Source organism: Podarcis tiliguerta (genome assembly GCF_965153285.1).
Source record: "Podarcis tiliguerta genome assembly, chromosome: 7".
Classification (NCBI taxonomy): Eukaryota; Metazoa; Chordata; class Lepidosauria; order Squamata; family Lacertidae; genus Podarcis; species Podarcis tiliguerta.
The window spans coordinates 87,540,061-87,684,239 of NC_139540.1; the positions used below are offsets into that span (position 1 = coordinate 87,540,061).

Below are 144,179 nucleotides of genomic sequence, written 5' to 3' on the forward strand. Positions count from 1 at the left end.
ACCACTTAAAAATTATCTTAAGAGTGGATTCCGGAATCTTTGCTGAAATTGATTTCTTCTGCACCATTCTTTCTTGTTTTTCTATACAATAATGTCGATATTAGGCACAATTGCACATAAAAATGTGTATAACAGGATAAACTTACACAAAAATGCTGACAAATTTTCATGAGAACTTGGTTGATTTGTAAAAAAAAAAAAAAAGCAAACTGATGTGGAAATATGGAGAACTGAACTGAAGACTGGAAAAACAAGAGATGGACAAAAATCAAAATTGACATATTTGCCCATTCCTTGGGGAGACCCCAAACAACTAACTGAGGACTGAGCAAACCCTGGAGGAAAACTAAAATAAAGCATCCTAGGAAAAGGCATAGCTGTCTGGCTGAAACTCTAAAAAACCCCACATGCTGCCACATTTTGTTGCAAGACCCACTTCCATTACACAATGTAGAAGCTCTGTAATTTTTAGAATATACTTTTGTTGTTCTACATCTCCAGCAATTACTATGGTTAATTTTTCTTATTTATATTTTATAGAAATGCTGGTGGTTCTCAACTTAAAAGAAACCAACTACTCCACAATCAGTTGAGTGTTCCACTTATTTTATAGCTATGATGACACATTTACCTCCATATAAAATTCATGGCTTAATTACTAAGTTGTTCACACATTTTATTCTTCTTAAAGGGAATGGAAAACAGTTGTGTTGCTCACTGGGCCCAAGGTGAAGTCATGTTCCGCATTGTTCCAGATTTGGGAGACAAGAGTTTCTCCTTTCAGATTTTTTCCAATTTTGTTTCTAAACATTGCCATCACCGAACTGCACAAAACTAACATGATAACCTCTAGTGTACTGTATTGCTAGGAAGGAAGGAAGGAAGGAAGGAAGGAAGGAAGGAAGGAAGGAAAGAAAGAGAGAGAGAGAGAGAGCCAGGAAGTCCATGATAACAAATGAACTCACTATATATACGTAAACAATTGTCCCTCACCCTCAGGTCCCCTGAAAGCTGAAACATGGTGACAAGGACACAGGATCCTATAGACCTTCAGCAGCCCAAGTTCAGCTAGTCCCTGCTGCTCTGTCTAAGCCACTCCAAGCTGCAAGCAAGCAAGCTTCTTTTAGACTTTTACCAGTCTTGTCTCCTCTTTCCAGAAGCTGCTTGCTGCACCAAATATAATGCAAAGCAGTTACCTAGACTTCCTTCCTTCCTTCCTTCCTTCCTTCCTTCCTTCCTTCCTTCCTTCCTTTAGCAGGAAGCTGGTTCACATGTCTTGCCAACTCTAGGGGGCTGAAGACATGTGGTGTCCAGTGGCAGCTCCAATGGCCTGCTCCTCCAGAGTGCTCAGCCTTCTGCATTGCGCAACACATGTGATGTCACAAGCGCCACCCCCCCCCCATCTTGGGGGCAAGCCCGTGCCTCTGGACACACTAAACCACAGCTGAGTGTGGTATGACCATGCTGGAATGAACCCAAGTGGGCCTTGGGCTCACGTACCATATGGCAAAGAGGAGGGGCTCAAAAACCTTTGCTTCTATTTGGGAATCAGCTGAAAGGCCATCAACATGAGATAAAACATCCCCTGCCACTCTCTGGAAATCATTTGAATCTATTAAGTGGCAGGGGCAGATCATCCAAATCGGTCCCACTTGCAGAGGCGAAGGGTCGCAGAGAAGTCGAGTTGCACCAGGAAGTGATCTGACCATGGCACTTCTTTTGTTTCATCTTTACTTAGTGTCAGATCACCAACATCCATAGAGGTGAACACCAGGACACTCATGTCTGCAACTATGAGTTGGGTCAAACTTATTCAGGGACAGCCCCATGGAGACCATGCTTTCCACGAAGTCCCAAGCGTCCCCTTGTAAGTTCTTGTCGGCGTGGATGTTAAAATCCCCTAGGACAACCAAACTAGGTGTCTCCAGGAGAATATCCGCTGCAACTGAAGCAGCTTGGGCAGGGAATTCTTGGTGCAGTGGGGAGGTTGCTACACCAAAAGGCCCCTTTTGCCCAACTTCCAGAACATGCACTCAGAAAACTGGGTCTTCCCAATAGGATGCCTGGTGTAAGCTAATGATTTCCTAAAAATCACTGCAACCTCCCCCTCCCCGCCCACATGACCTGGGTTGCTATGTGTAAGAGAAACCTGGTGGACAAGCAGCGGCAAGGACAGGTCCATCTGCTTCATCCAACCAAGTCTCTGTTACACATGCCAGGTCAAGTCCTCCATCCACAATCAAGTCATGGATAGCAGTGGTCTTATGGATCATTGACCTGGCATTGCACAGCAGCAACCTTCAGGTCATGTGGGTCTCCCATGCTGATTCCAGTATCCTTCCTGTCAAGACCAGACCCGGAGGCAGGGATAGTCCTCAAACAACGACTAAACCTGTCTCCTTGGTAATGACATGGTTTGGTCTTAGCGTAGCTCCTCCTCCTGCCCGTGATCACTGAGATTGGGTGTTCCAGTGCATCCTCCCCTGTGGAACATGACCCAGCCATTCTGTTGACTGGGGCCCACTCTCAGGCAGCCCTGACCCTCTCCCCTTAAGAACAAAATGGAAACTATACAATAAAACAGTAGAAACCAGTGATTTCTTTTTTTAAAAAAAATGTTTAGGGGGTCCTCTCATTTTCCTACTCATATTGAAATACTGCCCTTCAAAGAGGCCAAACTTAGATTCACAAAATGTTTAGCGGTATGCATGTTAGTTTCTGTTCTTATCACTGTGCAGCTGCTGCAAGTCACAGGACTGTGTTTACATTCCACAGTCCAGGCTGTTGGAAGTCTTACGGGAAAGGGAGACGGGATGTGACGTTACTGGTTTCCTGTTTCCTTTCTTCTTTCGTTTTCTTTGTTCAGTTGCTCTCTGCTTCTCATAGAGAGGAGATGTATATTTCTTTGCTCTCTGCATAGCTTAGTAATAAAGCATAGCAATGTAGCCCATACTGTCTCATCCTTCCGCTGTGGTGTTGTTTTGATGCTCTGCTGGGTGGGCTCAAAGGAAGATGAGGTTTATCAGCTCGGATGACCGGAGCTGAAATCGCAATAATGCATACCCCTGCGTCCCCCCAGAAAAAAAGCCCTAGTAGAAACTAATTTTTAAAAAGTTACATTTATACTAAAATTAAACTAATCCCCAGCCCCAACTAAACATTTATCCCATCCCCAACAGAGCAAAATAAAAACAACAAAACAACAAGCATTTAAAACACCACAGATTAAAAACTATTTAAAAACATTTAAAAGCATTTTCGGCAGCAGCAATTTCCCAGTGGCCTCTCAGGAGCTTCCCAGCTGTTCCGGGTAAGTGTGGGCCCTGCCCCCGAGGCCAGGGGGAGATGGGTCTTGCAGCAGGGAGCAGGTCTTCCCTCCTTGTTATTATTCATGGCTTTTATTTGATTCCCAAAGTTTAAGCGCATAGTGTGCGCAACCAAACTTCTAGGACTGCTTGCCTGGGCCTTCTGGATTGCTTCCCCAAACTGAGATCAAGCATGAATTACAATTTCTTGTTGCTCAGACTAATTTGTGCAATTTATATTGTGCCAGAATATATACTGATAAAAGGCAATGTCCCCCCCCCCCCCCCATTTCTGGTATTCTGCTCCCCAGTCTGTACACAAATGGGTTGTGATCCAGAGGAGATCCTGCGCGTATTGCCCGCATGCTACGAATTCCATTCTATGGTCCTGCCAGACCCAGCGAGGCGGGGATAGGCAGGGCATCAGAGAGTAACCAAGTGAGAATGAGATTTATTTATTCTAAGATATTTGTTGTTCATGCTTCATTGCCACATACCATGCTTGACGGCTGCTTCATTGCTATAGGCTACCAAACTTAAAATGAAACGATGATAAAACACAGCTGAAAATATATTAGCCATTTAACCCACCAATACACCTTCTAGAGCAGAAAAAAGAAAAAAAGAAAAAGGGCAAGAGCCAGCCGGTGTATTATTATTATTATTATTATTATTATATACAAAACAAGGACAAATATTTGCATAAAATGTGAAAATTTAAATCTATATGTGTAGATGCAAATTCAGAAATGATGACTATAATTTAAATAGAAATACAATACATCTCACTGTAGCAGGGAAGACTGTGATAAGGTGACCTTTGTGGCTGCTCAGGGTGCTGTTGAGGTGCTAACTCTTCATGCGCACTTTCAAGGCCCCTGTTTGCCTGTCCTACTATTCCTGATCTCTAAATGGGAAGTCTTTTCAGAGTGAGGACATCCTTTCCAGCTGGAGCAGCAGTCAGCTCTCTCCCTTTCCTCAGAAAGCAGATGACAGCAACAGTAGTTGAAGATGGACGCTGCCAGATGTAAGAGGAGGGCCAGGTTGCTGCTCTGCCTGATCCTTTCTCTCCTTCGTTCTGCAAGCAGTTGAGTCTAACAGTAAAATTCATAAGGCACAATCAAGAGCAGCATAACTGTGACCACCCTGCTTGTGCGGAGAAGAAAGGCCGCTATTAATAATACAGGAAGTATGAAACAAATTAATGCAGTGATGGCAATGTGCATTTCATTAAATTAATGTGATTCAGCTTTTTTTAAATCTAGCTGTAGTATTTGTTGTATGGAAATAAAGGATCCCTCTTTCATTCTCAGAGTCTTTCCAGATTATCTATGTGTGTGCACAATAAATCCACACAGGATGCCAACATATTCTTAACTTAAAAATGGCTTTTCTTGGAGGCATATTGCATTGTCTCCGACTCACACTACTATTTTAATGTCAGGGAAATGTGATTCTTTCCCTAACTGCCCTCCTGGCTGCTACTGTGAACATTGTGTAAATTTCACAGGTTCATTAGCGAAACTCATTGGATAATGCCTGCGTGTTTTTGACACTAAGCAGTAGTAACAGAACTCCTCCCAACTCATCTCTTCCCCATTCTTTTAGAATTTTTATCCCATTTCCTTTATATTCTTTTATTCCTTTTCTAACATTCTCTTTTCATAGAATCATAGAATCGTAGAGTTTGAACATGTAAAATACTGAGCTCGAAGGTTTTTCCTCTCTATTTGAGTTGTGTGTTCCCCCACCCACTGGCAACAGTTCATTGCCCACATAGGGTGGAGTGGTTTTTTTTCTTTAACTCATGACATAAATCTCCCCAACCCTACAGTATATAGGATATCCCCTATGAAATAACCAGCATGCTTAGGCTAATAATTAATGCATGAAGGGGTTAAGACCATCGTGTAAGTTGTCCTGCCAGTCTTAGCTAGGTCACGCCCCTTCACCTTAGGAGAAAGGGTTATCAAGCCTTTGTTCTTCTACCATGTGAACTTTACCAGTAGGTAGGTCTAAGCTGGATGCTCCATGCTTAGACCTCATGGCTTCAACAAGTCATCTTTAAGTTATACTGCTATACTTTTCATGCTGCTGTATGAAAAAGCACATGGATCTGACATTTGAAGGGTTTGTGAGTAAACCAAACATGTGGTCTCTTTCTATGCTAAGGGAAGGGGAAAACTTTGGAAGCAACTTAGAAGCGGATATTTTAACAGCCAGTATTCCCATGCTTTACTTTGCTGTATGTTTTTGTGATTTTAATTCCATGCTGGGGCTTTCTCACCAACAGTACTTGCCCCAAACCTGGATCTAGGCATCCAGGGAATTCTTTTATTTTACATAGTATTTATATTTAACTAAATTGACCAACAGAGTTCACATCTAGGATATTATAGCTCTTTTTCTCTTCCTCTAGTTTCCTTCTCTCTCTTTCAGGTGACACATCCAGCATCCCATGGTAAGTCTGCCTTTAGTCGTAGACAACATTTGTGGAGTCACTTAATCTGTCCAACTTCTGCCCCCTTGTTTTCCTCCATGAGGGTGAAATTGAGAGCTTCCCACAACCAAGGGACAGAACCAGGAGTTTAGTGCAGTTATAATGTGGTAGCAGTTTCCCACATGCCGCTAAAATGAGTTTTTGCCTTTGGCATCCCAGTAATTTGTGAATCCAAGAATTCACTCTCCAGACTGTGGAAAAGGCAAAATACTAGGGATCATTAGAAAAGGAACGGAAAATAAAATTGCCAATATCACAATGCTGTTACACAAATCTATGGAATGGCAGTGGAGCGATCTCCCGCAGGAGGTTATGGACTCTCCTTTCTTGGAAGTTTTTAAGCAGAGGGTGGATGACCACCTGTCCTGGATGCTTTAGTTGAGATACCTGCATAGCAGGGCGTTGGGCTAGGTGACCCTGGGGTCCAACTCTACAATTCTATGATTCTGTGTCTGCAGTTGGAATACTGTGTACAGCATGTGTTGCCTCTCCTCAAAAAGGATACTGTAGAGCTGGAAAAGGTTCTGAAGAGGCCAATCAAAATGACCAAGGGGACTGAGTGACTCCCTTATGAGCAAAAGCTGCAGTAAGGGGACACAAGAGTCACGAAGTTGAGATTGAACAAACGCATGGAGAATAAGGCTGAGTTTACATTACTACCTTAAAACACAGCTAGGTCAATCTTCACAATTTGTATTGAAGCTGGTTTGGGGAAAAACACATCAAAATGTAGTATTTCCTAAGAAACAATAGGATAGATAAAGGACAAATATAGATTGTGGCTAACAACCCATGTACATTGCTTCCCAAAACACTGGGAACACATTGGATGCAGAGTAAGCGGAAGTGCATAGACAGCTAGAGGCTATCAATGGCTACAAGCCACGATGCGTATAGCCTACCTCCACTGGCAAAAGAAGCATGTCTCTGACTCCCAGTTGCCAAAGACTGAAGTATCTGTCTGTTGTCTTCTCCCAGTTTCTCATTTTCACAGTCTTTAATTCAGTTCTTCCCAGGGCTTTTTCTCAGCCAGAACTCACTGGAATTCAGTTCCGGTCCCTCTCAGGTGGGCACCATCGCCATTCTAAGAGAATGAGGAAGGCGTTCATGGTGAGTTCCGGCACCTCTCTTTCTAGAAAAATAGCTGTTTTTCAGCCAATAGTATTGGCGTGGTGCAGAGATGAGGTTGTGCGCTACAGGAACTCCAAGAGGAGAGTGGCTGAAGCTGGAGGAAGGAAGCCATGGCTCTACTGTAACTTTGAAAAGGAAACACAACAGTCTAGCAACAAAACCATGCATTACATTCTGATCTACTTGTGAAAAAATTGCTTGGGAAAGCCAGTCCCCTTTCCTGGGGATTAGAAGTAGGTCAGGTGAGAGAGGTTTCTGCTTGCTATGGCACTCCACTGGAATCTCCTGATCAATTTGCACCCCCTTGCTTTGAACAGCTATTTAAAACCAATTCACATTCCAGCCCTATTGTTGGTCTCTCCCCTGTTTTCAATAAAATAAAGGGGAGGGGGGAACTGGTTTGGATAAATCTAAACAATCTTTCTTAATTCACTTTGTAAACTAAATTAATTTGCTTGTGTAACTATATCAAAGCAATTAGGCATTGCCCTTACCGTACATATCATATTAGTTCCATATATATGCGCTGGCTTGAGGAAGTGTGCTGAATAAAACAAAAGAGAATGAACAGATTGGTTGCAGATAATCCAAACATTTTTGATTAAAATGTATAAGAATTTGAATAAGAATGCATTGTTTGGAATACATATAACCCAGTTTCCAAAAGACTATCTGGTTGCAAGTATATGTGGCTTTAATTAACTGCCCAAAAACCTTTAAAAGACATTGGCTAGAACTAATTTTTATAATGGTATTTATATATTTGTAAATGTGTAATTATTATTTGCAGTTGCGAATTTAATTGGAAGATTGCCTATTTGTGGGAGGATTCAACAAATCTAAAAACTTTTAAGTCACATTCATTTCTGTGGGGGAATTAGCAGATGTGGAGACTAATTTTTTAACAAGACTGTGAATTAATGGCACAGTTATTTATATTTGGAAGCTATTTTAATTCTGGTGTACTACTGCAATAGAAGCAATCCTATTAAGATACGGCCATTACGTCTAACAATAAGTCATAGATTCCCTCCTCCAATCATCCACCGGGCTCTGATGTTCACCCACTCACACTATGCTAGAGTTCACACACTGAGTTCAGAGGAGCTTACTCCTATGAAATTGTGTATAGGGTTGTTGTCTTTACTTTTCTCTGGGTTGTATACCCTACACTAGAAAGAGCAAAAGGCGCAGGAAGTACAAAGGCAGTTGCTTTAGCAACATCTCCAAATATATTGATATTTCTTAATATGAATTAAGAAATGTGCTAGACATTGATCAGTTCATAAATTCTATTCGTTGCTCCAACTAGTCCAGATTATCTATCATGATTTTGCACAGAATGAGGAAAAGGCTGTTCTGTGAATCCTTGAAAGGACTACATGAGCCAATTCTCTTTTCCAGTGATGCCAACAATACATTTGCAGTTGATATCACTTGAAGCAAGAGCAAACCTCTGAAATCTAGCAGTGGAAAATACCTGTATTATTAATTCATTCCCCCTGTGGTGGATGGCCCAGTCAGAACTGGCTTGCAGAGATTGTTCCCATGGCATTGCCTGGGCTAAGTGTGAATCATGCCTCTGACAGCAAGCCTGCTACTTCACTGGAAGTGCTGCTCCACATTTTAGCTGACCTTAAAATTAGGAAATTGCTCATAAAATTAGGAAACTTGGAAGTAAGGAAGGAATTCAAGTTGAGAGAAATGGCACATGTGGAAACAGTTACAATAGGAAAACCAACAGAGAGGATTACAAACGAACACCCAGATCTCTTTCTAGAAAAAGGAAGCAGTTAAGAAGGTGGGGTGATAGGCAAAAACATTTTGGGTTATGGCAGGGAGGGGGAGCCACTGGCTCTCTAGATGTTGGACTGTGTCTCATATCAGCCCCAGTTTGCATGGCCAGTGCTCTGGGAAGATGGGAGTTCAGTGACATCGGGAGGGCCCATCCCTGAGTTGGGACTACTCAGCAAAATATTGCACCTGAAGTAGCCCCTTCAGAAGAAGGAAAATGAACCTGTTGAAACCAGCTCTTCATTTCCCCTCTTACTTTTATTTACTCATCAAAACTAGTGTGGCTTTTGCATGGGACTTCCATTTCTATTTCTGTTCTAAATGTGAAGGAACAGGTTTTTGTGGAAGAGTTACCTGCCTTTGTGCATTTTGACCGGTTCCACTTGACAGAGCAATCTTGAGATCAATGCTCACTTCATTTGCTCACTTCACAGTTATATGTCTCAATTTCTTTCTTTCTTTCTTTCTTTTTTGGAGGCAGGGCAGAATGCCTCATGGGATATACAGTATTAGAGATGCATTTAAAGAGCAAATATGTACAGAAGAAGAAGAAAAAGTCAGAATCCAAAGAACCACATTTGTGCTACTGTTTCATGCTGTTATTGTTGCAACCACTTTGAGTTCCTAAAATTGAATCAGGATATCAGTTTTAAAACAAACAAGTAAAGTTTCCCTGCAGGCTTTAGGCTGCTTCTCTTGCACAGCAGTTCCCTTGCAAGATGACAAACAGCTTTTATGTCTGAAGGAAGTTCCAATAGCAGTTTGTGCTATGGTATAGCTGTCAAAGAAAAGAAGTAAAAATAACTGCACTGGACTAGTGAAAACCCTTTATGCGAGGCAGAGCAGTTCTTTGGACCATAGCCAAGAAGTTATTGCAGTGCTGTTGCCATCCGAAATCCCCCAAATCCTGGATACGGGTTAAAATGTCAGTAGGCTGGGCAGATAATGAAGTGGGATAATTGTGAGCAGCATAAATAAAGATCCCTGTCTTTAATTACTAAATTTTGTTCTCTAGAAGTAGATTGTAAGTTCCACAGGGGGCTGGTACAGTTACCTGTCTTGAGAAGGTTATCTTAATATGTATGAACCATTTCAAATGCTTAGAAGCCTCTCTGAATTTCCTAGCTAATTAAAATCATAAACATTAAATAGCTCCAAAAGTAATGCCAAGAATAATAGTCCCTAAGTGTTAAAATAATGTTGTTACAGCTCCTGGTTGAACATCCTTTGTTAAACTGATTTCTTACTAATAGTGGGACGATCTGTTTCTTCACTTGGAGTTAGTTACTAGATTTATAGAAACATTCAAAAATTCCATGCATTTCATTTCAACATCAAATTTGCTTTTGTTAAAATATCAGCTCAAAAAATCATATGGCATTTCAGAAAGAGAAAACCCCAATATTTCAAACACAGGAACGTCTCTTTTTTCTGAAGGAAGGTGTCATCTCATTGCCAATTACTTTGCTTAAAAAAACTGAAGAAAACTATCACAAGCAATTAATCTTCTCTGATTCTCTTCCGCTAAATGCCAGGGAAGACCACCCACTTGTTTATTTTCATTTATTTCTTATTTTACAACATTTATATGTCACTTTGATTATAGCCAAAGTCTAAGTGATATACAAATTTTTAAAACATTACAGCTATAAAGAAAAACCCCCTCTAGATCTTGTGATTTATATGATTTCACCATTCAACATGTTATGTTCAGGTTTGGCAATATAAATATATGGGTCTGGGACCTTCAGGTTCTCCCAGCATTCCATCCCAAAGCCCAAGGAATAGAGGTTGTTAATAAAGGCCATTTATAACTTCTGCTGTTAGGAAATGCAGGAACTTTCATTAAAGTGCCATTTAACTGAAATTATGAATGTAAAGTTCAAACGGTTTCCTGTTATGTCAAATATTTCATTCAGTTAGTCAGATGCCCTCCTTAAGTGAAAAAGTTGATTCACTATTTTCTGCCGTAATTCTTAAATAGTAAGAGTGAAAGACCTGTTGCAGGGGATGGGGTGGGACGGACTTGAAAAGCAGCACACTTCAGGGACTTGAAAATCAGGAATTCTTTTTGACGATAAAATCCAGAAAAATATATCTATATTTATATTTCTATATTTTTCTATATCTATATCTACAACTATATCTAATTGGTTCAGTTGAATATGGATATACTGTAAGCTGCCTAGATTGCCTGGGGAAACCCAGCCAGATGGGCAGGGCATAAATATTATTATTATTATTATTATTATTATTATTATTATTATTATTATTATTATATATCTGGGTTGCTTGCAAGGTTCCTGAGAGTGAACAGTTGTGGGGAACAGTAACCTGCCAGCTAAAGTCTCATTCGCTCTCAGTGAGGTTCTGTGTATTGTTTCTGTATAGGAATCCTGTAGCTGTAGATGACACGACTCAGTGTCACTGGTGGAGGATGAAGTCTGCTTTCACTGAAGCTCATTCTCATGTGGAGCAGAGTCTTTTTCTCTATAGCTATGAATGGCTACTATTCATTTACAAAGGAAGTGAATAGGGCACTATGAGTGAACATCACTGAGGTGGTGATTAAACCTGAAGCTGGTGAAATAGTCTATTTTCTGACTATATTGACCAAGATATGGACTATATTAGGTCCTCAGTTTAAAAAAAATTCCATTTGTTAAGATGTTTCATGGGGCTGAAAAGATATTTTCTCCCTAGGGCAGGAGTGGTGGCTGCAGCTCGTGGTAGAACATCTGCTCTGCATGCAGAAGATCCCAGGTTCAATCCTCAACATCTCTAGATCGGGATGGGACTTCTTGCAGGCCTGAAGAATCACTGCCAGTCAGGGCACAGAATACTGAATTAGACAGGCCAATGGTCTGCCTTAGTGTAAGGGAGGTACAATTCCCAGAATCTTTAACAAACTATAGTCCACTGGATTCTAGGGACAGGGTGTTATATGTATGGTGTGTACACACAGAAAGGAATTTATGGAAGTTTAAGTGGCTGAGTGGAAAGCTGGTGATTTGTATTAGCATTTACTACTGTAATATCTGACATTTTAAAGTGTTTTAAGTAAATGGTCAAAACCTCTTTGATCAAAGAGTAAATTATACTGATGCTGAAATATTCTACCATTTTTATATTGTTATTATTATTTTGCTTGTACCCTGCTCAACTGACTGGACAGCTTTTGTAGTTCCATTGGAAATTATTTCCCAAATCTTATTTTACTGTAAGCCCATTCACCTTCTTCAGTGCCTGGTGGGCACTGCAACCCAAACCTCTTTTGTGCTGGGCTGGGGGTTGTATTGGGTGAAGGTGTTGCTCTGCTGGTGCAGATCTTCCTGTTCTGTCTCCCTATTGTGGGAAAGCTCTGCTAGCCTGGGATTTGCTGGATCCTGATTGGCCCCACTGTCATCACATGGCAGCTTTGGGCACAATGCCAGCTCCAGGTCAGCAGAGTGATTTGCCTGCCCCTGCCTTCTGCCCCAGCCAGCAGGAGCAACATGGCTGTGGATGTGTTAAGAAGGGCTCTTCTCTGTTAAGAAGGGCATTGATGCACCCTAAGGCTTCTTTCGTCATCCTGTATTACTCACATGGGTAACACGGTGCCAGTCCGGGATCATGTAAGGAAAAAGATGTCATCATTATGTAACCACATAGCCAATCAGATTTGGCTCTGTGCCCATGTCACCAAGGACAAATCAATTTTGTGTGTGGGTAATGCTTTGTGAATTGGTTATTGGTTTTGAGGTAATTATCAAAAATTAACTAAAAGGGAAGCTGCTTTTCAGTGTTGCCAAAAATATGCATTTCTGAGAATATTTGGCTTGCTTTAGTCTAGGCTAAACTTATTCCCTGCACTTGGAGACTCTGTAAGACTCAGTCATGCTCCTATCTGCATGTTCTAATTCTTGGCTCTCATACTTGGTCACACTATTTATAAAGCCTAATGAAATTTTGGCAGAGTATTGCAGAATGTTGGAAATTGGATTCACAAATCTATGTATATTCCTGATGAAAGCAGCACTATTCAAGAATAGATGTTACTCAGGGTACCAAACTTTTTACTGGGAAAACGTGTTCACATTTTAAATAATTGACTTTATGCACAGTTCATGAAATAGCTGAGCATCCATTTAATCAAGGGTGATTTATTTTTGTGCACAACAGTTATTAATTGATTGGAATGTGAATTTCACAAATTTAGAAACTGCCCCCAGACCAAAAAATGAAAAATGTGGCATGCATATTATATTATTATAATAATATATAAAAAAACCAGAAACACACACGGGATCTGATTGTTTAATACAAAGCATCAGTTATTGGCTGTGGTTCAACACAGAGAGATAGGCGTGATTAAGCCCCTTGAAATCAGTGGACTAAACGTGCCCAGCTCTGTGTTGGATTTTGGCCATTCAGTGTGTAATGTAAAGTTTATATACTAGATTCACTGGGGGGAAAACATGTGGCTGCCTTTGCCATCTACGTAAGTTGAATTTGCAGAAACATGTTTTTAAAGGGAGCCCCAAGCAGTCACTGAAATGGTGCAAGACATGATTTTATTAGAGTTTAGATAAAAAGATTTAATGTTTTTAGTTTTGGAGAGCACTAGAGGTTAAAGTCACCATCTGAAGTTAGTTTGTGTTTTCATAAACCATTTTTTAAAAAACAGATCTGCTCATTTAAAATTTTTCAGAGGTCATCAAAGCCCACTCAATAAAGTATTTGATTTGCCTTCATTTGGTTTCGAAGGAAAGGTCTCTTAAGAAACGGGAGCTGCACAATTTAAAAAAACATTTCCTGGACTTTTAACTGTTGCTATTCCCAAATACGAAGTTCATCTCAAAGACTGACTGGACAAGCTTTCGAAGGCCATCTTTCAGAAGTGGGTTCATTTGCCTGTGTTCCAATAGTATTTTATAAAGTTGTCAGCCCCTGGCTGCTTTATTACAGCAAAGATGAAATGACGGTTACTGGAATTCCTTTTGCCCATAAATTACACAACCCATAGACATTTCGGTGTTCATTAGAACAGGACGACTAGGCAGCAGTCAAAGCATTTTCATACAGGATTCTTGATGAACTGAGTCTGAAGAGGTAACATGCTAGCAAAGAGACCAGGGCACTATGTCAAAGTTTTAAACTCACTTACCCTACCTCTTTAGCCAAGACAGTCAGGGGAGTATCAAAGGGTGCATAATAACTTGCAGGCTATGCATCTAAGTCAGCACAGACTTTATTAAGGGCCTCAAGAAGGCCAATCAATATTTTATCTCTAAGGCCAGCTTACTAGAAATGCAAACTTAATTGAAAAGAGGAGCAAATGGAAGTTGCCCCCCGTGTGGCTTTGTTGAAGACAACAAATGCTCAACGCTGTCGTCTTCTTCTCCCATCCTTTCCCAAAAGCAAAGTTGGATTTCCCCCCTCTTTGTTGATAAATAATAGTGGCCAAGCACATGCAGATGAGTAAGTGACCTCATTTCCTTAACAACAAAATGCCTATATAGTGGCACTTGACTTTCCAAATAGACTGAAAGGATGGACAATTTTGTTTGTTTCTGTATTCTGTTAAATTTGTATCCTGCACTTCCTCTCAAAGGAGCGCAGGGTGGCAGTGTGTCTTTCCTATAAAGCATGTCTAAGTTGTCTGGACTGAGTGTCAGCTTGTTGGTCCACACCCAGTTTCTGACTAGTCCCTCATTGCTAGTCTGGGACTTCCACTGACTCCTGGAAGTGTGTGCATTCAGCAATGTTCTCAGCTGTTCCAGTACCATTTTGATTTATGTATGGTAATTCTATCGACTATTCTCCCCACCTGCACCTCTGGTAGGTTATTTTAGAATCATCTTTGGTCTAGTCAATGAGCAACAGGCTAGAAATAAAGCTTAAACAGAATATTGGCTGGCCCCAATACTAGCCCGGGAATGTTAATAATACTAATACTAATACTAAAAATACCTGCTGCACTTTCAAGGGATGGAGGAAGAAGGTACACCATCCAGATGTTCCACCACCACTGAGGCAGGATTTTGGCTGTGTACACTTTACCATTTCCCAAAAACTCCAGGGTGCTCCCGCCACTGATGTTTAAGCTGCAACCTATATGCTTCCCGTAGCTTTTTGAGAAATCCTGCTGTTTGGGGTGTTTCCAGTCAAACCAGCTTCCAGCTTCTGATTTGAAAACCTAAGCCATGGTTAAGCTGAGGTGTGTGCTTCCAGCTTCTGATTTGAAAACCTAAGCCATGGTTAAGCTGAGGTGTGTGCATTTGAGACAGCTGCTGCACATACACAGAGGACGGCTTCAGTGAACGACAAGACCCCCTCTTGACCTTGCTAATGTGGCCCAAAGGAAAGCAGAGCAAGACGTTTGGCACCAGCTTGGCTGCAGGAGCTGCTGCAAAGAGGCATACAACGCTCCATCTAGCCATCTCAGAGACTCCACTCTGGATTTGTGTCGGGTTTACTCTTTAGCCTTTTCTTCTTCCAAAGATATCCTGCAAGGCAGCAGAGGTTTAGGGTCAGAGTTTTCAGAGACCAGAGAGTGGCTAGTTGGAAGAGCCTAGTGAGGGATAGGGGTAGGGAGAAGATGGCCCTGAATATTTTTTTCAAGGGGGGGGGGGCGGACACTGAACTTAATGGTCTTGCTGCACACATAAACCATATAGTGTTATGAGTTTGTGAGCGCCAGACTCCCTTGTGTTATTAGATTTAGATTCCTCTTGTTATGGGCTTCTGGGTGACAGTCAAAAAGCCCCAGGCCAGTTTCTGATGAGGTAATTTGTGATAGGCCATCAGGAGAAGAAAAGAAAGGTGACAAGCCCTTAGGAAGGAGGCAAATGGGAGGGTCCCCTCCTCCAGTCTTAGAAGACAAAAGCAGAGTTGAAGTGGAATTTGGGATGGCTGTGATGTGACTTCTTGGGGGGAAGGTTGCAGGCTGGAAAAGGCAGAGGCAGAGCACCATGGTTGCTTTCTGCTGGGATCCAAGGCAGCAGCTATGGGAGAAACAAGACCCTTTTGGAGTATTAATCCTGTAAACCCCTCCATTGCAGGCACAGGTTGTATATATGTGTAAAGAAACCATATATCATATAGACAATACAGTCTCTACTGTGTCTCATTTCCAAAAGAAAACATGGACCCTGGCTGAGTGCCTGGAACCTCGCACTGCTTAGAGATTGGGGTTGTGTGCTACACTACCGTGATGCATATCCCTGTCACCCAGGGGCGAGTGGCATCTAGGGTCCCCGCATATGATGTCCTTCGAATGAAGGTAACCGTAGACATATGCGGTATAGATCTACACATATATATGCTGAACACAGGCTGGAAGGCTCACAGCATTGCAAAAGATCCTGCTCCCCATGAGGCAATAATAAGTAATTAATCAACCTCCCGCCTTTCACCTTGAAGGAGGTTTCAGGGCAGGTTGCACAATCAGAAAATACAATTTTAAAACAGATAAAATACACAACGCCATTCCAAAATGGACCAGAGCAATATAAATTCAGCAAATGAGGCACACCACAAAAACAAAATACCTTAATGGTCAAAGGCCAAGGTGAAGAGGTATGTCAACAGCATTCAGTGAGACCTGTACCATGAAGACGCTAGACCAGGTGTGGGGAACCTCTGCCCTCCAAATGTTTCCAAAGTACAACTCCCACTTGCCTCATCAACCGTGGCCCATGGTCAGGGATGATGGGAGATGTTGTTCAGCAACATCTGTAGAGTGAACTGTTCTCCTCATCTGTGCTAGATGCACTTCTGTGGGGAAGGAGTTCCAGTTCCAAGGGGGGCAGAACTGCCAACGCAGCCCCCTCTGCCGATCTCAACACCACGACAATTGGTAGGGATGGAGATGGTTTTTCAGATATTAGGGTCTAAATTGTTTATGTTGTAACTTTTAATAAATCAAACCAGCTTGTTTCCTCAGAAGTATACTCTAAAAAGTTACAAAGTCATGGAATAAAAGAAAAATAGATTAAAGATACAAATTCGGCTGTGCCGAAAATTCTCTAGCATTGATTTGCAAGTTTTAAACAATTATTTCAGTCAAGTAGAAATATTTCCAGAAAAAGACAAGTGTTGTTTTTTTTTAAAAAAAATGTTTAGTGCCATTGTTTCCTTTGGAGACAGTTACCACTTCACTTTGGAAACCTGTGAAACCCTGAAAAACTTTTATGTCAGAATTGAGAGCAGGGTTAGTAGATGCACCCTGAGCTGAAATCCCTCTTTTGTCCCATCTCAATTATTCTGGAATGATCAATTGACCCATCTCTAGCTGTAAAGTAGCTCCATATACCAATTTCTGATAACTGTATGTAAAAGAAGATTCATGCTCTTCTGATAAACTCTCCTAACCTTGTGATCCACATGTCACAACATAATATTTGTTGTGATGAGCTAATCTATTGCTCCTTCCACTTCCCCACGAACCTCTTGGTTAAAAAAAGGAAGAAATCTGTTAACTTTTGAGACCACACAAGTGAACCTGGTGCTAGCAAATAACTCGACTGCCCTCTGACTTCATTTTAACAGCCCTCTGAGGAAATAAGGTCACAAGTTCACTGATGGCAGGAAAGACCTACTGGTGGCCTGGGCTACCCCAAACATTTACAGTACAGTTCCCAATTTATAAAGGAGGGACAGCAGGGTTTTGATTTCTTTAGAGCTGGATGAGTTTTCCATATGTTTTATATTTTTGGTTCCTACCATCTTCTTTAGAGCGCACCAAACATGTGTTACAAACTTGCCCAGCGGCCCCATATTATGATAATTATTTTAACTGCTGTTTTGAAACATCACAGTGGTACAACCCAGAAACTGCCTCGCCAGTATCCTGCACAGTTGGTTAAACAAAAAAATGGATCCCTAGTCAATCAAACACATCTAATAAGGTGTAGATAAATAGATGATTTCATCACCTATAGTATGCACATCCAGAGGGCAGCAAGTCATCTCAGGCTAGGTGTTGATATCAACCTGTAATAAATGGGGTAGCCGTACCTTCATGCTAGGCAATAAATGAGCTCACAAGACGTGCTGCTATTATAAACTGAAACAATACAAATGCGCAGGAAGGAAAATACTGCCCGTGGTGAGCAAGGCTGCCCAGAAACATGCCTTAACTGCTAGAGACATAAATTAGCCCTTATAAATCTCCTGGGCTCTCTTTGTCCTGACATCCACCTCCTGCCAAAATGTTACATTCTTTGAAAGAACTGTATGACTCGATTAAATGGTTTCTCTCCTTGGGAATGTGGAAGACTTTATTTGTTTTTGTGGAGCAACTTTTAAAATAGCCTCCTATTATACGTCAAACAGATGTCCAAGCAAAAATTATCCTGGCCCGTTTCAATATTATAATTGTTATTTAAATATAGAGTTAAGCTTTTGCAGGATCAGTACGGTGAGATGCTCTGTCTAACACCTGACATAGTTAGCATGGCAATGATTTTAGGATGGCAAGATATGTGACTTTTAACATGAATGCTCCAAAAGGTAAATGCAAACCGTTTTTTGGATGAGTTAACAGCTCTGACTGAACAACGGTTCAGGACTATGGATGGACAACAATTTCTAGGACAGTTAATTAAAAAACAAACTTTAATGGAATTAAAACTGTGTGTGTTCTATCTAAAACATAGACAATCATAACATTGTTCTATTCATATTTTACTTCTATAGGTGTAAGGATTAAAACAGTAATGTATCAACTCGTCCAAGATGTAAGAAACAGGTCACTTTGTCCTGTACTACTGATTATTATAAGGATTAATTTATTGCCTCATACAACAGGTTCTGGGCGACTCACTGAAAGAGCAAGAAAAAGAAGATTTAAAATCAATGCAACAACAAAATTAGTAAAGCAACAATACCCACTAATTTAAAACAACAACGAAAAATAAAGAAGATGTACATGAGCCAAGGTAACCAATTTATCACATTTCAGCATCTGCCTAGGATAAGAGGTAGGTCTTAATGTAATGCCAGAAAGATGTTACTGTTAGCTCTGGTCAGGCCTAAATGGGACGAGCATTTGCGTGCGGCAGGGGGCACAACTGAAAAGGTCTGCTATGAAAAGTTTCTTATTATAGAAACCTGCTACTCAGTATTAGGTATGTATGATTGTTTCTAATTTAGTTGACTATGTGGAAGCTCAAGATGTTCTACTTAGCACCAGAAAGGAAAATTGTTTCCAGTTCCATCACACTTCTGGCCAGTTTGATCCTGGTATCTACCAACCAGGTCATTGCTGGCGTAGCAGTAGACCGGTTCATACAGCTGGCATCCCTCATGTGGTCTCTTCTGGGAATGCACAAGACCTGGCCAGGATACCTGGATTTTCCTTTTGAATAAATCACAGAATCACAGAATTGTAAAGTTGGAAGGGACACCTAATCCAAACCCCTGCAATGCAGGAATCGCCACATGCAGGCTATGTATGTGGCTGAATAAGACCAGCAAAGCATTAAATGGTTTGGTGCAAATACAGTGGTACCTCGGGTTACATACGCTTCAGGTTACATACGCTTCAGGTTACAGACTCCGCTAACCCATAAATAGTACCTCAGGTTAAGAACTTTGCTTCAGGATGAGAACAGAAATCGCGCGGTAGCAGCAGGAGGCCCCATTAGCTAAAGTGGTGCTTCAGGTTAAGAACAGTTTCAGGTTAAGAACGGACCTCCAGAATGAATTAAGTTCTTAACCTGAGGTACCACTGCATATCACTCTGCTGTTCCTCAAAGAATTTCCTGCAAGGAAATCAAATCTACAGTAAACAACAACTCCAGAAATTAATTGCTTCAAACAAGCCTGCTCTTCAGCCTCCCCTTTACCAATTAAAATATTCCACTAAATTAATAAACTAAATGTTTGTTGATTAATCAACTGATTTAATTGATCTGCAGTGCTCATCCATTTCTACTCAAACGTAATCTCCATCAACATCAGTGAGACTTACTCCCAAGGGAGTGAGCTCAGGAGTTGAGTCTACATGTCCTCCCACATGGAATCAAATCAAGATAATGTAACTTAGCAGTCATATGATGTCCTGCTAGCAAGCTGGACAACTAACGCTATGGTCTCAAGCCTTATGCTACTGATACCAGACTAAACCTAAGTGAGGGCGAGTCTGAGGAGCGCCTGCATGGATGACTGCCAGAATCCTCTGAAGCTCCCTCAAGGAGCAAATGTACAATATATGTTTATCAATCCATTCATTATATTTAAATTATTTATGACACCACTTTCCTAGACATGGTTGATCCAAGCGGGTTATAATTAAAATCAAACAAAAAGGCACAATATGTTAGAAAACAGGAGTGTGTATCTGGCAGTCTTGGATCATGACACAGAAAAGAGGAAACAAAATAAAAAAAATCCTCCCAGTAGCACCTTAGAGACCAATTAAGTTTGTTATTGGTATGAGCTTTCGTGTGCATAAGAAGTGTGCATGCACACAAAAGCTCATACCAATAACAAACTTAGTTGGTCTCTAAGGTGCTATTGGAAGGAATTTTTTTATTTTGTTTCGACTACGGCAGACCAACACGGCTACCTACCTGTAACTAGAAAAGAGGAGACTGAAAGAAGATATTATAGCCAGCTTCATGTATCTAAAGGGCTGTCACATGGAGGATGAAGCGTGCTTGTTTTCTCCTGTTCTGTAGGGTAGAGCCTAAACAAATTGCTTCAAGTTACAAGGAAAGATATTATGACATCAGGAAGAGCTGTTTGGCAGCGGAATGAGCCTCCTTGGAAAGTGGTGGACTCTCCTTCCTTGGTGGTTTTTAAGCAGAGGTTGGGTGGTCATATGTCATGCATGATCTAGTTGAGATTTCTGCAATACAGCAGGTTGGATTAGGTGACCATTTGGGTCCTTCCAGTGCTACAATTCTATGATTTGATGCTATCACAGTACAGGGTTCCTCTTAGGATTGTATCTGGTTGGCAATTTTGACAAGAGGATTCTGGACTTTACATCTTGTACTGGACCAAACTGCAGGAGAGCATAGAAAGACAAGAAGAACCCTAAGAACCCTTCTGGATCAAAAGAAAGGCTCATGTAGTCCAGCATCCTGCTCTCATGGTGGCCACCCAGATGCCACCCAGAAGCCTACAAGCAGGACCTGAGCAAAACAGGACTCTCACCGCTTGCGATTCCCATGTGCAGTCAGGTATTAAGAGGCTAGGATGAATCGGTCCATTTTGGTTTCTCAGTTTTCCAAACCTTAACTTCAGTTCTCATATTTCCACATTTGCATTTTAAAAATAAAATAAAATAAAATAAAATAAGTCCTTGTGGAGATTCATCTTCTCAACAAATGCCCCTAGTATAATGTATTTTGTATGTTACTTTTACCAGTCCATGCATCTTTTAATGCACATTTAACCAAATATATCCATCCCCCCCCTCCCATTACTCAGCTGGAGAACTGTGTTACAAGATTTGGAGAAGTGCAAATGTCAACGGTCGCTGTGTTTCAGTGCGCATATTGTTTCAGTAAGTCTGAATGAGGCAGGTTCACCTTTAAACTATCAGAGTCCTACTGTCTCCAGCAGTGGAGGGAGAACACAGCCGTTATAGCTAGTAGCTGTTGATAGCCTTATCCTACACAAACTTGTCAAATCTCCATGTTGGCGGCCATCACAACATATAGAAAATTCCACAGTTTAACTATGCACAGTGTGTGAAGGCTAGCTCAGTTGGTTTGTATGGGAGAGCAATGGCATGTGCTGCCCGTCATTTCTGCATTCAACTAAGTGACCACGGCTTCAACAGGACTCGCCCGCCTTACCAGCCAGCATTTTGATGTTGGTGTCACTCAGCTTCCCTCAGCACAATAGAGAAAGGGAGATCATTTCCATGATTCCACCTCCCCACTGCAGCCCTGCACACACCCAAAATCTGCTGCAGAGCACTGGAAGGCTTTCCACGGCAGATTAAGAGGAATACGGCTGAACAGAGGGAGAGGTGCCCTGCTCCACTGAGAGAAGCCTTACCATCAGTTAAGCGTAACTCTTGCATGCAACCCTGTGCATCTCAGGTGTGGAAAAGGAGCATACCAATGATAGTCAATAATAATAGTTAACGGTAACACGACAATGAGCCCTTACTTGAAAAAAAGCTGCATTGAATTCAAGGGGGCTTATTTTGACATGCATAATACTGAGAATCGGGCGCAGAAGAGCCAAGGCAGCAGAAAATGTTTTTTTCCTTTCCTGCATTGTTCCGCCCAGTAATCTACTTGCATATAGATTCTTCTACAAAAACGGATGCACATGCAATTTGCAGCATGAGGTATACAGTTTTTTTAAAAATGTTGAACATTTTTTAAAAAAATAATACTTAAATATTATCAATGGGTACACATAATCACATTTGCCAATACTTGCCTCTTGTTTCTCTGCCTTCTCTCTTTTGTCTATTGAAATTTAGGCTGTACGTTACTTTGTCTTGGTCTCACAGGAAACTGTTGTAAGATTTTAATATGTTGGCATCTTACTCCATGGAGATAAGGAAAAACTTACCCAGATGTGTTTCCTAACTCTTGGCATTGTGTGTAAGCTAAAGACAGTGCAATTCTCATTTAGTGATTATTCTCACACAACCTGGAGTTTGGGAAAGTACTAAAAACTAAAATGGAGAAGAACTATAAATTTCTGCCACCTGAAGATGGAGCTTTACATTTCCTGAGTTTTACATTCCCTTCAACCACAAAGTAATGCTATGCAATTTGCCTTCTATATATTTTATAAAACTAGAGCACCACCCAAAATTAATCTCCAATGTTGCGAATATAAAAACCTCCATGTTTCTGTTTCATTTTGTTTTTTAACTGAGATCTGTGTGTTTTTTTCAAGGCTTGTGACAAAACCAGGTGACTGTGGATTTTATATTTTCAAAATGGGTTTCTGTGTCCCAGCAACCTTTGATGCAATCTGAAACCTATGTAACACCTGGTAGAACCTTATCAAATCTGTTGCCTAATATCCTGTATTTTATTTTAAGACTTTCAGTTCTGTCTGTGCTGCTTTAACACCAAGCCAGTCCCGCCTCCCTAAACAAACACTTAATATCCAGCCTGATGAAATGTTCTGGGAAACTCAAAAGCTTGTTCAGGGTTATGAGCATTTTAGTTAGTCTTAATAAAGTCTTGTAACATCAATTAAAACAGTGATTTAATTCCTCTGGACAACTTGTGCCAATTTTGGGTATTTTAGAGAGGTACATTCAAGTTATAATGCTGATTTATTATCACAAGTAGAATTTTAATAACAATGGAAAACAAGGCAGCTTCCAGGAAAATTAAAGTATTGGAACAGTAGCTTTTTCCAATACTGGAATAAAATCTACAAATTTTGGTTAAACAATTGGTTTGATTTAATGATTTTAAGAAGTGAATTGTAAGATGCTCTTTTACTAATTATAATACTACTTTTTTAGTGATGTCAGATGTGGTTATTCAAAATTTTATATGTATGTGTCAATATGAATATGATTGTTTATATGCAGTGCTTTCTTTCTGGGGGTACACATTCCCCTAAACATTTTTTGAATCTCTGTATGTTTGTCCATTAACTGTATTTATTTTCCCGATTTGAACTATAAAATGGTGATTTGCTTGAGTCAAAATGAGAGTACCCCTAAACATTTTTTAAGAAAAAAAGCACTGTTATATGTAAAGGTGAAGGACCCCTGGACGGTTAAGTTCAGTCAAATTTGACTGTGGTGTGTGGCGCTCATCTCCACCTTCAGGCAGAAATATATTATATTGGGACAACATATATTGAACATTTGGATCCCTCCATGAATTAAAGCACATTTTCAATATTGCATTTTAAACATGTATCTTCTAAGCATTGCAAAAAAGTCACTAATTTTGCTAACTTGATAATTTCGGCTCACTTCTTTTCATGAAATACACTTGCACATATTTCAACCCTCTAAAATAAAATAGGAAAAGCCTTAAACATGCATATCATCATATCATTATATCAGCAGAGAGATGGATCACAGTGAATGTAGATTTATATACAAAATAAATGGAAACAGCTAAACTTTTTTAAAGTGGCCTCAGCTTGGCCTTAAATTTTGCATCTGCAATCAATTGAGGGTGCAAAGAGACAGATATAAATTATAGAATAGAGAAAAGTATCTGCACTGTTTGAGGGTGAAATCAAATACATAGCTATTTAAATTCACTGAAGGTGTCTTGCAAAATGATAGGTGCAAATTTCAAAGTGTACTTTAAAACATTGATCATAGTGTTAAGAAGTGTTTGACCTGTATCAATAGAAAATGTAACATTGTATGGTTTCAAGTGAATGTGAGGTGTACAAGTTGTTTTTACATATATTTAAAATAAATGGCACAATTGTTTTCTCAAGAATTAAACTAATCCTAAGTAAAAGAGGGGCACAATATGCTCCACAAAAAGGCACCCAATGATTGTGCAGCCATGCAGCTCTTGCGGTGCTGAGGGCAGCTTCTTGCGGGGCCTGACGCTGCAGTTCTAGGCTTCTTGTAAGAGCGAACTCTGCTGAATAAAGGTGGGACTTACTTCTGAGTAAGCATGAACAGAAGGGGCTAGAAGCCCTGAAACAATTTAAGAGGTTTCATTCTTGTTTCATGAGGTATCCTTTTATTGTTTTAGTATACAGTATTGTAAAATGTATCAAGGGCTTTAATTAGGAAATAAAATAAATAAATGCTGGCTTCTCTGCCATGCCAATCATCAAATATCAGCTGCTGCACGTCAGATCGTGCTAAATGCTGCCCAGCACAGCTAATTGCTGACTGCAATTGCATGTTGGTTCTCAGATGCTTGTAAAGTATTGCTTGATGCATGTCAGATGCTACCAGATGTTGAATGGTCAGATCATGTTGGATATAAAATCTTCTCTGAATATTTACAAATCCAAGAACATTCGCTGTTAAACTTTGCAGAGGATATACTTTTGATTACGAAGGTGTGTGTGTGGATGGAGTGCACTTTCATTTCAATCTTACTGGTCACCAAAGCTGCTTTTCAATAAAATAGGAATAATTATGCCATGACACTTTCATGGAGATGGCAATGATTTGGTTTCTCAGTCAATGTCAGCCACAAAATCTTGCTTCTGATCAATGTTGTAATACCAAAACAGTCATGGTTAAGAAGCTGTAGATATTTTTAGTAACTGATTTATTTGTTTGTTTATTTGATTTAAATGAATGTCCAAAATACAGGAGGGATCCCTGAACAATTTATTCTGAAGAAGGAAAAGTTGACTTAAAAGGAATTGACTCACAAGTGATTCTATCATGCAACAACTTCCAAAATTTTAAATGTACCTCTGTTTTCCAGAGCGGAATATAGAAGCAAGATTTTATATCACATATGATCTGCAGGCACGCAGCCTTAATTATTATCAATGCAATGGTTATAGCCAGTGTGGTGTAATGGCCAATGCTGGATTAGGACCTGGGAGACCAGGGTTCAAATCCCTGCTGAGCCATGAGCACCTTGGGTGAGTAACTGCATCTCAGCCAAGCCTGCCTCTCTGGGTGATTGTGAGGAAGAGAGCCACGTGGGCCACCTTGAGCTCCTGGCAGCAAAGGGGGGGGGGGATACAACTGTAATAAATGAAAAATAAATTGGTTTCATGCTGCAAAATCTACCTCACCATGTTGGATGGACAGCAGAATGACCAAACCTAGCGTTTCTCAAAATGGCCCTGCCACACACCATGCACAGAGCAAGGGGAAGCCAGTAACCATTCATGGGACTATAATCATGAATCCTCAGGCATCTCGTCTACTAGTTAGAATCTCAAAAAATTCCTGGGCCTATTATCCTTCATAGATGACCACATGGCAGTTGTTTAAATGCCACTAGGCAGAGCCCTTCTGTGATTGTTCAACTATTTACCAAACTAACAGTACATGTCACCTTTTGCTTTGCAATAAATTCACCTGAATAATCCACTATTAGAGTGCACACATATTTCGAAGCCTAAAGTGTGGCTGATCTGACTCATTATTTTATCTGGTTAAATTATCCAAGACTCAGCCTGGAGTAAACCAATGATTTGTAGATTTTGGGCACAAATCCAACGAAGGTTAGTTGCACTGGCTTCAAAGAACTCAAATTTGTAGTTGCAGTCTGAAGAATAGAATCCTCTGCTCAGTCAATGAGTCTTCCTTTTGAGCAGGCATCCCTGGTTTCAAATTGAGATTTGAGCCAAACTAACTTTTGTTTGTCGGGACGCTGGTGGCGCTGTGGGCTAAAGCCTCAGTGCCTAGGGCTTGCCGATCGAAAGGTCGGCGGGGTGCACTCCCGCTGTTCGGTCCCAGCGCCTGCCAACCTAGCAGTTCGAAAGCACCTCCGGGGGCAAGTAGATAAATAGGGACCGCTTACTAGCGGGAAGGTAAACGGCGTTTCCGTGTGCGGCTCTGGCTCGCCAGAGCAGCGATGTCACGCTGGCCACGTGACCCGGAAGTGTCTTCGGACAGCGCTGGCCCCCGGCCTCTTTGAGTGAGATGGGCGCACAACCCTAGAGTCTGTCAAGACTGGCCCGTACAGGCAGGGGTACCTTTACCTTTCACTTAACTTTTGTTGGGTTGTGGCTCCTGCATTAATTGCAACCTGACCTTCAACAGGCCCTAACCACCATAGGTGACTTTGGACTTCACCCAAAGTTCACAGGGCAGTTTACAACTTAAAACACAAAATACATAACATAATAATAAAAAGCAATAACCCCCTCCAACACAATGGAGCATATGAAACATTTGGGTCTTTTGTGAAACTTATCACATGCCCCAAATTAACAAGTGTCTTTTAATTTGAGCCCCACTTTGAGCTTGAGATCCAGGTCAAACAGCTGTGCTGCCTTTCCCCACCCTGGTCACTGAACCCGCCTACAGCCTATCACGTCAGGATGCCACTACCTCATTATGCGTAGATCAGGCCTAGGATTGTTTATTTAGCATCCTACTCCAGTAACTTTGCTTGGCAAAGATCCCACTCCAGTCACACACACCAGAAAGGTAGCTGGCTGAACCAACTAGATACGTACATTTGACTTGAAACTGTATTTGTAGCTGTGGGAAGCAGCCCAATCTATTTTGAAACCACCCTGTGCCTTTCCAATTACTCATTATTCAGGACTGAGTTATGCATGTTAAAAAACAAAGCTCTGTTTCTGGGGCAGAACAAACAAGAGGAGAGGGACCCTCCACATGTGTACTGATGATGATTTGCACTCATGATACTACTGGGCAGTCATATGCAATCCTGGTTTCAGTACGATTTGTGCTTGAAAAAGTTTAGGGGTGGTTAAATTGCTTCATTTCAATACAGTGGTAGCTCGGGTTACAAACACCTCGGGTTACAAACACTTCGGGTTACAGACTCCGCTAACCTGGAAGTAGTACCTCGGGTTAAGAACTTCACCTCAGGATGAGAACGGAAATCGTGCTCTGGCGGTGTGGCAGCAGCGGGAGGCCTCATTAGTGGTACCTCAGGTTAAGAACTGTTTCAGGTTAAGAACGGACCTCCGGAACGAATTAAGTACATAGCCAGAGGTACCACTGTAGATACATATCCTGTAACTTCCTGCGAAGATCCCATAACTTCTCATACCACATATGTTCTGAGTTTTGTGTGTGTGTCTGGGCAGCAATAATGTGGTAGCATTGGGGAAGCACTGCAGAACAAGAAACAGAGCAAGAAAAAACAACACACCACAAATGCACATGAACATGTTGCAGATTATGCATGCAATACAATCCCAGTCAGGAGGGGCCCAATGTCTCCTAATTGATTAGATCAGTACCTGACATGGAAACTGTTATAAGGACCAGGGTGGATCAGCTGACCTACTCTAGCCCGTTGGTGTTAAGATATGTCATTGCTGGTGTGACTGGTCTTTGTGTCGTTCCTTCCTTTGGCCCACAACTTGGTGGTGCTACTGAAACTAATTCCTGTCTAACATTTCTCCCTATCCAGGACCCACTCAAAGTTGGAGTTCTACTCTTATTGCCATCTAAGCTGAGATGATAAGGAGGGGCAAACAGAATACCTGTATATAGCACACTGTCTCAGATCACTAGGATCTTGTGATAAGAAATGGGATGTGTCTGCATCCTGCCCAACAGATGAGAAGATTCAGTGCAGTTGCTGCGTTTGGCACAAATCAGCTGTAGCAGTTAACAAATCCTGGAAGTCTTCTTGGTTGTGACAAACATTTTGGCTTGGGCATTTCCAAAACTGCTTTCATCTTTTGTGGAGATTTATGTCTGCCTTTTGCATCAGTAACGTGCCCGCAATAACCTATCGAGTTCTTGAAAAATTAGCATTTTATGCTATTGGCTCTTAACCCATATTCCGCTAGACATTTTAAGGCCTTTTGTAGGGTTTCCAGATGTTTTTCATCACTTCCACCTGTCACAACAAAGTAATCCAAATAGTGCTGTATTTCCTAAAATAATTTGCAAAACGTGGTCCTGCGCTCACTGCTAGAGAGCAAAAGTTGAAACGTTACCAAATCCCATAGTCTTACACTTGCAAAAAGCATTGATTAAGGGACACAACAACTGAGGGAGCCGCAGTTCAGCCTCGTTTTGTTTGGGACCTCATCCATAAGACAGTCTCCCACCCCCACACTTGGTTGCTTCTTTAGTTTCAGTTGTGCAAACCACTGTCTATACAGTACAGCAGCCACTAACATGGCCCTTGAGGATTTGGCTAGTAAACTATTTTCATCCTTGGAGGCCTTTATAGAATCATAGAATCATAGAGTTGGAAGAGACCACAAGGGTCATCGAGTCCAACCCCCTGCCAAGCAGGAAACACCATCAGAGCACTCCTGACATATGGTTGTCAAGCCTCTGCTTAAAGACCTCCAAAGAAGGAGACTCCACCACACTCCTTGGCAGCAAATTCCACTGTCGAACAGCTCTTACTGTCAGGAAGTTCTTCCTAATGTTTAGGTGGAATCTTCTTTCTTGTAGTTTGGATCCATTGCTCCGTGTCCGCTTCTCTGGAGCAGCAGAAAACAACCTTTCTCCCTCCTCTATGTGACATCCTTTTATATATTTGAACATGGCTATCATATCACCCCTTAACCTCCTCTTCTCCAGGCTAATCATGCCCAGCTCCCTTAGCCATTCCTCATAAGGCATTGTTTCCAGGCTTTTGACCATTTTGGTTGCCCTCCTCTGGACACGTTCCAGTTTGTCAATGTCCTTCTTGAACTGTGGTGCCCAGAACTGGACACAGTACTCCAGGTGAGGTCTGACCAGAGCAGAATACAGTGGCACTATAACTTCCCTTGATCTAGACGCTATACTCCTATTGATTCAGCCCAGAATTGCATTGGCTTTTTTAGCTGCCGCGTCACACTGTTGACTCATGTCAAGTTTGTGGTCAACCAAGACTCTTAGATCCTTTTCACATGTACTGCTCTCAAGCCAGGTGTCACCCATCTTGTATTTGTACCTCTCATTTTTTTTGCCCAAGTGCAATACTTTACATTTCTCCCTGTTAAAATTCATCTTGTTTGTTTTGGCCCAGTTCTCTAATCTGTCAAGGTCGTTTTGAAGTGTGATCCTGTCCTCTGGGGTGTTAGCCACCCCTCCCAGTTTGGTGTCATCTGCAAATTTGATCAGGATGCTCTTGAGTCCATCATCCAAGTCATTGATAAAGATGTTGAATAAGACCGGGCCCAGGACAGAACCCTGTGGCACCCCACTAGTCACTCTTCTCCAGGATGAAGAGGAACCATTGATGAGCACCCTTTGAGTCCGGTCAGTCAGCCAGTTACAAATCCACTGAGTGGTAGCATAGTCAAGACCGCATTTTACCAGCTTCTTTACAAGAATATCATGGGGCACCTTGTCAAATGCCTTGCTGAAATCAAGGTAGACTACATCCACTGCGTTCCCTTCATCTACCAGGCTTGTAATTCTGTCAAAAAATGAGATCAGGTTAGTCTGACATGACTTATTTTTCAGAAATCCATGCTGACTATTGGTGATCACAGCATTCCTTTCTAGGTGCTCACAGATTGTTTGCTTAATGATCTGCTCCAGAATCTTCCCTGGTATTGATGTCAGACTGACTGGGCGGTAATTATTTGGGTCCTCTCTTTTCCCCTTTTTGAAAATAGGGACAACATTTGCCCTCCTCCAGTCTGCCGGGACTTCGCCTGTTCTCCAGGAATTCTCAAAGATGATTGCCAGTGGTTCTGAGATCACATCTGCCATCACATCTGCCAGTTCTTTTAATACTCTTGGATGCAGTTCATCTGGCCCTGGAGACTTGAATACATCTAAACTAGCCAAGTATTCTTGTACTATCTCCTTAGTTATTCTGGGCTGTGTTTTCTCTGCTGAATCATTTGCTCTGCTGAATCATTTGCCTTTAAGCTATGTGTGTTGTGCCTCTGTGAACTCAGGACCCTGGAATAGCCAATGTGGCTTCCAAAACCCAACCCAGACCTGTGGGGATATTGAGCAAAAGCTCACTTTGACTTGGGGCATGTTTTGTCTCATGATGCTGCAATTACTGGGATGGTGTTCCAGATGAATAACATGGCTGGCTCCACCCCCCCCCCAGCCAAATAGAAGGTTTGAGACAGTCTGCCATGTTATTTCCCCTTCTGTGCTTTAGGGAGACAAAGTGGACCATTCAAGCAACAGACAGGTTCACCGCGGGGGTGGGGGTGGGTTTAAGACGTAATTAAGCAAGATATTAGTATGCTCTTGTGGTGATGAATCTGCACTTGCATTCACATGGAATTGAGGACTCATGTAACAAAACACCCTTTTATATGAAAATACACACCAAAAGAACCACTCTTTTGGCAGATAAAACTATTAGATAAAACTATTAGAAGGAAAGCTTTGCCAGAACTCCTCTTCCTGGCATCTTTCTATGTCAAGGAAACGTGTTTGTGTTTGGAAGAAGTCATGGCACGGTGAACTCATTGTGCAGGGATCTGCAATGGCTGCCATGGCCAAAGGGAAGGGAATAGACTCTTGTGAGATCTTGGGTGGCCTTGCATCTTGCATGGCCTGCCAGGATCTCATAGAAAGGTGAGTGTCGGGAACCTTTAAAAGGACTGGCTGCCATCCTGCCCAGCCTCCTTCCTCCTTCTTCTCATGTAGAGGAAAATTACTGGGGTTTCATGCAAGCTCCATGACATCTCGCCAGAAGCCACCACTGCTTCTCCTCAAGTCTCTGCTTCAGTCTGCCTCATGGGCCCTGCATGCATGTCACTTGGTCACTCAGTCACTGGCCTGCATCCACATTTGAGCCAGGATAAGGACCACAAGAGTGACTGCACCACAACAATCAGTTATATGAACCGCATTTGTAAGAACTTGATTGTTTCGTGTGGCAGCTTTGGAAACTCCCTGCCAATTGAGTTCAGGCAGGTGCATTCACTGTGCTCTTTTAGGTGACTGCTAAAACATTGCTGCTTAGACAGGCCTGCCCAGATGCGTAGAAAGTGGAGGTTTTGTATTTTAACCTTTGTATGTTTTAATGTAGCATTGTAATTTTTTCTTGGTTTTACTGTTTTATCTTTTTGTACACTGCTTTGGTTGTTTTTTTTTACAATCAAGTAGTGTATAAATCTTATGAAACAAGCAAGCAAGCAAGCAAGCAAACGAATGAATTTACCCACTGAAGAAGCACAGCCCAAACACAGATCCTCACCTATCAATAGCTAGACTTGCATTGTTTCCAGAGTAAGGACAGTGACATACCCTCCAGCATCAAGGGAGGGCAAATTGGGACATGACGTTTCCCCATTGGCACCATCCTGCCGCCAGCTGCCCTTATGGATCACCACTGCACACCCCCCATCCCACCACCGGCTGCCTTTACCTGCCACCACTGCCTGCTGCCACCTACCCACACCACTGCACTTCTGGCAGCAACACCAGAGGAATAGGAGAGCGCGGAACCCAAAAGCGCACGTTCCAAGGCAAGTTTAGTGCTGGATTTTGGAACAGCCACGGCAGAGGTGGAGGCGGCAGAGTGGGGCCAAAGGGGACATCCAGGATTGGCATCAGAAGCTGGGATGGCTTCTGTAAATCCGGGATGTCCTGCTCTAAACAGGGTGGCTGCACTGTATGCAGTAATAGCATGAAAGAAACTCTGTGTGTCAGTGAGCAAAAAGTAGAAGCACATTAAAAAGTGGAAGAACACAGAACCACCTACAAATAAGGAGAGGCTAGTCATGAAAGGTTGGAAAATGGCACAAATGCACAATAAACTCACAGTTAGCTTGGCTGCATGACTGAAGACAAAAAGGCCCTCTCAGACAGGGTCTTCTCCGTAGTGGTCCTCCATTTGTGGAATGCCCTCCATGGTGAGGTGCATCCAGTTTCCTCAGTATGAACTTTCAGGAAGAATTTAAAAACATTCCTGTTCACCAAGGCTTGGGAGAAAACTGTTCCTGGCAACCTTGAAATCATTGGCTGTGTGGGCACGTGACTGTTTTGAAGGTTTTTAGATGTTCTTAAATTTTAAAAACATTTAAAGTATGCTTTTACTTCATTTTTAATTGTATTGTTTTGCTACTCTGATGCTTGCCACCTTGGGCTCCTTTGGGAGGAAAGGTCAGAAATGTAATAACTGAAAAGGGGAAAATATGGAACTAAGTGGGTCCCATTGATTAACAATATGAGAAATAGATACTGATGAATATAATAGCATTGCCATATGGCAAGAGCACACTGTCAGAATTGTATTATTGATTACTGGTTGCGGGAGCAATCCTATACACAACAAGCTGGCATAAAGCAATCCCATGTAAATTAAGTCACTGTGAAGTTCAACCAGATCCTAGCGGGCTGATCTGGCATATGTTGGCAGAGGGAAAACAAGCCTTTACAATAGTTCTTGCATTGCACCAGCCTTTTTACTGGATCCAGCCTAAGTCCTCTTTTCTGCTCCTGCCCCCGCCATGCACCCCTCTTAGGGCTTATGCCAACTTGAGACCCACCGGGCACAATGGAGTATCTCTGGCTAAGGATGAGGAGTTAGGAACCTCCCAGCTCAGCCAGAGATCTGCTGGATCGTAACCCTGTTCATCCCGGCTGATCATGCTATGAGGGGACAGACACACAAACACACACTTGACATTTAAGAGGGAAGGAGGGGAGCTGGCAACACCTGCCTTCGGCCATTCAAGCACTGACTTGTAGCTGCTTACTTAGGCTCCTTTTGTCTTGGTTTTCCCTGAGGGACTCTGCACCCCACCTGTTCTAATTTGCATGTTCTCAGTCATTTGACTTTAATAATCCCTTAAAACAGCTTTGCCATTCACCTCCAACCTCCCTCCCAGTAAGAGGCCATGAACTGAAAAGGAGATCAAGTTCATTCCAAACCATTCAGAACATTTAACAGAAGGAATACAGCAAAATTGAGGGAATGCTTTATTTGGTATAGTGAAGTTTAAAACTAGGCAAACTGGGAACTGCTTAGCTGGCTAGATAGTTCCTCTAATTTGAATGGGAAAATTCTTACAGATGTCATCAGAAATGACATGACTAAACAATGAAAACATGAAAGACTTCATAAAACAGCTGACAATAGAGCAAAAATAAATTTAAGATGGGACATCCCTTTGAGCTGCTCTCTGTTTATGTTATCTGCTATCAAATATTTGTTATTTGGCAATTGTTGGTTCTGGTCTCTATTAACATCACGTTATTGTGTTTTCACTTAGAATATATTTGCTGACAAAGAAAATGGAGAAATTGCTTGATCTTGTAGCATTAAAGTTACTGGGAATTGTGGGCATTTACCACCACAGAAGATGCTGAGCAGACCTATTTAAAATTTTTGAAATGAAAACCATTTTTCTTACCCAAAACAATTGACTTATCAGGAACAGATTAGGTTTCTACATGGGCTGCACAAAATATGAGATAAGGAATATATGAGAATATAGCTGATGGAATCTGCTAATTGTCAACCCACCTGCACAAATTCTTCATTTCCGCAAAAAACCCAAACAGGATGTAATGGCAGAAGAAGCCATAATGCTCCATGACTGCCTAGAGGGAAACGGCTATGAAGCACACCAGGAGAGAATGGAAACCTCGGACCCTGATACTCTTGGAGGAATTTGAAACCCCATTTCAACTGGGGTTCAGGCCTTGGTCACCCTGTCCAAGGACCTGCGTCAGGAGGGAGATAGGGGAGTGTCACTTTGTGGATCCTCCTTGAATGACCTCTGATATTTTGAAACCATCAGTCATGGTATCCTTCTGGTACAACTGTCTGAATTAGGGACTTGGGGCCACCACTAATCCAAACCAGACTGAGATGCTACTAGTGGGTGGTTCTTCTCTCCAGCTGAGTGCTGTGCAGCCTACTGTAGATGGGATCACATTCCTTCTGAAGGAGTGAATTCTTAATCCAGGGTTCTCTTGGATCCACTGCTGCCTCTTGAGGCACAGGTGGCCTCAGTGGCATGGAGTGCCTTCTACCAGTTTAGGCTGGTGACTCATTTATGACTGTATCTGGAAAGGGATAACTTGGCTACTATGCTTTGGGAGACTTAGGAGTGGGCAACTGCAATGTGCTTTACACGCGGTGCCTTTAAAAATGGTTCAGAAACTTCAGTTAGTGCAGAATGTGGCTGCCTTCCTACTGACAGGTTTGAGGCGAACAGATTTTATAACTGTTGGTGGCATGGTAAATATAGGTATATAAAGCAGAATTCCCTGGATGCCAAGTACTTCCCTGGGGCAAGTACTCTTTGGTGAGAGAATGCCAGCAGAGATTTAAAATCACAAAACATGCAGCAAAGTAATGCATGGAATATATATAGGCTATTAGACCTTTAAAATATGCTCTTCTGATTTCCAAAAACTTCTTTCTTCCCCTAGCCTGGAAAAAGACAACACATTTGTTACGTTAAAAATGGTGTACTTACAAATTCTCCAAAGCTCAGATTCACGTGCTTTTCCATACAGCATTCAGAAAAAATTGCACAGCCAATAAAACTTGGCTTACAGTGCTGAAAGTTTCTAGATTACTGGTGTAGGAATTAAAAAGAGGTTTGTTAGAGTGAGCAACCAGCTCAGACCTCCCCACACACTGAGCGTCTCTGTTAGACAGGAAGTACAATAGCATGGGGAGGGCCGGTGTTTGGGGGTGTGGCCCTGGGCACAGATTTTTGTAAGGGTGCGATGGGTTGCAACCAGGCATCCCCACGACAGGCTCCCTCCCTCACCAAGCAGCACCTGGGCTGAGCCTTCAGGGCTGGGGCAGCAGCAGTGCCTCCTTCCCCTCATGACCAATGAAGGGACATTCTCGTGCCTAGAGGGAGTGACACCCACCAGTTTCCTTCTCCTTGGTCCCAGAGTTGCCCCATGTAAAACTCAGTAGGAAGGAGGATGGGGTCAAAGCTAGAATTTGTTGACTCCACTTGCTGCCTCTAGCTCTGCTTGCCATGGACTCTGGTTCCACCTACAATTGCCCTCTCTCTCTTCTGCCCCAACAATTCCAGTGGGCACCAGTCACTGCCAGTACATCATCTAGAACATGGCAATGCTTTCTATACCATTTCATTTTTGCCTTAGCATTATTCTCTCTTCTGTTTAGTATAAGCTGTTAAACTAGGTTAGCTCATTTGTAGAGTTTTATACACTGGTGTATGGCTTGAATTTATTGGGGGGGGTACTTAATTTGATATTATTGATTGTTTCTAACATGCTTTTTGAATTGCTATACTTACTGCTCATTTGACATGTTGTGAGCCACTTTGGGCACAATTCTGGGGGAAAGCAGCATACAGATGGTGGTGGTGGTGTGGCTTTAGTTCTGAGTGATTGTACACAGTCACTTTGGGTGCCTTTCATGCAGAACGGCAATGGACGCAAAAGGAGAAAAGGTTATCCAGTGGTGTTGTTAAGTGCCAGAGTCAGATAGATCCTCCACCAGTCAATTAAATTAAGAGGTGCGTCGTATTTGAAGCCTGGACTTCCTAGACTGATGGTTCCCCCACTGTGAGAAATGAAGTTACAGGGGACCAGGCAAAGAGCCTTCTCAGTAGTTGCACCTGCCCTATGGAACCTGCCCCCTCATCAGATGTCAAACAGATAAATATCTATATGACTTTTAAAGACATCTGAAGGCAAGCTTTAAATGGTTGATGTTTTATTGTGTTTTATTTATTTTATATATTTTGTTGGGAGCCCCCCAGAAAGGCTGGGGAAACCCAGTCAGATGGGTTGCTGCTGCTGCTGCTGCTTCTTCTTCTTCTTCTTCTTCTTCTTCTTCTTCTTCTTCTTCTTCTTCTTCTTATTATTATTATTATTATTATTATTATTATTATTTTACACTTAACAATTAAACAACAACAACAACAACAACAACGCTTCCAGATAGAACAGCTGAAGTACATGGGGGAAAGACCTCTTTTTCATATGCGATGGAGCCAGCAAAGCTCCACTGCAATGCTGCCACCTGCTGTATATAGAGAAAGAAAGCGGGGAAGGAAGTGCTTTTCCTAATGGGGGGAAATGTAATTTTAGTATGGATATCAACTAACTGTTGCTTGTTTATTGACCAATCAATTAATGAAAATAAGACTTTTAACTAATTGATCAGTTTGCTCTTTAATTATATTAATGGTATTTGCAAAGCTTAGGGCAGGATTCCTCTGGTGAGCCCTGTCTGTGGAAGCCTGGCACATGGGCACAAGGGCTTCCGCTGGGGCGTCAGGGCTCCCTCCCTCCTCTTCCTCCCCCCAAGGTGGCTTGGGCAGGTGCCAGGAGAGCCCCAGAGCAGCATGTGGGGGGAGGAGAGGGGGAATTGTTCCACCTGGGAAGCTGAAATACTTGTGCAGACAGAACCTTAATCATAGTGCGACAATGAATCCCAATCTTAAACCAAAAACTGAGGAGTCTGAAAGTTTGGGACAATTTCTAAAATGCAAGTGTAACAAAGCCCAGCACTCTCTCACTGAGCCTGTGAGGCAGGACAGGATGCAAGATGCTGACTGTGCTACCCAGGCTCTTGTTTACGTCCAGGCGGCACTGAGGGCTGGTGACCCTTCTGAGTGCCACATCATGCCAGGCTGGGCACACCTGCACCACAAACAGACAACATACACACAGGCAGGCACACACTTTCCACAGAGGGGGTATTTATCAACAACAACAACAACATTTATAACCCACTCTCCCTCTCAAAGGGGTCCAGGCTGGCAAACACACAAATAGTAAAACCATAAAAACATGCAAAAATTTCGAAAGAACAATTCCAATGCAGACTAGGAAAGATCTCTACTTAATAAGCTTGTTGGAAGAGGAAAGTCTTCAGCAGGCACTAAAAAGGCAACAGAGATGGTGGTGCCTGTCTCATATTTAATGGGAAAGGATTCCAAAGCATAGGTGCCACAACACGGAAGGCTCGATTCCTATATTGTGTGGAATGGACCTCCTAATAAGATGACCGCTGCAGAAGGGCCTCAGCTGCAAAATGCAGTGGTGGACTGGGTATATAGAGAGTGAGAGGATCTTTCAGGAATCTGGCTGCCAAGCTGTATTGGACTTAATACACCAAAAGCAGCTCCTTGAACTTAGCCGGATAGCTAACTGGCAACCAGTGTGATTCTTTCAGCGGGGGCATAAAGTGGTGGCTGTATCCTGCTCCTTGCTTCTTTCCTCTCCCTTCTAAGACCTTGTAGCAAAGGAGCCCTCCGCAACCGTAACGAGGGGGGCAGATCAGCATAAATGGCTTTGTAGGCTGAACCCCAGGCTCACCACACCTGACCTAAGAGTCAATATATGTAAGAGCAGGTCCTGTGGCTAAGTAAATAACTTAACCAGCTTCTAACATCAAATTTTAAAAAACCAAAGATTTATAAGTGGATGAAATCATCCCAGGTGATTCCTCAGAGGCATTCAAAGGACGGACCAAGAACACTGGAACCCTTACCTTTTTATCTGGAGAGATTTGATACAGGGTGGTGATCAGGGGGGAAATCCACCTCTCCTAGGAAGTCAGGTATCAACAGCATCTCTCAGCTCTCACATGCCCAGTCCCGGAGGGGTGTCAAAGAGGCCACCCCCTTCATTTTTCAGAGCAAAGGCTGTGAAGGGGGGGGGGTTGGCATGCTTCTGATTCAACTTGTTCTCTCTTCATTAATGACGTGAGAGTTTCTGGGGACCACAGATTCTTTCAAAAGGACACAGAGAAAGGAGACACTGATTACACCAACATGATCTGCAATTTAGAAGTTCTCCATTGTACCAGTGTGATGACTCTCCCGCAATGCAGATGATCCCTAGCGTGACTCAGGAATGCCACTTAGCACACCTGATTGTTCTGCATTGTGGGAGGAAACTGCTCATGCCTCAAAAGCCACTTCCAGCCGTGAAGCAGGGCAGCGGCTGAAGAAGGAGCCAAAAGGGGTTTCTTGTGTGTGTGATTCTTGTGGCTGATTAGCTGCTTTCCCTGGTCAAAGGTCAGAGGGGGCAGGGTTTCTGTTGAGGCAGGTGATTAGCTGTGGGAGGAGCTTATCAGTGTTTGCAGGGCAGCGGCTGAAGAAGGAGCCAAAAGGGGTTTCTTGTGTGTGTGATTCTTGTGGCTGATTAGCTGCTTTCCCTGGTCAAAGGTCAGAGGGGGCAGGGTTTCTGTTGAGGCAGGTGATTAGCTGTGGGAGGAGCTTATCAGTGTTTGCAGGGCAGCGGCGCGCGCCGATAGGCGCGCGCAGTTTGAACCATCTTTTAGATTTAGGGGAGCTAGTCTCAAGCCCAACGACACATTCTCAAGATGGAGGGGGAGGGAACAGCTGCAGTCGCCTGCGGTTCCTGCGCAATGTTTGCCATCTTGCCAAAGGTTGCAGGCAGCTTTACGTGCAGCAATTGCATGTTGATTGCCCTCCTAAAAGACAAAGTCCAGCAACTGGAGGAACGTGTAGCTACGCTCCAAAGAATTAGAGAGCTGGAGCTCTTCTTGGAAGCAACAGAGCACACTGTCTCCACCAAGGAGGAGACAGGGGACTCCCCTGAGAAGGAGGCTAGTTCACCAACACAGGAGCCCGATATGTGGAGAAACGTGACTCAAAGAAGTAGGAGGCCCAGGGTTCGCTCTGATTGTCTAGAAATACACAATCGCTTTGAGGTCCTCTCCCCTAGCATGGAAGACGAAGAGCAGACTCCATTTGAGGATCTCTCCCTCATTACAGTCGATCACGTATATGAAGATGAGCAGCAAAGTCAGTCCTCAGGGAATGTGCAGGCGACCTTGGAACGGACCGCTCACGGAAGAACCCTGACCAAACCTAAGAGAAGGCGTGTAGTGGTGATAGGGGATTCCTTACTGAGGGGAACAGAAGCAGTGATCTGTGGGCCTGACAAGATGTCTCGGGAAGTGTGCTGTCTCCCCGGGGCTAAGATCCAAGATGTAACTGAACGACTGCAAGGAATCATAAAACCCACTGACAAATACCCCTTCCTCTTGGTTCATGTGGGAACCAATGACACTGCAAGCAATAGCCTCCAGAAGATCAAAAGAGACTACGAGGCTCTGGGCAGGAAATTGAAGCAATTAAATGCACAAATCGTCATCTCATCTGTCCTCCCAGTTGAACGACGTGGCCCAGGGAGAGAGAGGAAAATAGTGGAAGTAAACAGCTGGCTTCGCAAATGGTGTAAACAGGAACGGTTTGGATTCTTAGATCACGGACTGCAGTTTCTTGAGGATGGACTTCTGGCAAGCGATGGGCTGCACCTCACAACGGTTGGGAGGAATGTTTTTGCCAAAAAACTAAGAAACCTCATCAGGAGGGCTTTAAACTGACTAATGTGGGGGAGGGAGACAGTGCTCCTGAAGGTAGGAGTCTATTAATTGATGAAGATGATCATCCAAATGTCATAGACCAAATGGAGCAAACAGCAAGCAGACCTAGTGGTGGGAGGAAAAAATCCTTAAATAAGAGACACGGGGGAATGACTAATGGACTTCAATGTCTGTACACTAATGCACAAAGCATGGGAAATAAACAAGATGAGCTTGAGCTCTTGGTACAGCAAACTAAATATGACATAATAGGCATCACTGAAACCTGGTGGGATAAGTCCCACGATTGGAATGTAAAAATGGAGGGATACAATCTATTTCAGAGAAACAGACCAGACAAGAAAGGAGGAGGAGTGGCGTTATATGTCAGGGATGTGTATACCTGTGAAGAGATCCAAGATTTAGAACCTCAAAGCCAAAGTGAGAGCATTTGGGTCAAAATTAAGGGAGAGAAGAATAATAGTGACCTCATTGTGGGAGTTTACTACAGATCCCCAAGCCAAACGGAGGACATAGATGATGCCTTCCTGGAACAGATGGCCAAGCATGCAAAAGGAAGGGAGATAGTAGTAATGGGGGACTTCAATTACCCAGATATTTGTTGGATGTCAAACTCAGCCAAGAGCATAAGGTCAAACAGATTCCTCACTGGCCTTGCAGACAACTTCATTGTCCAGAAAGTGGGAGAAGCAACAAGAGGAACAGCCATTTTAGATCTGGTCCTAACCAATGTCGATGACCTGGTTAATGGGGTAGAAGTGGAAGGATCATTAGGCGCAAGTGATCATGCTCTTCTGAAGTTTACTATACAACGGAAAGGAGCAGCCAAGCATACTAGGACTCAATTTCTTGACTTTAAGAAAGCCGACTTCATAAAACTTAGGGAAGTGCTGGGTGAGATCCCATGGACAGTAATACTAAAAGGAAAGGGAGTTCATGATGGCTGGGAGTTTGTTAAGAGGGAGATAGTAAAAGCACAACTTCAGGCAATACCAATGAGACGGAAACATGGAAGGTGCCTAAAGAAGCCAGGGTGGCTATCTAAAGAACTTTTAACTGAGTTAAGATTAAAAAAGGATGTGTACAAAAAATGGAAAAGGGGGGAAACCACCAAAGAGGAATTCAAACAAATAGCCAGCACGTGTAGACACAAAGTCAGAAAAGCTAAAGCACAGAATGAACTCAGGCTTGCTAGAGAGGTTAAAAGCAACAAAAAAGGCTTCTATGGGTATGTTCGTAGCAAAAGGAAGAACAAAGAAACAGTGGGGTCACTCAGAGGAGAAGATGGTGAAATGCAAACAGGGGACACAGAAAGGGCTGAACTCCTCAATGCCTTCTTTGCTTCAGTCTTCTCCGATAAAGAAAACAATGCCCGACCTGAAGAATTTGGAGGAAATGATTCAGCAGAGGAAACACAGCCCAGAATAACTAAGGAGATAGTACAAGAATACTTGGCTAGTTTAGATGTATTCAAGTCTCCAGGGCCAGATGAACTGCATCCAAGAGTATTAAAAGAACTGGCAGATGTGATCTCAGAACCACTGGCAATCATCTTTGAGAATTCCTGGAGAACAGGCGAAGTCCCGGCAGACTGGAGGAGGGCAAATGTTGTCCCTATTTTCAAAAAGGGGAAAAGAGAGGACCCAAATAATTACCGCCCAGTCAGTCTAACATCAATACCAGGGAAGATTCTGGAGCAGATCATTAAGCAAACAATCTGTGAGCACCTAGAAAGGAATGCTGTGATCACCAATAGTCAGCATGGATTTCTGAAAAATAAGTCATGTCAGACTAACCTGAACTCATTTTTTGACAGAATTACAAGCCTGGTAGATGAAGGGAACGCAGTGGATGTAGTCTACCTTGATTTCAGCAAGGCATTTGACAAGGTGCCCCATGATATTCTTGTAAAGAAGCTGGTAAAATGCGGTCTTGACTATGCTACCACTCAGTGGATTTGTAACTGGCTGACTGACCGGACCCAAAGGGTGCTCATCAATGGTTCCTCTTCATCCTGGAGAAGAGTGACTAGTGGGGTGCCACAGGGTTCTGTCTTGGGCCCGGTCTTATTCAACATCTTTATCAACGACTTGGATGATGGACTCAAGGGCATCCTGATCAAATTTGCAGATGACACCAAACTGGGAGGGGTGGCTAACACCCCAGAAGACAGGATCACACTTCAAAACGACCTTGACAGATTAGAGAACTGGGCCAAAACAAACAAGATGAATTTTAACAGGGAGAAATGTAAAGTATTGCACTTGGGCAAAAAAAATGAGAGGCACAAATACAAGATGGGTGCCACCTGGCTTGAGAGCAGTACATGTGAAAAGGATCTAGGAGTCTTGGTTGACCACAAACTTAACATGAGCCAACAGTGTGACGCGGCAGCTAAAAAAGCCAATGCAATTCTGGGCTGCATCAATAGGAGTATAGCATCTAGATCAAGGGAAGTTATAGTGCCACTGTATTCTGCTCTGGTCAGACCTCACCTGGAGTACTGTGTCCAGTTCTGGGCACCACAGTTCAAGAAGGACACTGACAAACTAGAACGTGTACAGAGGAGGGCAACCAAAATGGTCAAAGGCCTGGAAACAATGCCTTATGAGGATCGGCTAAGGGAGCTGGGCATGTTTAGCCTGGAGAAGAGGAGGTTAAGGGGTGATATGATAGCCATGTTCAAATATATAAAAGGATGTCACATAGAGGAGGGAGAAAGGTTGTTTTCTGCTGCTCCAGAGAAGCGGACACGGAGCAATGGATACAAACTACAAGAAAGAAGATTCCACCTAAACATTAGGAAGAACTTCCTGACAGTAAGAGCTGTTCGACAGTGGAATTTGCTGCCAAGGAGTGTGGTGGAGTCTCCTTCTTTGGAGGTCTTTAAGCAGAGGCTTGACAACCATATGTCAGGAGTGCTCTGATGGTGTTTCCTGCTTGGCAGGGGGTTGGACTCGATGGCCCTTGTGGTCTCTTCCAACTCTATGATTCTATGATTCTATGATTCTAAGCCAAGCCTAAGCACATTGTCATGGACTGGCTGGGTGCAGAGGAGAGGTGAGAGGCACCACCTGGGGAACCCCCAAGGGAACCCCCAGGGAAGAAGGCTCAGAGTCAGGGGAGTGGTGGTGAGAAGAAATGTGTGGTCAAAGGGAGAAGGAGCAGGCTGGGGGGAGGAGGTGTTGGAGGCAGAAGAGGTAACAGGGTTTGGTGAACAGGAAGAGGCTGTGGCAGAGGGCAGTTCAGACTCCGGGCCTGAAGCAGAGGATGGAGAGAAGGTTGGTCAGCAGGCAGAGTGAAGACAGGCTGCTGAAGAATCCAGGGAGTCTCCCCCTCCTGCTGCAACCAGCTCCCCTCCCCACTGGTCTCCCAGAACATGCAGAGAAATGCAAAGAGCCAAGCAGAGCAGAGATTGGCTGTGCACAGATGCAGTTGGTGACTGTTTGGGAAAGAACCTGGAGAGGAGGAGCCTTAGGGAGTGGTGGGAAAGCAGGGACCTTCAGTCCTCACAACCAGCTCATTGGGAGAAGACCTACTGGGAAGAGTTGCTAGAGTTGCTGGGATCACCAGGCCTGAGCTGCTTTGGTTTCTTTGAACAAATCGTTAACTGCACTGACACCATGCTTTTTTATTGCTGACCTATGCTTCTCCATGCCCACTTCCCTGAACCTTTGTAAACTTCTATTCCTTTGTACTCTCTCCCACTATCATATTTTAGAGTCCCTTTCCCCCCTTTTGTTGCTTTGTAAAACAACACATACATTGATGGGATGACACAGATGTACTTGCCCTCCCAAGCCTTTATCATTCTTGTAGTGCTTCCTGACTCCTCCCTAATCTGTTTACCTATGGACACAACCCTCCCTGATGTGGTTGAGGCTTGACTCTGGTCCCTGCCTTCTTCCTCAGGGTGGCTTCTCTTACTCCATCTCCCCTCCCAGTCACATCATCTCCCTCTCCAGCTACACCATCTCTCACGTTCTCTTCTTCAATCCTGGCCAAGAAAGCTCCTCAAGGCATGCACAAGGGCTTGCATGTTCTTAGTCTATAGCACATTAGAGGAGCCACATGCTTTCCCCCAAGGAAAATGAGCTACCAATGGAGTTTTGGCCGCGGCAGTTTTGGAAACCATGACCATCACACATATGCCACCCACCTAGAAGACGTGGTTCACGACTCATGCTTCCTTGTGAGTGGCTCTGTGCCATTCCAAGGTGACTGCAAGGGAGGGAGCCTCTGTGGATGTTTTCTGCATGCCTGGATGGATGTCTAAATATTTGGCTTCTCTGACATTACACTATATCACATCACACTTTTTCAGTTTAGGGCATTCCGGTTTAGCCCCCGGCAGAACTAGGATTATGCTTGGTCACCGAAAGCTCCCCAACTAGCATGCAAACTGGGGGCTATTACTTGGACATACTTGAACCATCATCTCACACCAACATCCCTGGCATGACAATGACATGTTAATATTTAATGGTTTGGGGATATGGAGACACACTTAATCAACAGTGAAATAAATATTTCAATTCTAAGTTAACCCAAGTCCCCCTCCTGTGTTTTGCACTCAACTGGAAATGAAACCTCTGCCAGAGCTAGATCTTTGGGGTTCTAGCCTTCAGGGCTTTCAGTGTCCCTCCTCCTCTTCCAGATTCAAGCACAAAGGCAGTTAAAATGTGGAAAATTCAGGAAATGCAGAACACATCATTAAATCATCTACTCAGGAAACCTTGGCAATCTTTACTTCAGCTCACATAAGGTCTACTATAAATGAAATCTGTATTTTAATTATTTCCAGTTTGGAGACTCCCGACGTGTGCTACGGAGCCGAAACTCTTCACCAAAGGACGAAAAAAAAGAAAATTGGGTGGTAGGAAAGAAGAATGTTGCGGCTAATGCGGAACAGTTGCTAGTTATATTCCACATTGCCCCAAGCAAACCTCTTCCTTTTATCTTTGAGAAAAAGCCCCCCTCGCTGCAGCTTCTGGACTCACATTCTGTTTACTCATGAGTTCTGACAGGTTTAACCAGAGCAGCTTAGTGAAGGAGCCACTCTCCAAATAACCACAGAGGTTGTAATTCTTTTAAGTTCCAGGACTAGCACAGAACGATATGCTGGCCTTTCATGATGCTGGGTAGGCAATGAAAGCTGTTGACACATCTTATGTTTTGCATAGCATTCCTGACTACAGAGAGTGGAAGAACCACAGACATTTTTCGTTGCTCCTCCACCTCTTTTGTTTTCTGCACAAATTGGATGTAAGGCTGGCTGCAACCTGTGAAGGTACCTACCTTCAACTTCTCCAAAACCCCACATGCTTGCTGAGCAGTTTCCCATTGACATTTCTGAACTTTTGAAAGGACCAGGCTCCAGTTTCCAGGGAATAATGGGAAAGGGCTGGAAATACTTTTTGAGTTAAACTTCCATGATGCATGTTCATGTGAAGAACAGAAGTCCACCACATAGAAGGCTGTGGAGCATCTTTGTCTTGTGGAGCCACAATGACATGCTTGGTGACAGGCCTGGTTTGGGGAACCCAGGTCAGCTGCAAATCATCAGGGGAAAGGGAAATTTGCAGGGGAGAAAGAGCAGACCGCAGGAGTATACTTAACCCTTCCCTCACCCACCACTTTCCTCTGTCCCAGCCATTTTTACTTACAAATCCCAATATGGCAAACCCACATCTGAACCACAGCTGGGGTGGAAGTGGATTGGGGGAGGGAGTTGAAAGGAAAAAAATAAGCAGGCAGCAGATGGGCTAAGCATCCCCCTCCCACCTGCTTCTTTTTTGCAGCTAATCTCCCCCTTAGAAACATCACTTTGCAGCTGTGTGATGGTGACTCGGGATCTTACACTCATATGATCTTGTTCTGGTAGAGACAAGTAGATCTGTTTGGAGTTGAGATGGTTTAGGGCTAGAAATAGCCAGAGAATTTACCTTGATCAGTTATCTCACACAACTCTTTCAGGTATCAGTGAACTATCATCCATACCTTTTGTCAAGAAAAAGCCTAGTCTCTAGTCCTTCCATTTCCCTCAAAGCGAGGCCAGTATTTAAGCCTACCAGCTCCTGAATCTACATCAGCAGGATATATTCTCTGGCAGAAAAAACTGAGAAACCCCATTTACGATTTACACCAGCAAAAACCATTCATACCTACCTCTGAGGCTGTCTATCACCTTCCCATCTCCCAGCCATCTCCCAGCTACCTCTGAGGCTGTCTATCACCTTCCCATCTCACACTATTTAGCTACCAGACGTGGCAAAAAAATAAATAAATCACTAGTATAGGTGCAAATTTAGGAATGATTGCTAAAATTTAAGTAGAAATGCAACACATCTCCTATGGGAAAGAACTATATGCCTTCTCAGTCTGCTGTTGTTGATGGTCAAGGCCCTTGCTCTCCTTTCCTTAAATGAGATCTGGAGTGCACAGCCCTGCAAATAAAGGATTCATTGAAATAAGAGGACTGTCCTCAGTATAGAAAAGGACATTCCCATCCTGCTCACTTCTATACTGTTTAATACCCCTATTATCTCTTATACCTTGACAGCTAAGTTTACTCAAAAGCCTTTGGTGAGAAAGTTTGGCAAAAGTGTTTTGGATGTCCATGTATATACTGCATGGCTGCTTGTTGATACTCTTAAGAGCTTCAAAATGATGGTGAAGCAGGATTTCCCTTTGCAACAGCCATGCTGATTCTTCCTCAGCCAGCTTATTCTTCTATATATTTAATAATTCTGCAATGAATACAGTGGTACCTCGGTTTAACAACAGCCCTGTTTACGAACTATTCGGTATACGAACTCCGCAAAACCGGAAGTAGTCTTGCGGTTAGCAAACTTTACCTCGGTCTACGAACGGAACCCGAATGGTGGAAGGGCACCGGCGGCGGGAGGCCTCATTAGGGAAAGCACGCCTTGGTATAAGAACAGTTTCGGTTTCAGAAAGGACTTCCAGAACGGCTTAAGTTCGTAAACTGAGGTACCACTGTAGTGCTTTCCATCAATTTATCTTGAACTGAGATGTAATTTGTAAGCACCCTCCTAGATCCCCTCATTTTAAATTGAAAAAACAGTGTTCATTAACTGTCAAAACATTAACTGTTGGCAACACTGATTACTATTTAGGTCAAAGGTAAGACGGCAGGTGAAAGCAAGCCAAACCTGGCACAAAAAAAATTACTATTTATAAGTGCATATGAGACCAAACAAAAGATGGCAGGGTTTTGAGCTATTCATCAAATTTGGTGCCTGTGGTCCTGGGTCAATGGGAAAATGTGCAGTGTAGCATTCTATGATAGGTTTCAGGGGGTGGAAGAAACTGATGCTGCTTGGCCAGGTAAGAAGAGCAGTGAGAAGTAACTTCTTTTCTTTTTGGAAGAGGGCCATAGTCATCAGTTCAGATTTTCCCTAGCTTCCTTCATTTCCTCCAGGCATAAGAAGCCTTCCAAAAGGGCAGTTAACAACAATGAGGTACTGAACACCACGACCTGACCTCTCCTTCCAGTAAAGGGACTACACTGAAGGACTGGCGTAATCCAGCCAGTCTTCCCCCTGCACTATGGGCTGTGACAATGATGGGCTTTATCTGCATTGACATTTAGAGAGACTGTTAGCAACCCATAAGAAAATGACAGCTTTTTGGTATGAAATCAGATTATGGGTTAGAAATACCACAATCTTCTGTCTTTGCTCCTGCATTTTGTTTTGTAGCCACAGCTACCGGGGAAAGTTGCTGTGTTCACTAGGCCTGGCCTCCTGAGCTGCTTGTTTCTTTGAATAAAGAGTTACATTCACTGACCCCATGTGAGTTATGACTGGCCTGCTCCTGGCACCTGCGCATGACAACTGGCAGGAGGGGCACCATTTTGTGGTTCTCCTCGGGTGCCAAAATATCTTGGGCTGGCCCAGTCACACTCTAGTCTTCTCTTTAACTAATTTGCTAAATCTGCTTTCCATAATGTTAGACATCGTTATGACTTCATTCATTGGGAGCAGATTAGTTTCCCCCCAAACAAATGAGGCACATATCGCCTCATGTCTCAGATTTGACTCTATTTTTTTAAAAAAAAGATGGGAGCCTGGGGAATATGGATTATCTGGGGTGGGCTCTGCTCTGCTTGCTTCATCTGCAGATGCCCAGGCTCCCTGCACTACCAGGGTTGCTGGGCAGAAGAAGGAACCCCAGACGGTTGAAGCTGAACAGAATCTTCCTGGATCTGGGAAACAGGTGATCCCAGAGGACCAATGATTGCAAACCTTCCAGCCTATGTGCTATTTGCTAGTCCAGCCTTTCCCAAGCTGGTGCTGTACAGATGTTTTGGACAGATATTTCTCACCAGATTCAGCCAGCATAGCCCAGCTGGGACTGATGGGAGTTGTAGTCTAATATATCTAGAGGGCACCAGGTCGGGAAATGCTATCCTAGTTTATCCCAGGTACTTCACAGCGCTTAGACCTGATAGGATCTCACTGGTATAAAGGCCAACTTTACTATCTTAAAAATTTATTATTACAGCAATACATCAGAATAAATGGCCCACAAAGTGAAAGTGTGCCATTAGCTGCCTAACAGTTAGTAGGTGGTATATTTCACTCCACCTCTCTCTCACTCTCGCGCACCGTATTTACTTTTAACAAATATTATTAGCCTCTAAAGATGAATCAACTAAAGTGTTAGTTGATTAATCTTTTGGTTTAAAGGTTGCAGGTCCAGTGTGCTAGGGATCGCCCATCATGGTGTGCGAACTGATGTCACTGCACTTGTCGCATGGCCTTGTCTATGCTGAGGTTCTTTTGAAGTTGAGGAATGTGGTACAGCCTGTCAGACCCTTTTACAAAGAAGAAAACGAGTCCTCCTGCTTTAGTCTGGCATCTGTGCACTTCTACCTCCCCCCACTTTTTCCTTGCTTCAGTTCTGAGTTCATGCAGTGAAGTAGGATTAACAGCTTGTTAACAATTCAGGAAGAGATGGAGGAGGCCCAGCAATGAAAAATTCAAGCTGTGAAAGCTGGAGACAGGCAACAGTTTCAGATTTGGAAGTTTTTAGAGAGGCTTTGTTTCCCACTGGATACCAGTGGCGTAGCGTGGGTTGTCAGCACCTGGGGCAAGGCAAGTAATTTGCGCCCCCCCCCCGCTGCACTGTCCCTCCCCCAGATAGTCCCTCGCTCTCTCTTCGCACCGCACCGCACCGCACCGCATGCCTGGCACCCCCCCCCCTCCACAGTGGGTGGCGACCCGGTGGCTCGGATCGGATTCGCACAGCTAGCACTGCAGTGAGAGAGAGTGAGTGAGCCAGGTAGGGGCAGAGAGCTGCGAGTGCGAGCACCCCCCCCCCGATGTTGCGCCCGGTGCGGCCGCCCCCCCTGCACTCCCCACGCTACGCCACTGTTGGATACACACACATATTTCTTTTTAAGACTGTCGCCTCTGGTCAAACAGGTTTGGCAGGGTTTAAAACCTGCCATACCTATTTGTCATATGCAAATATAGGATGGAACTACCCACAAATAGTGACAGTTATATTTCTGTGATGTTATTTTAGCACCGTGTTTATTGAGCAGGTTACATGGTCTCTCAAAGTTCTCACCCCCTCTCTTTTTAATCACTGTTGGTGCATGTAACGGGGCAGCATATTTGCTATTTGGAAAAGCTTATCAGCATCTTGTTTAGAATTCTGTAGCACTCTGGGCTGCATCATTGGCCTCTTCCTCCAGTCTAATATGACAGACAAAATAATTAGGTGCAGTAATTGGTAGGATTGAAAAGGAAATGAAACAATTCTCATCTTTATCACAGTGATCCCAGGGAGTGGCACAATAAAACAATATAAAACCATTACAAAACAATATGCCATAAATCAATATTCAGTGAAACCATAAAAGCACAGATAACAAATACTCAGGAACCAGGACAGCAAAAACGACAAGAGATACCCTACAAATGCCTGGGCAAATAAATAGGTCTTCAGTTGGCAGCAAAACTTATCAGAGTTGGCATCAGCTGTCTCTTAGAAAGGACATTCCATAAAGTGGGTGCCACCAGGGTTATAGCAGTTTAGGGGACTTGCAATGTTTTGCATACCTGATCTTGCTATATTCACACCCACCCTGTAAGGTGGGTTGGCATTGTGATATCTTGGAGTGACTGAAAGGATGGTAGATTGCTTGAGGCTGCCTTGGGGGTTCAGGCAGGGGCAAGATCTGAACTAGGGACTTCCTGATTCACAGCTCTGTCTCTTCCACTACAGCACACCAGCTCCTTGCATTTGTTGGACTTCTTCATTATAATTAATATCACAATAAAGCTAAATATCTCACCAGATTGATCCATAGTTAAATGGAAATCGAACCATCCCCTTCTTCAGCCTGCTCTCTAACCAGATGGAATGCTGTTAATACAAGGCCCAACACAGACTATTCTATAGCCTCCTGTGTGCAGCACTACCTTTGAGGGGATTTCTTGTACCAATGTCCCCCTCACCCCATGCCTGAGCAGAGTGTGGCTGGGCAAAGCTGTAGATAAGCACTGCTATATGGAAGGTATAGATTGGATCACACCCATCATATTAATTACGTACTCAAGAGTTCAGCATAGGAGATCATGACCCCGTTTGCTGGAGAACAGAATTTCATAGGAATGTTCTCACATCCTTAGTAAAGTCAGAAAGCATATATGCAACAATATTGCATCAAGCCAAATTGAAAGATTGTTTAAAACATGATGAAAATGTTGTTTTTAAAGAAAAGCAATGATGATTAAGAAAAAAAAATTCCAGGAGCAAGTCATATACAATGCACATGTCTGTTCTGTATATCTAACTTTTATATCAATGGCAGACTGAAATCATCGCTTAAAGTAAAGTCAAATGTCCATTTTTCAGATTTAATTAAGACATCATTTTGATGAAGGCTAAGCTAACATAAACAAGTTAGAGAAGCGGAATATGAAAAATGAACTGAACACAAAACCTGGAATGAGTTTGTATGCCTGAATTGCATGACTGGAGCAGAAAATGATATGAGCCCCGACATTCACTTACAAGGGAGTTTTGTTGTGCAAAAAACATAAAGAAGGAAAATATCAAAAGTATTTGGCAAACACCCACGAGAAATGAACTTGTAGAAGTTAAACTAAGACTCTCTAAAACCATGGTTTTCAAATTTTCTGCCTTAATGGATCCCTTTCCACACTAGCATACTAGACTTGCTGGGGAACTTTTGCATGATGCAAAGGATTCTGGGAAATGTTCTAGGCTAGGGCACCCATCAAGTTTGCAAGGAGTTTCAGCAGTCAGCCTTGTTGTGCTCAACCTACGCACGAGAACCAAACCAGAACTCCCCTGCAGCTGCATGCAATATATTGGGCTCTTCCAAGGGGGAGGCTGCAGTACTACACACACCTGGAAGTAAGTCCATCAGAGAGAAGATAAGCATAAGATTGCACTGCAAGCTACTATTCCATAGGCACTGAAAATCCTGAATCCTGCTCCACCCAACCCTAGAAGATGCAACAGCACACATGCTTGGTTGTTAGTCAATGAACAAGCCAGCATTTGTCTGAATATGTGAGCAGGGGCGGACATAGGGGCTGGCCAGAAGGTGTGAAAAAATTGCATCTTTGCACTCTGACTCAGCGTGGCTAGGAACCTGCCCCGCCATTTGCACTCCCCCCTTGCCAAGGGCGCAAAGGAGCCTCGGTGTCCCTTTCTATGTGAGGAGGTATTCCAGAAACTTCTTCCCAGCCAGGAGAGAAATAATCAGGACACACAGACATCATAAAGACCAAGTGACATGTGATGCAAGAGATTTTCCTTTTTTAAAAAAAAAAAACACATTTATTGGTTTTTCAATTGATTTACAGCCATCCTTTTCACACACGTCAACATTTACAATAAATATTTGAAATCTCTCAACATTACACCATTGAACATGTATGTGTAAACAAAAAAAGGAAAATAAAAATTATGTTACTTATCTACTTGTTGTGTTTTTACTTCCTTCCACCTCTTACTTGGGTCCATAGAATTCTATGTTGTATGCCTTTCCAATTATAGCTAATCTTCTGTTTACCATCTTTCCCACAGTTTCTACTAGTCGTCTTTACAAGAGACATTCTAGCCCAGCCAAGATTTTTAAATCACCGCAGTAATCTTTCAGATATTTTTTACAATTACTCCAATTGTTGTTACATTTTTGGTACTCTTGGTCTCTTCACCACCCTGTCAGCTTGTCCATCTCCATGTATTCCACCAGCTTCCCTTGCCAGGCCCTCTTCATGGGAATTTGGTCTCCTTTCCAGTTTTGTGCTACCAATACTTTCGCTGCCGTGGAGGCATGCATGAATAATTTCTTCAAATCTTCGGGGATCTCATCCCCAATGATTCCTAAAAGGAAAGCTTCTGGCTTTTTGGAAAATGATAATTTAAACATCTTTTTAAACTCGTTATAGATTGTATCCCAAAATTCTATCCTTTTTTTTTTTTTTACATCTCCACCATGCATGATACATTGTTCCTACTGCTTCGTTACATTTCCAGCACAAATCTGAATTTTATTAGGTGTTAAATACCAGTTTATTAGGTGTTAAATACTAGCAGAAAAGACCTTCATATAATTTTCTTTAAGGGTATAGCATGCTGTGAATTTGAGATCTTCCTTCCACAGTCTTTTCCATGCTGAAAGTTGAATGTTATGGCCTATATCCATAGCCCATTTTACCATAACTGACTTAACCTCCTCTTCTTTTACTGACCAGTCTAACAGAATTTTGTACATTCTGGAAAGCGTTTTCACCTCATTATAGACCACCTCCTTTTCAAATCTTGAAAACTTTGTTGCAAAGCCTTTCTTTTTATCTTGCCTAAAAACCTCATGTAGTTGGTGGTATTGTATCCAGCCTGTCAATCTGCCTCTGATTTCCTCAAAATTATTAAGTTTTAATTGATTATCTTCTTCAATTCGTAAATCTTTACAGGTTCCCCAGTCATGATCCACATTTATTTTTTTTAGTTGTCATGGCGTCCGATGGCGACAACGACTAGGGTACTTTTTGTTCCAGAATATCCTTATATTTTACCCATACCGAATATAACAATCGTCTTACCACATGATTCATGAACTCTCTGTGTACTCTCGCCTTTCCATAACTTAGGTAGGCATGCCACCCAAATCGCTTGTTGAAACCCTCTAAATCTAGCAGATCTGTATTTTTCATGATTATCCACTCTTTGATCCAAGAAAGGCATGCAGCTTCATAATACAATTCTAAATTTGGCAGAGCGAAACCACCTCTTTTTAAATATCAGTTAATAACTTATGATTAATTCTATGCCTTTTCCCCGATGCAAGAGATTTTCGAAAGTGCATGTGTGAGGCAGATTCCACCCCAACTTGCTTGGCAGCTCTAATATCTGCAAATATAACTCCCAGACAGTAATGTAAGATGTGAGAACTGAGAAATATTATCCCAATTGGGAACAACTAATCATTGAATGTTATAGGAATCTTGTTCTAAAGGTAAAGGTAAAGGTACCCCTGCCCGTACGGGCTAGTTGTGTCCGACTCTAGGGTTGTGCGCTCATCTCACTCTATAGGCCGGGAGCCAGCGCTGTCCGCAGACACTTCCGGGTCACATGGCCAGCGTGACGAAGCTGCTCTGGCGAGCCAGCACCAGCGCAGCACACGGAAACGCCGTTTACCTTCCCGCTAGAAAGCGGTACCTATCTATCTACTTGCACTTAAGGGTGCTTTTGAACTGCTCGGTTGGCAGGCGCTAGGACCGAAAGACGGGAGCTCACCCTGCTGCGGGGATTCGAACTGCCGACCATACAATTGGCAAGTCCTAGGCACTGAGCTTTTACCCACAGCACCACCCGCGTCCCTGAATCTTGTTCGAGCTAGGATAAAATTAGCTTCTAATGGAAAAGGTTTGAAATTTTGGGCTCAATAAGCACATTTCAGTTATTTTCTTTCTTACTTAATGAAGGGAAAGTAACACACTGCAGCAGCATCCATAATTAGCAGCTTCTCTGAGGCTGGAGTAAGCAAGAACATTCAATGTTTCAGTGATCAAGAATACTACAGTTTATGTGTGTGTGCGTGTGCACATGTGTGATACATACATCTCTATAGGCTTTTATTACTTTTCTTTCTTCTTGTTAGGATGGAAGTATTTAGTTCCTGTTCACATGGTTACACAAACCTTTCAGCAAAGTGGCAATGAAAAGCTAAAGGATACTTTATCTTATGAATCAGGATTGGTTTAAGAAAAGAAGACCATTAATTCTTGTTGATTTTTGACATATCTTGGTAATAATATATAGGGTTGTAACCTGTAGGGTTGCCCTAGAAAAAGTGTGATCATCCATTTTTGGAGAAAAGTATCCGCTATCCTGTTTAGACTTCAAACAGGTTGGCTTTTTTCATATACTCAAGCTCATCTTCATCCTCAAAAGTACGCAGGCTGAGCCGGTGGGAGGAGGAGAGCGAGGACTTGAGTGGGAGTTTGTGCAGGCAGAGGAGGGCCAGGAGCGAGAGCGAGAGCTATGGCAGGAGGCAGGAGGAGGAGTTTGAAAGAGAGAGTTTTGCGAGGTCAGAGAGTGGGTCACAGAGATTGAGAGAGTGGGGTGGCAGCGCACAGGACTGCCACTGTGGAGTCTCAGGTTTTGCGTAGGCAGAGGGGCCTAGGTGGGACTTGGAGAGCGAGAGGTTTGCATGGACCTAGTGGAGAATGGGGGTGGGGGTGGGGGGTGGAGTGGGAAAGAGTTTTTACTTGGGCAGAGATGGGTGGATCAGAGATGGAGACTTGGAGTCAGAGCATGCAAGAGAGTAACAGATTACTTTGAGGTAATTTTAGCCCCCCATTCCCCCCGACCTGTCTCATATTTTGCCCTACCTGTCCATTATTTTGCCCGACCAAAGGTGGCAGCCCTAACTCAGAGCAGAACTATTGAAATTAATGAGCAGAATTAACTTAGGTCTATTTTTTATTGGATCTACTTTGAGTAGTTGTGTGCAAACCCCCCCCCCCTCTACAGGATCAGGTGTGTCCCCAGAGCAGCACACAGGAGAAAGAGATGGGGGTCCATGCCATCTAGCAAGCAAAAATGCTTGCACTAATTTAACAATCAGAAGAGGGCAACATTGAATTCTACACTTGTATAGTATTGATGCATTTTTGAATAGTATAACATTTAGGTCAAAACACTTGTTCTTTCCAGAGCCCTGTAAATATTATATTATATAACAACAACAACAACAACAACAACACCAACAATTTCATTATTTATACCCCGTCCATCTGGCTGGGTTTCCCAGCCACTCTGGGTGGCTCCATATGCAGAGGGGAGGAGGGTGGAGGCCTGATGCTGCTTCAGGTCTCGGTGCATTCAGGCCTGAAGTGAGAATGGGCCCAGGCCCAGTTCCAAAGCTGGGTTCAGACTCAACCACTTCAGACTGAAATTCAAAGCTGATGTTATCCTCCATTGTCAGATAAATAAATTGATAAAGATTAACAAATATCCCTGCACATAGAAAAGTAGCATGCCAGAGAGGCTGGGCTAGAACTCCTTGATTTGCTGGCTTGCAATGTGTGGTGATTCCCTCCCCCCAGAGCAACATCCAATCATGTGAGCGTATATTAGCAATTACAGCCCCCCCCCATTTACTACCTCAATGAGAATCAGGCTTTTGCAATTATGCTTAGATAATATTCATTTAGCTTGAGGAGATGCATCTCCAGCAGCTAACACAGAGAAAGCTGTGACACACTTCTCATGCTTTAGCCATTTGTATTGGCAAAATTTTTTTTGAGCCAGCCAGTTGCCCTAAGAAGTGTTCTTCCCTAACAAACCCAATATAAATGAAGAGGCGGATTATACAAGGAACAGAATTAGGTGGTTGTTTTCCCTGGAGGATACCACACCAGCCTGCAGTTGATGGGGTTGAATATTTGAATGATTCCGAGAGGGGGTGGGTAATAAACCCTTATGCACATGGAAATTAGCATGCAAAGGAAATACTAGCCAAACTTAGCACTGACAAGATAGTTTTCTATATGCAGAGAATGATTTGGTGAAACATTCAGACGTGCAGCCTTCATCCCTTGCAAGGTGAAGTGGAAAAGTCCAGGAGAAGCCTATGGTGGTACAAACTGATCTTAAGGTACCAAAATCAATGGTTTAAGGTAATTTGTAATAATATGTAATTTATAATGATGCATAGACCACTGTGGACCCCTCAAGTCAGGCTGGATGTCTCAGAGCCACCCGTGGCTGGTGAGGAGCATTACTGGGTGTCAGGGGGAGAGTGGGGCACTCCAGCTAAGCAGGCCCAGCCCCACTGACACTAGGGATAGACGAAGGCTGGAGTGACCCCCTCTCCCCCTCCCCACTGGTCACCATGATGCACAAGGGATGTTCATTTGACTACCCCTAGTTTCAAACACCCATAAAAAGCTTGACAGGCTAATAAAATATCTCTAGTTCATTGCACTACATCTACTTGTTTTATCTTTATTTTCACTTTCCCCACCCAAAGGCCAAATCAATTCAATAAAATTAAATGTTTGACAAAATTCTTCCTAGTTACAGTTCAGGCTCAAACAATTTGGGCTGGATCTAAATGAAGTTAAAAACCCTTAACTCCACTGAAACCACCATTAAGTCTCAGCACCATTTACTAACTTCCTCTAGATCCAGCCTATACTGTAATGCTTATTTCCTAAAGCTGAGCTAGAATTTCCCAGAACCATTTTTTTTCCCTGAAAGAAATTCAAATTTTTCCTTCTTTGACTTTCTCCCCAAGGGGAGCATTTTGTCAAATATTCTCAGATATTTTTGTGTGTTTTTTAAAAACACAACTAGATAAAATTCTGAAATGCCTGGTCCCAGGCAAGCTTTGCTGGAGAAGGAATTCAAGATGGAGGACCTGGCCAGAGAGAAGTGCCTGTCCCCTGTCACTACCTGTCTAACTTCAGAAACTGTGATAAACTGGATATTGGAGGTTGGCAAACAGTGCGTCTGAAGTGGCCACATGGCCTTAAAACAAAGGAGTTCCGTAGAAGACAGGGATTTCTTGGTAGAAAAAAAGTTTTAAAACCTACTACATAGTCAGAATTAAACACTGTGGAACTTTCAAATGCAAACTTTTATTTTTGGTATGAACCAATGTTAGCATGTTTTGCTATTTAACGTTAAAAGAAGCAGCAGCATTTTAATTTGTTCCAAGCCATGCACCCCATTTTAAAGGGTGCTATATATTCCCTTCATTTGTGAAGTCTGTTCACCATGTTTGCCCTACAATATATTTTGGGTTTTGAGCCCTTTCTAACATTTCATTTTTCAGCCGGTATATTTTTCCAGTACTGGAGCTCTGCTTTTTTAAAGTCCTACCTAGAAAATTTTCAGTTACATCATTTGCACAAATATGTTGTTGTTAACATTGAAAAACCTCTTTGCTTGCAGTTGTATATTTTATTTGGCTAAAAAAGGTGCCCATGTCTAATACATCACATGGCCCTTTGGTGATACTATTTAAACTAGGAATTCCAGAGACTTCCGGAGGCGGCGCGAAACCGTGATGGCGGACCTCTTCGAGCTCTGAAGAGGGGCACCGCAGAAAAGGGTTGTTTCGCTACGGCGCAGCGGCAACCCATTAAGAAAAACCACGGACAGAGAGAGTCCGTGGCCGTGGGACTCGGCGGGCACCTGGAGCGACCCCAAATTCGCGGAAGGGACCCCGTAAGGGGCTCCGGAGTGAAGGAGGGGGAGCGGTGCTGTGAGTTCATCGCTCTTTCTGCGGAGGCGAAGCCGCGCGGCTGTCACGGATGAGCGCTGACCTTTCTTCCAAAAAATACTACTCTGAAACAGCAAACCCGTGAGTAAGGACTTAAGATTTGTTACAATAACTTGAAGAAATTTGGCTGAAACCGGGAGACGAGAAAGAGGAAGTCCGTCTTCCGGCACTGCTTATAAGATCAAAGCAGACTGTTTAAAGAGCGGAAAGCGCTGTGAACAGGGAAGCTTTAAGGCTTTAAAGTGGGACTTTCGTGCACACTTGAAATTCTATTCTTAAAGGAAGAAAAAATACAGTTTAAATTGGACTTGGAGCGGTCCCCCATGGGGCGAGGGAAGACTCTAACCCCAAATCTTCGGGTGGCCGGGTGAAGTTGCTTGACTGCGGAACTGTTACAAACTTCCAGATACTTTTGTAACTGAAGTGCAACTTTTGGGCTTACTTAGTTTGAGTGGATACAATTGCAGGCACCTTGTTGGAACATTGTTAAACGTTTTAAAGTGCTCTGCAGGACTTTTTTCTTAGTGTTTTGGAACTAACTTGCTTTTAAAATTGTTTTTGAAAACGGAAACTTTAATGGCGGAAAAGTTACCTTCTTCTTACTAACTTTTGGTGGCACTCCCCCTAGAGGACATTGGATAACAAAGGCCTGGGAAAAGTTTTTTTGCTTACTTTCTTTCTCCAGACTGTTTATAAATTTGGACTTGTCTTTCCCATGGGATTACAACATCTGACCTTGAACATTGACTGATGAGTGGTACAGGAAAGACAAGAGCAGCCAAAGCTAAGGAAGCTAAGGAAAAAGAAAAAGCAAAAAAGCAGGCACAGCTTTTGCAAACAACTTTAACTCAGGGACGTAGACTATCAGTGCCTGCTGTGCTTGCAACACAAAAAGTAGAAAGTGAAAAGCCTGAAAAATCTGAAGAGGAAGATATGGCATCAGGAGGAGCAGAGGCAGTACTGAAACAAGTTTTGGAACAATTGTCAACATTAAATCAAAAAATTGATAACCAATCAACAAAAATTGACCAAGCTACATCCTCGATCCAGAAATTGACAGATCAGGTTTCCCAACACACCCAAGCAATTGAAAAATTGCAAGGAGCAACGGAAGAGAACCGTAAATTGGCAGGGGAAGCCGTTGAAATTGCAACATCAGCTAAAAAAGAGGTTGAGGAAGTTAAAGCAGAAGTTAAGCCTCTGCATAAACAGATAGGGGACCAACAAACCTATCTCTCTTTGGTGGAACTGAAAAACCGGGAGACTAATCTTAGGCTTAGGGCGGTCCCAGAAATCGAACAAGAAGATTTGATTGGATTTTTGACAACAGAATTTTCAAAGTTCTGGGGCTTAAAAGAAGAAAGTGATTTTAAAATAGTATCGGCTTTTCGACTGGGAAGATTGGTAAGAAAAGATAGATCTAGAGACTGTCTAATAGCTTTGAGATCAAGAGAGGAGAGAGACAAAATATTAGGCCTACACTTCAAAAACTCAATTGAGATACAAGAGAAAAGGGTGGAAATCTACCGAGATATTCCTAAACAGCTATTGGATCTGAGAGCCACCTATTCAGAATTGGCTAAGTTGTTGAGACTTAACTCAATCCCTTATAGGTGGGAGTTCCCACAAGGACTATCATTTACTTACAAACAGAAGAAGGTTAAAATAAGATTACCAGAGGATCTACAAAAGTTCCAGCACGACCACGGAGAAGATCTCCAAAAAGAAGCAGCAGCCCTTTGGCCTATACTTAAACCAGGACCCACTCTGCCAGCAGGCGGAGGGACGCCTAAATCCTCGGAATTAGAGGAAAAAGAAGATACACCGCTCTAGGTGTAACAGAATAGTTCAGGATGTCTCTGCAGCTACTCAGTTGGAATATAAATGGCGGAAATTCCCCGGAGAAAAGAAGGAAACTGTTTCATATATTGAAGAAAGAACAATTGGATATTATTTGTTTACAAGAAACCCATGTGACCAGGCTCCACAGGAAAGTTTTGGTCAACAAAAGACTAGGCCAAGAGTTTATTTCCTCAGACAAGGTAAAGAAAAGAGGAGTGGTGATTTATGCTAAGGAGAGCCTGATACCTAAATTTTTATTCAAAGATGAATATGGAAGAATTCTGGCAATTGAAATCCAGACCCAAGGAGAAAAAATATTGATACTAGGAATTTATGCTCCAAACGACGGGAAATCAGAATTTTTCAAGAAGCTGCATGAGACGCTGCTGGACTATCTGGACTATGCTAACATCATAATGATGGGAGACATGAATGGAGTGGTGTCTACACATATGGATAAGTCTTATAACCAAAATCTAACATCAGACGGCAGACTGCCTAAAACTTTTTTTGAAATGACTGACAATCTGGATTTGATTGATATATGGAGGACAAAGAACCCCCTAGGTAAAGAAGGAACTTTCTTCTCTGAGGCCCACCTGTCCTGGTCAAGGATCGACCAAATCTGGACCTCCAGGGGGCTGGCACCCAAGACTAAAAAGGTGGAAATCTGCCCAAAAACATGCTCCGACCACAACGCTCTGAAATTAGATCTCAGACTTACTCAAACCGGTTCCTTCAGATGGAGAATGAATGACACTCTTTTAAGAGATCAAGAGATTGTGAAAAAGGCCCAAAAAACATTAAAGGACTATTTTGAGATAAATTTGAATACTACAGTAGAAAAAAGAACGATCTGGGACGCAAGCAAAGCTGTCATGAGGGGGTTTCTGATACAACAGAATACAATTAAGAAGAAGCTCTGGAATGGAAAGAAAGATAAAATACTGGAGAAAATACATCAAGGAGAGAAAAAATTGAGAACTAAACCAAAGTCAAAGGATCTGTTGAGAGAAATTAAATTCCATCAAGCAGAATATTCAAAATTGATTAATCAGGAGATTGAATGGAAAATAAAACAGATGAAGCAAAGATCCTTTGAATCAGCAAATAAATGTGGAAAGCTGCTAGCTTGGCAGCTGAAAAAAAGACAAAAGTTGAACACAGTTACAAATCTAGAGATTGAAGGAAGAACGGTGCAGAAACCAGAGGAAATTAGGAAGTGCTTCCACAGATATTTTAAAGAACTTTATGTACAGGGGCCTCAGAAAGAATCAGAGATAGATCATTTTTTAAAGACAAATGGACTATCAAAAATAACTCAAGATAAAAGATCAATCTTGAACTCTACAATAACTACCCAGGAAATTGAAAGTGCCATTCAGAATATGCAACTAGGCAAATCTCCAGGCCCGGATGGGCTTACCTCCAAATACTACAAGACTTTGAAAGACTATTTAACACAACCCTTGTTGGAGGTATGCAACCAGATCATGGATGGGAAGAGGGCACCAGAAACGTGGAAAGAAGCGTTCATCACATTGATACCTAAGATAGAATCTGAAAAGACTCAACTCAAGAACTACCGCCCCATCTCACTCCTGAATGTGGATTACAAAATATTTGCAGACATTTTGGCAAGTAGACTTAAAAAAGTTTTAATTGAAGTAATTCACAAAGACCAAGCAGGCTTTCTCCCTGGTAGACATTTATATGAGAATACCAGAAACATCATCGATATTTTGGAACTTTTACAAACTGACAGGAACACAAGGGCGGTGTTAATTTTTGTTGATGCGGAGAAAGCATTTGACAATATATCTTGGATGTTCATGAAGAAAAACTTGGAAGGGATGGGAGTGGGGCGGGGGTTTGAAAATGGGTTACGAGCAATTTATTCAGAGCAAAAGGCCAAATTAATAGTGAACAATGTGGTGACGGAGGAGTTCAAAATTGAAAAAGGGACACGACAAGGGTGCCCTCTATCCCCTCTTTTATTCATTTCAGTCCTGGAGGTGCTATTGAACATGATAAGGGAGGACCGGCTGGTACAAGGGATAGAGGTCGGAGTGAAACAATATAAACTTAAAGCTTTTGCAGATGACCTAGTTTTGACATTGCAGGAGCCAGAATCCAGTACAAAAAGAGTTCTTGAACTTATATCTGAGTTTGGTCAGGTGGCGGGGTTTAAGTTGAACAAACAAAAAACCAAGGTTTTGACCAAGAATTTGACACTTACAGAAACAGAGGGGTTTCAGAGAGAAACAGAATTAAATGTGGTAAAGAAAGTGAAATACCTAGGGATCTATTTGTCTTCCAAAAATTTGAATTTATTTAAGGACAATTATGAAAAATGCTGGTTGGAAGTAAAGAAGGATTTAGAAATTTGGTCAAGATTGAAACTTTCCTTGTTGGGAAGGATTGCAGCAATTAAAATGAATGTATTGCCGAAAATGTTATTCTTGTTTCAAACCCTACAGATCGTGGACAGAGAGGAATGTTTTGGAAAATGGCAGAAGGATATATCTAAGTTTGTCTGGCAGGGCAAAAAGCCCCGAATAAAGTATAAAATATTAACTGATTCAAAAGAAAGAGGGGGGTTTGCCCTGCCGGATTTGAGGTTGTACTATGAAGCTGCAGCCTTCTGCTGGCTGAAAGATTGGTTTTTGCTAGAAAACACCGACGTCCTAGATCTGGAAGGTTTTGATAATGCATTTGGTTGGCATGCATATCTATGGTATGACAAGGTTAAAGTTCACAAATTGTTTAAAAGCCATATTGTCAGAAAAGCGATTTTTGCAGTCTGGATGAAATATAAAGACTTATTAGAGAGTAAAACACCGAGGTGGCTATCACCGGTGGAGGCCAAAGCTCGAAAAAGACCCAATATGGAGGCCTATTGGCCGAAATATTGGGAATTAATTGAAAAAATTGGAGACGGTTGGAAGTTGCAGAGCCAGGACAAATTAAAAAACAAGGTGCGAGATTGGTTACATTATGCTCAAATTCAAGAGGTTTTTAAAATGGATAAAAAGGTTGGTTTCCAGGAGGGGAAATCGAAACTAGAGACAGAATTGTTAGAACCAAAGACCAAGAATTTATCTAGAATGTATAACTTGCTGCTTATGTGGAACACACAGGATGAGACAGTTAAATCTGCTATGATAAAATGGGCACAGGATGTTGGACATAATATTATGTTTGAAGACTGGGAAAGGTTATGGAACACCGGAATGAAATTCACGGCATCTAGTGCCTTGAAGGAAAACATTATGAAAATGATATACCGGTGGTACATGACCCCAGTCAGGTTAGCCAAGATGCATCACCTGTCTGACAACAAATGTTGGAAGTGTAAGGAAGCAGAGGGGACTTTCTTCCATCTCTGGTGGACCTGCCCAAAAGTGAAGGCCTTCTGGGAAATGATTTATAATGAATTGAAAAAGGTATTTAGGTATACCTTTCCTAAGAAACCAGAGGCCTTCCTGTTGGGCATGGTGGACCAGAAAATGTCAAAGAAAGATAGAACTTTGTTTATGTACGCTAGCACAGCAGCAAGAATACTCATTGCAAAGAGTTGGAAGACACAAGATTTGCCCACGCTGGAGGACTGGCAGACGCAGTTGATGGACTACATGGAGATAGCTGAACTGACCGGCAGAATCCGAGATTTGGATAAAGAAACAATTGAGGAGGACTGGGGAAAATTTAAAGATTATCTGAAAAAATATTATAAGCTGTATGAATCCTAAGAAAGTGCATGATTAGGAAACGATAAGCTTCTGCGAATATGATTAAGTAAATGGTAAAATTAGTGACAAAAGAGAAAAGGAGACAATTTAAATTGAATATGTTATGTTTATTTTAAAGGTATTGAAATTGAGATATAATATATTGTATTTGGATACATAACATTCGAAAGTTACAACAAGGTATGAAATAAGGTAACAAAATGCTGACATTGTTAATGCAAAGAACGCAGAATCGGAAGGGGTGGGGAAGTCCAAGTTTTATTTTGTTTTTGTTGTTAAAAAAGAGAAAATTTGTTTCTTGTAACTACTTTATTTGTTTATAAACCTATAAAATTATGGAAAGAAACGCAATAAAAAAATTTATAAAAAAAAAATAAACTAGGAATTCCAAAACTCACAAATACCGAATAGCCAAATGTTCCAAAGCTCTCCTCGTACCCTAAACATGCAATATATCTCCTCCTTCTCCAAACAGAAATAGATTTCTCTCTGATTGGTTTGATAAATTTGACCCAAGATTTCCATTTGGAGTTATTGGAGTTCCTACTGTTTTTCTGTGTGTTGGTGGGCCAACCCTAATCGCCCACATCTCCCAGGGAGACCATAAATTATGGCAATGAGATGGAGCTTTGTATTCCTTCTGCTCAGAAGAAGGCAAATCTGCAGCGGCATTATTTTGACAGCCCTGAATTTAATTCATTGTTTTATGACAGATGGGGAAAGTGTACATGCTCATAGTACTGATTTATGATCATTTGGGTCTGGAGGATTCTATAATTTGCAAGTAATGTGAAAACAGATGGATAGACAGACACTAAAGTGCAGGCTGACCTGTACATTCTCACTGTTCATTCCAAATGGCATCCATATGGCCCAAACCTCATTCAAGGAGATCTTCATTAGCAGACTTGGAGGTGGTTTCCCCCCCTCCCCACATAAAACCGGGTTCATATATTGTTGAGAGGACATTAATGATGTCTGATTTGTGGGAGTTTAATTAATGAAGCCCAGTGTGTCCTAAACTTGTCAGAGTGGAAGCACACAGTTTTAAAATGGTGTGCTGTATGCAAATTCATGTCTTTAATCTCCAATGGCTGGTTATTAAAAAGCAGCTTTGGGAGGGAACAATTTTTGCTGGAAAGGCAGTCGGGAAGGGTTTATTCAACTCTTTCCCCTTCTTTTCCCCAGGAACTCCCCACCCTGCTCCCTTCCTCCTACGTGGTTGTACGTGGTTGTAATGAAAAATATTTGTGGGATGAAAGCAACTGTGTGTGTGTTTTGGGATGGATGAGATTACAGCAGAAAAGTGGCAGGGGAGGGAAAGGCTGTGCACCAACTCCCCACTCTCATTTCTCACTGAAAACTACCCCCCCCAAGTTGCTTTTTGTTGCAGGAAGTCTCTGCTTGCGTTTACACTCTAAATAGATGTGCTTGCATGCAACACACAGTTTGAATAGCCCACTGGGCTATTCACTGCCCACATCTCTGTGGGAATTACTGTTCTGACTGTGTCTCCTCAGCACAGTGACTCATGTAGAGATTCACTCAGTAGCCTCCTCTGAAGCTAGGCAATTCTGCCGTGTGACTGGATTGAGAAACAGAATGATCCCCAGAGAAAAATGGTTCTTACCCCACCTCAGTGGAGGCAGATGAGAAAGAGGCAAAGCCAGAGCACTCAAACAAGCAGCGATGGAGAGCAGAGCTTCCATGCTGAGGAAGGGATCTAGTTCAGCAGCAGAGCTTCTTCCTTGCAGGCACAAGGTCCCAGGCTCAATCCCAGGTAGGGCTGTGAGAGCATCCCTGCCTGAAACTCTGGACAGCTACTGCCAGGCTGTGTAGAGTCTGCAGACAATATTGAGCGAGATGGACCAATGCTCTCGATTCGAGATAAGGCAGTTTCCTACTTCTATGTTTAATTGAATAAATTGTTAGATTCACAGACTTTTAAACTTTTAATTAACTAAAATGGTTTCCTTGGGTTAGCCTGGCAGCATGTGTATATGTGAGTTTGTTTATAAGACAATCTCTGAACTACCAAGTCATTACAAATATATTGTGGTGGTGTGCAATAAAATCATTAAAACATAATGAAATATAGATCAAATGACCAACAAAGAATCAAATTCCGTGCACGCACACACAGAGATCTACTAGTGCTTATAAAAAATTCACATGGCCAGCATCACCTTAAAATAGGCTCCTCTTCTTTTCTCTCCCACAGGGAAATAATGTGTTATCTTTAGAAAAAGGAAACTTTGGAACTGTTACCCAGTGTGCAAATGAATGCAAATTTAACCACCAGATTAATTCATTAAACTCATACAATTGGTTAGCTGCATGGCAGAACCAATTCAGAGGCCAGCAGATGTGTGTTTTGGATCCCCTCGGGGCCTCAGATTTCAATGGCACCCTGTGCGATGCCAAAATTCATTGACCCTCTGCCTCTAGCACTCCAGGGCAACCAAACCAGTTGTGTTCCCCATAATCTGCCTCTGGTCACCTGCGCCTGCGGAAAGCACAGGTCGTTCTCACCAGCAGTAGTTAGCAGCCATGAATCCACCAGAATTTACACCAGTCCAGAAGAGGGATCCAATTCAGGCCCTTCTGCTGTATTAACTTGGAGATGTTACAGCAAAAAAAAAGGGGGGGGATACCCAGAGGCATCCATAGGCTCCCTTGTGCCCTTGGCAAGAGGCTGTGTCAGCGCCTGCCCCCCACCTCCATCCCTTGCACCCTTGGCAAGGAGATGTCGGCTGTCCGGAGCAATGGAGAAGTGCCCCAGGGAGTGTACAGACAGGTGAGTGAGCAGGCAGCTTCCTAGCCAGAGTGGAGGGGCATGGTTTTTGCACATCTCCTGGGCTTGCACCCAGGGTTGGCCAACCCTGCCAACCCCGAGGTTCACCCCTGGAACACCCCACTTTCTGTTCCATCTGCCACAAGCTGTCAGGGCTTCCGATGCAGAAGTGGCTCCCAGTCTTCCTCCTTTGGATTGCTCTACCCCTTACTTCTGTGTAGAAATGTACTGGCTTCAGCTGTTCTTGAATAATTTCTTAAAACACACCCACCCATCCGCTTGTGATCTTATTCTTAACATCTTGCAACTCATGGTCACTTTGAATGAGACTGCTTTTTTAGGGATTATTGACATAGAGGGGTAGTATCTCTCCTAAAGATGTTCCGGGCCTAAATTTTAAGCATTTCCAAAACAGTAATTTTCTAGCCTTTTTGCACCTGGAGATGCAAGGGAAAACCTGCAGGCTGCCTTCTTCCCAGTTGTTTAGTAAGAAGGAACCTTCCTCTGCCACCCACTGTTTTGGCACTGAGTGCAAATATACTGAGATGATTGACAACCATATGGGCACCTGGCATGTATTAATTTTATTTTATTACAGTATTTGCTAAATGAAATCAAATATTTTGCTACTTGTGTTACATTTTTTCCTGTTTTGCATTAACTTGCAACATTGTTGTCTCCACCACTACTTCCCCAGAGCTTCTATTTTCATCTAATGCCCTTAAGATTATTATTTTTTCCTTTTGGAAATGACGCCAAGTCTAAAGGTTGTGATCTTCTAAATTAAAATGCCTTTCAACAGTTTGTTCAAGCTTGTTTGTTGTGATTGCTGACTTGTGCTGATTTATGAACGGGGTTCCTCCCACCCCACTCCAACATACGGCATTTAAGATCTCTAGTCCTTTCAGAATTCTTCAAGTTTTAGCGCCCTTGTTTTTCTGGCTCTCTAGGGCACCTGTGGGGAACTTTTGGCCCTCCTGATCTTGCTGAAGGACAACTCTCATCATCCCTGCCCATTGGCCATGCTTGCTAGGGCTGATGTGAGTTGCAGTTCAGCAACATCTGGAGGGTCATGGGGAAGGAGCAAAGTCTCAGGGCAGGCTCAAGGTGCAGTCTATTGTCTTTCTAGCTTGAAAGCATTTCATGTTCACTCCTAATATTTGCTTGACACAATGTCATCTAACTTCCCCACTAACAAGTCAGGAAGAAAGCTCAACAAATAGGTCACCTGGTAGTGACTGAGGACTCTGCCTACAACCCACTACAAACCATTCTCTGCCCCCACCAGGGGACCATTAAACTCTGCCCCCCCCCGGGTGAGTCTCTATCCCACTGATTTACCAGGCATCACTTGCTACCTCAAAAGAACCTCCTTTCTCCCTCACCCCCAGATATGAGCCTGTTGCTACTAGGGAGAGGACCTTTTCTGTGATGGCACCCAAGTTCTTGACAGCTCTCCCAAGAGACACCCACCTGACACCTGCTTTGAAGTAACTGCAGCAACAGGAAAAGATATTTTTGTTTCTCTCCAGCCTTGAAAATATCCTAAGCTCCTTAAGGGGACAATTCTATGCTCCCTGGAAGGGTGGCTAAGGGGCCATAGCGGATTTCCCACTCCAATGGCAGAGCAGGACATCCAAGGGAGCAGAGAGTTTCACTGCCAGAGGGAGAAATAGCAGCATCGCCTCTGATGGGGAAATAGCATCTGGGTGGGGCTTCTTTATCAGGAAAAAGATATAGAGAGAAAGGGTTAACTTCACCTCCTCAGCACTGCATGTCACAGTCCACAACAACAAGAACAAGAGAAGTGATAAAGGATCTTTCAAGAAGAATATCAGAAGCATCTCAGCTGCACTAGATCAGCCCCTTGGTCTGTGACATATTCCAGAATACACATCCCTTCTGGTAAGGGTGAGGTCACACAACAGACCTCCGACCAAGTCTCACTCCCACTTACTTCAATGGGTGTTTTGCCGGCTGAAAGATGGTTGAGTCAAATGTTCCATCATTAACAGTCAGAGTGCAAATAAATTATTTTTTCCTTGACAAGTGGACTTGGAGTTTATAAAATGGGTTCACTGAATCAGAAAGATAGTTAGGGAGAACTGGAAGTAAACCAGGAGGGCAAGTCAGCTGTCATCAATCTGGCTGTTAAGAGACATGAAGTACTCATCAGAAGATCTTTGGAAAATTGCACCTGAAATATGATGACTGCTTTGCTTTGCTGAGGCACATTGTGGTATTTTTTATGGGAGATTAAGGGTAGGAAAAAAATACTTTTTTTTTGCAAGTTACAATTTCAGCAGGAAAAAAAAAACCTATGTCATCACCTCTGATGTATCACTCTACTAGAATGATTTGCAAGTGTGTATCTCTTGTTCGTTTTCTTTTGTCTCGTTTTCTTCACCTGCTAGTGAATTTCCCATCAGCTATGGCCAGGACCATTAGTCAGGAGGGAAGAACCGTTAGTCTGGGGCAGGGCTTAGGGCAGAAGAAAAATTTCACTCCACCAACCCTATGCCAATATACCAACAAAATTCAGTGCAAGCCAGTGAGTTTGCTCCGATTTATTTATTTATTTATTTATTGGGGACGCGGGTGGCGCTGTGGGTTAAACCACAGAGCCTAGTACTTGCTGATCAAAAGGTTGGCGGTTTGAATCCCCGTGACGGGGTGAGCTTCCGTTGTCTGGTCCCTGCTCCTGCCAACCTAGCAGTTCGAAAGCACGTCAAAGTGCAAGTAGATAAATAGGTACCGCTCCGGCAGGAAGGTAAACGGCGTTTCCGTGTGCTGCTCTGGTTCGCCAGAAGCGGCTTAGTGATGCTAGCCACATGACCCAGATGCTGTCTGCAGACAAACGCCGGCTCCCTTCGCCAGTAAAGCGAAATGAGCGCCCCAACCCCAGAGTCGGTCACGACTGGACCTAATGGTCAGGGGTCCCTTTACCTTTACTATTTATTGCCATTATTTATACCCGGCCTTTCAGCACACAAATCCTTCCGACATAGCTTACAAATAATCCTGGAAGTTATTCATAAAATCACACTTAATAATATAAAAATAAGGAACTCTCCAGGATCCTCCCCAAAGGCAGCTAGTGGTAGATGTCTCTGTGGCGTGAAACAGGCCAGGTCATGTGCCTGTTGTTCCTCCCGCCTGCCTTCCTCTCTCTATTGGAATCCTTTCCACAAGGGCAGCAGGTGGCAGGAGGCCCAGCGAAAACAGAGCCTGGGAAATTCTTCACCTCCACCTCTCTTCTTCTGTCCAGCTGGAACAGGAGCAGGTGCCTGGGCTTATCCCTTCTTGCTTCCCTCTCTTTCCAAAATGTACATTCTGCTTTCCAATCTGTGGATGGTCCAAGGCAGCTTACAGAGTAAATGCTAAAAACCATCAAAAATGTATTAAAGCCACTTTAAAAAAAACCACCACAAAACTTTTTGCAGGCAGGGTTACAGAATAAAACAAATCCAAAACTAGTTAGCCAAACAAATTAAAACACTTGCTGGAATATATACACTTTTTAGCAGTCAAGAAACAAAAGTCAACAGGGCGAATGCCAGATGGATTGACCCAAGCAGGGAATTCCGTCACAACCTTTACGGAGCCACAGAGAGCAGGCGCATGGTGGTCAGGGACGGAGCAGGACATGGCTCCTGCCACTTTCATAGTTGTCGCTTAGGTGATGAGCCCCCTCTGCTAGAGAAGCTTTAAAGGAGCAGCAGCCCTGCTCCCTTTTGCACCGGGCACTACCCTATTCTCATACAGTGACTGCAAGGCTTGTAGTATTTTTAATGCTGCTGTGATTATTGTGAGCCACTTTGTGAGCTCATCATTTGTTGTTGGAAAAGTGGAATACATCTTGTGGGGATGGATTTAAATACTAGGGGAGGCTATACAGTGGTACCTCGGGTTAAGTACTTAATTCGTTCCAGAGGTCCGTTCTTAACCTGAAACTGTTCTTAACCTGAGGTACCACTTTAGCTAATGGGGCCTCCTGCTGTTGCCGTGCCGCCGCCGTGTGATTTCTGTTCTCATCCTGAAGCAAAGTTAACCCGAGGTACTATTTCTGGGTTAGCGGAGTCTGTAACTTGAAGCGTATGTAACCCGAGGTACCACTGTATATGGTTTAGATATTATCCTTCCATGCCCACATGAGTGAGATCAGCAGAATACCATCGTTTGCAGCTTAAACCTGGAAGCGAAGACAAGATTTATTTAACCTTCTACAATAATAGTCCACTATGCTTGATTTTCTGGTATTATCCCTTTTCTCTCCCTTAAAAACAATCATCACACAAACATTGTTTTATGAAGAAATAAAAACTTTTACTTACATAATCTACATCTTGATACCGCAGTTTACTGTAGCAAAAAGAAGGCAGGCTTAAAACTACTAAGTTAGAAAAGCACAAAATTTAAGTTAAAAAATGGTGTCAGGCAGGCAGGTGTGGTCAGCTTGGCTGAAGAAAGACAAGGCTGCCCAGGCAGGCAGGAAGTTTGTAGCTCTACAGCTTCCTGCTAAAGACAGACAAAGGAAGTGATCTCACACAAGTTCTCTCTAGCAAGTTTACAGGAAAACTCTGTGAGCCTCAGCCCTTTCATGCCCCCATCTGGGAAAACATGAATTGTTGGTTTGACTGCAGTAATCTTCCACAAATCAAATCAGATCAGACCACATGTTCCCACCAAGAGTGCCTCAGATTGAGGCATAACTTGCCAAAGATCTTAGAGCAGGCCGTGGGCTGGTCCACTGTCCCTCAGACCATGTGGTGGGCCGGAATATATTTTGGGGGTGGGGGGGAATGAACGAATTCCTATGCCCCACAAATAACCCAGAGATGCATTTTAAATAAAAGCACACATTCTACTCATGTAAAAACACGCTGATTCCTGAACCATCCGCGGGCCGGATTGAGAAGGCCCCCGGGCGTTAGGTTGCCTACCCCTGTATTAGAGGGCAGCAGCTTCATAAGGAAGGAGCTGGTCCTTTGGGTATTTAGGGCTTTAAAGGCAGGTACCATTAATCGCTACCTTGTTCGAGGCCCAGAAGTGGAATATGTAATTAATGCAACTGGAACAGTAAATAAGTAATATGTTCCAGAGACATAATGTTATCAAAACTTTAGCAGTAGCATTTTACACCAACAAAAGTTTCCAAACACTTTTAAAAAGCAGCCCTGCACTGAGAATGATATGCTAGTCCAAACAAGACATAACTAAGGGTTGCTAGTCCTACTTAAGAGTACAGCAGTTTAAATTAATGAAAATGACTAACATTAAGTCCATTAATTTTAAAGTGTCTACTCTGAGTAAAATTTAGTTGGAGACAACAATTTGTCATCGTCAAAGATCTTCCCTCTCTAAAAACGCTGTGCAAGTCTTTACAGCAGCACCAGTCACTGCAAAGCGACAGCACACGGGGCTTGCTGGTCTCACGTGCTGCTTCTTGCAAGCCAGCTGCAAAAACACACATTTCTGACCTCTGCCCAAGTATGTGGTCATGTTCCACTCATAGTTACCAGCCATCAGAAACCATTGAAGAAGATATGTCTTTTAACTATTTCTACCCATTGAGGAAATATATTACAAATGTCTACGTAGAAGGCCACATTTTTACTTATGTACATGAAAAATGTATGATGGTGGTTGGCTTTTATGTGGTGAAAACAGAAAGAGATACACTTTATGACTTTTTGTTTTATTTATAAGGTAGTTTATTATTATTATTTGTTAAATAAAGGCATGTGAAAAAACAGAGCTTGGTTTCTTTCTTCTGGGTAGGACACAAGGTTTCTATAAACCTCCAGGCTCAGCTCCTCATGGAAAGGGCTTAAGTTTTCCCTTTTCTCTCTCCCTCCTTCACTCTCTCTTAATTCATGGGGTCATTAGGGTATTCCCATATAGCTCTAATTGAAGGAACTCATGTTTATTGAGTCATGAGGATTTGTAGTTGCAAGCTTCTCCCAGGTAGCCTTTCGATTCTATATGCCCAAGATATGAATTGAGTTAATTCTATTTTACTGTCTGAAATATAGTATTTTGATTAAGAGAAAAGACAGAGCAGATCTTTTAAAAAGCCTTAAATTATGAAGACACTTTTCTGTATGCTGAATTTTTTTATTACTCTTTACAGATGATATTTATAACCCAGCCAGCCATATGTGGTTATAAAGATTTATTATGAGACTGTGGAATAAGTCCTGTTAATGTGTACAGTAAACGTCCAAGGTTTGACTTTGTAAGCCTTGGAGAGTTTTAATAATATGAAGCTATTTTGATAGAATGCCAAGCAGGGTAGAGTTGGAACAGTGCCTTGTATTGACAAGGGGGGTAGGCTATGTGCAGAAGTCTGCAGGTACGGTGTGTGTGGTTTAGTTGAAAGTTCTGGAAGCGAAACCTGCTTCTCTCTCTTTCTTTCTCTCCTTGACTGAAGTGATCCTAAATAGCTAGAAAATGGACAGGCTGAAAAGTAAAGTGCAAATATTTTTACAGTTCTGAATGTCTGCAATAGGCATCCTATTCCTCAGCCCAACATGCATGTGCTCTGAGAAGATGGAATAGGGGCTGAAGACTTGTTCACATGCTGGGAGCTCAAAGACACACTGTGTTGCTCCCATTGATATGTCAGAAAGGCAACACAACATGGTGTTGCTCCTCAAAATGAAAAACACCTTTTCTGAAAGTGTTCCAGTTCAGTTTCTTAAGTAGCATTCTTAGGCTTGACGAGTGGGGGGACGAATGGACTTATTTTTACATGTTAGCATGTAAACTCACTAAGAGCCCAATTTCTAAATGAAATCATTTGCTTTAAAATAAATTTACATATTTTAGGTATTAATATACAGTGGTACCTCAGGTTACATATGCTTCAGGTTACACACTCCGCTAACCCAGAAATAGTGCTTCAGGTTAAGAACTTTGCTTCAGAATAAGAACAGAAATCGGGCTCCAGCGGTGCGGCGGCAGCAGGAGGCCCATTAGCCAAAGTGGTGCTTCATGTTAAGAACAGTTTCAGGTTAAGAACGGACCTCCGGAATGAATTAAGTACTTAACCCGAGGTACCACTGTATTATTGAAACTGTTTCAGTTACAAAGAAATAAAGTGATGCAAAGAAAAAGAAAGAAAATAAATTTACATATTGATAAACTTTGATGAAGTGTTTTGAGGATCCTGAAGAAAGTATCAGGCAACCTCGGCCCTCCGGCTGTTCAGGTCCCCTTGGTCTCTTCAGATGCAATGATGAGCAAACACTCCCGTTTACTCGGCATCAGCTGCACTCCCACTGTGGTTGAGGAAAGCGGTGTGTACAGGACATCTGCCACAATCCATGTCTATCCTGTACCTATCCTGTCATTTCCTAAGAAATATTGCATTTTGATGCATTTTTTGCTTGAACTAGCTTTGGTCCAATTGAGAAAATGAATGAGCTAGCTGCATTTTAAGCCAGCATCATTTGATGAAAGGGATCAAGGGCTTATTTAAAAGCCCTGGAGCCAAGAGCTTCAAATGACACTCTACAGGCCATTTAAGCCAAACCCTTGCTTCTTCCGGGTTACAAATGACATGCAGGACATCTTTCGCAGTCAGGGGTTTGGTGGAGGCAGAGTATCAGCCCCAGTTTGAGTTAGGCCCAAATAAAAGTTTAGTTGACCCACTTGAATTGAGACTGGTCTCTTCAAGTAACAGATAACAGCTTCTCCCTCTCTCCATTATTCACCCAACACATTTTTGTCACATGACTGCCGTAGGGGTGGGACATTTGCATGGGAGACTTGGTGGAAGAGGTGCCTTCTCATTGATTCTCTATTGCAGACACTTCACTTTTCACTAGCTGTGCTCTGAGTGGAAGTAATTTCAGAGGTGAGATTACAGTGGGGAAATTGGCTGGTGGGGAACGGTTAAGTACCCCTCCTCTTGCCTGCTGTTTTTGACTTGCAGTTGTCTTCTCTTCCCTGCATTCATCTTATCTCAGCAAACATGGATTGCACACCTTCCAACATTCCTCAGATGAAAATAGGGACATTCCTTTCTCCTCCTCAACTGATCCATTTTTGTGCCCCCCCCCCCCCGCAGAGCATTTCCTATTAGAAGATAGGCAAGTGCAGCCCCCACCACACCAATGGGAAACACATATCCTCCACTGTCCTGAGACAATTCCCTTAATCACAATTTTATATTATTTTATTCTTTGGCAGATTTACAAAATGAAACAAACACACCAATAAAGGGGCAAGATCAGACGTGGATGCACAAAGCATTTTTTTAAAAATCCAGACTCCTTGCACTGCTCTCCTCACCCACTTCCTTCCCTCCAAGGATGGCCCTGCTCTCTGCCTGCCCCTCGCACAGGGCTGGCTCTCAGCTGTGCAACCTCTCCTCCTCCTGCTTGCTTGCTTGCTTGCTCTCCAGCAACTGCTGGAGGATTTTTCCATTTGTTTTTTTAAACGGCGTGGGATCCTTTGACTGCAACCTACTCCCCAATATATAGAGAGAGCTATGCTGTCCCAAGCGGGTCTGGTCTAGAGACAGTTTTACAGCTATACAATAGTGGCCAGTGTGGGAGCACAGAGACATGGAGCTTCCCTCCCAACTGCAGAGTCCCTACAGCAAGGGGAGTCAGCGGGGTGCTCCGGATGTTTAGGCCTACAAACTCCCACCAGCATGCATGGCCAATGCTTGGGGAGGATGGGAGCTGGAGCCCATAACAACCTGGAGGACACAACATTGACTAACCCTGCACTACAGTGTATCTGGATGCAGCTGGGGTGGGGCAGTGGTCTAATTCAAAGGTCTGGGGGTAGTGGGTTAGCAGCTACATAACGCTAAGATGTAGACAAGCCCCTGGAAATAATAATAGATCTATGGAAATCTGTAAAGGCTGTGTATATTTATACTAGCAGGCCCTTTTGGAAAGGAGTCTCAGGTACCTTGGAAGTAAAAATGTCAAATCAGTAGATCCCTTTTCAGTCTATACATCTTGCAGCCTACTTTACTGTATTCCCCAGCTTAGAATTTAATAGCTGTTTATGAGTTCCCGTCCAGGAAGAGAGGCATACCTGGAATCGTCTAAATCTGGAACTCCATTTGCTAAATTGGTTTTTATAAGGGCATTTAAGTTGTAGCAAAATTAAAACCCTTCAGTTGGCTACTTGCCTTTAACTTTAAAACAAATGTGAGTGTAATAAATGTAAAATGAGGTAGAAAGGTAGATTTCTTAATAATGTGGGAGGACCCTGAGTGTCATTTCCCCCTTGAAATATACTCAGAGTCACGTAGTGATTTCATGCTCTTTGTTGCAGCTCACAAAACAGTGAATGAATTTCCCACCAAACCTCAGGCTTTATATACATTATTTGCACAATGAGTCCCGTCTGATTGGCTGATTCTGCTTCCCTCCTGGAGCCTGATTGGGCTGCTTCTGCAGGCCAATCAGTTCTTGCATTCTAGGATCCTACCTGCCTATTGTTCTAGGATCCAAGCTTAGCACATAACACCCCTGCTCCCCAATTCTTGATAATTTGGAGAATAGACTAGTTTGGCTGGAACTTACACCAGTCTAGGAAGCAGAGATAAAAATACTGACAAAAGAATACCATAGATTTGAAAGAAGAAAACCCCATAGATTTCAGTCTCAGTAAGAAAAATCTCTGTTTTCTATTTGCAGCCAACCACAACTTCTATGAAATGGATTAAGAGCGCTGTCATTGGCATCTTTTAGAAGTGAAATAAAAACACTTTTGTATAAGGCCTTGTTTTCACTGAGGTAGTAAATCTGTACTGGAGTTGCTTTACTTTAGATTAGGAATGTGCAGTGGATGTGGGTGAATCCTCAATTGAAGGGGTCCGTGGCAACTGATTTTGGGCTTCTCTGAGTTGAAGCAGAATCTGTATAATGTGTCCCAAACCAAAGCTTAGACATCCCCTATGGTGCTTAGTGGTGCTCTGGTGATTCAGATGACAAAGATGCTGTAGACAAAGTAAAGGAAAACTAATATCTATAGTAAAACTAACAGTATACAAAGCCTTTAATAAATTGGGACCAGTTTACCTATGAGATCACCTTACCCCACATGTCACTAATTGACCATTTCTATCAATGGAATTGGCACTACTACAAGTGGTACACAATGCCCAATCCCCATTTGTAAGAACGCAGTCATTTAGTGTGACCGTACTTTAGAACTCCCTGCCTAGTCAGATCAAGCAGGCGCATTCCTGTACTCTTTGGAGTATCTTCTAAAAACAAGTCTACCCAGATGCTTAGAATGTTGAGATACTTTTGATCTGTTTTAGTATTTTAACATTTTTATATTTTAAAGTTGCGGTTTTTTCTTGATTTTACTGTTTTACTGTATTTTTCTGTGTATAAGATGATGCTTTTTGCTAAAGAAAATGGGCAAAATTGGGTGTCGTCTTATACATGGATAGTGAATGCAGGCGGGGGGACATGCGATTAATGGCAGCAGCAAGCAGGAGATTGGCAGCGGCAGTTGAGTGGCTGATTGGTGGCTGCAGCAAGGCCTGCTGTGGCTGCGGCAACTGGGCAGGCGATTGGCGGCTGCGGCAAGTGGGTGGGTGGGCTGGTGGTGGTGGTGTGTGGGCAGACAATTGACAGCTGCCGCGAGATGTGCAATCAGCAGTGTCTGTGGCAAGCGATTGTCAGTGGCGGGCAGGCGGGTGAGTGATTGGCAGAAGTGACCTCCCCCACCCTCCAAAAAAGCTAAACAACTTTATTTCTTAATTTTGGGTTTAAAAAACAGGGCTCGTCTTATACACGGGGGCATCTTATACATGGAAAAATATGGTATTTCTTGTAAACCTCTTTGAGGGATTTGTGTATTTTTCTTTTTGTTTTTTAACAATCAAGCTAAATATAAATTTTATAAAATAAATATGTAGTTTTATTTGTATGTCCAACCATGCTCAAGGTGGCTTACAGCATGAAAAAAATACATAACTGCAACATAACAAAAGTAGTCATAAACAATAAATTAAACAAAAAAAATACAAAACCAAACTGAACATAAATCAATGGAGAAGAACTATTGTGGACTATTATAATATTATTTGGAGAATCTTCCATGAGCTTATTGCATCAAAAGAATTAGTGAACTCGAGAGTCCTGGATCTGCATACTAATTTGGACTGCTGAGGGGACAGCAGTTCTAGACTCCAAGGAGCGCGCCTCAGCTGTTGCTGCCGCCATAGCAGTAGCAGTAGCAGTGGCGGCGGCGGCAGCAGGCGATGCATTCCTTGGCAGCTGGATCTCTTGCCCTTGTGGGTCCTGCTGCCTGAGGCGGTCGCCTCGTCTTGTTGCCTGGGTGGGCTAGTCCTGCTGTAATCCCTGAACATGCGACTCCTACACTGAGGCTAATATTAGTGAAGAAGTGGTGTGGTGATTAAATAGTCAACACACCAAACAGGAAGAAATTTAAAAGGGGGCTATACATTGTTTTCTCTTAGTTTAATGAACGCCCTTGATAGCAAATTTATTTTTATTTTTTAAAGTTTGCTTAAGCAAGAGAAACCTCTGTGTCCATTTTACTAGTATTTAGCCTCATGCCAAACTTGCACTCTACTACAATTTCCTTATTTTATACCTCTTGGGTCTCCTAAGTAGTTTTGGTAATCAACTACCTTCCATTTGGGCAAGTTAATATATATTTAAAAACCTAAGAAATTGAGGTGCAGTAGAGGTTGCCGTAAAACAAGTTCTTCCTTACCAGGAAATACAAATCCAGGCCCTAATCCTCCTTTCATTGAATATGAAAGAGTTCCATTTCTGAAAGTCAAGAGCTACTGCGTTTGCTGAGGCCTTCTCCCCTTTTATTTGATGTTTAAGAATGTGAACTATTACACGCTACTCAAGTTCATTTTATATGAAATACTAAGATTTTATATAATTGGGCCTTAACCTTTAATTGCTGAAATGCTGAATTTAAACCTGCCAGGAACCTAAACGCCTCATCCATTTGGGCATAATCAATCTACACTGGTCATTTTATTTCTCTGTTTACAATTCACATATTGGAATCTAGTGCGACCCCTTCCCTGAGAGCTCATGACAGAAAATATAATGACAATAAATTAAAACAGACCAAACAACTATCAGGATAACCCTGAAATAATTAGCAAAAAGAGACAACTCAATAGGAGAGGTTAAGGGCATTTCAATCATTAAACAATGACCACTAACCATAAATTCAACTGAGTACCTTACAGGCAAATAAGATATTAAATGTAAATGTATGTAACATGCTCCGAATTTCCCCCCAGTGAAAAAGCTGCCTTGGGATTCACCAAAGAGGAGCGGAAGGGAAGAGGAGCAATGCTTTTCCAACCAGCAAGTATCTGCGTAGCAATGACCCCAGATGCTTTTTGCAGTTGGGAGGAAAAGATTCAACCCATGGTGGCTGGTGCTCAGTGCATCTGGTAGGGCTGCCATGAGGTCCTCAAGGCCTGCACAATGAGGTCACAGGGGCAGGGCTAATTGTTCTTGTTTTCTCCCCATCCTCCTCCCTTGCAAGGATATGGTAGACACTAGAATACTGTAGTTTTGCAAACAATGTTTTAGTGTCGCCTGGATTTTTTTAAAAAATGTTTGGCTTTTTTAGTTGCTTGTTTCACTTGGTATGCCTAAGCCCTGGTTGCTCCAAAGCACCAGTGGATACAAGTATGATGAGAGTGGGAGTTTTGGGGATTTTAATGGGGAAATGGCCAGCAGGAAAAAGTTAAGCACCCTTTCTCTTGATATTCTTTTGCTTCTGGTCACAACCTCCTAAGGCTGCTTTTCATTAGAAAAAAATGGGAAGACTGCTGCACACATCTGCATGAAATATCAAGTTTGGCCTTCATCCAATTCTGTCTCTCTGATGAGTATACTTGTATGATACTCATGTTTCCACACACATAGTTTCTAACATTCATTATCTAATTTTTTGGTGGTCATTTTTTGAACTCTTACGTGTATAGAGATTCTAATTTGATGTGGAAATCAACTGTAGGCTCACACACCCCAATTTAATTGGAAGGCTCTTTAAATCTTAATGTCTTAATTGTATTGTATTGTACAAATTATATTGTGTCTTTTAGTTATGAATGCTTATATTAAATATAAGCATCCAAGAGTATTAAAAGAACTGGCAGATGTGATCTCAGAACCACTGGCAGTCATCTTTGAGAATTCCTGGAGAACAGGCGAAGTCCCGGCAGACTGGAGGAGGGCAAATGTTGTCCCTATTTTCAAAAAGGGGAAAAGAGAGGACCCAAATAATTACCGCCCAGTCAGTCTAACATCAATACCAGGGAAGATTCTGGAGCAGATCATTAAGCAAACAATCTGTGAGCACCTAGAAAGGAATGCTGTGATCACCAATAGTCAGCATGGATTTCTGAAAAATAAGTCATGTCAGACGAACCTGATCTCATTTTTTGACAGAATTACAAGCCTGGTAGATGAAGGGAACACAGTGGATGTAGTCTACCTTGATTTCAGCAAGGCATTTGACAAGGTGCCCCATGATATTCTTGTAAAGAAGCTGGTAAAATGCGGTCTTGACTATGCTACCACTCAGTGGATTTGTAACTGGCTGACTGACCGGACCCAAAGGGTGCTCATCAATGGTTCCTCTTCATCCTGGAGAAGAGTGACTAGTGGGGTGCCACAGGGTTCTGTCTTGGGCCCGGTCTTATTCAATATCTTTATCAACGACTTGGATGATGGACTCAAGGGCATCCTGATCAAATTTGCAGATGACACCAAACTGGGAGGGGTGGCTAACACCCCAGAAGACAGGATCACACTTCAAAACGACCTTGACAGATTAGAGAACTGGGCCAAAACAAACAAGATGAATTTTAACAGGGAGAAATGTAAAGTATTGCACTTGGGCAAAAAAAATGAGAGGCACAAATACAAGATGGGTGACACCTGGCTTGAGAGCAGTACATGTGAAAAGGATCTAGGAGTCTTGGTTGACCACAAACTTAACATGAGCCAACAGTGTGACACGGCAGCTAAAAAAGCCAATGCAATTCTGGGCTGCATCAATAGGAGTATAGCATCTAGATCAAGGGAAGTTATCGTGCCACTGTATTCTGCTCTGGTCAGACCTCACCTGGAGTACTGTGTCCAGTTCTGGGCACCACAGTTCAAGAAGGACACTGACAAACTAGAACGTGTACAGAGGAGGGCAACCAAAATGGTCAAAGGCCTGGAAACAATGCCTTATGAGGATCGGCTAAGGGAGCTGGGCATGTTTAGCCTGGAGAAAAGGAGGTTAAGGGGTGATATGATAGCCATGTTCAAATATATAAAAGGATGTCACATAGAGGAGGGAGAAAGGTTGTTTTCTGCTGCTCCAGAGAAGCGGACACGGAGCAATGGATACAAACTACAAGAAAGAAGATTCCACCTAAACATTAGGAAGAACTTCCTGACAGTAAGAGCTGTTCGACAGTGGAATTTGCTGCCAAGGAGTGTGGTGGAGTCTCCTTCTTTGGAGGTCTTTAAGCAGAGGCTTGACAACCATATGTCAGGAGTGCTCTGATGGTGTTTCCTGCTTGGCAGGGGGTTGGACTCGATGACCCTTGTGGTCTCTTCCAACTCTATGATTCTATGATTCTATGATTCTATATTGTTTTAATGTTTGTTTTGATACTGTGTGATCTACTTAGAGGCCTGTTTTGGAATTAAGCACTATATAAATGAACGGATCAATCAATAACTGCACCATTTCACTAGGGCTATGAGGTACCTTCATATCTGATTTGAATCCACAATGAATCAGAGGTGTTTCTCAATGATTTTAAAATAAAGTGGGGGGGGGGGGACCAAATGAAGCAGTTGGAATGGAAAAACTTTGGAATAAAGCTTTGTTGCTTAACAAAAGATTGTTTACATCTTTGCCTTGCCTATACTTAACTGGAACTGTTTCCATGCAACTTTGGAGTTTTTCCTTATAAAGAAAATGCCAGGGTGTTTCTCCCCACAGAGGGTGGGGGCTTGAGGAAACATGCCTGAGAGCAGGCCAGCCTTGAAAGTCCCCCTGCCGCTGTAATAGTACCTGATGTTGCTTGCAAGTTTGTTGTTAAGTTGTGGGTGAACATATCAGACGACACAGCGATTCTTCAAACAGCTCTTGTTTATTCACAGGCCAGAACAGAACTGAACTGAAGGGTTCAGCCAGCCTGCTTATATAGAGCTCCACTAGAACGCAACAGTAACCATTTTCTGTAACTATCCAATCACTGAATGTCACTTTCGATCCCTTATTTGCATATGTGGACCTGAACTATCTACAGTATCCCCGGCTGGCACAGGGTGAGAACTTCAGTAGTTCAAAGGTCCCTGTGAATTGCTTCTACTTCTTTCATGCCTTCAATGCTCCGCACAAATGCAGAGTGCTCTGAATCATGCCAGGCAGGGGAAGAGCCTGGCAGCCCTGCCCTGTCCTCCCGTGGGGTAAGAGCAGAGCAGCAGGGCCTCCTGGGCATTGGGGGGCTGCTGCAGAGGCAGCCCGAGTGGGAGGGACTGCCCAGGAGCCGTTGGTGCCCCTCCTTGGAGGCCAGGCCGGCTGCTCTTGGGGATCCTCCCGCCTGAAGCAATCACCTCACTTTGCCTCCTGGGTGGGCCTTTTCATTCATTTAGGTTTGTTAGTATGTTTTAATTGATGGTTTTATCGGGGGGGGGCAGAGCGGGGGTCCCGCTTCTTTCGTTATAATTACCAATTGCATTTTTATTCTTGGTTTTTACTTTATTTACTTTTTAATGGAAACTGCTTATGGAAGTTTACCTTAGCAGTGCAACAGACACTGAAAATCAACCAATAAGGCTATTGACTTTGGGCATAATATTGAATACGAATTTGGTCAAAATTGTGGAACCAAACTTTAAAATTTACCGCTTGTATGGCTTTAAAAGGGAATGTAATGAAAATGATGTATAGGTGGTACTTAACAGCGGTGAAATTGGCCAAAATGTATAGGATGAGGAACAAACTATGTTGGAAGTGTGGAGAGAAAGATGGAGATTTTTATCACGTGGTGGGAATGTGATAAAGTAAAAGTATTTTGGGAACTGGTCTACAATGAACTAAAAAAGATGTTTAGATATACCTTCCCCCAAAAAACAGGCTTTTTTGCTGGGCCTGATGGGAGAAGAAATTGCAAAGATTGACCAAAGACTATTTATGTACGCCACAACAGTGGCAAGAGCTTTATTAGCCCAAAGATGGAAACTGCGGGAACCATCAACGATTGAGGAGTGACAGACGAAGATGATGGACTATGCGGAACTGGCCAAGCTGACAGGAAGGATCCGGAACCAAGACGACCAAAAGTTTCAAAGAGATTGGAGAAAATTTATTGGGTATATGAATAATTATTGTAAAAATGTGAAGACACTAGCAGAATATAAATTCTGCAACGAAAAAACTGTAAATCTCAAAACTTTATAGACCATTGAGACAGAGCTGATCATAAGGATATAAAGGTCTGAAGTAGAGGGTATAAAGTGCGACACAAAGATTTGAAAATTAAAAACCGGTTGAAGGGATGGAGGGAAGTCACAAGCTCAGCAGAGCAAAGAATTTATTTGTTTTGTTATTGATATGCTGAAATATTGTGTTAAAAAAGAAATTAATAAAAAATATATTAAAAAAGAAAAAGAAAATCAACCAATAAGTGCAGCTTTAAATAACAAAACAATAGCAGATTTATTTATTTTAAATTATTCAGCAGTCTTTTCAAAGGAATTATTCAGATTCTGAAAATTATATTCGTGGCAGTGGCATTCCCATTAGTGATAACCCCTAACCATTTTCAGGGGCGGATCCTGCTGAGTACCCAGTATCAAGGAATGAGTGATGTCCCTCTGGATAGAGAAAAAAGCAGGCATTGTAACTATGTCAGACTAAACGCACTAGCAAGATTTGTCTTACATGCTGACCTTTCGTTGATATATGAAGAAACATTAAAATGTTATCCAGAGTGCTCAGTTTCTGTGTGAGAATATTCAGGCCAGTATCCCCTTGTTTCAGTTTTCCTGACTAATGCTGCCAGAGTCTCTGTGGATGAAGGTTTGTACTAGCATAAATGTCCTGACCATCTCAATTAATACTTCATGAAAAGTCGGGAAACGCTGTGGGAATGTCAATATTTGGCAATAAAGAGACCTGACGGCCTGAGGATTTACATCTTCTTGGCCTACTTCTCACTGAGGCGATAAATCTCTGCCTGGGATGGACCAGTTTAGCCTGCTGGAGGGGGGAGGGGGCAGCGCTCACATGACCAAATGCTCTTTCATATGAAACAAGTCCCTCCATGTTGAAATCAGAATGGTGAAAGCAGAGGGGGTTTATCTTAGCCTTCTCCCTGGCAAGGAAGGAGGCACTCAGCAGACTCTGATTCTATTCCTCATCCTCCAGGAGGCATGGAAAACTACACGTCCCAAGCACCCAGCAAGCTGCGATACACCTGAGCTTGCCCACCAAAGTTGTGCCTGCCCCGTCATTCTTTGTGGCCGAGAACTGCGGTGGATCAGCAGGGCTGCTGCCAAGAGGGCAACCCAGGGCCCTGCCAAGGACTGGCACCCAAGGCTTCATTTGTTATCTCCATGTGTGGTGTTTCCAGACAAGCCTAAGTCCTGGCATCTCTTCTTTGCCCTCTAAAAATTTAGCCCTCTGTATCCCCAGAATTCTTTTACTCTGCCCAGAAGGAGCAGCACAAAACTGCGCTGGATCTTCCAGATGAAATTTAATAAGGCACTCCCTTTGGTCCAAGGCAAGCCGTACATAAGAGGGAGTCCATCCAGACGTAGAACTAGCAGTCCTGCGCTCATTCACATACAACCAAAATATTTTCCTCTGCATTCATCTCATTGGTTTTTTCCATAACTTCCCTAGAACCTTAAAGAATCAGCCAGTTCTAAAATCCAGATGCCTAAATGTTATTACAAGGAGTCCATTTAAAATTGGCAAAGAAGAGAGAGAACAACCTGGCTGTACGTGTGTCTGTTTACTCTCACTCTGATTCCCATTCCGTCGCTCAGACAATGCAAAATAAGATTTACATCCAGTTTAGGTCCCAGGTAGTATTCCTTTGTGAACAATCAACATTACTTTTCACATTTAGGGACAAGGACTTATGAATGTGTTTGCATTTATTTCTTTTTAAAGTTTTTATCCTGCATTTTGGACCTCGAAGGCAGTAAACAAAACAGGAAATAAACAATTGGTAATGGCTACATTAAAACAGCACAAGTAGATGTGAAATGATTTAAAGCTATTAATAAAACCATTTCAAGTGAAAACATTGGGGTTTGATGATATACACTATGGGTCATCAGTCTCACTGTAACCCCCAGTGTCCAACCTCTTTTATTTCTGTCATATACATTGTCTTCCTCCATCATCCCTCTATATTCGTCTTTGTGTGTTTTCTTAAAATAAATCTAAAAAGGAAGGGTTGGCGGAGAATTGGTCCCAGGTATGACCCGTTAGCGCACATGCCAACCCATCCGTTGAAGGCCAGTAATGTACATAAAAATGTTGCTGTGGCTAATCCTCAACATCAGTGCCAAGCCTCTTTCTTGTACTTGTTTTGTAACTCTATGAAATTGAAATTAAATTGAATTTGGTGCTTGCAGAGCTGAAGGTATAGGTCATATCCTTATGAAGCTTTTGCTTACTGCTGACCCCTGCTGTCAGACAGGAGACACGGCAGCTCTGCCCTCTGAGCACACCATCAGGAACTGGTTAGGAGGCTGCGGTTAGTGCTGCTGCTGCTGTTATGAAGTGCAGTTTTCTTTTAAAAGGACAGCACCCATTTTTTGTATGACTGTGATTAGAGAGCCTTTAAATAAGCAGAATGTGACAGACGCTCTGAGTCATGCTCAAATGAGCTGTGCCATGGTTTCTTGGCTGAAATGAATGTTCAACTGCAGAACATTGGAGACAGGGAAGAGGCACATGCAGAATAGCTCAGGGAGCATAGCAGTGTCTCGCTAGATTGAGCTTTGTGGACCTTTCATAATAAAATAAAAGGGCAGACAAAATTTGAAACAGGGTTTGATCGTTCTTCCCCACATTAGGCCTCAGGCTCCTGCTCTGTAGTCAGTTGGCTGACTTGGTCTGTTGCCTAGCAAGCTGTCTAACAAGGGGGGAAAGGGGGGGCCCACTGTAGGCTTGCCTTTGCTCATCACTGAGCCCCATAATTTGTGGGATTTGCTTAGGAGTGGAAATATTTGGGTTTGGCATCTCCAGAGTATATGTCTCAGCCCCCCTCCCCCACTTTCTCTGCTTTCTTTAACATTCAGTCTTCGGGGTGACATTGAAGTGGTTGGTTCCTTTTTACAGGACAGATGTTGCCTTGACAGAGCAACCTTACTCTAGGTAAGGCAGAAAGATTTTAGTATTTCATATTCACATAAAAAGTTGAGCGATTTTATATATAGTGGACTATGGTGTGTATGTGTGTGTAAGAATATTATCTTTAGTTCCCTTCTACCTAATTATCTCCTGTCTTCAAATCTGCTACCTTTTTTCATTGTTTTCTTATATATAGTACACAAAAGCTTACGCAATAACAATAGATTTGTTAATCTTTAATGTGCCACAAGACTCTTTGTTGTTTGGATTATCTTTATCATCAAGGATCTTTTTAAGGATCTATATATATATGAATGGATTTACATTATAATAATGCTTTCCCATGAAAAATTAGAAAAGATTTATGGTTTATTATCTATTATATTTAGCAGAATACAGAAAGTATGTTTGGCGTGACTGATGTCATTTTGCATTATTAGATGAAATTTTAGGGTTTGTTCCATGCATAATGTTGTTGTTTTTTAAATAAAAACAATCCACAGGTACTTCTGTTATAATTAATACTTATGTTTATAGTCATCTGTATTATGGTAGACTTATTCAGTTAGAGGCTCATTCCTTTAGTGTGCCCCTGAAGAAGACTCTTATTAGCCACAATACATTTGCTTATTTTATTCTTCTACAAGGACTATGATTCTTTGATAAGGATTTCTTTTTCTTTTCTTTTCTTTGGATTTTGGTGCTACATCCTTTCCACACACATATACAGCTGTTCCTTTCTGAGTGCAATGATATGAACCAGGCCAAAGCACAGGAAGATGAGGACTTGGAACATTAATGTGTGTCATCAGAAAGAGAGAGCAGAGTGGTTGAGAGACTGGAGTGATTAAAAACAACATTCCTGCTTCAAGTCTCACCTCTGCCTGGTGAGTCTGTTGGCAGGGAAAGGGGCAGCAGAAGCCATAATAAAAATGCACACATTGTGTACAGCATGATGGCACACAGTCCTAGTGATCAATACTGCTCAAATTGACCAATGACAGATCGACCTGTTGTCTGCTGGAATGCAAATAGCTGCCCACAGGATTCAGACAGAGGGTTTGTCAATGAAATTGTGGTCAAAATTAACAAATTCTGAAATCTCTTAAATGTGTTTCATCATCATTAAGGTATCTCAAATCCATCTTCAGCAGAGATGCTGTTTGCAGTTCTATTGAGTTGGTGGGATACAATATAATGATGCCCCTTCCATAGAAGCAAGGATCTTCTTCTTGCAAGGATTGATGGATCACACATTCCTGACCCATCCAGGTGTGGCTATTATTTCTTTGGGTAAAGAATGTAGGTGAAACCATGTAGGTGAAACTGCCTCACCTATGAAGTTGAATAGAAACCTTTCCCCTGACCTGCTCTTGGATCATCTAAGTGCTATAGGAGCATTAATGGCCTTTCAAAGCAAGAGCTCCTTAAACTGAGAAGATAACATCCCCCCCCCCCTTTTCTAGGCACAGTCTACTTACAAAAAGGGCACCAACAACATGATAACTTTGCAAATGGGAATCCTGTGGGCTTGTCACAGAGACAGTTTTGGGAGATCTGGTTTTTTTTTAATCTCAAATTGAGTCAACAGACCAGATCAAAGATGTGCTAGAAATATACCGGTAGATTCAGTCCTATTTCAGAGGAATCTAGCCATCCCTTTAGGGACTCAGTCAGCTTATTTTGGAGGTAAGATACAGAATGATGATAAGAGATGACCTGCACTGCCCCAGTCCTGGAATTGGCAAGATGCATACCCTCCAACATTTCTATAATGAAAATAGGGACATCCTATTCCATAATAATATTTTTACTATTTGTACTCTACCCATCTGACTGGGCTTCCCCGGCCACTCTGAGCAGCTTCCAACATATAGAAAACCATAAAAAAATTAAACATTAAAAAACTTCCCTACACAGAGCTTCCTTCAGATGGCTCGGGGGCCAGATAATTCCATACCCTCCAACATTGCTCTGATGAAAATAGGGATGTCCTAAGGAAAAGGGGGACATTCCAGGATCAAATCAGAAACTTGAATGGTTTCTGTAAATCCGGGACTGTCCCTGGAAAATAGGGACATTTGGAAGATGCTGCTTGAGTAACTTGCTATCACAGGAGGCTTCAGAGCAGTTCCTGCTGCATGTGTGACTAGAGCAGTAGCTTCAAGTTTGGATTTGATATAAAATGTATATGAAATGTGCTCCCTGTTTCTGATTAGCACTGTTGCTAACCTCTTCCAGGCCACGCTGAAGCAGCTCTCATGGTGCTGTGAAAATGCATGAATCTGGCCTCAGAGGAATACTAGAATGGAGCTATTTGCCTGAATTTAAAGCTGGAATTTTGAATCAATATTCAAGCTTTACCAACCTTAATGTCTAAAGGCCATAATCCAGTCCCCTGAGATTAATAATTGGAGAACTCTTTTGACTTCATTCAGAATCAAATCAGCAATTACAGGCACATCTGGATAATTCTTCCTTGCCTCAGAATTCTTCTCTGTGTGTTCCTGCTCCAGAACATATGTCTGCCCTCACAATTCACTGTAAGCTATATAATATGGGGGTTGGCAGAACGTGAATAAGGATAATCCATTTATCACAAAGAAACCCAGTCTGACAGGCTCACCCAAGACACTCACAGAAAAACAAAGGATGCAGTCCAGCAATCTGTCACATCACCAGCATCCAGGCCCCAAAACCACCCTAAGGAGAGCTCAGATTTGGGCAAATCACTTGGCATTCCCTCCCTGCCTGAATATGTCATTTGCACATCATCTTCTGACTCTGGGGATGACTTTCCTGTAGCTTCTCTTGTTCCATCTCCATGCAGAAGCCTGCAACTGAAGAATCACTGGAGGGAAAGGCCCTGCCAGTTGTCCTAAGCATTTTCCATAGGTCAGCCAGCCGGGCTCCCTGTGAGCTATCTAGGGGCCTGGCCTGGAGGTGCTTTGTTTTGACCTGACCTGACTGAAAGAGGCTCTGGTGTTGCTTTCACTTACACTGTGTCCCAGCTTTAGTAGAACGGGAGGTAACTGTGAAAAACTGTGAAAATCATTCCATTCGTTGAGCAAGAGAGATTTTGAACTCCTCTAGAACTACCACTGCTCCAAATTGGGGCCTTTGTGCCAATCCTGTGTGGAATCTACACACATATTAAAAAAACGCTGTGAAAATGCTTTGTTTTAAAATGTTTTGAAAAATATATTGAATTCTAGTGTCACATTTGTATATTGCACTTTACAACACATTTAAAATGTTTTATTTGCAGCTGTGTAGCTGAATCCCTGGTTGACTGTTCTTGCTTAGGTAATGCAAGATTTGATTGGCCATCCTACATGCTCAGGATCACACTGCACATGATCCTGGCCATGTTCAACTTTTTCAAATACAACAATTAGCAGTCAAGGAAAGTTACATTCTCATTTTAAAAAATTATTCTACCCAATCAAGCACATTTTTATTGAAACTGAGAGCTTAAAGTAATCTGCTTCTGAGCAGGCGCCAACAATGCTCAGAGTGCCCAGAGTGATGGAGGCAGGCAGTGCAGGTACAAAATAATATTCATTTAAATTATAAGCAGAGAAAGAATTTCAAGATAAAAGTACTTTCTCTGTAATAAAGCCAACAATTATGAGCAGGGGAAATTTGTATTCTGAACTTGTGTTATTTTCAAACTTCTGTAGCATCCCTATCTGAAATAGCTGATCTCTCTGATCTGCAGTGATAGGACTTGCCGAACTCTTGATGAGGATGTGACAGACTGTCCTGTTCTGCTGCCAGCTGCGATTCCCAGAGTTCCTGGGAAGAGGGATTTGACTCTTAACCCACTCTGAGAATTGTGGCTCGGTGAATGAAGGTCTCCTAATAACTCCAAACACCCAAGACAAACTACAGTTCCCAGGATTCATTGAGGGAGGCAACGGCTGTATAGAGCTGGCTCTAGAGAGCAAACAGCCCCTTTATATTTGCAGTGGGGATGGCAAGAGGAGGAAGACAGATGTTTGTGGCATGAGAGACAAGGGCACGAGCTGAACAGGCCTTTTCTGTGGTGGCTCTCCATTGGTGGAATGCTCTCCCCAGGGAGGCTCTCCTAGTGTCCTCATTACATATCTTTAGGTAGCAGTTGAAAACATTTTTCTAAAACCATACCTTGGGCTGATTAATCTATGGCCTTTGAAAGGTGTTTGTGGTTTGGGGGTTATTGCCTTGTTTTTGTTTGTTTTTGTTAGGTACAGTGGTACCTCTGGTTATGTACTTATTTCGTTCTTAACCTGAAACTGTTCTTAACCTGAAGCACCACTTTAGCTAGTGGGGCCTGCTGCTGCTGCTGCCGTTCCGCTGCTGTGCAATTTCTGTTCTCATCCTGAAGCAAAGTTCTTAACCCGAGGTACTATTTCTGGGTTAGTGGAGTCTGTAACCTGAAGTGTCTGTAACCTGAATCATATGTAACCCGAGGTACCACTGTATTTTGTTCTCATTTTGCATTTTTATGTTGTGAACCACCCTGTGATTTTCAGATAAAGGGTGGTATACAAATTTAATGAATAATAATTATAATAATAAATGCAAGCAATAAGAGCTACACATAATAAAACTTGGCTACAGATAAAAAGTAAGAATTTGAGTCAAAGTACAGCATATTAATATTTTTGGTCAATAATGTTTGATTACAAGGTAAAAGCAGCAAAGTGATTGATATATATATATATATATATATATATATATCTCACTCCTTTGGAAATCGGGTGCATGCAGAAGTTTTGGCAAGTAAAAGTAGATAGCAGCAGCAGCGGCAGCAGCCGCAGGAGGTGTGCAAGTCCTGACCAGTGCAGACAGGTGGTGGGTCCAAGTCCAGCTGGTGAATATTGAGAAAGGAAGATCGCGGCAGAGCTACACCTATTAAAAAACTTAACTACAGAAGCAAGAATTTGAGCCAAAGTGTTACATAGTAAATTTCATCCTTGCCAATAGATGGCAAGAGACAAAGTTATATTCGTTCACTTAGCAAAGACATTACCAGAGATAAACAAATGAATGTAGAAATGTCAGAATTCTCCAACCGTTCCTGAAAGCCTCCTAAAATGTTAAGAAATATTGGTAAATCTCAGCATTGACCAACTTTCTGACTGCAGTACACACACTTTTTTGTATATCTTAAATTACCATATGTGCAGATTATATGCGGACAAATTCTGTGGGCCACCTAGATTATAGTGTTATAGATATTAGAGACTAAGCAATATTTGAAGTTACTTCAGGTGCAATTTTTAACTAGTTTCTTAACACTGTAGTGATACATTTTATTTTATTTCCTGAGCCTGTGGATGTTATAAATTCAGAATTTGACAGAAAGAGGAATGTGTTCATCTGTGTGGCTTGTGTGAAACAGTTCCTTATTACATCACCATAATTTGATCTTTCAGCAGGACAGTGACAGTTATGCCACTCTAGCCGTGTAGTAAAACAGATCCAAATCACATCATGTAAAATCATTTGTTTGGGGGGGCTTCTTTTGTTAGTGACCACCCATGACTGTTGGCAGCCTTCCCGATGATGAGTTTTCCAAACCCTGCTGTTTGGCTAGCAGCTGACTGATCAGCCCTCGCTTTTAAGCATTTCAGTTGGCCTTTTCTTTAAAAAACAAAACAAAACCCTTGGTAATCTGGATGTTTATTCTTCTTCACCTTGATTCCTAAAAGAGTCAGACATCTGATAGTCAGGTCAAGACTTTAGGAAATGGCTATTCCAGCTGAAGACAGTACATTTGCTGTTTTATTTTTAATACCCTCATTTTAGCTTCTTCACTGAAGGAAAATCATATTCAAATAAATGTAGCAGCAGAAAAAGCTTAGGTTATAAAAACAATTCTGTCATTGCAATGGAAGATCAGTTAAGATAACTCCGATCTAATTTAACAGAAATGGTAACTATAAAAGGATACACTTTCATAAATCTTTTTTTTTTTTTGTCACAACAATTTTAGATGCTTCTAGTTTTATATTTTAAAAGAACATGCCATAAATAATTTGCAGTGCAATTTTACACATTTCTACTCAAGGGTAAGTTCCATAGATTTCACTAGAGCTTACTCCCAGGTAAGTGGATAAATGACTTTATCCTATGTATGCAAGGAAACCTCCATTTTGAAATCCATCCAACATCAAAATGATATGAAATGTATGTGTATCAGGTGTCTCCAGAATATATAGTATCCATCTTTTGAGGTGTCATAAATGAATGAATGAAAATGTTCTTACTTGCTAGCTTCACATATTCAGAAGATATGTGGACCACAGCAAATGTTTTCAGCGCTTAATAACTGTATAAGTGACATGTGATCTCAAAAGAGAGTATTTTGTTAATTTGTGATTTTTTAAAAATAAACACCTAAATAATCAAAAGGCACAATTTGACATAAAGTAAAACTCCCCCCCCCACACACACACAGTTAATGAAAGGTTCCTGTTTGTGACTCTGAAGACTTTGGCTTTGAAGTCCAAACCTCCCAAACCAAACCAGGAATTTGCTAGTGATTTATTACTATTTAGACAAGTGGTGAACAGAGAGTTACTATATGGGAATTCTGCATGCCATACCTGTCATGGAGCACCACAGAAACCCAGGAGACAATCTCCCCTTTCTCCTCTAGCTGATGTCTCCTGTTCCCTTTTATAGGGGTCCCACGTCTTAACATTTTTTTCAGGGCAATATCTGCCTTCTGAGTCGTGTGGGAATTGGTAGAGATCACATGAAGGATGCAGGTGTCTTGACAGGTTGCATTATCCAAATAAGCAGAAGATGGCCTTGAGTTATTTATTATCACAAGTTAAATCAAAGATATAGAAGAATCTTTGGATCCCCTGCTGAATGTGCCCAATCTATGGCACCCAAGGGATTTGCCACCTTAAATCACTGCAGGATATTCGATTGAAAAACAGCCAGCAGGGTGGAGCAGGGAACTGCAAGACCCTTGTATTCTGCATGGCTATTTCAACCCACTGGAAAATGAGTGCGGTGCAATTGAGTGTTGAGACTTGAACCCCTAAGAGATGTGTTCAAATCCTCATTCAACCATGATGTTCAGTGGGTGGGCCAGTCAACTGCCTGTTCAAACCCAGAGGGTTGTTGTTAGACTAAAGTGGGATAGACCCATGTTTTCCCATTTGGAAGAAAGGTCAGTTATAAAAAAGTGAATTTATAGTGGCTGGAAGTGATGCGCCTACATTTTGGGGGCCCTGAAGCTTGAACTGTCATTTGCAACCAACAATGGGGTCTGGGCAACCAGTGTTAACTTTTCCAATGGGGTCGTTCCATGACAGATCACCACCCCTCTACAACATCTGTGCTACTGACTCTGGACAAAACAAACAAAAATTACAACAAAAATTAATCAATTTGAGTCATGTGACTCAAATTGGGTCTACTGGACCCAACATTTTTAAGCAATGTGGATTAGAGTCACTTCTGGGGTCCCTCTGATATTAGGGGCCCTGAAGCTTAAGCTGCATTAGTTTCCTAGTAGATCGGCCCCTGGTGGTTGGGCCTTAACCTGAGCCCCATGGAGGGAAAGTGGGGTATAAGCTCCATCTATATCTATATCTATCTATATCTATATCTATATCATCTATATCATGTATATCTATATCTATATCTAGATCTATCTCTATATCATGTATATCTATATCTATATCTGTATCTATTTCAAATATCGACCCTGTTTTAGAATATCTGAGCACCCAAAAACAGAAAGCAAAACCATAGATTGAAGCAGGTTTCCCCACCATTGGTTTCCAATTACTTGTGCTCTTAGTATGCCTGAGCACCTAAAGTGATGCCCATAGCCAAGATAAGGTTCTCCCTACATATAGTTCATGCATATCTGAAGGGTGAGGAGCACATAGCTGAGCTTCTGGGACCTGCAATTGATTTGGAGAAGTAAGTGTGCCATAGGTCAACACTCACATACATCTGGTCTGCACCTGAGGAAACCTGAGAATTTCTTTTGCCCCCTCAGTAAATATAAATCCTGAACCTTGCCTGCTGCCTCTTTGATTCTTTGTGGAAATGTAGCCAGCGACTATGGAATTTTTAAATTAAAACATTTTTTATGCATGAAGAAGGATCCAAACAAATATATGTAAAGAGAAAGGAAATAAGCTCAGAGTGGAGTTGCCAGCATATTGTCACCGCCCCCCCCCCCCGAACTCACCTTGCCTAGTGGTAACTGGAGAACATTTATCATTCCACTCAGTCTCTGAAGACACTCTGCCTCAGAGGTGCAACTGAGCAACACCTTCCCAGTTACCAGGGGTGGAGTTTCTCCCCTCCTTGCCTCTCCCAATGACCATGAGACAGAGAATTAGGCAAATGAGCCTAATGTTCATCAAAACTGCATAATTTATTCACGTTGCAAAATTCTGTGAAAGCAGAACTGGGACAAAAAAGTAGTGTTGCTATTATTTCTTTATATTGAACTCAATGTAAATTATATTTACATTGAGGTAACTCTCTACTAGAGCTGTTGAGAAACAGATTCAAGCAGCCATTTGTGAAATTGACTCAGTAATTTGAGGGAAATAGCTTTGTAAAATTGTCCTCCACCAACTTTGTCCCCCACAGGGTGTCATCACATTATTTTGACATATTTGCTTGAGAGCAACTCAGGGAGCTTATTTCTATGAGGCATGCAGAAGGCTATGCTGTTATTAATCTCTGATTCATCCTCGCCCCTGATTAAAAAAGGAGCATGGAATACCTTTTAAATATCTTGAAGAGAGAATTTTTGTCCTGCAATAGCAGTGTAAAAGGTTTTCCTTAACATTTCAAGCTTTAAAAATAGGCTGCATGGAGCAGTACACAATAACTGCATTTTTTGACAATATAATTTATTTGGACCCAATTAATGAATAAATCAGAACAAAACAGAGCGGAACTGAAACATACAGGACTGCTTCCAAATTCTGCATCTTGCCGTCACTGCACCTCTTAGCAGGGCAGCCCAAGACACATTGACACCTGAAGCAAACCACAAAATGGCGCTCCCCTCACCGTCAGAAAAGAAGGAGCTAGTGAAGATCACCAAGGGGAACAAGGGGGAACAAAGCTCTACATCAGGCTCTGCTGCCCATGTGGATCTTGCCACCCAAGGCGGCTACCTCACCTTGCCTCATGGGTGGGCTGGCTCTGCCCCTAGCATCTCTTCAATAAAAAGAGCTTCTGAAGAAATGAACCACCCACTCTTTAAAAGTGTCTGCTTCTTTGTAGATGAGATTCAGCTGCTATCAGGGGGGCCAACTTGAATAAAATATGGGGGGGCAGGTAACCCCCGCCCTTTATAATCAAGCAAATGATGCAGCACACACACACTATTTGAATGGCAATGCCCATCAACTTTAGGTGGGCCCGGCCCCCTCAAATATTTTATGGGGGAAGCAAAGACCCCTCGGCTCCTAGCAGTTGGCTCCTATGGCTGCTATCCACTATAATTGTGGTCCCCAGTGAATAGCAAAGAAGGCAGTCGTTTCCCCTTTCCCCAAATTTAAAAAAGCAGGGAGCAGGGCCGGGGTGGGAGAGTGCTAGAGTCCTGTCTAGTCAAATTGTGTGGGATCAATTCCAATCTGTTACCTCCAAGGATGTGGGCAGGCTGCTTGGATGAGTGAAACCAACCACCTGTCTCCTTGATCCTTGCCCATCCTGGCTTCTAAAAGCTAGCTGGGAAGGGCTGGGCGATGGGCTTCGTGGGGTGGTGAATGCTTCCCTCCATGAGGGAGCCTTCCCAGACCCGCTGAAAGAGGCGGTTATTAAACCGCTTCTTAAAAAACCATCTTTAGATGCGGCCACGATAGCCAACTATCGCCCAGTCTCAATTGAGCGAGTGGTTGCTGAACAACTCCAGGCACGCCTGGAAGAAGCGGACCATTTGGATCCCTCCCAGTCGGGATTCAGGCCTCATCACGGGACTGAAACTGCCTTGGTCGCACTGGTTGATGATCTCTGGCGGGCTAGGGACAAAGTTGAGAGCTGTTTCCTAGTTCTGCTGGATCTCTCAGCGGTATTTGATACCATCGACCATAACATCCTTCTGGACCGTCTTGAGGGGCTGGGAGCTGGGGCACTGTTATACAGTGGTTCCACTCCTTCCTCCTGGGCCGTGTTCAGAAAGTGGTGGTGGGGGATGAGTGTTCAGACCCCTGGGCTCTCACTTGTGGGGTGCCTCAGGGTTCTGTCCTCTCCCCCATGCTTTTCAACATCTACATGCAGCCGCTGGGAGAGATCATTGGGGGTTTGGGCTGGGTGTTCATCAATATGCGGATGATACCCAGCTCTACCTCTTTCAAATCAGAACCAGTGAAGGTGGTGATGGTCCTGTGTGAGTGTCTGGAGGCGGTTGGAGGATGGATGGTGGCTAACAGATTGAGACTGAATCCTGACAAGACAGAAGTACTGTTTCTGGGGGACAGGAGGCGGGCAGGTGTGGAGGATTCCCTGGTCCTGAATGGGGTAACTGTGCCCCTGAAGGACCAGGTGCGCAGCCTGGGAGCCATTTTGGACTCACAGCTGTCCATGGAGGCACAGGTTAAATCCGTGTCCAGGGCAGCTGTGTACCAGCTCCATCTGGTACGCAGGCTGAGACCCTATCTGCCTGCAGACTGCCTCGCCAGAGTGGTGCATGCTCTGGTTATCTTCCGCTTGGACTACTGCAATGCGCTCTACGTGGGGCTACCTTTGAAGGTGACCCGGAAACTACAACTAATCCAGAACGCAGCAGCTAGACTGGTGACTGGGAGCAGCCGCCGAGACCACGTAACACCGGTCTTGAAAGACCTACATTGGCTCCCAGTACATTTCCGAGCACAATTCAAAGTGTTGGTGCTGACCTTTAAAGCCCTAAACGGCCTCGGTCCAGTATATCTGAAGGAATGTCTCCACCCCCATCGTTCTACCCGGACACTGAGGTCCAGCACCGAGGGCCTTCTGGCGGTTCCCTCACTGCGAGAAGCCAAGTTACAGGGAACCAGGCAGAGGGCCTTCTCGGTAGTGGCGCCCTCCCTGTGGAACGCCCTCCCACCAGATGTCAAAGAGAACAACAACTAGCAGACTTTTAGAAGACATCTGAAGGCAGCCCTCTTTAGGGAAGCTTTTAATGTTTGATGTATCACAGTATTTTGATATTCTTTTGGAAGCCGCCCAGAGTGGCTGGGGAAGCCCAGCCAGATGGGCAGGGTATAAATAATTTTTTTTATTATTATTATTTTTAAAAACCCACACATCAGAACAGGGCTTTCATGGGGGAACAAAATGGCAGCCACCCCCATTCAATTCCTGTCCCCAAAAGGAATTTCACCTCACCAAAACAAATCAGCCAATCTTTCAGGGTGAAATGGGTCAGAAATGGTTGCATATGGTAGATAATATTTTCATAGTTGGCATTAACTGCCCATCCTGTCCCATTGATCAGTTATTTTATATTGTTTTTACAAAACTGAAAGTTTGAGTGCTGCTTTTGAACCAAAAGGGTGGGATGTAAGTGTTATATTAAATAAATTAAGATGCTGTCATGAAGACTCTAGCTCCCAGCCTAGGAATGCAGCCGGTAGCAGACCACAGTTTGCAACCAACGGGATCAGATTTCTCTCAGACAGAGGACAGAAGGCAGATACGGACCCCCCCCCCCCCGACCTTGAGAGGCAGCCAGATAGGGCTGGAGCAGATACTGTGCTGGAAGCAGTCATGGCTTGCAAGAGGCACGGACAGGCATGAAAGAGAAGACTGACAGCCTGTCTTCTCATGAAGAAGTTGGAGAGGATCAAATGAGCCCACGAAGTTGTTGCCGGGGGAGGGTGTTTGACAGGAAACAAAATAAGAAACACAAGGGTCATAGGTTCAGTTTATTCTGCCGAAAACGGAAGGATTCTTTAGAAGGATCAACTGAGTGATGATGCCGGAGGCTTGGCTACAGCCGTTCGGAGCTAATTGCTTGTTTTTGCATTAAATCTTCCTTTTTAATTACATACGTTTACTGTGTTATCAAGCCAGGAACCTGGAATCCTAACAGATGAATAGACTTGCACTGCTAGATTTCCCCCAAGCTACCTCCCCACTCACCCCGAGTGCTTCAACACATGGAGAATGTTTCCTAATCCCTTGATGATTTCAGTTGACCTCACCCCCCTTGACCAGCTCTGCAATACCTGTTTTCAGAAGGAGTGATCAGAACAGCTCAGATGTTTCTACTTCTGACCTCGGCACAATTGGAGGCATTACAAAACCATAACTGGGGATATTTTTGTGCAGCATATTTGAATGGAGCTTGTGAGACAAAACTAGCAAGTGGATTGTGTCCACAGTCTCTCACAAATACCTTTCCCGCTGATTTTTAGATCTGTGGGCAGATCTGTCTCAGGAGAATTTCCTGAAGGTAGGGATGGGTTCCTCTCAGTTTCTACCTTTCCTAATCTTCAATTCAATTCATTTCCACATCAGTTTGCTATAAATAATCTTGAAAAACCAAAGCATGACTGTACATTTTAAAGGCTGTTTGGAGAGTAGACTTGAATTTGTTCTCTCTCTCTCTCTCTCTCTCTGTGTGTGTGTGTGTGTGTCACAGACAGAAAAACACAAGAATGGAAGACCAAGAAAGAAAGAAAGAAAGAAAGAAAGAAAGAAAGAAAGAAAGGAAGAGAGAGAGAGAAACATGGCTGCGGATAGGGCAGACTTTCTAGACAAAACTATCCCTGTGGTTTTTCAGACTGTGTTTGAGGAAATCCTGAAATTCCTTGGAAGCTGATCAGGGATTCTTCAACGAAGAGTGCAGTAAGGATAGATGCATCCCTAAAATGCTTCCCAATACTACTCTTCTCCTGTAATGTGCAGGATGGGAGGGTGGATGGTGTCATGGAATCATAGAATTGTGGAGTTGGAAGAGATCATAAGGATTGTTGTTGTTTAGTTGTTTAGTCGTGTCCACCTCTTTGTGACCCCCTGGACCAGAGCATGCCAGGCACTCCTGTCTTCCACTGCCCCCTGCAGTTTGGTCAAACTCATGTTGATAATGTAAGCCAACTCTGTGCAATGCAGGAATATTTTGTCCAACATGGGCCTTGAACCTACAACCCTGAGATTAAGAGTTTCATGTTCTACTGAATCATAGAATCATAGAATCATAGAATCATAGAGTTGGAAGAGACCACAAGGGTCATCGAGTCCAACCCCCTGCCAAGCAGGAAACAAAATCAGAGCACTCCTGACATATGGTTGTCAAGCCTCTGCTTAAAGACCTCCAAAGAAGGAGACTCCACCACACTCCTTGGCAGCAAATTCCACTGTCGAACAGCTCTTACTGTCAGGAAGTTCTTCCTAATGTTTAGGTGGAATCTTCTTTCTTGTAGTTTGGATCCATTGCTCCGTGTCCGCTTCTCTGGAGCAGCAGAAAACAACCTTTCTCCCTCCTCTATGTGACATCCTTTTATATATTTGAACATGGCTATCATATCACCCCTTAACCTCCTCTTCTCCAGGCTAAACATGCCCAGCTCCCTTAGCCGATCCTCATAAGGCATCGTTTCCAGGCCTTTGACCATTTTGGTTGCCCTCCTCTGGACACGTTCCAGTTTGTCAGTGTCCTTCTTGAACTGTGGTGCCCAGAACTGGACACAGTACTCCAGGTGAGGTCTGACCAGAGCAGAATACAGTGGCACTATAACTTCCCTTGATCTAGATGCTATACTCCTATTGATGCAGCCCAGAATTGCATTGGCTTTTTTAGCTGCCGCGTCACACTGTTGGCTCATGTTAAGTTTGTGGTCAACCAAGACTCCTAGATCCTTTTCACATGTACTGCTCTCAAGCCAGGTGTCACCCATCTTGTATTTGTGCCTCTCATTTTTTTTGCCCAAGTGCAATACTTTACATTTCTCCCTGTTAAAATTCATCTTGTTTGTTTTGGCCCAGTTCTCTAATCTGTCAAGGTCGTTTTGAAGTGTGATCCTGTCTTCTGGGGTGTTAGCCACCCCTCCCAGTTTGGTGTCATCTGCAAATTTGATCAGGATGCCCTTGAGTCCATCATCCAAGTCGTTGATAAAGATGTTGAATAAGACCGGGCCCAAGACAGAACCCTGTGGCACCCCACTAGTCACTCTTCTCCAGGATGAAGAGGAACCATTGATGAGCACCCTTTGGGTCCGGTCAGTCAGCCAGTTACAAATCCACTGAGTGGTAGCATAGTCAAGACCGCATTTTACCAGCTTCTTTACAAGAATATCATGGGGCACCTTGTCAAATGAGTGAGTTACTGAGTTACTGAGTTACTGAGTGAGCTAAACCTCATCCTAAGCCGTATTGTTTGGCCAAGTGAACTGCTCTAGAACCATAACCCTCTGGTTCTGTCGCAGATGGTCATGGCTCCTTTGGTGGACAATTCTGGCTTTGCTGATGTTCAAACACTGCGCACACTGTAACCAAGAGCCTGACTTGAGTTAAAGGCTGGCCACCTGGAATGCTACACCAGACGCCATTATGCTTCTTCTGTTTCCTTTATGTCCCAAACCTTGTGTCGGGTCAGAATTAATGTCTGCAAGTGGTTCAATTGCTTGAAATGTGCTTCTATCAATGTTGTCATTTTATCCAAAATCATGACTTGTACTGGATACCAAGCAACTCAGCAGAGAGCTGGCGGGCATTTGTAACATAATGTATAGGAAGCAACCAATAGCAAATGAACTTGAAAAAGTGCTGAGTATGATGCAGGTGAGGTTCATCCCACTGCCATAATTCAACCCTCTGATCATGCATCTCAGGATCAGGTGACCCCATTGCTGAATATAGGAAGACATATGAGATCTGGGCAGGTACAAGTCGGGGGGGGGGATGGCATTTAATCCATGCTCTCATAGGGAATATGTGGGAGCAGGTGGGGTAACAGGAAATCTTTGGGAAATGTGCCGCGTACTTCTCACTGCTTTTTGTACCTGGGTGTATGAACAGCATACATGTTTTATAACTTGCCTAATTTTTGCTCTGTTTTCTAATCTTTTGTGGTGGTTATTTTCTATGCCCTGCCTACGTATTGCATCCTATGGGCAGTAGGGTATGCACATTGGTCTTTGTGTCTGCCACTGTACAGAACCTTGGAGTTATAAATGTGGAACTGGTCAATTTACCTCTTTCTTTTTTAAGAAAGAAGGATTAGGGAATCCTAAGGGTGTATTGAGTGTGGCCAAAGCTGTGTATATGTTGTGCTTAAACAAGCAAACAGAGGAACTCAATTTGGTGGCCCACATATTTTATCCCAATTGAAGCAATTTGCACAATTTGAGGCTATTTGCACAAATTATCCCTTGCAGAATTTTGGCTGCATTTCTTAAAAGTTTGTTTCATCATGGGGATGGGTGCTGATGCCTTGCTCCCAACCAGCAGAAGCCTTGTTCAGCCGCCTTCCTCTAATCTGATTTTTCAGGAGGCATTCACTGAAACATTCTCAAGCTTGTTTTGCACCCATAAGGGGGGGTTCAGGTGGTACTCAGGGGTACGCAGTACCGGCACTTCTTTTATTTTGTTCTTAAAACGTGTGGCACTTACTGTAACAACTTCATGGTGAGTACCAGCACCTGTTTTTCTAGGAAAAAAGCACTGGCTAGAATCTTGCTTTTCATATAAAATAAGGGCCAAAACTTAAATTCTGGTCCAAAACCACATTCTGTGCCTTTCCTGACTTCTTACAGCAAGCATTGTCACTGAAGCAAAGCAGAAGTTCCTATCTGAAATGATCAGGCTGGATGAGAAGTAACAAGCAGCTCCGAGTTAGATGTTGCAGAATACCTGTGCTCCTCTCTATGGGGGCAGGTGGCTGCACAGTGCAATTTTTACTAATTAGGTGGTCTTTTTCCCATGTCTCCTGTTCTGTTTGTTTTGTGTTGGATACAGAGAATGAGAGCTGTAAAAATTTAAGGTGCCCGCTCCTTACTCAGTGAACTAGAAATGGCTTTTCCTAGAATCATACGTTCATGTTTCATTTTCAAGAAAATGTGGATACTTCTGAGCATAACAATGATATCTTCCAAACCAATTTTTAGGGACCCAAGTAGCATCTCAGAACGCCACACCTGATGCTGCCACCTAGTGGGGTTATGTCAGCATAGCTTCTTTTTTCCAAAAAGTTGCCTTTTGATAACCTTAAACATGCTGAGCCCAAATATCTTTTACTCATAGCTTTGGCACTGTATATACAAACATATACAATACATTGTAAACAATGTAAAATGTTGCCCATATTTGGTGCTGAGATGAAAAACAACACACACACATTTTGGTAAAGATTTTCTCAGAAAGTGGATTTTCTTGAAACGTATTGGGAACCAACCAGCTTCTTTAGCACCTGCCTTTGTTTGTTTGTTTGTTTGTTTGTTTCTGGCTAGAGATGGAGAAAATTCGATTCAGATCACATTTAAAGGTAAATCTATCAATTCCACACTTTCTGAAACAATACAAGAACTGAAACTCAGCGATCCTTTGAAATTTGCACTTATCTGAATTTTGTGATAAAGTTCTCTAATGAGGTAATGTTTAGAAAAATGCATAAAAAATTACTATATTACTAAAAATAACATGCAAAATGCATTATGTTAGGGGAAATTGCTTGTAAAAATGTGTATTCAAAACTGCATATGGGAATGTGTTTATTCAAAATTGGTACTGCAATGCTGATGAATTTTCATGAGTTTTTAAAAATGCAAATTGCTGCAGAAATGTGGAGAAGTAAAGTTAAGTTTAGAAAATTGGTAATCTGAGAGAACCATACTTCACAGATCCTTCATTTTTTTTTTGTATATAAATTTTTATTAAGTTTCAATACATTTAAACAATTTTATCCAAGTTTCACAAATTATCTCTTTTTGGACTTCCTTCAGCTTCTCTGATAATCATCCATATTTACCTCTCCGTTACACATTCCCTTTATTTGTATTGCCATTTGTCTTCCCTCCCCCTTCTATTTTTTTTTTTAACAATACATCTTAACTTTCACAGTGCTTCTTGAAACCTCACTATCGTTGTTTGCACATCACATATACTTTTCAGATATTCTGCAAACTTTCCCCAGTCTTCAATGAACTTTTGGTCTCGCAGATATCTTATCTTCCCAGTTAGTTTATCCAATTCCGCATAGTCTGTCAGTTTCATTCTCCATTCTTCTATCGTTGGTATTTCCTCTTGTTTCCACTTCTGGGCCAACAAAATTCTTGCCGCTGTAACTGCCTATTGGAAAAGCTTACAATCCTTTCTTCTTATTTCCTTTCCAGTGATCCCTAAAAGAAGAGCTTCTGGTTTCTTTACAAAAGTATATCTTAACATCTTTTTCAATTCATTATATATCATCTCCCAGAAACTTTTCACTTTCTTACAATCCCACCACATATGATAAAACGTTCCTTCTTTTTCTTTACATTTCCAACACTTATTACATGTCTTAAACATTTTTGCTAATTTTACCGGTGTAATATACCATCTATAAAACATTTTCATGACATTTTCCTTCAACGCCGTACATGCAGTAAATTTTAAATTTTACTTCCATAATTTTTCTCAATCATCGAATTGAATATTGTGACCTGTCAGGGAACTGCCAGTAGAGAGGGGAGGTTGCAGGGAAAGATCTCCTTTAATCAGCAGTTTCTCGTCATCAGAGGAAAGGGAGGACAAAGAGGAGAGCGACACTGAAAGGGAGGGGGAACTTCCGAGTGTTAATGCCCCTCGTCACAGGAGTAGGAGGGGGATGGGAAGTTGGTGGTGTTTGCCCCACCTCAAAAGGAGAAGCTTCAGAAGGAACAACACGCCATGATGAACGGACGTTTCTGCTTGATCTGCTTGTAAATACGCCAAGTGCAATAAAGATTACAGATGATGGCTGTGTGCCGGGAGTTTTAGCTACACTGAGCGCTACAAATCAAGAGGTGCTGGGGCACCCTGGCATGACCAAAGTCTTTGGCCCATTGTATCATCACCGATTTAACCTCTTTATCTTTCGTGTACCATTCCGACAATATCTTATACATTTTTGACAGAGTTTTACAATCATTATTTATTATATCTGTTTGAAACTTTGAGTCTTTTTCTACATAACCACTTTCTTTTATATCTTTTTTAAACATTTCATTAACCTGAAAATAGTGTAACCAGTGATATACATGTTCTTTAACCTGTTCATATGGTTTTAATTTCCACTTTCCTCCTTCTTTAATTACCATTTCACCATATGTAATCCAATTGCCTCTCATATTAATTTTCTTTACACTCATGACCTCTAATGGAGATAGCCAGTGTGGTACTCTTGGTTCTAATAGGTTTTTTTACCTGTCTCATAATTCTATTAGCGAACTCCTGAAAATGTGGTTCCCCAAACCTTTGTGTATTTTCATCTTCCCACACCACAAATACGCGTGCCATCCAAATCTGTTATCAAAACCTTCCAAATCTAGTAACTCCTTATTTTCTAATTTTATCCATTCCTTCAACCAACAAAGACATGCTGCTTCATAATATAATTTCAGGTCTGGTAGGGCGAAGCCTCCTCTTTCTTTCACATCCGTTAATAACTTGTATTTAATTCTCGGCTTCTTACCCTGCCAGATATACCTTGAAATCACTCTTTGCCACTCTTTAAAAATCCCTATCCCTTTTATAATGGGGATAGTCTGAAATAAAAATAACATCTTTGGGAGCACGCTCATCTTTATCGTATAAATTCTACCCCAGAAAGACAATTTCATTCTACCCCACACCTCCAGATCATTCCTTATTCCATTCCAAACCGGTATATAATTATTCTGAAACAAATCAATATTTTTAGGAGTTATCCAGATTCCCAGGTATTTTACCTTTTTCACCACCTCTATCTCTATTCGTTGTTGCATTATTTCTATCATACTTTGATCCATATTTTTTGCAATTATTTTGGTTTTCTTCTTATTCAATCTAAACCCAGCCACATTGTTCAATCTCCTCCAGTACTTCTTTTACACTTTCTGTTGGTTCTTCAATCGTTATTACCAGATCATCAGCAAAGGCTTTAACTTTATATTCATTCTGCCCCACTGATACCCCTTTTATGAATTCATTTTGTCTAATCGCACTTAAAAAGACCTCCAGAACCGATATAAATAACAATGGCGAGAGCGGACAGCCCTGTCTAGTTCCTTTAGATATTTTTATATCTTCCGTAATCACGTTATTAACAATCAACTTAGCTCTTTGGTCGGTGTACATTGCCTTTATTCCATTAAAAAACTCTTTCCCCACATCCATATACTCCAAATTTTTCAACATAAAATCCCATACTATATTATCAAAGGCCTTTTCTGCATCCACAAACATTAGTATAGCTTGTTTCTCATTCCTGGCAGTCAGATATTCCAAAATATTAATTATATTCCTTATGTTATCTTTCATCTGTCTGCCTGGAAGGAAACCTGCTTGATCTTTATGGATAATTCCTGTCAGAATCTTTTTCATTCTTTTCGCTAAAATCCCTGCAAATATTTTATAGTCAGTGATCAGCAGTGAAATAGGCCTGTAATTTTTTACTTGTGTTAAATTCGAGTCCTGCTTTGGAATTAATGTAATAAATGCTTCTTTCCATGTTTCTGGGATATCTCTATCTTTTAAAATATTGTTCATAACTTCTTTCAATGGAATCATGAAAGCATCTCTCATTTCTTTATAGTAACCTGATGTAAATCCATCTGGTCCCGGGGCCTTTCCCCTCTTCAGTTCTTTTATAACCTCTTTTATCTCATTTATTTCTATTGGGGCATTCGGTTTGTCTTTTTCTTCTGTCGGGATCTTCTGCACCTTTTTTTCCTTTTAGAAATCTTTCTATTTTCCTCATATTGTTCCTTTCTTTGTTTTTCTATAATTGTCTATAAAAGTCCAAGAACCCTTTTCTGATTTCTTTCGGATCGACTATCTCTTCACCATTCACAATAATTTTGTTAATTGTGTTTTGCTCCCTTCTCTTTTTGATTTGCCATGCAAGCCATTTGCCTGATTTATTAGCAAATTCAAATTTTTTCTGTCTTAGCCTTTTGATGTTCCATTCCACTTCTTTGTTTATTATCATTACAAATTGAGCTTGCAAGGTTTTAATTTCTTGTTTTATTTTTGAGTTGTTTGGTTTTTGATTAATTTTTGCTCATTGTCCATAATCTGCTTTAAAATTTCTTTTTTCCTTTTTTCTCTGTTTTTGTTCCTCAATGAATTCTGCTGAATAAAAAAACCTCTCATGACTGCTTTGCTTGCGTCCCATACAATACTTGTCTTTGTACCTTTGTTGCTATTATCCATAAAGTATTCAATTAATTTCTTTTGTGCTTTTTCTATAATCTTTTGGTCATCCAGCAAATAATCATTTATTTTCCATTTGAAGGTTCTTTCCTCAAAATCTTTTAATTCGAATTTTATTGGATTGTGATCAGAAATTACTTTAGGTTGTATTTCGATTTGTTGAATTCTTGGAGTCAGTTCATTCGAAACCCATATTTGATCTATCCTTGACATTGACTGATTCGGTTCTGAGTAATAAGTGAATTGCTTCTCCAATGGGTGACTGAATCTCCAAATGTCAATCAAATCATAGTTCTTAATCATTGTAAAGGAAGTCTTAGGTAATTTTCCTTCTTTGTTTGTTACATCTCTTAATCTGTCCATTTCCAATGAAACCACTCCGTTCATGTCTCCCATTACTAAAAATTTCTGGTCCATATATTCAAATAGTTTTTCTTCCAAAGCTTTGTAAAAATCAGTCTTATTTCCATTGGGTGCATAGATCCCGACAATTATCAAATTTTCATCTTGCCATTTGATCCGGACTGCTATAATCCTTCCTTCTTCATCTTTGAGTATTTGTTGAGACTCGATTTTGTTTTTAATATATGACTACCCCTCTTTTTTTCTCTTTGTCCGAAGATACAAATTCATTTCCTAGTCTTTTGTTAATCAAAAATTTCCTGTTTTCTTGCCACGTGTGTCTCCTGTAGACATATAATATCCAAAATTTTCTTTTTTAGAAATTTTATTTCATTTTTTCTTATCATTCATCCCATTAATATTCCAATTCCATAATTTTAATGCCATAGTGAATTCCAATTAAATAAATTTAGTTTACTTTCCTTATAACCTGTCTACCTCTTCTCCTTCTTCTTCCTCTTCTTCTGACTTCTTTCCATTCTCTTCTTCTTCCTCACCCGATTCCAACTCTTCTTTCGATCCTGCTCCTCCTTCTGCACCTTTGACTTCTTCCTCTTCTACTTTTAATTCCTTATACCTACTCATAAATATGCCTGTTTCCTCTGGGCTTATCAATCTGTGCTTCTTACTTTTATAAAAGAACGAGATTCCCTCTGGAAATTCCCATTTGAAATCAATTTTGTTGATTTCAGGGGCCAGTGTATCCCCCTGGTGGACATAAGGATTGTTACAAAGACTGATACAAAGAAACAGAAAGCAACTGGGAATTTTCCACTGTTTGGTTTTAAAATCTGACAGCTTGCTGCAGCTGGGAAAGTGACTGGGGACTTTCCACTGTTTTGACTTCAAGTCTGACAGCTAGCTGGGAGTGACCTTGAAATAAGTTGGTGTGGTATGGCAAGTGATAAGGGAAAACTAGACCAGCTGCAGGAGAAGACTACAAGATCTGGGAAAACCTTTTACTCAGGAAGAAGAGCCTCTATACCAGACCCAATTGGAGGTGCATCTGTACAACCTAAACCAAAAGCTATGACTTCAACCGAGGACCTTTTTAATACAGGATTTGCAAAAATTCAAGAATCATTAAATAAATTGACAGAGGAGGTTGCAGAAACAAACAAAAAGGTGTCAGAGACATCTTCTAAAATAGATCAAAATACAGCTTGTATTAAACAAAATACGAATTTAATTCAGCAATTATTGCAGGAATCATCAAAAACAAGGAAAATTGCAGAAGAAGCAAAATCAGCTGCAGAGGCCATAGAAGAAAAAATACCACCGATCAACAGGCAACTTGAGGACTATAGAACAAGATTTTCCATGCTTGAATTAAAAGATAAAACAACGAATCTCAGGATCAGATCCTTGCCAGAAATTGAGAAAGAAGGTCTTAAGGAATTTCTTGCACAGGAATTTGCAGATTTCTGGAAACTGGATCTGGATAAAGAAGAAATTAAAATAGTAAGTGCTTTTCGATTGGGTAAAACAAGCAGGAGAATCAAGACAAGAGACTGTTTGGTCACCTTTGGATCTAAAGAGGAGAGAGATAAAATTTTGGGACTACATTTCCAAAGGCCTTTGGAAGTTGGTGAATCAAGAGTGGAATTGTTCAGGGACATCCCCAAACATCTCTTAGACCTCAGATCTAGCTACAGAGACTTGGTTACACAGCTGAGAAAGAACAACATCATCTTTAGGTGGGAGTTCCCTGAAGGGCTTTCGTTTAGTATAAAAGGAAGGAAAATAAAAATAAAATCAGTGGAAGATAAAGACAAATTTTTAAAGGACTACAAGGAGGACTTACAGAAGGAATCCTTTAAAGACCAAGACCCGTCCGATACACAAGAGAGAAGAAGGAGAGATATAGCTAAAGCAATCTTGGATTTGGACAAGACGACACCACCGGGACTAGAAGAGAAAGAAGACACATTGGGAGCCACTGGAGGAATATAGCAGACTAACTACAAGATGTCTCTGCAACTATTAAGCTGGAACTGCAACGGTCTAAACGTGGTTTCTAAGAGAAAATCAATTTTTCACATTTTAAAAAAAGAACAATTGGACTTGATTTGTTTACAGGAAACACATGTAACTAGGCTCCATAGAAAAATTCTAATTAATAAAAGACTAGGTCAAGAGTTTATTTCATCGGACAAAGTTAAAAAAAGAGGAGTGGTGGTATATGCAAAAGAGAGCCTAGCACCAAAATTAATTTTTAAAGATGAACAAGGAAGATATTTGGCAATTGAAATTCAACACCATGGACAGAAATATCTGATTGTTGGCGTATATGCACCGAACGAAGGAAAATCGGAATTTTTCAAAAAGTTGCATGAGACATTGATGGACTATCTGGAATACAATGTGATCTTGATGGGAGATATGAATGGAGTTGTTTCTACAAATATGGACAAGGCACAACGGCAGGTAGTCACCAAAGATGGGAGACTACCAAAAACCTTTTTTGAACTGACTGATAACCTGGACTTGGTGGATATCTGGAGAACCAAAAATCCTCTAGAAAGAGAAGGAACCTTCTTTTCTGAAGCCAAAAAGACATGGACAAGAATTGACCAGATCTGGATCACAAGAGGACTGGCACCAAAGACAAAAAAAGTAGAAATCTGCCCAAAGACTTACTCCGACCATAATGCTGTAAAGATGGTAATGAACTTACAACCAACTGGTCCTTTCAGATGGAGGATGAATGACTCTCTGTTTAGAGATGAGGAAATAACCAAGAAGGCCCAGAAAACTCTGAAAGACTATTTTGAGATAAATCTAAACACTACGGTGGAAAAAAGAACTGTATGGGACGCAAGTAAAGCTGTTATGAGAGGATTTTTGATACAACAGAATGCACTCAAGAAGAGAGTACAACAGGAAAAAAGAGAAAAGATATTGGAAAAGATTAAGGAAGGTGAAAAAAGACTGAGATCAAATCCAAAATCACAACAAATCTTGAGAGAGATAAAGTTATATCAAGTACAATACATGCAAATGATAAATCAAGAGATTGAATGGAAGGTTAGACAAATGAGACAAAGAACTTTTGAATCAGCAAACAAATGTGAAAAGTTATTGGCATGGCAAATAAAGAAGAGACAGAAAATGAATACAATAACAAATTTAGAAGAGGAAGGAAGAATTATTCAGAACCCAGTGGAAATTAGGAGTGCCTTTCATAGATACTTTAAACAGCTTTATTCACAACAACCACAGAAGGAAGCAGTTATGGAGGAATTCTTGAAAGAAAATGGGCTACCGGAAATATCTCAAGAAAGTAAATTTAAATTGAGCTGTAGGATAACAGAACAAGAGGTAGAGAGCGCCATCCAAAATATGAAACTTGGCAAATCCCCAGGACCTGATGGGTTGACGGCAAGATATTATAAATCAATGAAAGACTGGCTAATTCAACCCTTGAAGGATATATGTAATGACATATTACAGGGGAAAAGGACACCAGAAACGTGGAAAGAAGCTTTTGTGACTCTCATACCAAAGACAGAATCGGAAAAACATCAACTTAAGAACTATCGGCCTATATCATTACTTAATGTGGATTATAAAATTTTTGCTGACATCTTGGCTAGAAGATTAAAGAGGGTTTTAGTGGAGGAGATTCATAAGGACCAAGCAGGCTTTCTCCCAGGAAGGCACCTATCTGATAATGTAAGGAATATAATTGACATTTTGGAACTTTTACAGGAAAGAATAAACACAAAAGCAGCTTTGGTATCTGTGGATGCGGAGAAAGCCTTTGATAACATTTCTTGGGGCTTTATGAAAAAGAATCTCCATAGTATGGGGGTAGGCCAAGAGTTCGAAAATGGTATAGGTGCAATCTATTCTGAACAAAAAGCAAAATTAATTGTTAACAATGTTTTGACTGAAGAGTTCAGAATAGAAAAAGGAACACGACAAGGTTGTCCTATTTCCCCTCTGCTTTTTATATCGGTCCTGGAGGTGCTGCTGAATATGATTAGAAAGGACCAGATGGTAAGAGGGATACAGGTCGGAGTTAAACAATTTAAATTAAGAGCATTTGCAGATGACTTGGTTTTGACATTGCAGGAGCCAGAGTCCAGTGTGAAGAGGGTTTTAGAACTGATTCAAGAGTTTGGTCGATTAGCAGGTTTTAAACTCAACAAAACAAAAACTAAGGTTTTGACAAAGAATCTAACAGAAAAAGAGAAAGAAAGGTTTCAGAATGAGACAGGTTTGACAGTGGTGAAAAAAGTGAAATATCTGGGAATTATTATGACTTCAAAAAATGGGAACTTATATAAGGATAACTACGAAAAATGTTGGATGGAGATAAAAAAAGATCTAGATATATGGTCTAATCTAAAACTCTCACTGTTAGGTCGTATTGCTGTGATAAAGATGAATGTATTGCCAAAAATGTTATTTTTGTTCCAGACATTGCAGATTATTGATAAAATGGACTGTTTCAAGAAGTGGCAGAAAGATATATCCAGATTTGTCTGGCAGGGCAAAAAGCCAAGAATAAAATTTAAAATACTAACAGATGCAAAGGAAAGAGGAGGCTTTGCCCTGCCAGACTTGAAACTTTACTATGAAGCAGCAGCTTTTTGCTGGCTGAAAGAATGGCTACTTCTTGAAAATACAGATATACTGGATTTAGAAGGATTCAATAATGCGTTTGGGTGGCATGCTTACTTATGGTATGACAAGGTTAAAGTTCACAGAATGTTTAAGATTCACATTGTCAGGAAAGCATTGTTTAATGTATGGATTAGATATAAGGATTTCTTTGAAAACAAGACCCCAAGGTGGTTATCTCCGATGGAAGCAAAAGCAGTCAAAAAACTCAATATGGAGGCCAATTGGCCAAAATATTGGGAGATACTAGAACAAGATGGAGATAAATTGAAACTGCAGAGTTTTGACAAATTAAAAAGTAAAGTCCGTGATTGGCTCCATTATCATCAGATAATGGAGGCATATAAATTGGATAGAAAAATTGGCTTCCAGGTGGAAAAATCAAAATTGGAAACAGAATTGTTAGAACCCAAAACTAAGATATTGGCAAGAATGTATAATCTGCTGCTGAAATGGAATACACAGGATGAGGAAGTGAAATCAGTAATGATTAAATGGGCACAAGATGTGGGTCACAACATAATGCTAGCCGACTGGGAACGGTTATGGACCACTGGGCTAAAGTTTACGGCATGTAATGCCCTAAGAGAAAATATTATGAAAATGATATACAGATGGTACATAACACCAGTCAAACTAGCAAAAATTTACCATATGCCCGATAACAAATGTTGGAAATGTAAAGAAACTGAAGGTACCTTTTTTCACCTCTGGTGGACATGCCCAAGGATTAAGACCTTTTGGGAGATGATCTATAATGAACTGAAGAAAGTATTTAAATACACATTCCCGAAGAAACCAGAGGCCTTTCTCCTGGGCATGGTCAATCAAGAGGTACGTATGAAAGACAGGATATTTTTTATGTACGCCACAACAGCAGCAAGAATACTTATTGCAAAGTATTGGAAGACACAAGAATTACCCACGCTGGAGGAATGGCAGATGAAAGTCATAGACTACATGGAATCCGCAGAAATGACTGGCAGAATCAGAGACCAGGGAGAAGAGACGGTGGAGGAAGATTGGAAGAAATTTAAAGACTATTTACAGAAACACTACAAGATTAATGAATGTTAAAATAACACCAGATTGAATGTATAAGGTTATTGGAGTAAAACTTTAAGGATCAGAAGACCCAACATCTTAAGTTCTAAGCATTGAATAAGCTATATTAAGACATTCAAATCAGATAGGAGGTTAATTATGACAGAGGGAAGGGATTTGTTGTTTAATTGTATGAATTGGAATACAGGGAAGGGAGACTCGGGGAAGTCAGAGAAGCAAGTTAACGCAAGATCAATATGAAGATAAGATTGTTTTTATTTCTGTTGTTTGTAGTATGTTATGTTTGTGTAATTTTGTATGTTTTTGGTGTATTGTTTGTTGCTTTTGTTTTGCTTTGTCGTCTTTTATGCAAAATCGAATAAAATATTTATATATATAAAAAAAAATGAAATCAATTTTGTTTTTCTTAAGAATCTGCACCAGTGGCTTATATGGATCTCTTCGTTTCAACAGTCTTATTGGTATACAGTGGTGCCCCGCAAGACAAAATTAATTCGTTCTGCGAGTTTCTTCGTTCTACGAGTTTTTTCGTCCTGCGAAGCACCAATGCGTATTGACGGTTTCCCATAGGAATGCATTGGCGGTTTAAAAAAAAAAGGCGCAAGACGTTTCGTCTTGCGAAGCAAGCCCATAGGGAAATCCGTCTTGCGAAGCACCTCAGAAAACGGAAAACTCTTTCGTCTTGCAAGTTTTTCGTCTTCCGAGGCATTCGTCTTGCGGGGCACCACTGTATCTTTAAAAATGATTATGTAATTTCCATCTATGTATAATCTTTTCTCTCTGTTCTTCTGTAGTATCAGATTTCTCATTTATCTGTCCTTAAAGGTAATTAAACAGTCTCCTGGAAATTTTCTTGCTTTACTTGTTCTTACTCTCATTCTAAATGCATTTTGTACTGTTTTTGCAACCTCTTCTACTGGTAACTCCAACAACTGTGCTACTTCTGTTATCAATCTTTCTTCTTTCCCTCTATCTCAATTCATTCATAGCAATCACATCTTTAATTTCTTCCTGCGATTTATTTATTTCCAACATCTCCACCTTAATCTTCTCTTCCTCTCGTTTCACTTCTTTCATTTCCGATTTTGTCCTCTTCAACCCTTCCTCCAGGGATTGTGTTCTTTTAGATACCTCTTTTATATGCCCTTTCAATTCATTAACTGTCTCATCAATTTTTTTTATCCATTTTCCCAATTTTACTATCCACTTGTTCTAATTTAGTTTCCAAATTCTTTTCACTTTGCTTAATTTCTGCAAACATTCTCAGTATTTCTGCTTTGAAATCTGCCTCTTGTTTAGATCCTCTCCTGTCCACTGGCGTCCTCCCCTCCATCCCTTTCTTCTGCTGATGAGTCATTTCAAACAATATCTCACCAGATCCTTCCATCCCTGTTTCTGACTTCTAAAATTGCTTTTGATCCTCTCCATAATGCAAAAAGTATTTACTCATTCAGGTTAAAGGCAGGAGTCATCCCTTTAAACTGGTTACTTGAGGTCACCTGGTTGGCTCTCTCTGACTCCATGGCATTGTGACATCATTATCTGGCTATATTGTCCATGACTGGGTGACTGTGGCGGAGCACTGCCAAAAAGTTTCCAACATCCAGCAGTCCATGAGAAAGGCTGAAACAATGGCCTTTCATGTATTGAGGATAAATAATTTTTGAAAAGAATTTTAAAACTTAGGGTTATACACTGAGTGTTTCTGCATCTACTATATGTTTTGGAGACTGTTCCCTGTGCATTTGGACACCCCTTGAGATATCATTACCAAATTTTACCTGGAGGTTCCTGAGGTCAAGGAACAGGTTTTTATCTATGTTTGGATACAATTGGATGCTATTTAGAATCAAGATGGCAGACTGAACCTTTCAAATCTGTAATGATTGGTTTTGGTTTCTTATAATTCCCAAGTAATGTTAGGCATGAAGGTGCTGGTATACACAGACTTTCCTCTCCTCTCCTCTCCTCTCCTCTCCTCTCCTCTCCTCTCCTCTCCTCTCCTCTCCTCTCCTCTTCTTTTTCCCCTTGCCAAGGCACATAGTCAGTGTTTCATCTTGGTTGCCCCTTCCTCAAAATTAATGAGCTGCTAAAAGTACTCCCTCCACAATTAAGATGAAATATGCCCCTTCCATATCATTACCCCATCAGAGAACTTCCCAGATATTCTTCATTCAACCAATCACCAAAGGTAGCTGCAGTTTATGACACAGCGGCAGCTAAGTCCATATTGTGCTGCACACAAGTAAATGCAAGGGGTGTCTATACATGTGTGTTGATTGTAGGAAAACACCATCCTTTCGGGTTAAATAACAATTTGAATTACTAACAGTAACTGTGAATATAAAAATATAATAAAGATTATAACTGTATGTAGCCACAAAATTGTGTGTGTGAATCTAATCTGATGCTCATCCAGCCTTTGATGGCTGGTGCAACACTATTTTCCTTTAACCATCAGAATGACTGTACCCTTAGTTCGTTCTGCACAGATGCAGACAGAGAATTGCCCAGATTTTGCAATAAAAACAAGGTTGGCTGTGGGAGCACCTGCTTTTCATTGCTTAATAAAACAGAGCTCCCTTCTTGCCTGCTCATCTGTTTACTCTTGCACAAATTATTTTTTGTTCTCCATTGACAAAGATAAATGATGGGATTAATATATATTGGAGGAGTCCCTGCGAAGAGTTTGCAAGCCCAGAGGAAGGATTGCTATTATTTCCCACAGGTGACATAGCACAGACAAACTGGATTAAGACTCATTTGCTGTGGGGCTTAGATGTGATCAGGCACCATTAGCGGGACGCCATTTAGGGAAATTGCTTTTTCTGAAATGAAAATGAGACTGACTTTCATTACCTTGCACATTCCCTCACAAGGGAAAGAAAACATTTTCTTTTCAATGGGAGAGCAAACTTCAAGTGATGGTGCAGCAGTGAAGTCTGCTATGCAGAAATGTATGACTGTTGATGATACTCCGTGCTTAAATCAACTCTTTCTCTTTGTCCAAATACACTTTGACATTGTTCTGTCATGCACTGAAATGGTCGCCCACAACTAGAGATGGGTGATTTTGTCAAGAGCACACCACAGTACATCTGTGCTGGATCAGACCAAAGGCCCATCTTGTCCAACATCCTGTTCTCACACTGGCCAGCCAGATGCCCATGGAAGCCTGGAAGCAGGATCTGAGCGCAACAGCCTTGCCCCCAACTCTAATCTCCAGCACTTGGCATTCAGAGGCAAACTTCCTCCGTCGCTGGAGGCAGCAGGGAGCATCTTGGCCAGTAGTGTTGACAACCTTATCCTCCATGAATTTGTCTTACCCCACTTTTAAAGCCGTCCAGGTTGGTAGCCACCACTACATCCTATGCAAGTTCAGCTGTGGACAGAGTAAAAAAGTCCTTTTGTCTGCTGTACATCTTCCAATATTCATCTACATTGGATGACCCCAGTTTCTAATATACAGAGAGAAACAGGAAAAAAAATCTTTCTACTTTCTCTGCATCGTACATAATTTTATACACCTCTATTTTTTTCTCTCATTACTCACCTTTTTTCCAAAATAAAAAGCCCCCAAACTTGGAACCTTTCTTTTAAAAAAACAAAACAACAACCCAACACTTTATCAAAGCTTTTCATAGTACATTAAGAAAGAATAAACTAATCTAAATAAGAACAAAAACAGAGGAAAGAAGAGAAAAGAAAATGCTGAGTCCTTTGTCTCACACAGAAAGTGGTGGACCTTCCCAGTTCTCACCTGGGGGCTTTCCTTCCTTCTCCCTTCACCTGGGAGTCTTCCCTTCTTTGCCTCTCATTCAGGGTATTGCTATAGCACATAAGAAGAGCCTGCAGGATCAGGCCAAAGGTGCATCTAGCCCAGCATCCTTTTCTCACAGTGCAAAACACCTGTGGAAAGCCCACAAGCAGGGCAGGGGCTCAGATTTTAATGCAAATCTACCAAATCCACACTTCCTAAATCAACATGGAGGCTGAGGTGCAGCTATCCCTCGCTGATGTCACTGGCTGTTCCAACTCTGGTCGTGCAGACTTCCCTTTTCTGGGGCGGATTCCAAGTGCATTCAGCCAGATACACAAATAATCTCCCTTCAGATCTCCCTGCTCAACACAGGAATATTGTGGGCAGAGCCAGCATGTATGGGCACATGGGAGGGGGCAGAGTTAGTGTGTGCAGCCTTGCTCCTCTCTACCCCGATTTGAGCAATGGTGCCTGAGTTGCATAGTGTCACTGCATACTGTCCACACTCCAAAGTGAAGAAGCGACCAGCTACGTTACATTGTCTGTTTGTCTACTATTCAAGTTGCAAGGCAGTTGTGTGATACGTTTATTAAATTGGAAGGAGGGAACCTTTTTTCACACAAATACAATTTGTGCAGGGATTAACTAAACATGGGACGTGTGCTGCTAAGCACATATGGTACTGATATCTTTTTAGACGTTTAGGAGTTTCATTCTCCATTTTAATTTAAAACAGAAAAAACAAGATGTCAGCATCTCTCTCTCTGTATGCTCCAGTATTTCCTTGCCAATTCTAACAACGCATACCTTCCCCTTTCTACAGACCTGGTTTTCATAAACCTTTTATGTCAAGAGTGGTTTCAGTCTGAAGTTCTGACGTTGTTAGATGTTGCTAAGGCCCTTGACGCTAAGGGCTGCCTGCTTTCCCTTCTTGTTTTGCAGTTATTTTTTCTTAGTATTGGGATATGTGCCCCTTCCTGTTCTGCCCACAGTTTCCAGGGGAAGAAAGGCCTGGGGATCCACAGGCTGCTTAGAAAAGAGAAATCCCACGGTGTGGTGGCTTGCACTTGCTTGGAGCATATTCTCCCTCTTACATATTCTGGGGAATGGAACAGAAAAGAAGGAACCATGATGCCCCATTCAGTCTCACCTTTCAGAGTTGATTACAGAGCATTCCAACATAAAAACACACACATTCCTTAGTCTCTTTCCCCACTGGTTTTGGAAGACCCTTGGAAGGGAGCAGGGACCTTTCAGCAGCCGACAAGGCTCCTGAGAATGGTCTTCCCCAATAGCATACCTTCCAAGTGTCCCTATTTTCCAAGGACTCCCAGAATTAGAAAAGTCACCCTGGCCTCTGATTTGGTGCTGGAATGTACCAATTTCCCCTGCTCAGGAAGTGAGGTGTGTCGTTATTTGTCCCGAGCGGCAGCTGTGGTGGCAGCTGCAATGGGGCATCTCACGGCCTCTCCAGCTGCTGCCACCAAGGCCCAGCCTCACATCAAGCGCAGCTCTGAGGTGCAGACAGGCAGCAGGGCGGCTCTGGGTGGGGAGAAAGGAGGAGCCGAACACTGGGAGTCTGGATTTTTGTGCTTCTGCATCTAATCTTGCCCCTTTCTAAAATTTATTTATTGGTATGTTTCTTTTCTTTTTGTAAATCAACCGAAGAATAAAATATAATAAAATTGGGATGAAGGGGTTTCCTCAGGACGGCGGAGGGCGTGTGTGCTGTGTCCCGTTGGTGTCGTGGTGGCGGCACTCGCCCCTCCTCTGATAGGAAATGCTCTGGCGGGGGGGGGGGAGCAGACAAAAATGGGGAGACGAGGAGGTCTGCTGGGGGAGTGAGAAATGTCCCTAATTTCATCTGAGGAATGTTGAAAGGTCTGCATCATTGGTGGCCAATACAAGGCCCAAAGGCACTTGCAAGGTTCCGCCCTGTGCTGCCCAGAAATGTGGCTTGGAAGAAGCTTTCTATTGTAGAAGCTTTCCCTCCCAGGCTTAATTGTGGTTCAGGGGACAATTTCAAGGGCGGGAGGAGTTACATCTGGGGAAAACTCCTTCTCTTCTCAACTGCAACCCTTCCTCTGAAAACACCCTCCTTACAGCAATCAGGCTGGAAAGAAGACTTCTATTGGTGACAATATTTTCAGTTTGTAACATTTCACAGCATTACGAGCTGAACATATTCTTACTCTGAATCGGGTAATGATGGACTCGAAGTCACCCCCAGCCATACCTCTAAATGCACCGTGGTTGTGGGCACCTCTGGAAACCACACCAGCCTCTCTCCAACACTTCAGGGGCACTTCACTTGTCTTACGCAAACTGAAATCATTTCAGCCAATTTGTATGCAGGTCAGTCAGAAATGCATAAATGAAGAGCTGCTCTTCTTCAAAGCAATCTTGGAAGTTATATAAGAAAGCATTTACTGACTTATTACTTTTGGCTCTAATATTTCCATAATGGATTTGGAAGAATTTCTAATTCAGCTGAGCTCCAAATACCTGGATCAAATTACCTGGGAAAGGCTGCATGTTGCACTCTCAGTGCTCTACCACAGGGAGACAAAGAGACTTTGCAGAAAGGAAACTTACCCTGCATAATATCTCTGTGAATGAATGGGAGCCACAGAAGAGAGCGACCACACTGCTACATATATCCAAGAAGATCACACAGGACTTCATCTTGCAATGCTGCAATGGCTTAACGTGTATATAAGCCCCATTATCTGATGTGCGAGGGGCCGAATGGCACAGTCCCTTTCTGAACGGCTTAAAAATCTAAGCAGAAGGAAGACTCTGATCCTGAAACACTGCTGCCTTCTCACTCATTCGTGAGAGAGGCTTCTGGAGGAAGAATCTGTAACCTCTGCCTTGTGGGACACCTTTGGGAGAAGAAAAGGCTAAGGAGTAAACCCAACACAAATCCAGAGGAGGTTCCTGAGGGGACTGGATGGCGTCTTGGACGCCTCCTTCATACCTTCCAAGATTTCTCCAATGAAAATAGGGATGTCCTATTCCATGATAAAAATAATTTTAATATTTATACCCTGCCCATCTGACTGGGTTGCTCCAGCCACTCTGGGTGGCTCCCAACAGATATGAAAACATAATATAACATTCAACATTAAAGAAAACTTCCCTTTTGATGTCTTCTAAAGCTTGTAGAGTAATTTATCCCCTTGGCTGGGGGGGGGGAGGCAACTCCTGCAGCCCAGCTGGTGTCAAATTTATTACTGTACTTTCCTTTCGAGCACATCAGTGAGGCTGAGAGGGGGGTCTTGTCGTCTGGGCAGCCCAGGACCTTCTGACACACTGCCCAGCCTCGCTCCCCAGGGAGATCACTTTGGTGCTGCTCAGGCAGCATAAACAAGGCGGGAGGCAGCAATTACAAGTTATGTGTCTCTGCAGCCACAGCAGGCACTGTGATGCTCCAAGAGTTTGACTTTGCCCCTGGAGGCACACTCCATTGTCCCACAAGACAGACAGATATTAACAACAAAGCTAAGCCATGAGACACTTCTATGGGAAAGTAAATGGTGTGCACACTGATTACACCATGCATAGGCAAACTCAGCCCCCCAGATGTTTTGGAACTACAATTCCCATCATCCCTGACCACTGATCCTGTTAGCTAGGGGTCATGGGAGTTGCAGTCCCAAAACATCTGGGGGGGCCCCGAGTTTGCCTATGCCTGGATTACACCATTGGGTTGGGTGTTAAATCTGCTTCCTGCCTTTCGAGACCTGAGCTGTGGAGAAGGAAAGCAAGCCTTTTCCTAGGTATATTCTGCATAGGACCATCCTGAGTTCTGTTCTTGGCTGTAATAAAGTCATGGCATTCTGGGAATTGCTTCATATCTAGCGAGATGCTGGTGGCTGGGCTGAAGATATATTTCCTCCCTAAAGGCCCCAAGGAGTAAGAAAAACCCGGATGATAGTGATGAGTCCCATTGCAACTCCACTAAAAGATACATAATTAAAAGAAGAAAACGGCAATGTCGTAATTAGAAGAGTCCTAATACTGCAAAGCACTTGGTGACTGAACTCAGAATCAGCGTTGTGTTTTTTTAAGGAAAGAATATTATTTGCTTAAAGAATATTCCATTGTTGTGCCTCACTTTGTCCACTTGGTGGCTCCATAAAACAAGTTGTGCATTTTCCTATACTGAAGCAAAACTCAGTGTCTGAAATGCAGAAACCTCTTTGAATACTCAACTTTCCAGAGGGCACCTTGGTCAGCATTATGACTGGTATATGTAACTGCCTTGGATGTGAACATTTGTTTCATTAATATGAGAGCTACTGGGATGTGGAGAATTGAATGACTTGGAACAAAGGACCTTGGTTGGAAATCTCTGCCAGCTCTGCTGAAGCCACCTGCTCTCAGAATAACCTTTGGGTGGGGCATTTTTAGAGGATAAAATGGGACAGTCATGTGAACACTGTTCTGAGGACATTGGGGGAAGGAGGGCTACGTACACAGCACACATTTAAAGCACCTTCCTGCCCCAAGAATTCTGGGGACCCTGTTTTTTTTAGAGAGGTTGGGAATTGTTACGCTGTGAGGGATAAACTACTTGTGTGAATGGGCTATCACAGATTTATGCCAGAGACAAAAAGTCCTGGCAGCCTGCTTCTCTGTCAGTGGCGTCACAGATTCAGTGTCCAGCCACCAACCTGTATTTTCATCACTTGATGACTCCAACATCAAGTGATAACTTGCATCTGTATAAATGAATCTAGTAGGTCACTTGTATGAAAACATAGCATAAAGGTAAATAGGAAGCAAAAGAAAAAAGCATTTTACAGTGAGAAAAGAACTTCTGAAGACAGCAAAAAATGTAATCAAGTAATCTGGAGGATGCTGCAACACACACAATGCGGAGCATGCCATACAAATAGCTTATAAGAATGCTATTGCTAACAATAACATTAAAGGATTCATAGAAATAAATTCTATTGTAAAGTGAGGTTGCTATTGTGTAAATACTGAGAGTATTTATCTTGTGGGCATTCTGTCCCTGTGTGTGGGTTTTGGCATCTGTGTGCTGCCAGTAAGTTTGTGTGTGTGTGTTTGTGTGTGTGAGAGAGAGGGGGGGGGGAGAACGCATGCATGCATGGCTAGGGGAGCCATATTGAGTTGGGTGGTAACTTGCAGGGAAGCATACATACATGATGGACAAGGGGTGCAGGTGCCAGGGCTGACCAGGAATGCAGAGTCAAGCATGCCTGTTCCTTTCCCGACCTGAGCTTGAGGAAAATGAGTTTTGCAGAGTTAGAAACAGTACAACACTGACTAACTCAGTGAATCCCAAAGTGGGCAGAACTGCCCGGGGGGGGGGGGGGGGGCAGATTACCTAGCGGGGTGCTGAGAGGCAAACGAGTGGTGGGGGTGTGTGCTAAAGGTGTAAATGACTATCATACCTTGAAAAGTTGTCATCCTTAGGTCAGGTTCATCAGTTTATTAAACCAAATAATTTTAATTAGATTTTGCAATTAATTTGCTCCTGTATTCTTATCTTCTTCTGTGGTTGGTACAGGCCACTAGTCTGAATAATGCTTTGGTGGGGCTGGGGCACTGGGGAGGAGTTTACAGAACCAAGGGGGTAGTGAGCCCAAAACACTTGGGAACCTCCGGAGGCAGATTTGTTGTCGTTGCTGTTTCTGTGTGAATTTATAATTTATAATCACATAAATAAATGAAATAATAACTGTTATGTACTGATGTTCTCCCCCTGGGCCAACAGGGGGATACTGTAGATAGTTTTCACTCAGGTCCACGTCAGTTATTTTAGGCGGGAAACCCTGGGTTGTTGTTGATACAATGTTGACAGCCGGCTCCTATAAAAGCAGGCCGGCTGAGCTGTTTGCTGTTCAGTTCTGTCCAGCTACAATAAAGAGCTGCTCTGGAGAAATCACTGTGTCATCTACTATGTTCGCCCACAACTTAACACTGGCGACGAGGATGGGATCGATGGACATCAGAGCACAGCCAGATGCAGCCACCCTCTGAGCAGAGCTGAATCACTGAGCTGAATCACTGAGCGAAATCACTGAACAGAACCAATTCAGAGCTGACTGTTCTGGCTAGAGCTCGGTGTTCCATCCATCGCCCTTCACGCCGGCATCGGAACCATGGCTTCACTTGTGCCTCTACCGCCATTTGCGCCAGCCTCTGAATCATGGGACTCCTACCTCGCTCGGTTCGACTGCTACCTCCAAGCCAACGAGCTGACGCAAGTATCACAGGAGCCTAAGCGGGGCCTATTCCTCAGCCTCTGTGGGCCTGAGGTGTTTGAGACGGCCCGAGCATTGGTTGTGCCTGAAGCAGTCCAGGCAACACCGTGGGACATGATCCAAGAGAAGCTCCGCAACCACTATGCACCAAAGCCGTCCAAGATTGCTGCCTGCCATGCGTTCTACCACCGGAACCAGGCAGAGGGGGAGTCAATCAACAACTACACCACCGCCCTGCGACAGGCTGCAATGCACTGCGAGTTCCGAGACTTAGACGATGCCCTGATGGATCGAATCGTCTGCGGGGTCCGGGACATCCATCTGCAACGGCGTCTCCTCGCCAAGCCAGACCTCACGCTACAGAAAGCCATTGAGGAGCCTGTGGCCTCAGAAGCCGCAAGGCCAGCAGCCCGCGTCTTGCTAGGAAGCCAGTTCCAGTGCATCACGAAGAGGCCAGCAGTGATGAGGCATCCTCCAGTGAAGACGATGACGTGCACCAGACAAAGCGGGAGCGCAGGAAGTTCCAACAGAAGTCCAAGGGCCAACCGGAATGTGCCGGCTGCGGAGGCAACCATTCCCGTGCCAAGTGTCGATTCAGAGACGCCATCTGTAGGAAGTGTTCCAGAAGGGGCCACATCGCTAAGGTCTGCCGATCGGCTCCGTCTGACACCCCCCCTTCACCAACTCGCAAGTCCAAGTCTTCACTCCAGTCTGCCAAGGAAAGCTGTTTTGCTCTCACCAACTGCCGCTGCCCGTCTGGAACCACGATTGGCCAAACCGACTCGCCTACGCGACGCAAGCTGAACGTCACGGTGCTCATTGAAGGAGCTCCATGTGACATGGAGATCGACACCGGGTCTGCCCTGTCCATCGTGTCTTGGAGCACCATCAAAAGACTGGTACCCAGAGTGTCCAAAAGGCAACTTGACTCTCACCGCGTACACCTGAGAGACTACCAGGGAAACGACATTCCCGTGGTAGGCGTTGGCCGGTTCCGGATCGCATTCAAGGATTTTTCGGGCCTGCTCCGGTTGGTGGTGGTCGAAGGCCAGCGGCCAAGTCTCCTAGGGCTAGACTGGTTTGATGCCCTCGGCCTGGAAGTCACCGGCATCAACTGCATCTCTAACGCAGAGACTGAGGGTCTGATCAAAGACTTTGCCGAGGTTTTTGACGGCACTTTGGGGCAATATACAGGTACGCCCATCTCCTTTAGCCTTGATCCACAAGTCGCCCCCATCAAGCTAAAGCCACGCCGGGTTCCCTTTGCTCTCAAGGCTAAGGTGGACGAACAACTGGACAAGCTGATCGCCCAAGGAGTTTTGGAGCCGGTTGACCACGCCAAGTGGGAAACCCCCATCGTCACGCCTGTCAAGCCAGACGGGTCGGTGAGAATCTGCGCTGACTACAAGTGCACGATCAACAAGGCACTTCAGCAGCACGCTTATCCGGTTCCTGTTGTCCAACACCTGCTGCATTCCCTGGGTGAAGGTAAGGTCTTCGCTAAGCTGGACCTTGCCCAAGCCTATCAACAACTGCCTGTCGATGATGCCACTGCTTGAAGCCCAGACGATTGTCACCCACCGAGGGGCATTCCGTTGCCGCTGTTTGCAGTTCGGGGTGAGTGTGGCTCCTGGCATCTTCCAAAGCCTTATGGAGCGTCTCCTGCAAGGGCTTCCGGGCGTGGTACCATATTTTGATGACATCTTGGTGTCCGCAGACTCACACCAGCAGCTGTTCGAGCGCCTCCGTGCCGTGCTGACCAGGTTCCAAGAGGCTGGGCTCAAGGTAAAGAGGGATAAGTGCCAGATCGCCGTTCCACAGGTGGAGTTCCTGGGCTATCTTATCGACGCCTCCGGACTTCACCCGACCACATCCAAGATCCGCGCTATCCAGCAGGCCCCCATCCCAAAGAACAAGACGGAGTTGCAGGCGTTCCTGGGGCTGCTGAACTTTTATAACATGTTCCTGCCCCACAAAGCCACGGTGGCTGAGCCTCTTCACCGACTCCTCAGCACAAAGACGCCTTGGTCCTGGGGTCATCGGGAGATGGCGGCCTTCAACGCGGTCAAGGCTCTCCTTTCATCGGACAGTGTGCTGGTACAGTACAGTGAATCCAGGCCGCTGGTCCTTGCCTGCGATGCCTCACCTTTTGGCATCGGCGCTGTCCTTAGTCACCGTTTTCCAGACGGAAGAGAAGCACCGCTCGCCTACTTTTCCAGGACGCTATCTCAGACGGAACAGAATTACAGCCAGCTCGACAAGGAGGCACTGGCACTTGTGGCTGGAGTGAAGAGGTTCCATGAATACTTTTGACCTCATCACTGACCACAAGCCGCTCCTGGGCCTCCTCGCCGGTGATCGTCCAACTCCACCGGTCCTCTCGCCGCGCATGCTGCGATGGACTGTTTTCCTGGCTGCCTACCACTACCGGCTCGTCCATCGCCCGGGGAAATCGATGGGCCATGCTGATGCCCTCAGCCGTTGCCCTCTTCCAGCATTTGTGGAAGACCCGGCTCCAGCTTCATCGCTCCTCCTGATTGAGGATCTTCCGGCAGCGCCTGTATCGGCTGCCACTGTGGCCTCCGCATCTGCCCAGGATCGCACCATCAGCCGTGTGCTCAACTGGGTGTGGAGGGGGTGGCCACAAGGGCCTTTTGCATCGGAGTTCCAGCTCTTCACAACCAGACAACATGAACTCTCGGCTCATCGCGGCTGTCTGCTGTGGGGAGACCGCGTCGTAATTCCCCAAAGACTCCGTCAACGCGTCCTGGAGGCTCTGCACGTTGGACACCCGGGAATTGTCAAAATGAAGGCGTTGGCTCGGTGTTACGTCTGGTGGCCTAACATGGACGATGCCATCACTGCCTGGGTGTCCGCCTGTCAAGCGTGCCAAGAATCAAGGCCTGCACCACCGGCAGCTAAGGGACACACCTGGGAGACGCCAAATACACCCTGGTCGAGGGTGCACATCGATCTGGCTGGCCCCTTTCACGGCCGGACCTTTATGGTAGTGGTAGACGCCTATTCCAAATGGCTGGAGGTGGCCCTGATGCCCTCCACCACTACCGAGGCCGTCATCCGGGTGCTGCGAGGACTCTTTGCGACACATGGGTGTCCTGATGTCCTTGTCTCCGACAACGGACCGCAGTTCACGTCAGGCACTTTTGAGCGGTATCTTTTGGGACTGGGCATCCGCCATGCCCTAACGGCACCATTTCATCCACCCAGCAACGGGCAAGCAGAGAGAATGGTGCGCTCGGCAAAAGAGGCACTGGCGCGCCTGGACCGGGGAGACTGGCACGAGCGGGTCGCTGAATACTTGTTCGTGCAACCCATCACCCCTCATGCGGCCACAGGGCGGAGTCCTGCTGAACTGCTTATGGGCCGCCGCCTCAGGTCACTGCTCGACCGCCTGCACCCGGACTTTGCCGTGGCTGAACCCCCAGGCTGTGCCAACGCGCCACGGTCTTTTGTTCCAGGAAACCAGGTCTTTGCCCAGAACTATGTGGGGGACATTCCTTGGGTGCCAGCCACAGTAGTGGGAGTCACTGGACCTCGCTCGTACCAGGTGGCACTCGAAGACGGACGCTTGTGGCGCCGGCACATAGACCAGCTTAGGCGCAGGGTTGGGGACTTGGACACTACCGTGGTGCCCCCAACTGCGCTCGTGGCTCCAGAAGAGAAACTTACAGATGGCGAGGCTCCACCTACACCTCCCTCGCAAACTGCCAGCGTGGAGCCAAACCAAGCCGCTTCAGAGGGTCTGCCAGACTTACCACAGACTCAGACCACTCCACTTGCGGAGGCTCCATCCACAGCAGTGGATCCAGGGGATTTGGGTTCAACGCCACCTAGGGTCGCACCACAGCCTCAGCAAGAATTGGGTGGCCCTCCGGACTTGGCTACCAGTCCCCGGCGGTCTGGCAGAGTTTCCAAGCGCCCAACTTATTTAAAGGACTATGTTGTTGGACATGTATCACTGTTGGTTTAAGTATGGGAAATGTAACTGTCAGGGGTTCAGGAGAAGAGTCACAGGAGAGGGAGGAAACGGAGAGCGAGGGGGAGGAGTCTGAAGGAAATGTCAGCGACGACAGTAGTCCGAGGTCTCTGAGTCTCTCCAGTGACTCGGAGGATTCACAGAAAGGGGCCCCCATGGTCAGGGCAAGGGGAGTGCCCAGGGGGACACCTCGGGAAGAAGGGGCCAGAGGGGACTCAGAGAGTAGCAGCTGGAAATCCGGACCAGCGTCCCCCCCAGAGGGCAGTAGGGGGGAGGAGTCCAAGGCATCGGGATCAGGGAGCGCGCAGGCAGAGGGAGAACGTGAGGCAGGAGTTACCACACCCTCGTCAGGGAGCGAGGAAACGGTCATCAGGAAAGTTAAACGCGCGCGCGCCCCAAGTTCAAATGTACAGGAGGGCGGCAAGGTGGGCAGCCCGGGTAGGGAGCCAGGTCCTAAAGCCCGCCGAAGAGAGGGGGAGGAGTCAGACGGGTCAACGTCTGCGTCAGAAGAGTCCAGGAGAGAAGAGACCCCGGGGGGTAGTAAGACCCAGAGGAAGAGAGAGAGAAGGAAGAGGTGGAGTAAGATTAGAGTCTTAAACTGGTGCACAGGGGGTGGGGACTCAGACAGAGCTTCGCCGGTCTAAAGTCCAGACGTAGAGCTGGGACGCTGAGACTTGGAAATGGAGACTATTCTTCAATAAAGACTTTGATACTGTACTACCGGCTAGCGTTGGTCCTTGGTGAGCTGGGACCCGGAGCCAGCTCTGACAGTAAGCTCTGTCTCCTTTTAAAAGTTTTGGCACCAAGAACCTCGCCACGTGAGTCGACGCAGCGAGGGCAGAGGAAGGGTGCTTCCAGAGCTCACAAAACTCAGGCAAGATGACGACGGAAGAGCAGATATCAGCCCTGCAAGCAGCTGTGACGCAACTCAGCACGGAGGTAATTGCATCCCGAAAAAGAGAGGAGGAAATGAGTAACGCCTGCCGGGATCTCCAAGTAAGGTTGGACGTGCTTTCTAAACAGGGGCCACCTGGATCCAAAGCAGAGGGCATTGGCTTGGGAAAGAGGGGAGGCAGCCTCGTATCTCATTTTGACGGGAGTTTACAGCAGTACCCCAACTTCAGAGCAGACCTGCTGTTTGCGCTGGATCTGCTTGACAAAGACTTTAGAGATGAAAGAGAGAAAGTGGGGTTTATCCTATCCCATTTGCATGGGGAAGCCAAAACGTGGCTGAGAAATTTATGGAGGGATAATGATCCGGCGCTCCAAGATGCGAAGGCTTTCATTAAAGCAATGGATTCGTGTTTTTTATCAAAGATAGACATCGATATGGCCAGGAGAGACATACATGGACTTAAACAGGGCAAAGCCAGCGTGCGGCAGTACCATACACGCTTTTTCGGACTGGTCCATGCACTGGGATGGGACAAAGCTTCTGCGCCAGTGAGAGACCTCTTTTGGGAGGGCTTGAATACAGAGGTAAAAGCAGAGATTGGAAGGGGGGAGAGGCCAAGGAGCACCCAGGAAGTAGTCCAGAGGGCTCTGGAGATCGGGGTGCATCTGGAGGAACGTCCTTGCAGCAGAGAAGAAGGACGTTGGGGAAGGGCACCAACCAGAGCACCTCCCTTCTATCCCAAAGAAGCAGCGCGTGCGCAATCCACACCCTCGCAGGGAGGGGGAGAGGAACCGATGGAGATCGGAGGTGCCAGGGCTCAGTCAGCTACCAGAGCCCTAACGCCGGGAGCAGTCAAAACGAAGCCTCCTAGAGGGAACAGGAAGTGCTACATCTGCGACAGTGCTCAACACATGGCGAAAGAGTGTCCCCAGAGGCTCCACAAGCACACTGCAGCCTCGGCAACAGTCAAAGAAGCACCTCAACTGGGAACACAGCAACAGTTAAACGACAGAGTCTGGCTGGAGGAAGAGGCACTGGGGTCCAGTCAGACAAGTCAATGAAGCAATCCCCAGCACTTTTGCAGCCCACAGACCCCCTCCCACCCAAACCAGTGGTGCAGCTTACAGCGTCTCTCCAACTGCCCAACGGAAGCACTCTGGAAGTGCCGATCACCATTGACTCCGGCAGCAACGCCGACTTTATAGGACTGGATTTTATTCAGCAGCACAATATACCACTGCTACCAGCCACGCTGCCCCTGAAGGTTGTCACGGTGGATGGCAGAGACTTGTTAGGGGGGCAGGTGGTGCAACAAACGCAGCCACTGGTGATGCGGATTGGAAATCACCAAGAGGTCATCAGCTTCAACGTCACCAAACTGTCGGGCACGCCGGTGGTCTTGGGCATGAGTTGGCTGCACAGGCACAGTCCAGCATTGGCGTGGTACCAGCGCCAACTGACCTTCGGTTCCTCCTATTGCGCGGAACATTGCATTCTTCCTAGCCCGGAAGAAGGAGGGGAAGACACGCAGCTACAATTAAGCACGCTGCAAGCAGTGCCACGCAAGTACGCAGCGTTTTTGGAGGTTTTCTGCGAGAAGGAAGCAGACAAGCTGCCTCCCCACAGGCCCTATGACTGCCAGATTGACCTCCTGCCAGGGGCGACGCTGCCAGCCGGGAAATTGTATTCCATGTCTGAAGACGAGCTGCAGGAGCTCAAGGAGTTCATAGACCTCAACTTGAAGCGCGGTTTCATCCGGGAGTCGAAAGCAGCAGGGGGCAGTCCTGTATTCTTTGTGAAGAAAAAGGACACGCCCCAAAAGAGGCTTGTAGTGGATTTCAGGCTCTTAAATTCAAAGACCAAGCCCACAGCCTTTCCTATGCCCAAAATAGATGACCTGCTTGCAACGGTGAGGAAAGGACGCGTTTTTACAAAGTTGGATCTGCGAGGGGCGTACAACCTGATTCGCATACGGGAGGGGGACGAGTGGAAGACTGCCATGTTCACGCCCCTGGGCACATATGAATACAGAGTTATGCCCTTCGGTTTACAAAATGGCGCCCACTGTTTTCAAGCCTTCATGCATCACGTCCTGGCGGGTCTCCTCTACAAGAAATGCGTCTGCTTCTTGGACGACATCCTGATATTCTCGGAATCTGAGGAGACCCACGAGGGGGACGTCAAGGAGGTTCTGCAGAGACTGCAGGAGCATCGGCTATACGCCAAGCTGGAGAAGTGCCAGTTCGACAGGAAGGAGGTGGATTTCCTGGGCTACAAGCTGTCGGACAAGGGGCTCGCCATGGACAGCGCCAAGGTTCGCGCAGTGTTGGACTGGAAGAGCCCGCGCAATCGGAAGGAGGTCCAGCGGTTTGTGGGGTTTGCCAACTTTTACCGCAAGTTCATCAAGGGGTTCGCAATGCAGACAGCGGCCATTACCGACACGCTCAGCTCCAAGAAGAAGAAGTTCATCTGGACGGAGCAAGCGGAGCAGTCCTTCCAGAACCTTAAGCGTCTCTTCTCGTCCGAAGGGCAGCTATTGCATGTGAATCCCAGCAAACCGCTGAGAGTTGAGACGGACGCCTCAGACAGAGCCGTGGGCGCCGTACTGTTGCAGGAGGACCCGCATGGGGACTGGAGACCGTGTGCCTTCTACTCTAGGAAGCTCAGCAAGTCAGAGCAGAACTACACCATCTGGGACAGGGAGTTGCTGGCCATTCATGCAGCATTCAAGGCGTGGCGGCACTTCCTCATCGGGGCCAAACACACAGTGCAGGTTCGCACGGATCATAAGAACCTAGAGTACTGGCGCACGGCAAGGTTCCTGAACCAGCGGCACATCAGATGGGCGGAGTTCTTTGCAGATTTCGACTTCAGGATAGAATACATCCCGGGCGACAACAACATCATGGCAGATGCACTGTCCAGAAAGCCGCAATACCTCGAAGAAGCGGCACCAGCAGCAGCCAAGCACATTTTCACCCCGAAAGCGTGGGCGTGCGCTTCCGCAACCGTGGACCTGGAGGCGGTCCGTCGAGCACTGCAGGAGGACTCCTTCGCACTAGCCAAGATGGAGGAGGTGCGCAAGAGCACGGTGAAAGACGACGAGTTCCAAATACGGGACGGATTGCTCATCCGCAGAGGAGCACTCTATGTACCGGGAGACGAACTCCGTGCGAAAGTACTGCAGCAGTTGCACGACGCGCCAACCGCCGGGCACTTTGGCAAGGAGAAGACGGCAGAACTCGTTGCCAGAGATTTCTGGTGGCCCAAGATGAGGGGGGAAGTCGCGGAGTACGTCTCGAGGTGCGACACCTGCCAAAGGGCCAAGTCAGTGCACAAACCTCCGGCAGGACTGCTCGAACCGCTACAGACCCCGAGCGAACCGTGGGAGAGGGTGGCCCTGGACTTTGTCACGGATTTACCCAGCTCAAGGGGTAAAACGGCAGTGCTAGTGGTGGTGGACATGTTCACTAAAATGGCCCACTTCATTCCGTGCGCGAAGGTGGCCACGGCAGAACAGACCGCCAAAATGTTCATAGACCACGTCTTCAGGGTGCACGGGCTGCCACGGTCTATCTTGTCCGACAGGGGGCGCCAGTTCATTTCGAGCTTCTGGCAGAAACTGATGGGTTTCCTGAACGTCAAGATCAACCTAGCGTCAGCGAGACACCCGCAGACCAACGGACAAGCGGAGCGCGTCAACGCCATCATGCAGCAGTACCTGAGATGCTATGCAAATCAACAGCCGACGACATGGGTGGACTACCTGCCGCTCGCTGAGTTCGCTTACAACAACACGAAGCACGTGTCCACAGGGGTGACGCCGTTCTTCGCCAACAACGGGAGGCATCCCAGAACCTTCCCGGGGTTAGAGAGACTGGGGGAGGGGGAACCACAGACAGCGGAAGTCTTGGCGGCAGAATTGCAGGAAGTTCACGAGCAGCTTAGGAGGCAGTTAGAGCTTGCAAAGCACGCATACAAACTGCAGGCTGACAAGCACAGGAGGGTTGGGGAAGACATACAGGTGGGAGACTGGGTGTGGTTAGCGGCCCACGCAGTGCCGACCAGATCCTTAGCTAAGAAGAAACTCGGACATAAGCAGCTAGGACCTTACCTAGTTGAGGCACAGATCAATCCGGTGGCCTTCCGGTTGACACTTCCGGAGGGATCCAGAATGCACCCAGTATTCCATAGGTCGGTGCTCACGCCCTACAAAGCACCTCACCGATTTCAGGCGCAGGGCACGGCACCAGACCCGTATAGGGAGACCCCCCCGAGGAGGGAGTCGCCAAGAAGGGAACCCATCAACCAGGTCACAGAGATTTTGGACTCGAGATGGGGGGAAGAGGGAGTAGAATATTTTCTCGCAAGGGAAGGTACCCCGGCCAGCGCCAACAGTTGGGTGCCGGACTATGCCCTGGACGAGCCTCTCCTCAAAGAGGAGTTTCATGCCTTGTTCCCACACAGGCCCATGCCAGCCGAGTATTTCGACGACTGGCTTTTCACACCCACGCTTTCTACCAGCACATTCCAGGGATTCACCTCGGACGAAGAACCAGCATTAGAAACACGTTCACCGGAGGGTTCGCCCTCGGGGTTTGCCTCAGACCGCTCGTTTTGGTGGGACAATCGAGGAGAAGAGAGGTGGCTGAGGGGCCCTTGGCAGGCAACGGACCCAGAGGGGAACGAGGGTGAGAGGGACATGGACGTGATGGGGGAGGACGTTGAGTTCGAGCATGGCGGCACGGAGATGGAAGCAGAGGAGAACGAGGTCGGCGGAGACACGGAGGACGAGCCGGATTTATCTCACTGGATGCACGCCACGGGGGACGAACTGTATCCACCATTCACCCCCACAACGACGGAGCACCCAGCACCCCCGCCGGAGGAAGGGGAGGGGGGAAGGGGGGGCTTCGAGGGGGGGATGGATGTCAGGGGTTCAGGAGAAGAGTCACAGGAGAGGGAGGAAACGGAGAGCGAGGGGGAGGAGTCTGAAGGAAATGTCAGCGACGACAGTAGTCCGAGGTCTCTGAGTCTCTCCAGTGACTCGGAGGATTCACAGAAAGGGGCCCCCATGGTCAGGGCAAGGGGAGTGCCCAGGGGGACACCTCGGGAAGAAGGGGCCAGAGGGGACTCAGAGAGTAGCAGCTGGAAATCCGGACCAGCGTCCCCCCCAGAGGGCAGTAGGGGGGAGGAGTCCAAGGCATCGGGATCAGGGAGCGCGCAGGCAGAGGGAGAACGTGAGGCAGGAGTTACCACACCCTCGTCAGGGAGCGAGGAAACGGTCATCAGGAAAGTTAAACGCGCGCGCGCGCCAAGTTCAAATGTACAGGAGGGCGGCAAGGTGGGCAGCCCGGGTAGGGAGCCAGGTCCTAAAGCCCGCCGAAGAGAGGGGGAGGAGTCAGAGGGGTCAACGTCTGCGTCAGAAGAGTCCAGGAGAGAAGAGACCCCGGGGGGTAGTAAGACCCAGAGGAAGAGAGAGAGAAGGAAGAGGTGGAGTAAGATTAGAGTCTTAAACTGGTGCACAGGGGGTGGGGACTCAGACAGAGCTTCGCCGGTCTAAAGTCCAGACGTAGAGCTGGGACGCTGAGACTTGGAAATGGAGACTATTCTTCAATAAAGACTTTGATACTGTACTACCGGCTAGCGTTGGTCCTTGGTGAGCTGGGACCCGGAGCCAGCTCTGACAGTAACCGATATGCTTTTTGTGCCTAATTGAACCATTACGTGTAGTGCTGTATATAAGGAAACCATTACGATTGTAACTAACGCCTTATCTCGGTGGGGAGGGGTGTTATGTACTGATGTTCTCCCCCTGGGCCAACAGGGGGATACTGTAGATAGTTTTCACTCAGGTCCACGTCAGTTATTTTAGGCGGGAAACCCTGGGTTGTTGTTGATACAATGTTGGCAGCCGGCTCCTATAAAAGCAGGCCGGCTGAGCTGTTTGCTGTTCAGTTCTGTCCAGCTACAATAAAGAGCTGCTCTGGAGAAATCACTGTGTCATCTACTATGTTCGCCCACAACTTAACAATAACTAAATGTGCAAGGAGCATTTAAATAATTTAAACAAGGTTGTGCAGATATTTCTTGTAGGGTAGGGGCAAATCAACGACTATTTCAGCATTTAGAAGGGAAACAGCTACACCAGCTGATTGAAAATTGATCCTGGTTTGCTGCTTGGTACACCCAAAGACACAGGTGTGATGTTTACAGCTGATTTGCACAACTTTCTAGGGCTTCAGAGGCATGGTGCTTTCTTCTGTAGATGCTAACTGTTGGGATGCTTGCTCCTTGATACTCAGCTTGAATATTGGCGTGTGTGTGTGTGTGTGTGTGTGTGTATCAGGGGTGGCACAGAGAGAAGAAAGACCATGGTGCACCTGTAGCAACAAAACCAGATGTCTTCTTCTGCCCCACCTGCAATAAAACATGTCTCTCCCGTACAGTGGCACCTCGGGTTACAGACGCTTCAGGTTTCAGACTCAGAAAAACCCAGAAAAAGTACCTCAGGTTAAGAACTTTGCTTCAGGATGAGAACAGAAATCGCATGGCGGCAGTGGGAGGCTAAAGTGGTACCTCAGGTTAAGAACAATTTCAGGTTAAGAACGGACCTCCAGAACGAATTATGTTCTTAACCCGAGGTACCACTGTATTGGTCTCTACAGCCACAGCAGGCACTGTAACTCTCCGACAGTTTTACGTTGTTCCCAAAGACGCACTCTTCCATTGTCTCCTGAAACACACACACACACACAGAGAGAGAGAGAGAGAGAGAGAGAGAGAGAGAGAGAGAGAGAGAGAGAAATTTAGGCTACAGTCTAGAAATTTAGGCTACCTGGGAGAAAGCATCATTGAAAACAACAGGACTGACTTTTGAGTAGAAACATATGGGATTGTGTAAATCTTGCAGAGATGGCTCTGGAACCTTTCATATTGCGGGATATCATGCAGACTCCCCACAGTTTGCAAGGATGTGAATGTCCACATGCTGCTCATGAGCGTCTTCATCGAACCATAGAGTATCATTCGCTGAGTGATCCTAGCCCATCAAGCATAAAACATTTCCTTGCTTCTGACATCTTACTTAACTTGCTGACAACTTTCCCTTTCTCATTTGTAATATATCACCTTTCCACCGTATTCCAATGCTATTGTTACTGAAGTGGCAGCCGCCAAGAGAGAACCCTGTGACTAGTGCAAGGACAGGAGCAGCTCAAAGTCACCAGCAGACAATACCTGAGGTAATCCCTTGATCTGCTCCTAATCCACAATAATTGCTTTGGGGCTTAATTGGACAACATAATTTTCTTACTTAAGGATTGGTAATGCCTTTTCCCTCCCAGAAATGGATGCAGATGGCTTTAGGGTTAACTCCTGGCCTTCAAGCCACATATATATTTTTAACTTTCAATTTTTCAATAAATTGACTGCTCCTCTGGGACCCCTTTTGTGAGGCCATGATGCTTGGATGGCTGCATTTCGCCCTATGGACTGAGGTTCTTTACCATGGGTAGGCAAACTAAGGCCCGGGGGCCGGATCCAGCCGCCTTCTAAATCCGGCCCGCGGATGGTCGAGAAATCAGCGTGTTTTTACATGTGTCCTTTTATTCAAAATGCATCTCAGGGTTATTTGTGGGGCCTGCCTGGTGTTTTTACATGAGTAGAATGTGTGCTTTTCTTTAAAATGCATCTCAGGGTTATTTGTGAGGCATAGGAATTCGTTCTTCCTTTTTTCAAAATATAGTCCGGCCCCCCACAAGGCCTGAGGGACAGTGGACCAGCCCCCTGCTGAAAAAGTTTGCTGACCCCTGTTCTTCGCCCTGGATCTACACCTCTGTGCCCTCTAAATTATTCTCCAGAAGCATTGGGATCTGGACAATGAGAAAACTACATAAATATTTGCGGAGAGAGTTACTGTGCCGCCTCCTTGTTCTATCTCTCCAAGTAGGAAGATTATGCGAAGGTGCCAAAAGAATGAACTGGGTGGTTGGAGTGAGCTTGAGAGCTGCTTTAGGCTGGCAGGAAATAGGTCGCTGTGCTCCAGCTTCCTCCCCACAACACTGAGAAGCACATTGACAAGGCACATTCTCTCGGACTGAACTCCAGAACTGCCAAACAATGGCTCCCCCATTGTTCATTAACTAAAGGCTTGGGCTGATTTTGTATTGTAATGGATAAGATGGAGATCTAGAAGGCACAGGAAAAGGGAGAAGAAAGCATATCAAAGGCAGAGCTAAAACAAATTTGCCCCCCACATTTATCCTCTAGGAATTTGATGTGGTTAAAGGCCAATGCCTCCTAACTCTGAAAACATTGAACTGTGACTCAGTGATGTTAGGCAAGAGACCAAGGTGTATGAAGCGGCCCTTCATGACTTTCTCCCCTGGGAGGTGGGACATGAGTGGCAGTTAAATATGTATTTGAAGAGTCCCCCAGTTATTTGCAAACAAGCTACCAGCATGAGTTTGACCAAACTGCGGGAGGCAGTGGAAGACAGGAGTGCCTGGCGTGCTCTGGTCACGAAGAGTCGGACAAGACTAAACAACTAAACAACAACAAGGAAGTGAATGCTAGGAGGACGTTGGCTTTTCCTAGAAGTTACTAAAGAATGGGCTGGTAACAACTCTGAATTATTATTATTTATTAAATGGGGAAACTTAATCATGAGTGCTTTTTAAAATGTAGATAAGCACCAGTGTGTGATTCTGAACCACTACTAGCAACTTCACACCCTGCAATAAAACTGTTAGAAATTACCTAAAGCACATTCCAGTGGTGGGTTCTTCTGCATAAACACCATTAAATGCAAAGCTCTTACACAGCTCCCATTCCTTTCAATGGCACTTGCACAGGATCAAACCTGTTATCAGCTTAACTTTTTTCCTGCTATCCCCACCGCACCCCCACCCTGGCTCAGTTACCATGGCATGAGGAGGAGAGTGAGGAGGAGACCGCAGAAGCAGAGGTGGCACCGTGTGAGTGTTTGGGGCTGGGGTTCTGGGCCTAAGCAGTAGCATGGAAGGAAAGGAGGTCATTTCAGAATCCAGGAGATGTTGAGCAGCTGAGAGCGGAGAGCTTGAGCACTAAAGGTCACCACAGGCCTATAGTAGGAAAGAAAGGCAGAGAAAAAGATAAGGCAAAGCCTTGGAAACCCTTTAAGATACGGGCAAGGAAAGTGTTCTGGATGCAGAAAGGAATCAAGTAGCAGCTGATAGTGTATTTCCCTTGCTGAAATATTCCTCATCTCTCCATCTTCTCTCTTGACCCTAATTTTCTTTTTTTTTCTTTTTAAATTTATTTTTATTGAAGTTTTTATCTCTACAAAATAACAGGAAAAAAAGAAAGGTTTACACATATGTACATGTTAGCAACACACTAACATCTTGATCCTAATTTTCATATACTTCTCAGCCTCAAACACAGATCAGGAACAGAATTCCCTTGCAACCTAGTTTTAAGACTCACAGCCCCACCAACAGAGTTATTGTGGACAACCTAACTGCTGCTCCAACACAAACACTATTTCGGCCCAAGAACCCAAGACAGGATGTAATGCTGACATTGCGGAGGCATGACAAAGACATTGCAGGCAAATTTGCTGGTGCCAAATGTTCTGAATTTAAGCGCCCATCAAATTGGTCTATCAATTATTAAACAGAACTCTGCATAATTGTTGCTCACTTTATATAGATTTCTGGTAAACAAGAGTCTGATTGATTTGATTTTTTTTTTTAACCATAATGCTGCTTAGGACCAAAAACAAACACAATCCCACTTCTCTGCTCAGCAGAGAATCACAGTTGCCAGAGGCAAGAGCAGCTTCATAGCTGTGCATATTCGGGCTGTATGAGAAATCTTGGAGCCAGCTGAATGAGCTGCCTGGAACTGTGCAGAGATAAGCCTCAGAGCCCCCCTCAGGAGAGGAAGAGAAGGGGGGCAGGCCAGCTGGAATGGAGGATGGCCGCTCAAGACCTCTTGACTAGCTCTGGCAATCACTTCAATTGCAAGCTAGAAATAGTTTTCTGCATTTGGTGGATTTCCTCATAGAATACTCAGTGGAGAAGGGTTCTAGCCCTGATGTGCACAAAATTATTCTCTATTAGTCATGTGGTGGTAAAACTGAGATAAGAGGTTTATCCACCTCAGGAAGAAGAAAAACCCTAGGCCTTCACCACAATTTACTGTTTTCCCCTGGATTATGCTGTATGGGTTGTGATATGAGCTAAGAATACATTTTCCCTTGGAAGAAATTGGCCCCTAATAAATTTATAATCTTAATTTTAGCCAGGATTACTTGGATGGAATTCAGAATTCCCTGGATGGTATCCTTCTCTGAATTTGTCAATTATGAACAATTATGAGAGAAGAGATACATAATTTTTCTACTTTTCTTATAATACAAAGAATGTTAGGCTGGATTCCAATTCTTTGTCATATTGGAGTGTGACTTTATATTGTGATAGACAGGTAGGTGGATATAGGTGATAGATAGATATAGATAGATAGATATAGATAGATAGATGATAGATAGATGATAGATAGATAGAGATAGATAGATAGATGATAGATGATAGATAGATAGATAGATAGATAGATAGATAGATAGATAGATGATAGATAATAGATAGATAGATAGATATAGATAGATAGAGAGAGAGATAGCTAGATGATAGATAGATAGATAGATAGATAGATATAGATAGATAATGATGATAGATAGATAGATGATAGATAGATAGATAGATAGATAGATAGATAGATAGATAGATGATAGATGATAGATAGATGATAGATGGATAGATAGATAGATGATAGATAGATAGATGATAGATAGATAGATAGATAGATAGATAGACAGACAGATGATGATGATAGATAGATGATAGATAGATGATAGATATAGATAGATGATAGATATAGATAGATGATAGATGATAGATAGATAGATAGATAGATAGATAGATGATAGATGATAGATGATAGATGATAGATAGATAGATAGATAGATAGATGGATGGATAGATAGGTAGATGATAGATAGATAGATAGATAGATAGATATAGATTTTATAGAAAAGTATGATGACTAAATCCTAGAAAGTATTAAAATGTGCAGCCTCAGAATGCAAAAACAGAAGATACTATGTTTTGGTTTCTGTCATGAAGAAGCCATGAAGAGGGCTGAAATAAAAGACAATTATCTGCAATTTTCTTAGGCAAATGGTTTGTCCATTTGTTCAGCCCACCTGCAGAGTGGCTGTATGGCGGCTTTGGCTGCAACAGGGCCATGTATTGATGCCATTTTAAGTCAATGGGAGTTCTGCCAATGATTTCAAGGCAAGTAATATTGGGGTCATTGTAAGTGCGAGTTCATATAAAAACAACATCCTGAAACCGTCTCAAATAATCCTATCATAATGACAGCCATAATTTTCATCTAAATAACAACAAGGCCATAGAAACCTTTCTGCAATCAAATCAGCAGTCAAATAACCAACGGCAATTGGAAAATCAGTTAACATACTAATTCTTTTGTTAGGTTTAAATATAATAATAATTGGGGAAGGGAATGTATAGTTTCACATGAATCGTCCTGTTGACATGTATGGGAAAACAGGCTTTTAAATAACAAGCTATTCACTTAGTCTATTGAGTTCCTAACAAAATGACATGAAATCTAACAGACAAAAATGTGTAGAAACATGTAAAACAAGTGGATCCCTCAATATTAGTTGGAGGCAGCCTCTGCTCTCCCACCGCCCTTCCCCTTCAACGCCGGATGACCGCCTCCAAGGTTAGGCCCATAAGAATGACTTGGAGGGCTGAGCGAGAGTGACCTGACTGTGGCAAGCTCATTTAGCCTTGCTAATCACAAGGGGCACTAACAGACACTGTTTCTTTTGGCCTTCTCTTCCAATGAACACAAGGCCAAGTCTTCATATGTGCTGGAGCTGGATAAAAACCATTGTCACTAACTCAAGCATAAGATACTAAAAGGTTGACCAGTCTGATATTTGGCTGCAAATATGTCCCTGAACTAGAGTTATGTGGGCTTATGTAAGAGAGTGGCAGGTTCTCCCTCACTTCCAGCCAGGGCCAGCCCACCCATGAGGCAAGGTGAGGTGACCGTCTGAGGCAGCAGGATCCACAGGAGCAGCAGATGCAGCCTTGAAGGAAGGTACCAAGGAATGCACCGGCGGCTGCTGCTGCTTCTGCTGCTGCTGTGGACAGCTGCAGCACACTCCTTGGAGGCCAGATGTGCTGCCTCCATGACAGTGCCCTCTCCAGTGCTGCCTCTACAACAGCCTCTTGGTGAATAGGAGGCGCTGCTGCTCTTCTTCCACCCTTGTTCCTGGTGCAGAGCTTCACTCAACCCTTCTTCCCTGGTGGAGAGAGCACCATTTTGTGGTTCACCTCAGGTGCCAAAAGGTTTTGGACCGGCCCTCAGACTCCTTCCTAGTCAGAAACTATCCCTGTCCCTCTGCCACCCCAGAAGACACTGCCTATATGTACTCCAAGGGATGGAAATATCATTTTTATCCTATTGGATCTTCTTTCTGCTTTTTTTCTAACATATACCCCTGACAACCTCAGGCTGACCTTTTACTTCATAACTTTCTTTCTTAATTACTTTTTTAAAAAAAGAAAGCTCAGCATCTATCACACACACACACGCTGCCCGAGGACACCAATGAAGGCCTTTGTGGGCATGGCATATCCTCCAACATTTCTCAGATGAGAAGAGGGACATCCTATTCTACAGCAGGAAGCTTCTCCCAAGTTTGATCTCGCCACACACATATACGCAATATACACATATACATCTCTAAGCAAGAATAATTCAACAAGAATACTTTAAGAACAGTAGTAAGGCACAGTAGGTAGAAGCTCAACAGTACAGCACAATGACACATTACACCCATCTGCTTAGAAGACTTTGTAAAGCCTGGGGAAATAAGAAGGGTGTCTGGAGCTAAAATGGCATCAGGGTAGGCACCAGGTGAACTACCTGAGGGAACAATTTCCAGAGCCCACCAAAAAAGATCTCTTTCTGGGAGGCACCCATCTTACGTCAGAAGGTCAGGGCAGCTGAGGAAGAGCCACAGAGTGTAACCTCTGTGGACAGGAGGCCTAGTGCATGAAGAGGGGGCCCAACAAAGACCTGAGTCCCAAACTGGCAAGCACCAGTTCTGAATATCAGGTCTTGGGGAGAGACTTCTGGGCAGAGCTTTGGCCTTCACAGCTTCCCAAGTGCACATGAGTGGCTACTGTTGGAAACAGGGCACTAGTCTGATCCAGCAAAATCCACTCCCACCTATTTTTCAACAAAACGGGAAGACTTCTCAGCAGGTGGAAAAACACAGTAAAGAGAGTTTTGGGGGCACCCGTCTACATCATGGAACTGGTTTATGACTTATTTCACAGGGTCTGCTTGCCTGAAGTTTTGTGCAGAAAAATGCGGAATAAATGAATGTAATAAACACAGGTGCAGACGAGAGGGCAGTTTGGGGCGGGGGGGGGGGGGGAGAGATAATGACCTTAAAGGTTTTTGTTTGTTTGTTTCAGCTCACACTGTATTGTTTCTAAACAGAAGACCAGCTTACTCAAATAACTTTTGACCTTCGTCTTTTTCACTTGTGACCCAGTTTTGTTCCAGAACCCATTTGTTTTCAGCTGTGTTACACCACCCCTCTTTGTGTGTGTGTGTGTGTGCCAAGATTGTGGCTATGGGATTGTCTCAACACAGAAGCAGTATCACTGCTGTGTCTTCCTTTGTGACTGACTCCTTTTTTCAAATGCAAAGGGAGAGAATGGATGATGTGGCTGCCGTGAAAAGAGAGGCACACCCCCTTCCTGCACTGTGGTAAAAGTCTTTGCTGAAACAAGACTGCCTGGTCTTTTTATACCTTCTAGCCTATTAAAATCATTATAAAATTACTTTGTCAACCCAATTCCATGTTCGCTCTATAGAATTTTCTATATACAGAGAACCAGGTTGTGTCACGCTTAATGGTGACCAAGAAATGAAACTCAAGGTGTCTGGAAGGCGTGGCGTTAACACAGAGGATTCCTCTATACTCAGTGTCTTCTGTTAACTTCTATGGGACAAAATATGCAAGCTGCCATCTGGGTGCTTCCACCCAGAATAACATCAACAAGCTCTTTCTGTACCAGTTATTCTACAGGGGAAAATGCCACACTTAAATACATAAGAAGATAAAGAGAGCCCTGTTGCATCACCAGAAGGGTGATTCAGCATTAGGTTTCCAACAGGTCAGCCAGATGTTTTCAGGAAGCAGGAAGAAAACAGTTACTCCCTGCTACCTCTGAAAATATATATGTCGGCTTTCTGTTGAAAGGGTCCTCCTCCTCACCTCTCCCCAACATGATGGGCATTTATTAATCAATACTTATTTATTTTGGCATTTAACAATGGCCTCTGAGTGGTTCACACACCTGAAATCGATAACATGCAAATAATAAGCATGGCAAGCACCTTGCCAGGCTCGTGAACTGCAGAGCCACTTCTCTGCTGGTGGGATCCCGTTCTGCTGTGCTGGGCATCACCATTGTGTCCTGGAGCCAGCCCCATGTTTTGACTGGGTGCTTAGTGGTGTAACTCAGCAAAATATTTGAGCTGATAGAGGCATGTGCTAGCTATCATAGTAAAATACAGCACATCCGGTTTTGTGAGGCTGAATGCAGGATATGGCCCAGCACACTAGTCTGCTTTGTTCTTTATTTGTTTGTTTTGAATGATTTTGTAATATTTAAAACATTCCAATTCTTAGTAGAACTGGAGCCTGGTTCATATTATTTTCTCAGCTGGCAAAAGAAAACCCATATTACCAAATCAAGAGTGCCATGTGAATATTGCTCATTGAGAATCACATCATAAGCATTTTGTGTGAAAGGATCTTGTTGCTTCTCTGACTTCATGGGCTTTTGGAAATCCACAGGTGTGATGCAGTGCCACCTGGGCAGCTACACTGTCCCTCCTCCAGCATGTAGCAGGAGGATGTGAAAGCTGCGGAGGGTTCTTTGGTGGACACAGCTGCCAGAGCACTTTGAACCAAAAGGGAACAAAGGCTGCATTTGGAGCCTATATTGTTCTAGGCTTTCAATGGGCAGAATATGCAGAGGAAGCACAAAGACTGCTGTATGTCACAGCTGTTGTTATGTGTCAAAAATGGACAACATTCACTTGGTTGCTTAAGGGGTTCAAAGTGCTCTGCCGGCAGCCACCCTGAAGGCTCTTCTGAATCATGTTGATGGGATATAAATCTCAAAAATGAATAAATAAGATAGTGAAGAGAGAAGAGGTGGCTGGTTAACACCTGCACATATTCAGACCAAGAGAAATGAAGTGCAAAGTGATGGCCGCTGGGCCAAAACAAATCCTAATTTGCATGGGACCTGAGCTGGTCATGATTGACCAGGAAAGAGATCTTGGAGTCATGGTTGGCATCTCAATGAAATGTGTGGCAGCTGTGAAGGAGGTGAATTCCATATGAACGATCACTAGGAAAGGTTCTGAAAATAAAATGTCGTTACACAAATATATGGTATGACTGCATTTGGAATGCTCTGTACAGAAAGATGCTCACTTCAGAAACGATATTGTAGAGCTGTAAAAGGTTCAAAAAAGAACACCTAAAATGATCAAGGGACAGAAGCAACTGCTCTACAGTGAAATGTTTTTAAATTTGGGGCTTTTTAGTTTAGAGGGAAAGTGTGTAAGGGGGAAGTATGTGAAGAAAGTGGTTTGGGAGATGTGTGTCTCCTGACCCCATAACACCAGAACCTGGAGCCTTTCAATGAAGTCTTGGAAGATTCAGAAAAGGCAAAAGGAAGTACTTCTTCAACAGCACATAGTTAAAACCATGGAATTTTCTGCCACAAGATGCAGGAATGGCCAGAAACTCTGATGTCTTTATGATATGGGTTAGACAAATTCCTGGAGGTTAAGGCTATCAATGGCCACTAGCCTTGATGTCTGTGTACATATCCATATCATATGTGTATATATCATATGTCTACATAGGGTATGTGTACCTATTCATGTCATATAATTCCAGAGGCAATATGCCCCTCCACAACTGTGGTTGGGAATCACCAGGGGAGAGAATGCTCTTGGTCTTGGTCCTGCTTGTGGGGTTCCCATAGATATCTGGTTTTCCACAGTGAGAACAGGAGGCTGGACTAGATGGGCCTTTGGCCTGACCCGGCAGAGCTTTTCTTATGAGCAGCTTCATTATAAAAGCGTAACGCTTGGGGAGTTCTCCTTGTACATGCTGGGTTCTTGCCTGAATCCCATTAATTTCTTTGCACTGAGTGTGCTCAAGACCCCCTCCTCAAGAACCGAAACACCGTCCCTGGATGCATACGCTGGTCCCCTTTCCTATCTTCCTCCATCACAACTTCCCCAGCTGGATTCAGGAGAGCCACCGTGTAAAATTATTTGCATAGTACAGGAAAATAAAAATTATTTCATAAAAGTCAGACCTGTTTGATTCTTGGAGCCTTTGAAGGCAGTGAAACTGCATTGTGCAATTATACTGTGTTTAATACTCAGATTATGGAACAATGAAAGATGTATGTTTGCATTTTGTAAAATTAAACTGTATGCAGTTATTTATCTTTCACCTTAATTGTTTGAGCTTGTTTCTAATGTAAACTGTTGTAATTTTAAATAAATATAATAGAAAAAACTTTCCTAGGTATCGGAAATCCAGAGCAAATTTACTTTGCAAATAGGCTTTGTAGGTCTGCTCTGTGTCAAGGATCTTAAACTGACACTTCCATTCAAAAATATTTTGAATAACTTTACAGTACTGCAAACAGCTTCTGAAGGAGGTGACTACTGATATTTTGCGAAGAATCACATGCAAATTCATTTTATTTTAGAGCCAAAACCGAAGTCAAAAAGGCAAGGCTGTCATCCAAGTCGTAATTCCTTATTCTGTTGATTTCAGGGAGGAGAAGTGAAGGCTGTGTGTTTAACTTTCCCAAAGTCATACTGCTCAAAAGGGCTTCATTTGCCTGAAACATCCCCAAAACTCACACCTGTTATCTACCCCAAAATTAATCATATTGCAGGTAAGGAAGTCCTTTAGGAAAGGGCTGAAATGATTTGTATATCTGTATTTGCATCAAGACGCATGTGCCTGAAATGAAGCTGAAACGCAATTAACTGCACTTGCTCTTATGCATCCAGTATTCTTGCTGCCTCTCCCTCTTTCCTTCTTTCCTTCTCCTTCTGTTGTCATCTTTCTGTTGCACACCCAATCTCCAAGCAATACAAGGTTCCAGGGTTTTCAAACACTTATCCAGGGTTCATATTTCCTTTTGGCAATGAGACACAGTGGAGACTGTGGCGTCTTTATGACATATGGTCTATTTACACATATAGACAATCTGAGCCTGCAATGGAGGGGTTCACAGCACCAACGCCCCAAGAGCGTTTTGTTTTTTCCATAGCTGCAGCCTTGGGTTCAAACAGACATCTGGACTTTTAGCCTGCAGCTCCCGACTCCCTAAACAGGACTTGTTCTTCTAACTGCCTAGAAGCCCACCCATTCGTCATGTAGCTCAGAGGCACCTTCCTTTTGCTCTGTTAATCGCTTAACACCATTCCTTTGTTCTCTTAATGACCTGTCATCCAGACAATTATCTCATGAGGAAGCTAACTTGGCTTCTATTTTAACACTTGCTGAATCCAGGGGGTCAGGAGGCATGATTAAAT

The 144,179-nt window shown here is 43.3% G+C and overlaps 1 long non-coding RNA gene across 1 annotated transcript; it reads right to left on the reverse strand.

Annotated features, from left to right (window-relative positions):
• Window positions 1-34,043: 34,043 nt before the first annotated feature.
• On the reverse strand, window positions 34,044-70,471 carry LOC310681280. The gene is made up of 3 exons (XR_014513199.1): window positions 70,077-70,471; window positions 37,683-37,906; window positions 34,044-34,625 (listed from the first exon to the last, which is right to left on the reverse strand). It is a non-coding gene; the product is annotated as an uncharacterized lncRNA (long non-coding RNA).
• Window positions 70,472-144,179: the final 73,708 nt, after the last annotated feature.